The following is a 144,179-nucleotide window of genomic DNA, read 5'->3' as shown; positions in this document are numbered from 1 at the left end:
GGGGTACTGTAACGATCCCGGCAGTCTGAGTCGGGTCCTGTCTGGTGACTAGTGTTTCTGTTCGTAATCTCCAGTTTCCCGAGGGTTCGGGAACGCTCCGGGGAGCGCTCTTGTTTTCCGCACCTGCATCCCATCAGCAATCTGCACACCTGGTCCTGATCATCACCCTTCTTAGGCTCTGGCCTAACATCCAGTTCCTGCCGGATCGTTAGCCATGAACAGTATGTTTGTCAGCGTATCAGCCTCTGAGCTACTAGTGTTAGTTTTGTTGTTTTGCACCTTGTTGGCTTGCCGTGTACTTACCTCCGTTTGTTTCCATCTGCAGTCTCTCACCCGGAACCTTCTCCCAACCTCTGCCTGATGGTCGGCGGCTGCCGAGCCATTACCGGACCAACCACTGCACCCTCAACAACCCCTCCACGCCATCCGCTCTGTTCCCTGGATTATTCAGCCTCACTCGGAATCTATTAAATAAACACTCACCTTTGTCTCAACGTACCTTGTCCTGGTCTGCTTCTGGGTTCTGGCTTAGTAAACCGTGACAGTGTGCCCTCAGGCCTGGAGGGAAGCAAAAGTCATTCCGCTACCCAAGAATAGCAAAGCACTTTTTACTAGCTCAAACAGTTGACCAATAAGCCTGCTACCAACCCTTAGTAAACTTTTGAAAAAAATGGGGTTTGACCAGATACAATGCTATTTCACAGTAAACAAATTAACAACTGACTTTCAGCATGCTTATAGGGAAGGGCTCTCAAAATGTACAGCACTTACACAAATGACTGATGATTGGCTGAAAGAAATTGAAAATAAGAAGCTTGTGGGTTACTTTTCTGTTAGAGTTCAGTGCATCTTTTGACATTATCGATCATAATCTGCTGCTGGAAAAACATGTGTTATGGCTTTACATCCCCTGCTATATCATAGATCGAGAGTTACCTGTCTAACATAGAGGGTGCTCTTTAATGGAAGCCTCTCCAACTCTCCAACATAATCCAGGTAGAGTCTGGCATTCCCCAGGGCAGTTGTGTAGGCCCCTTACTTTTTTCAATCTTTACTAATGACCTGCCACTGGCACTGAGTAAAGCCAGGTGTATCTATGTATGCTGATAACTTAACATTATACACGTCAGCTACCACAGCAAGGGAAATCACTGCAACACTTAAAGATGCACTATGCAGAAATCGCTCCGCCATTTCCTGGTTGCTTGTATTCTAATAGTTCTCCTAATTTCAGTTTATATGACAAAACAAGCAACTATAGTGTAGAGAATCATTGTACCATCTAAACGAGCGACAGCTGCCTCTGATTGGGAACCACACCGGCCAACATAGAACTATACATACTAGATCCCACACATAGAAAAAGCACAACAAGGAATATACACACCCTGACTCAACATATGTGTCCCCTGAGTCAGGGCGTGACACACACAACTCAGACACCCATGCATACCCCACAAGACATAGCACAAGGGGTCCCTTCACAGTCCCCAAGTCCGAAACAGACTCCGGGAAACACACAGTACTACACTGAGCCATGAATGACTACATGGAACACTATTCCACATCAGGTAACTCATGTAAACTGATAAAACTACACCTTATGGAACAACGCAGACTGTGAAGAGACATACACACCAGGGGTTGGAACCAAAATTATTTAGCAATCGTTTTGTTCTGAACAGAACTACTATTTATTTTGTTCCGTTCCACTGTTCCAACCAGCAAAATATCGTTTTGAACTGGTTCAAACCCCCAAAAAGTACTGGTTTATATCATTCCTTTCTGGTCCTTTTTTAACCTGTGAAATCAACAGTTATTTTTTACATTTAGCTCATTAAATTATTAAACCAATCAGTGCGGATAGAGCAGGCAAGCTAGTTGTTTACGTACGTGATGGATAGACAATTGTAGCCTATGGCGCAAGATGCGACTGACATTTTGTGGGTGGGGAGAGAGCAAGAGATGGGAATTGGCTAGAAGGGAACCAGTTTTTGTCAAATTAAGGTCAGATTTGACTTTTTGTAGCAGGTTAGGAGAATTAAGTTATGTTTAGGAAAAGGGTTAGGGTTAGGGTTAGTTTAAATGCCCCAAAAATCTACTTTTGACGTTAATGTTACAAAAGCTGGATCCCGAGAGAGGATTGAGGAGGAGGCTTGAATCGCTGGGCATCTTGATCTTGTCATGACAAATATTATCTGAATTAGGTTCACAGAATTAGGAGCAGCTTCTATGGAGGAACTTTGAATGTCCTTTGAGCTAGCTAGCTAACAAGCTTGAGCTAGCTAGCTAACAAGCTTGTGTGTGCAGAGTGGTACCAGAATTAAAAACACATCTTAACTTTTTGTAGTTAATAAATCCAACATGAAACGTGTTAACTAGGCCTATAGTATCCTTAACTAGCATTGAAAAAGTTAATCCATTCTTCTCTAGCTAATTAATAAACACTCTCCCTATCTTCTGAATTACGCTTGTAATGTCAGTACAGTAGCCTATGCTTCAGAGGGGGGAGGGGCAGTAAACTAAACACGCACGCACACACACTGGCAAAGATTTTCAGCTTGCAAGCAGACAGCGGAATATGTTGCATAGGCGCTTTGTTGCGTTTTTTTTTGTGTGACTAGAAAAAATGTGACTAGAAAAAAATTCCTGGAACATAAAATAACATTATTAACTGGTTCCCATGCTTTTAAAATAACGGTTCTGTTCCGGAAGAGTATGGATCACTTTCGTTCTCTGTTTCGTTTCTGTTCCTTGAAGAATTTCATTATTTTATGGTTTTTGGTTCTGTTCCCTGAACCGGTTCCAACCCCTGACACACACACAGGCACACACACACGCATACGCACACACACGCTTGCACACACACTCTACACCCCCTGAATGAAATGCACAGAGAACATACCCACTGGGCACAAACTGGTTGAATCAGCGTTGTTGCAACATAATTTGCCAACATATTGTGACGTGGAAAATCTATTTAATTTTTAAATAGTCATCAATGTAATCTGTTGTTTTGAGGGTGAAATTTCAATCACATGATCATGCATGGTAACCAAATTTCAACATAGACAAACCTTGTATAAAATATGTTGAATTTGTACCTTTAAAACAGTCATATCTTCAACGTTATATCCACTATCAGAAGAAAAAAAACTATAGGCCAGGCAGCACCTCCTACTGGAGAACTTATCTATCTGCAGCTACCCTTTGGTCTCCCATCCAGGGTTTTAACCAAGCCCAGCTTTGATACTTGTCACTGACTATTACCAATTTATATCGTGAGAATGATTGTTGAGAGATTTCCACTTAAAATGTAAATAGATTTCCTGTTGCTATGTGCAAAACATTAAGAACACCTGCTCTTTCCATGACATAGACTGACCAAGTGAATCCAGGTGAAAGCTATGATCCCTTATTGATGTCACTTGTTAAATCCACTTCAATCAGAGTAGATGAAGGGGAGGAGACAGGTTAAAGAAAGACCTTTAAGCCTTGAGACATGGATTGTGTATGTGTGCCATTCAGAGGGTGAATCGGCAAGAAAAATATTTAAGTGCCTTTGAACGGGGTATGGTAGTAGGTGCCAGGTGCACCGGTTTGTGTCAAGAATGGCAACGCTGCTGGGTGTTTCACGCTCAACAGTTTGCTGTGTGTATCCTGTGTGTATCAAGAATGGTCCACCACCCAAAGGACATCCAGCCAACCTGACACAACTGTGGGAAGCATTGGAGTCCCTGTGGAACACTTTCAACCCATTGTAGAATCCATGCCCTGACGAATTGAGGCTGTTCTGAGGGGTGCAACTCAATATTAGGAAGGCCTTCTTATTATTTTGTAAACTCAGTGTATATTGTTTAAATTTAACCCAGGATTCAACTAAAGATATACAATAGATATAGGCCTAGGGTTTCAAGCTCTGGTTGATTTAAAATGTAATGATATTTTGTGATATTAAATTGTGTTTGGTTGTCAACGCAACCAAATATCAACATTTGAAGGAGATGGATCTTCTGTTTGGATAGTTTCATCTGTGCCACTGACTTAGTCTGGCTTTATTCCAGTTAGTCTACAAATTAATAATTGATATGTTGGATTCACATCTCCATCTCAACAAAAAATCTAAGTTAAAGAATAGGACTAAATCAAATTGAACTTTATTTAAAGTGCATTTCAAGTTTGATTTGATTTAGTCATATTCTTTCACTTTAATTTTGGTTGAGATGGAGATGTGAATTCAACATATCAATTATTAATTTGTAGACAAACTGGAAATAAAGCCAGACTAAGGCCTAGATTCAATCAGATCAAGCGTTAACTGGCGATAGCCAACACCTGCATAGCTGATGTTTTGGCAGTGATGGAGCTGTCAAATCGGTGAGCAGCTGCTATGATAATTGTCCAAAGCCACACCCGTCCCACTCGCTTTAGAAGTTCAGAATGAGAAAGTGTAGGCTATATAGAAATAATGACACTCAAATTGAAAATCATTAAATGAATAATGAGGATTTTCATCAGCCTAATCCAGGTGTAGATTACATCTCACATTCCAGTGTTCGAACTTGTAAACACCTACTACCATACCCCGTTCAAAGGCACTTAAATATTTTTCTTGCCCATTCACCCTCTGAATGGCACACATACACAATCCATGTCTCAATTGTGTCAATGCTTAAAAATCCTTCTTTAACCTGTCATCTTCCTTCATCTACGCTGATTGAAGTGGATTTAACAAATGTATTACATTAGTATTCAGACCCTTCACTCAGTACTTTGTTGAAGCACCTTTGGCAGCGATTGCAGCCTCGAGTCTTCTTGGGTATGACGCTACAAGCTTGGCACACCTGTATTTGGGGAGTATCTCCCATTCTCTGCAGATCCTATTTTCAGGTCTCTCCAGATATGTTAGATCGGGTTCAAGTCCGGACTCTGGCTGGGCCACTCAATGACATTCAGAGACTACTCCTGCGTTGTCTTGGCTGTGTGTGTAGGGTTGTTGTCCTGTTGGAAGGTGAACCTTCGCACCAGTCTGAGGTCCTGAGTGCTCTGGAGTAGGTTTTCATCAAGGATCTCTCTGTACTTTGCTCCGTTAATCTTTCCCTCGATCCTGACTAGTCTCCCAGTCCCTGCAGCTGAAAAACATCCCCACAGCTTGATGCTGCCACCACCATGCTTCACCGTAGGGATGGTGCCAGGTTTCCTCCATACGTATTGCTTGGCATTAAGGCCAAAGAGTTCAATCTTGGTTTCATCAGACCAGAGAATCTTGTTTCTCATGGCCTGAGAGTCCTTTAGGTGCCTTTTGGCAAACACCAAGCGGGCTGTCATGTGCCTTTTACTGAGGAATGGCTTCCGTGTGGCCACTCTATCATAAAAGCCTGATTGATGGAGTGCTGCAGAGATGGTTGTCCTTCTGGAAGGTTCTCCCATCTCCACAGAGGAACTCTGGAGCTCTGTCAGAGTGACCAATGGGTTCTTAGTCACCTCCCTGACCAAGGCCCTTCTCCCCCGATTGCCCAGTTTGGCTGGGCGGCCAGCTCTAGGAAGAGTCCTGGTGGTTCCAAACGTCTTCCATTTAAGAATGATGGATGCCACTGTGTTCCTGGGGACCTTCAATGCTGCAGAAATGTTTTGGTACCCTTCCCCAGATCTGTGCCTCGAAACAATCCTATCTTGGAGCTCTACGGACAATTCCTTCCACCTCATGGCTTGGTTTTTGCTCTGACAAGTTGTAGAAACATCTCAAGGATGATCAATGTCAATGCATGGGATTTCTCTTAATGCGACTCCATAAAGCCAATGGCAAGCCGCTTGTGGATTTGACAGTTCTTACACAGTTCCACCTCCGACACCGCCAAAACAACTGCTATGCAGATTTAGGCTAAAGTGGACCTGATTGAATAGAGCCCCAATCAGTGGCACAGATATATCTATCCAAGTAGAAGATAAATCTCCTTCAAATGTTGATATTTGGTTGCGTTGACAACCAAACACAATTCAAAATCCCTTTTGAAATACAATCAATTTAGCCTATTCACTTGTCGATAAGTTAACAAATTATATGTTGGATTCACGTCTCCAACTCAACCAAAAATAAAAGTTAAAGAATGGGATTAAGCCAGTGGCTCGGATGGAACTATCCAAGTAGTAGATCCTTTAAATGTTGATATTTGGTTGTGTTGTCAACCTAACACAATTCAATATTACTTTTGTAATACAGTAAATAGCCTAAAGTTAATGCTAAACTAATGTAACATTCAACCTTAAAATGAGTATCACACCCATGGCCACTTTTAAATTAATCTAAACTGCAATCCAGGCCATTTGGTTCTGCTATTGGAAGAAGCACAGTGATAATACATTAATCTGTTGTATAAATAAACAAAATGTCTGTGCTTTTAAATGGTTGAAAGTGGTAGACATTTGGTGACAACACATTTTGTGTTTTTCCATTGGAATTTGGTTGTGCTTTTAGATGGTTGAAAGCATTGTGATAACACATTGGAAATTCAACACATTTTTGGCTGTCTTTTTGAGTGATTGAATATACAGCAGGTTGTAATCTCATTGATCAACATCTCAACCAAATATTACCCAATTATCCACGTTGAAATTACGTGGTGTGCCCAGTGGGCATTCACATATATTTGTAACCTTCACAGACCTCATCGCCCCCATGTGTGAGTAACCTGCTGTGACGCATTTATGGTTTTAATGATTTCTCTGCCTCAACAGTGTTACACATCTTCATTATTCACCAAGGACAGGAGGAGGAAGATACATTTATATATATTGGTTAAAAAAATACTTTGTACAGATGGAGGTGGTCTAGCCGTATGTGTGTACAGCTGTGATTCATAGTCTTCTTTGTTTGTGGAGCCCTGTGTATCGTCATACTTTGGTTTTGGCCATGAACAGAAAGTCACTAGAGCTTGTGAGAGAGAGACATTTGAGAGATGAGAAGAGAAATAAATCAGTGAGAGAGAGAGAGAGAGAGAGAGAGTGATGAGGACAGAGAGAGAGAAGATGAGAGAGAGTCTCCTGCCAAATTAATGTTTTCTGCTACCTGTGTTCACTGACCTTTGATCTCCTCTCCAGGCAGACAGAGAGGAGAGGCATGTATGGACGTGCTATGGCCCTCTTGGCCCCGTGACGTGTGACACACTCCTAATGAATGATACAGTACCATAGTATTAGAGATGTTCTCCTCTCACAAATGTAATGAAAGAGTGCTGAAAGAATGCTGATGGAACATACACCGAGTATACCAAACATTAGCAACACCTTCCTATTGAGTTGCACCTCAGAACAGCCTCAATTAGTTGAGAATGGACTCTACAAGGTGTAGAAAGCGTTCCACAGGGATGCTGGCCCATGTTGACTCCAATGCTTCCTTCAGTTGTGTCAAGTTTGCTGGATGTCCTTTGGGTGGTGGGCCATTCTTGATACACATGGGAAACTGTTGAGCGTGAAAAACCCAGCAGCGCTGCAGTTCTTTACACAAACCGGTGTGCCTGGCACCTACTACCATACTCCGTTCAAAGGCACTTCAATCTTTTGTCTTGTCCATTCACCCTCTGAATGGCACACATAGACAATCCATGTCTCAATTGTGGTTTTTGCTCTGACATGCACTGTCAACTGTGGGACCTTATATAGACATGTGTGTGCCTTTCCAAATCATGTCCATTCAATTGAATTTACCACAGGTGGACTACAATCAAGTTGTAAAAACATCTCAAAGATGACATTCCCACGGGGGGCCAGTATGAAAAATGTATGCACTCACTAATTGGAAGTTGCTCTGGATAAGAGTGTCTGCTAAATGACTAAACTGTGATGATCAATGGAAACAGGATGCACCTGAGCTCAATTTAGAGTCTCATAGCAAAGGGTCTGAATACTTATGTAAGTAAGGTATTTTATTTATTTTATTTTGCAAAATAGTTAAAAAACCTGTTTTCACTTTGTCATTATGGGGTATTGTGTGTAGATTGATGAGTAAAAAAAGTATTTAATCAACTTTAGAATAAGGCTGTAACATAACAAAATGTGGAAAAAGTCAAGGGGTCTGAATACTTTCCGAATTAACTGTATGTGTGTGTATTGTGAAAGCACTCAAGGGAGTACTGTGCCTATCATAAGTATTCACCCATTTGGATTTCATCACATTTTTATGTGTTACAAAGTCGGATTAAAATGTATTCAATCGTCATTATTTGTCAACAATCTACACAAAATACTCTGTAATGTCAAAGTGGAATTTTTTACGATTAATGAAAAATAAAACACTAATATACCTTGATTAGATACAGTGGGGGAAAATAAGTATTTAGTCAGCCACCAATTGTGCAAGTTCTCCCACTTAAAAAGATGAGAGAGGCCTGTAATTTTCATAATAGGTACACGTCAACTATGACAGACAAAATGAGAGAGAAAAAATCCAGAAAATCACATTGTAGGATTTTTAATGAATTTATTTGCAAATTATGGTGGAAAATAAGTATTTGGTCAATAACAAAAGTTTCTCAATACTTTGTTATATACCCTTTGTTGGCAATGACACAGGTCAAACGTTTTCTGTAAGTCTTCACAAGGTTTTCACACACTGTTGCTGGTATTTTGGCCCATTCCTCCATGCAGATCTCCTCTAGAGCAGTGATGTTTTGGGGCTGTCGCTGGGCAACACAGACTTTCAACTCCCTCCAAAGATTTTCTATGGGGTTGAGATCTGGAGACTGGCTAGGCCACTCCAGGACCTTGAAATGCTTCTTACGAAGCCACTCCTTCGTTGACCGGGCGGTGTGTTTGGGATCATTGTCATGCTGAAAGACCCAGCCACGTTTCATCTTCAATGCCCTTGCTGATGGAAGGAGGTTTTCACTCAAAATCTCACGATACATGGCCCCATTCATTCTTTCCTTTACACGGATCAGTCGTCCTGGTCCCTTTGCAGAAAAACAGCCCCAAAGCATGATGTTTCCACCCCCATGCTTCACAGTAGGTATGGTGTTCTTTGGATGCAACTCAGCATTCTTTGTCCTCCAAACACAACGAGTTGAGTTTTTACCAAAAAAGTTATATTTTGGTTTCATCTGACCATATGACATTCTCCCAATCCTCTTCTGGATCATCCAAATGCACTCTAGCAAACTTCAGACGGGCCTGGACATGTACTGGCTTAAGCAGAGGAACACGTCTGGCACTGCAGGATTTGAGTCCCTGGCGGCGTAGTGTGTTACTGATGGTAGGCTTTGTTACTTTGGTCCCAGCTCTCTGCAGGTCATTCACTAGGTCCCCCGTGTGGTTCTGGGATTTTTGCTCACCGTTCTTGTGATCATTTTGACCCCACGGGGTGAGATCTTGCGTGGAGCCCCAGATCGAGGGAGATTATCAGTGGTCTTGTATGTCTTCCATTTCCTAATAATTGCTCCCACAGTTGATTTCTTCAAACCAAGCTGCTTACCTATTGCAGATTCAGTCTTCCCAACCTGGTGCAGGTCTACAATTTTGTTTCTGGTGTCCTTTGACAGCTCTTTGGTCTTGGCCATAGTGGAGTTTGGAGTGTGACTGTTTGAGGTTGTGGACAGGTGTCTTTTATACTGATAACAAGTTCAAACAGGTGCCATTAATACAGGTAACGAGTGGAGGACAGAGGAGCCTCTTAAAGGAGAAGTTACAGGTCTGTGAGAGCCAGAAATCTTGCTTGTTTGTAGGTGACCAAATACTTATTTTCCACCATAATTTGCAAATAAATTCATAAAAAATCCTACAATGTGATTTTCTGGATTTTTTTTTCCTCATTTTGTCTGTCATAGTTGACGTGTACCTATGATGAAAATTACAGGCCTCTCTCATCTTTTTAAGTGGGAGAACTTGCACAATTGGTGGCTGACTAAATACTTTTTTCCCCCACTGTAAGTATTCACCCCCTGAGTCAATTTATGTTAGAAACACCTTTGGCAGCGATTACAGCTGTGAGTTTTATTGGGTAAGTCTCATAAGAGCTTTGCACACCTCTATTGTGTAATATTTGCCCATTATTCTTTTCAAAATTTTTCGAGCTCTGTCAAGGTGTTGGGGATCATGGCTAGACAGCAATTTTCAAGTAATGCCATAGATTTTCAAGCAGATTTAAATCAAAACTGTAACTTGGCCACACACAAATATTCACTGTCTTCTTGGTAAGCAACTCCAATGTAGATTTGGCCTTGTGTTGTAGGTTATTGTCCTGCTGAAAGGTGAATTCCTCTCCCAGAGTCTGGTGGAAAGCAGACTGAAGTAAATTTTCTTCTAGGATTTTGCCAGTGCTTAGCTCCATCCCATTTATTTTTATCCTGAAAAACACCCGTCTTTGCCGATGTCAAGCGTACCCATACCATGATGCAACCACCACCATGCTTGAAAATAAGGAGGCATTTACTCAGTGAGGTGTTGTGTTGGATTTGCCTCAGACACAATGCTTTGCATTAAGACCAAAACATTTTTTCCTTGGCTGTGTTCTTTTGCAGTATTACTTTAGTGCCTTGTTGCATAGAGGATGCATGTTTTGGAATATTTTGATTCTGTATATTTTAATTATTAGTTTCATTTAGGTCATTATAGTGAAGTCTCTACAATGTTGTTGATCCATCCTCAGTTTTTTCCCATCAAAGCCATTTAACTCTGTAGCTGTTTTAAAATCACCAATGGCCTCATGGTGACATCCCTAAGCAGTTTCCTTCCTGTCCTGCAGCTCAGTCCAGAAGGACGATTGTATCTTTGATGTGTCTGGGTGGTTTAATACGTCATGCAAAGCATAATTATTAACTTGACCAAGCTTAAAGAGATATTCTATATCTGATTTGTTATTGTTGCTCATCTACCAATCACTGCCATTCTTTATGAAGGTTTCGAAAAGCTCCCTGGTCTTTGTAGTTGAATTTGTGCTTGAAATTCAATACTTGACTGATTGACCTTACAGATGTTCAGTGCATTCGGAAAGTATTCAGACATCTTGACTTTTTCCACATTTTGTTACATTACAGCCTTATTCTAAAATTGATTAAATAAAATACAAATCTCATAAATCTACATACAATACCCCATAATACAAAGCAAAAACAGGTTTTTATAAATTTTTACATATTTATAAAAGATAAAAAAACAGAAATACCTTATTTATATAAGTATTCAGACCCTTTGCTATGAGACTCTAAATTGAGCTCAGGTGCATCCTGTTTCCCTTGATCATCCTTGAGATATTTCTACAACTTGATTGGAGTCCACCTGTAGTAAATTCAATTGATTGGACATCATTTGGAAAGGCACACACCTGTCTATACAGTGAGGGAAAAAAGTATTTGATCCCCTGCTGATTTTGTACATTTGCCCACTGACAAAGAAATTATCAGTCTATAATTTGAATTGTGAGAACCTCCTTCCCTCAGCCAGGGCATTGAAAATGGGTCGTGGATGGGTATTCCACATGACAATGACCCAAAACACACGGCTGTGACACTCTGGCTCTATGGACGTTTATATTGAGCCAGGGTTGTTCATTTTCATGTGTTTGGGTGTATTTCATTTGGTGGTGTTGGGGATGGGTGAGTTTCATTTTGTTTGTGTCAGGTGGTGATTGGTCGATGACTCCCAATCGGAGGTAACGAGTGTCAGCTGTCGGCTCGTTATCTCTGATTGGGAGCCATATATATTCTGTGTGTTTTCTCCTTTGTGTTGTGGGTTATTGTTTCTTTGTTGCTGTTAGTAGTATTCAGTATAGAACTTCACGGATCGTCATTTGTTGTTTTCTTCGTGGTTGCTTTAAGTTAATAAAGTCATCATGTTCACTCGCAACGCTGCGCATTGGTCTCCTCCTTCAGACGATCGTGACAGAATAACCCACCCCAAGAGGACCAAGCGGCGTAACAAGCGGCAACAAGACCTACCTACGCAGGATTTATGGACGCCTCCTAAGGATTTTTGGACATGGGAGGAGATTCGGGCTGGAAAGGGTCCTTGGGCACAACCGGAGGAACATCACCGCCCTCGTGAAGAGCTGGAGGCAGCTGCAGCCGAGAGGAGGTGGTATGAGGAGGAATATCACCGCCCTCGTGAAGAGCTGGAGGCAGCTGCAGCCGAGAGGAGGTGGTATGAAGAGGAAGCGCGAGTCGAGGCTGGAAGCCCGTGGTTACTCCCCAAAATTTTTTTTTGGGGGGGGCACATGGCTTGGCGCCTGGGCAGCAGGAGGCTGCCACAGGGAGAAAAGGAGAGAAGGCTATCGGATTACGGGAGCCATTGGCGAGTAGAGGAGGGAAGTTGTTGTGGCACGGCATGAGAGACTGAAGTGTGTTCCCAGTCTGGTCCGGTCCGTTCTTGATCCCCAGTTAAGGCCAGTGGTGGGTGTTCCCGGTACGGTCCGGCCTGTTCCTACTCCACGCACCAGGTCCACGATGTGCGTCGCCAGCCGGCCTGAACTGCCCGTCTGCCCAACGCCGTCTGAACTGCCCGTCTGCCCAACGCCGTCTGAACTGCCCGTCTGCCCAACGGGCGCCTGAACTGCCCGTCTGCCCAACGCCGTCTGAACTGCCCGTCTGCCCAACGCCGTCTGAACTGTCCGTCTGCCCAACGCCGTCTGAACTGCCCGTCTGTACTGAGCCTACAAAGCCGCCCCGTCTGCCATGAGCCTTCAGAGCCGTCCGCCAGACCGGAGCCGCTAGAGCTCTCCGCCAGACAGGATCAGCCAGAGCCTTCCGCCAGACAGGATCAGCCAGAGCCTTCCGCCAGACAGGATCAGCCAGAGCCTTCCGCCAGACAGGAGCAGCCAGAGCCTTCCGTCAGATCGGATCAGCCAGAGCCTTCCGCCAGACAGGAGCAGCCAGAGCCTTCCGCCAGACGGGATCAGCCAGAGCCTTCCGCCAGCCATGAGTGGCCAGATCCGTCCAGCCAGCCATGAGCAGCCAGATCCGTCAGCCAGCCATGAGCAGCCAGATCCGTCAGTCAGCCATGAGCAGCCAGATCCGTCAGCCAGCCATGAGCAGCCAGATCCGTCCAGCCAGCCACGAGCAGCCAGACCCGTCAGCCAGCCATGAGCAGCCAGACCCGTCAGCCAGCCATGAGCAGCCAGATCCGTCAGCCAGCCACGAGCAGCCAGATCCGTCAGCCAGCCATGAGCAGCCAGACCCGTCCAGCCAGCCATGAGCAGCCAGACCCGTCAGCCAGCCATGAGCAGCCAGACCCGTCAGCCAGCCATGAGCAGCCAGACCCGTCAGCCAGCCATGAGCAGCCAGATCCGTCAGCCAGCCATGAGCAGCCAGATCCGTCAGCCAGCCATGAGCAGCCAGATCCGTCAGCCAGCCGCGAGCAGCCAGATCCGTCAGCCAGCCATGAGCAGCCAGATCCGTCAGCCAGCCACGAGCAGCCAGATCCGTCAGCCAGCCATGAGCAGCCAGATCCGTCAGCCAGCCGCGAGCAGCCAGACCCGTCAGCCAGCCATGAGCAGCCAGACCCGTCAGCCAGCCATGAGCAGCCAGATCCGTCAGCCAGCCATGAGCAGCCAGATCCGTCAGCCAGCCATGAGCAGCCAGATCCGTCAGCCAGCCATGAGCAGCCAGATCCGTCAGCCAGCCATGAGCAGCCAGATCCGTCAGCCCGCCAGGATCCGCCAGATCCGTCAGCCAGCCAGGATCCGCCAGAGCCGTCCTGCCAGGATCCGCCAGAGCCGTCCAGCCAGGATCCGCCAGAGCCGTCCAGCAAGGATCCGCCAGAGCCGTCCAGCCAGGATCCGCCAGAGCCGTCCAGCCAGGATCCGCCAGAGCCGTCCAGCCAGGATCCGCCAGAGCCGTCCAGCCAGGATCCGCCAGAGCCGTCCAGCCAGGATCCGCCAGAGCCGTCCCGCCAGGATCCGCCAGAGCCGTCCCGCCAGGATCAGCCAGAGCCGTCCCGCCAGGATCCGCCAGAGCCAGCCAGCCAGGATCCGCCATCTAGTCAGGTACTGCCCCTTAGCCCGGTGCTGCCCCTTAGTCCGGTGCTGCCCTTTAGCCCGGTGCTGCCCCTGAGTCCGGTGCTGCCCCTGAGTCCGGTGCTGCCCCTTAGCCCGGTACTGCCCCTTAGCCCGGTACTGCCCCTTAGCCCGGTGCTGCCCCTTAGTCCTGTACTGCCCTTTAGTCCGGTACTGCCCCGTAGTCCGGTGCTGCCCCGTAGTCCGGTGCTGTCCCTTAGCCCGGTGCTGCCCCTTATCCCGGTGCTGCCCCTTAGGCCGATGCTGCCCCTTAGTCCGGGGTTGCCCCTTAGTCCAGGTGGGGTTAGGTGGAGGGTGGTCATTGGGAGGCTACCGAAGCAGGTTGTGACTGTGGTGGGGTGGGGATCACGACCGGGGCCAGAGCCGCCACCATGGACAGACGCCCACCCAGACCCTCCCCTAGTCCTGATGTTGGTGCGCCCGGAGTTCGCACCTTTAGGGGGGGGTACTGTGACACTCTGGCTCTATGGACGTTTATATTGAGCCAGGGTTGTTCATTTTCATGTGTTTGGGTGTATTTCATTTGGTGGTGTTGGGGATGGGTGAGTTTCATTTTGTTTGTGTCAGGTGGTGATTGGTCGATGACTCCCAATCGGAGGTAACGAGTGTCAGCTGTCGGCTCGTTATCTCTGATTGGGAGCCATATATATTCTGTGTGTTTTTCTCCTTTGTGTTGTGGGTTATTGTTTCTTTGTTGCTGTTAGTAGTATTCAGTATAGAACTTCACGGATCGTCATTTGTTGTTTTCTTCGTGGTTGCTTTAAGTTAATAAAGTCATCATGTTCACTCGCAACGCTGCGCATTGGTCTCCTCCTTCAGACGATCGTGACAACGGCCAAGTCAACAAAGGAGTGGATCAAGAAGAAGCACATTAAGGACCTGGAGTGGCCTAGCCAGTCTCCAGACCTTAATCCCATAGAAAATCTGTGGAGGGAGCTGAAGGTTCGAGTTGCCAAACGTCAGCCTCGAAACCTTAATGACTTGGAGAAGATCTGCAAAGAGGAGTGGAACAAAATCCCTCCTGAGATGTGTGCAAACCTGGTGGCCAACTACAAGAAACGTCTGACCTCTGTGATTGCCAACGAGGGTTTTGCCACCAAGTACTAAGACATGTTTTGCAGAGGGGTCAAATACTTATTTCCCTCATTATTTTATTTTATTTTATTTATTTCACCTTTATTTAACCAGGTAAACCAGTTGAGAACAAGTTCTCATTTACAACTGCGACCTGGCCAAGATAAAGCAAAGCAGTGCGATAAAAACAACAACACAGAGTTACATATGGGGTAAACAAAACAAAGTCAAAAATACAACAGAAATAAATATATATACAGTGTGTGCAAATGTAGCAAGTTATGGAGGTAAGGCAATAAATAGGCTATAGTGCAAAATAATTACAATTAGTATTAACACTGGAATGATAGATGTGCAAGAGATGATGTGCAAATAGAGATACTGGGGTACAAATGAGCAAAATAAATAACAATATAGGGATGAGGTAGTTGGGCGGGCTAATTTCAGATGGGCTGTGTACAGGTGCAGTGATCAGTAAGGTGCTCTGACAACTGATGCTTAAAGTTAGTGAGGGAGATAAGTGTCTCCAGCTTCAGAGATTTTTGCAATTTGTTCCAGTCATTGGCAGCAGAGAACTGGAAGGAATGGCGGCCAAAGGAGGTGTTGGCTTTGGGGATGACCAGTGAGATATACCTGCTGGAGCGCATACTACGGGTGGGTGTTGCTATGGTGACCAATGAGCTAAGATAAGGCGGGGATTTGCCTAGCAGTGATTTATAGATGGCCTGGAGCCAGTGGGTTTGGCGACGAATATGTAGTGAGGACCAGCCAACAAGAGTGTACAGGTCACAGTGGTGGGTAGTATATGGGGCTTTGGAGACAAAACGGATGGCACTGTGATAGACTACATCCAATTTGCTGAGTAGAGTGTTGGAGGCTATTTTGTAAATGACATCGCCGAAGTCAAGGATCGGTAGGATAGTCAGTTTTGCGAGGGCATGTTTGGCAGCATGAGTGAAGGAGGCTTTGTTGCGAAATAGGAAACCGATTCTAGATTTAACTTTGGATTGGAGATTCTTAATGTGAGTCTGGAAGGAGAGTTTACAGTCTAACCAGACACCTAGATATTTGTAGTTGTCCACATACTCTAGGTCAGACCCGTCGAGAGTAGTGATTCTAGTCGGGTGGGCGGGTGCAAGCAGCGTTCGGTTGAAGAGCATGCATTTAGTTTTACTAGTGTTTAATGAGCAGTTGGAGGCTACTGAAGGAGTGTTGTATGGCATTGAAGCTCGTTTGGAGGTTTGTTAACACAGTGTCCAATGAAGGGCCAGATGTATACAAAATGGTGTCGTCTGCGTAGAGGTGGATCTGAGAGTCACCAGCAGCAAGAGCGACGTCATTGATATACACAGAGAAAAGAGTCGGCCCAAGAATTGAACCCTGTGGCACCCCCATAGAGACTGCCATAGGTCCAGACAACAGGCCCTCCGATTTGACACATTGAACTCTATCTGAGAAGTAGTTGGTGAACCAGGCGAGGCAGTCATTTGAGAAACCAAGGCTATTTAGTCTGCCAATAAGAATGCGGTGGTTGACAGAGTCGAAAGCCTTGGCCAGGTCAATGAAAACGGCTGCACAGTACTGTCTATTATCGATCGCGGTTATAATATCGTTTAGGACCTTGAGCGTGGCTGAAGTGCACCCATGACCAGCTCGGAAACCGGATTGCATAGCGGAGAAGGTACGGTGGGATTCGAAATGGTCGGTGATCTGTTTGTTAACTTGGCTTTCAAAAAACTTTTGAAAGGCAGGGCAGGATGGATATGGGTCTGTAACAGTTTGGATCTAGAGTGTCACCCCCTTTGAAGAGGGGGATGACCGCGGCAGCTTTCCAATCTCTGGGGATCTCAGACGTTACGAAAGAGAGGTTGAACAGGCTAGTAATAGGGGTTGCGACAATTTCGGCTGCTAGTTTTAGAAAGAAAGGGTCCAGATTGTCTAGCTCAGCTGATTTGTAGGGGTCCAGATTTTGCAGCTCTTTCAGAACATCAGCTGTCTGGATTTGTGTGAAGGAGAAGCGGGGGGGGCATGGGCAAGTTGCAGCGGAGGGTGCAGAGCTGGTGGCCAGGGTAGTGGTAGCCAGGTGGAAAGCATGGCCAGCCGTAGCAAAATGCTTGTTGAAATTCTCGATTATTGTAGATTTATCGGTGGTGATAGTGTTTCCTAGCCTCAGTGCAGTGGGCAGCTGGGAGGAAGTGCTCTTATTTTCCATGGACTTTACAGTGTCCCAAAACTTTTTGGAGTTAGTGCTACAGGATGCAAATGTCTGTTTGAAAAAGTTAGCCTTTGCTTTCCTAACTGCTTGTGTATATTGGTTCCTAACTTCCCTGAAAAGTTGCATATCGCGGGGGCTATTTGATGCTAATGCAGTACGCCACAGGATGTTTTGTGCTGGTCAAGGGCAGTCAAGTCTGAGGAGAACCAGGGGCTATATCTGTTCTTAGTTCTGTATTTTTTGAATGGGGCATGTTTATTTAAGATTGAGAGGAAATTACTTTTAAAGAACAACCAGGCATCCTCTACTGACGGAATGAGATCTATATCCATCCAGGATACCTGGGCCAGGTCAATTAGGGAAGGCCTGCTCGCTGAAGTGTTTTTGGGAGCGTTTGACAGTGATGAGGGGTGGTCGTTTGACCGCGGACCCGTTACGGACGCAGGCAATAAGGCAGTGATCGCTGAGATCCTGGTTGAAGACAGCGGAGGTGTATTTAGAGGGTAAGTTAGTCAGGATGATATCTATGAGGGTACCCATGTTTACGGATTTAGGGTTGTACCTGGTAGGTTCGTTGATAATTTGTGTGAGATTGAGGGCATCTAGTTTAGATTGTAGGATGGCCGGGGTGTTAAGCATATCCCAATTTAGGTCACCAAGCAGTACGAACTCTGAGGATAGATGGGGGGCAATCAATTCACATATGGTGTCCAGGGCACAGCTGGGTGCTGAGGGGGGTCTGTAGCAAGCGGCAACAGTGAGAGATTTATTTCTGGAAAGGTGGATTTTTAGAAGTAGAAGCTCAAACTGTTTGGGCACAGACCTGGATAGTATGATAGAGCTCTGCAGGCTATCTCTACAGTAGATTGCAACTCCACCCCCTTTGGCAGTTCTATCTAGACGGAAAATGTTATAGTTGGGGGTGGAAATTTCAGAATTTTTGGTGGCCTTCCTAAGCCAGGATTCAGACACTGCTAGAACATCAGGGTTGGCGGAGTGTGCTAACGCAGTGAATAACTCAAACTTAGGAAGGAGGCTTCTGATATTTACGTGCAGAAAACCAAGACTTTTACGGTTACAGAAGTCAATAAATGATAGCTCCTGGGGAGTAGGAGTGATATTGGGGGCTGCAGGGCCTGGGTTAGCCTCTACATCACCAGAGGAACAGAGGAGGACTAGAATAAGGATACGACTAAAGGCTTTAAGAACTGGTCTTCTAGTGCGTTGGGTACATAGAATAAAGGGGGCAGTTCTCCGGGCGTTGTAGAAAAGATTCAGGGCATTATGTACAGAAAAGGATATGGAAGGATATGAGTACAGTTCAGGTAACCCTAAGCGTTGGGTAACAATGAAAGAGATAGCATCACTGGAGGCACCGATTGAGCCGGTCTCGGCGTGTATGGGGGGTGGAACAAAGGAACTATTTGAGGCAGTTTGAGAGGGACTAGGGGTTCTACAGTGAAATTGTATAATAAGAACTAACCCAAACAGCAATAGGCAAGGCATAATTGACATGGGAGAGAGGCATAAAGCGAATCACAGGTGTTATTAGAGAGAGCTAAGACAACAACTGGTAATAGCGATAAAGTTTGGGCTGAGGCTAAACAGAATAAACAGGACAGGGTACCGTGTAAAGGAACAGTCCAGCAGGCATCAGCTGTGCAGCTGAGTGATCATAAGGTCCAGTGAACAGCAATATGTGAGTCCGAGAGCAGTTCAAATTGGTGCTTCAGCACAGCTAGCAGGGAGCACAGTTGTAGTTTGCGTGTGCTAGCGGGCCGGGGCTGGCAGATGGATCTTCGTGGTCGTCGCAACGGGAAGCCTGTTGAAACCACATCAGACGATTAAAATGCAAATCAATTGATAACATTTTTGACATGCGTTTTTCAGGATTTTTTTGTTGCTATTCTGTCTCTCACTGTTCAAGTAAACCTACCATTAAAATTATAGACTGAGCAATCAGGGGAGAAGGGCCTTGGTCAGGGAGGTAACCAAGAACCCGATGGTCACTCTGACAGAGCTCCAGAGTTCCTCAGTGGAGATGGGAGAACCTTCCAGAAGGACAACCATTGTTGTGGAAATTCGTCACTATACTTTATTAACAATCAAAGTTCTTACAGAGTTTTTGTTGAATCAATTTACTTTATTGAATTTCAATAAAAGGAAGCTGGTCTGCAGATTAGCCTTTCCTCTCCCTCTCTCTCTCCATCTTATATAGTGCCCTCCACACACCCTAGCTTTAAAATCCCTCCCTCTTCAGTTTCCCGCTCTTTTATCGCTCCGCCCACTCCCTTTGTCTATGGTGGCGGCTAAATTCGACTTTCATTCAGTTCAGAATCAATAGTAATACCCTCAATCAATCCCTTATCTTGCAAAAACACTCATGTTTAGTTTAAACTCTGTTCAACCCTGGCGCCGCTCTTTATCACTTTGTTTGAGGAGAGAGACAAAAGGCCACAGGATTAAGTTATTGCCTAGCCACAGAGAATGTTAACTATATGTTCATGATTAACTCAGTTTTATCTCATAGTCCACTAAAAAATCTCCAACACCATCTCTGCAGCGCTCCACCAATCAGGCCTTTATGGTAGAGTGGGCAGAGGTAAACCACTCCTCAGTAAAAGGCACATGACAGCCCGCTTGGAGTTTGCCAAAAGGCACCTAAAGGACTCTCAGACCACGAGAAACAAGATTCTCTGGTCTGATGAAACCAAGATTGAACTCTTTGGCCTGAATGCCAAGCGTCACGTCTGGAGGAAATCTGGCACCATCCCTACGGTGAAGCATGGTGGTGGCAGCATCATGCTGTGTGGATGTTTTTCAGCAGCAGGGACTGGGAGACCAGTCAGGATTGAGGGAAAGATTAACAGAGCAAGGTACTGAGCAAAGGGTGCTTTAACAATGTACTGAGTAAAGGGTCTGAATACCTATGTAAATGTTATATTTCAGTGTTTTTGTATTTAATACATTTGCAAACATTTCTAAAAACCTGTTTTTGCTTTGTCATTATGGAGTATTGTGTGTAGATTGATGAGGGAAAAAAACACTTTAATCCATTTTAGAATAAGGCTGTAACGCAACAAAATGTGGAAAATGTCAAGGGGTCTGAATATTTTCCGAATGCGGGACAGATTAAGGGGTAGTCATTCAAAAATCATGTCAACCCCTATTATTTCACACAAAGTGAGTCCATGTTACTTATTATGTGATTTGTTGAGACAAATGTTACTCCTGAACTAATTTAGGCTTGCCTAAACTAAGTGGGTGAATACTTTTACAACCACTATATAAAAAGTGTATTAATTTGTAAAAATGTGTAGAATTTTCTTTTCACTTTGACATTATGGAGTGTTTTGGGTAGATCAATTAAAAAAAGAAATCACAATTAAATATATTTCAATCCCACTTTGTAACACAACAAAATGTGAAAAAAATCCAAGGGGGGTGAATACTTATGATACCCACTCTTTGTAGCAGCTTAGAATAAAAGACACCAACTAGGGAAAAGGAGTCTGTCTTTTCATCTCTGTGTATATGTGTGTGTCTGTATATGAGAGAGAGATAGAGTGAGCATGCATATTTATGTGGCACATTGAAACATGAAAACAAAGCCTACATATCGCGGTTTGTGTTGGTAATTGGCGTTCATGGCAACCTACAGTTGTGAATTAAGCCGAGTAATAGCTGTGAGTCCTTTGTAAAGTGTGCCATGCTGAGACCAGGGAGGCGAGATCAGGGGATCAGTGTGACAGTAGTAGAATCGCATTAGTGGAAACCAAGACTGTTCTCAGGGCAGGCCTGGTTGTAGCTAGATATGTTTGAGTCATGTCGGGACAATTTTAGCATTTTATCTAACCATAACCCCCATTTCCTATCCTTAACCTAATTATTCTAACCTGCCACGTTAATTCTCCTATCCGGCCACATTAATTCTCCTAACCTGCTGTGTAAGTTCCCCTAAACCTGCTACGAAAAGTCAAAACCAGCAGACCTGCCCTGAGAGCAGTGTGAGTATACACTAATGCGATACTCCGTGACAGTACCCTACCCACCCAGAGATCAGACAATTATCACAGGGCCGGGGATAATTTTAAGGGCTCGTTTGGCAAGGCCTCGTTAAGCGAGACCTCGTTATGCTCCCAGGATGAGCCTCTCAGATGATGGAGCAATTAGAGACGGGTCATAGCCAGAGAATGGCTAACTGTTTGTTTAAATGTACAGCCATGAGCACCATGCAGTCAGACCAGGGATCGACTAATCATGTTTTTTAAACAGACCACACAGTTCTAATTCCCTCTCACCCTGCTGCTAATAAGAGAAAAAACTTATAAAATGCCCTATTAGAGTTGGGATAATAGCTGCAGAGTTCACAGGGGTTGAACCAGGGATGGGCAAAAATTACAGAACACCATAAAGATCAATGTATCAAAATACCTGTATTTTGAAATGTATTTAATTAGAATACATATATTTTGTATTTTAAAATACAGAAATACATTTGCAAGTAGCCGGCCCGAACAGCAACAACTGTAATGGTTACAGAAACATTTGACTTGCTATGACTGTGATATGTGTTGTTTATCTACCTTAGTTGAATGCACTGACTGTAAGTCACTCTGGATAAGAGTGTCTGCTAAACGACCAAAATGTAAATGTATATGTGAAAATGTTCCGTACCAAAACGAACTGCAAAGCACACCGGGTATTATTATAGGCCTTGTTTTGGGGTCATGTCTAGATGGTATACAGCTTAACCTAATTTTTGTAACCTGCTATGTTAATGCTCCTAACCTGCTGCGTAAATTCTCCTAAACCTACTATGAAAAGTCAATTTTGACAAAAGCTGTATCCCTTCTAGACAAAACCTTGTTTTGGGGGGCGGAGCTCATTAGAATAATACTCAGAAATGGTTGATTTTTACATAAACATGTATATTAAGTTCGTTTAGCAAAAGCTCTTATCACACCATAGTGCCATCAGACTTCTGATACCAATGCAGGATGAAAGGGGTCCACAAAATGGCGAACCGCTATAAAACAAATGATATAAAAAAAATACATCTCTGGGTTGAACACATATTAGCGTAGTGGTCGTGTGGAATGTTTCTCTTCCTTCATAAGCTCCACAGACCATAGAGTTTACCATCACAGAGCCTAGTAGGGCTGCCAGTTGTTTACATTTGTATTCATCATGTGTACATGATGGTTTGATGTCATGGACATCTATTGCTTTTGGTCTGTTAGATCCTACTTCAGCACAGTGATAGATCAGCATCAGTGATTTGCTGGGTAGAGAGTCAGCCCTTGATTGAGTGCCTGATTGAGACACGTGCTCATAAATACGTAAAGTATGTTTCAATATGGTTCTGAGGCCAGGCTGATTAAAATGAATTGGCAGCATAATAAGAGCCCTTTGAAAGTAGGAGATGTGTTGAGTAGATGCTGTTGGGAGGTATGTCAGGTTTTGGCTGTTGTAGAAATTGATCATACTGTACACAGCAGGTTACTATGATGGTGATTTGCATTGATCTTACATAAACAAAAAAGGATTGTGAAGTTTTCTACATGAAAATGGTATGAATACTATAGATGTCAGAGGAAGCTACACTATAGTATAAATAGTATAGGTGTCAGAGGAAGGCCCTAAAAATTGTCAAAGACTCCAGTCACCCAAGTCATAGACTGTTCTCTCTGCTACCGCACGGCAAGTGGTACCAATGCACAAAGTCTGGAACCAACAGGACCCTGAACAGCTTCTAGCCTAAGCCATAACACTGACAAATAGTTAGTTCAATATTTCACCAAATAGCTACCCGGACTTTCTGCATTGACCCTTTTTGCACTAACTTTTTTGACACATCACATCACATACGCTGCTGCTACTGTTTATTATCTGTCACTTTAATCCTAGTTATATGTACAATTACCTCGTACCCTGCACATTGACTCGGTATTGGTACCCCGTGTACATAGCCAAGTTATAATTACTCATTGTGTACAGTGAGGGAAAAAAGTATTTGATCCCCTGCTGATTTTGTACGTTTGCCCACTGACAAAGAAATGATCAGTCTATAATTTTAATGGTAGGTTTATTTGAACAGTGAGAGACAGAATAACAACATAAAAATCCAGAAAAACGCATGTCAAAAATGTTATAAATTGATTTGCATTTTAATGAGGGAAATAAGTATTTGACCCCCTCTCAATCAGAAAGATTTCTGGCTCCCAGGTGTCTTTTATACAGGTAACGAGCTGAGATTAGGAGCACACTCTTAAAGGGAGTGCTCCTAATCTCAGTTTGTTACCTGTATAAAAGACATCTGTCCACAGACGCAATCAATCAGATTCCAAACTCTCCACCATGGCCAAGACCAAAGAGCTCTCCAAGGATGTCAGGGACAAGATTGTAGACATACACAAGGCTGGAATGGGCTACAAGACCATCGCCAAGCAGCTTGGTGAGAAGGTGACACCAGTTGGTGCGATTATTAGCAAATGGAAGAAACACAAAATAACTGTCAATCTCCCTCGGCCTGGGGCTCCATGCAAGATCTCACCTCGTGGAGTTGCAATGATCATGAGAACAGTGAGGAATCAGCCCAGAACTACACGGGAGGATCTTGTCAATGATCTCAAGGCAGCTGGGACCATAGTCACCAAGAAAACAATTGGTAACACACTACGCCGTGAAGGACTGAAATCCTGCAGCGCCCGCAAGGTCCCCTGCTCAAGAAAGCACATATACAGGCCCGTCTGAAGTTTGCCAATGAACATCTGAATGATTCAGAGGAGAACTGGGTGAAAGTGTTGTGGTCAGATGAGACCAAAATGGAGCTCTTTGGCATCAACTCAACTCGCCGTGTTTGGAGGAGGAGGAATGCTGCCTATGACCCCAAGAACACCATCCCCACCGTCAAACATGGAGGTGGAAACATTATGCTTTGGGGGTGTTTTTCTGCTAAGGGGACAGGACAACTTCACCGCATCAAAGGGACGATGGATGGGCCATGTACCGTCAAATCTTGGGTGAGAACCTCCTTCCCTCAGCCAGGGCATTGAAAATGGGTCATGGATGGGTATTCCAGCATGACAATGACCCAAAACACACGGCCAAGTCAACAAAGGAGTGGCTCAAGAAGAAGCACATTAAGGTCCTGGAGTGGCCTAGCCAGTCTCCAGACCTTAATCCCATAGAAAATCTGTGGAGGGATCTGAAGGTTTGAGTTGCCAAACGTCAGGCTCGAAACCTTAATGACTTGGAGAAGATCTGCAAAGAGGAGTGGGACAAAATCCCTCCTGAGATGTGTGCAAACCTGGTGGCCAACTACAAGAAACGTCTGACCTCTGTGATTGCCAACAAGGGTTTTGCCACCAAGTCATGTTTTGCAGAGGGGTCAAATACTTATTTCCCTCATTAAAATGCAAATCAATTTATGACATTTTTGACATGCGTTTTTCTGGATTTTTTGTTTGTTATTCTGTCTCTCACTGTTCAAATAAACCTACCATTAAAATTATAGACTGATCATGTCTTTGTCAGTGGGCAAACGTACAAAATCAGCAGGGGATCAAATACTTTTTTCCCTCACTGTATATGGGGAGGGGAATAGGTAGGGTACAGTGGGGAAAAAAGTATTTAGTCAGCCACCAATTGTGCAAGTTCTCCCACTTAAAAAGATGAAAGAGGCCTGTAATTTTCATCATAGGTACACGTCAACTATGACAGACAAAATGAGGAAAAAAAATCCAGAAAATCACATTGTAGGATTTTTAATAAATTTATTTGCAAATTATGGTGGAAAATAAGTATTTGGTCAACAACAAACGTTTCTCAAAACTTTGTTATATACCCTTTGTTGGCAATGTGTAAGGGATCGGGGGTTGGCTGGGTCTAGACAGAGTCTGACACTTCCCCGATCTACAGAGAGGGGGAGTCATCAGACTCGATCTGGTTCACCTGAGTTCTGAGCACACCTGTCCGTAATTAGGGTAGTATATAAGGTGTGCTCAGAAGTTCAGTCGGTGCGAGGTATTGTTCCTTTGTGACTTGCTAAGCGTTTTGTTCCGAGAGAGAGAGAGAGAGAGAGTTTGTTGTTTTGATTACCCGTGTATCCGACCTGTGCCTTGTTATTTGACTCCCCGAATTGCTTAATCCTCTACTTGTCTACCCCAGTGATTACCGTTCTCTGATCCTGTGCCTGTGACCTCGACTACGACTAAGCCCGCTCCTTTGGTACCTCTGCCTGTCTATGCCTGGCCCGGTTTTGACCACAGCCCGCCCGACCACGATTAAGCTATTCCCTTGTCTGTACTCTAATAAAGCATCGCTATTCTGCGATTGGATCTTACCACTCTGTCCGAGTATTCATTACACAATGACACAGGTCAAACGTTTTCTGTAAGTCTTCACAAGGTTTTCACACACTGTTGCTGGTATTTTGGCCCATTCCTCCATGCAGATCTCCTCTAGAGCAGTGATGTTTTGGGGCTGTCGCTGGGCAACATGGACTTTCAACTCCCTCCAAAGATTTTCTATGGGGTTGAGATCTGGAGACTGGCTAGGCCACTCCAGGACCTTGAAATGCTTCTTACGAAGCCACTCCTTCGTTGCCCGGGCGGTGTGTTTGGGATCATTGTCATGCTGAAAGACCCAGCCACGTTTCATCTTCAATGCCCTTGCTGATGGAAGGAGGTTTTCACTCAAAATCTCACGATACATGGCCCCATTCATTCTTTCCTTTCCACGGATCAGTCGTCCTGGTCCCTTTGCAGAAAAAACAGCCCCAAAGCATGATGTTTCCACCCCCATGCTTCACAGTAGGTATGGTGTTCTTTGGATGCAACTCAGCATTCTTTGTCCTCCAAACACAACGAGTTGAGTTTTTACCAAAAAGTTATATTTTGGTTTCATCTGACCATATGACATTCTCCCAATCCTCTTCTGGATCATCCAAATGCACTCTAGCAAACTTCAGACGGGCCTGGACATGTACTGTCTTAAGCAGGGGGACACGTCTGGCACTGCAGGATTTGAGTCCCTGGCGGCATAGTGTGTTACTGATGGTAGGCTTTGTTACTTTGGTCCCAGCTCTCTGCAGGTCATTCACTAGGTCCCCCCGTGTGGTTCTGGGATTTTTGCTCACCGTTCTTGTGATCATTTTGACCCCACGGGGTGAGATCTTGCGTGGCGCCTTAGATCGAGGGAGATTATCAGTGGTCTTGTATGTCTTCCATTTCCTAATAATTGCTCCCACAGTTGATTTCTTCAAACCAAGCTGCTTACCTATTGCAGATTCAGTCTTCCCAGCTTGGTGCAGGTCTACAATTTTGTTTCTGGTGTCCTTTGACAGCTCTTTGGTCTTGGCCATAGTGGAGTTTGGAGTGTGACTGTTTGAGGTTGTGGACAGGTGTCTTTGTGTTTTTATCGTATGTCTGTAAATAGCCTGTAAATACCCTATTTTTCTGTATTTTTCGTATATATTTCCATATCAGACTTTTCATCCTTCTACAAAATATACTTTCCTGCAACCCGCCTCACTCAATGTGGAACGGATTCTATTATTGACTTACCTTTATCTAGAATCTAGAATCTCCAGTTGAAACTAGCTAGCCAGCTAGCCAGCTAACTAGCTACTTGCTATTAGCCTCAGCTAGCGGTATTTCACCCAGAACATTGGATTTTTTCTGCGGGATTAATTTTAATCACTGGACATTAATCACCGGATATTCGGCCAGTCTGCACAGCGCGTTATCGACCCAGAACATATCAGTTTTTCCGCCGGAATCACTGAATCACTGGACCTTTAACTCCGGATTCATCGCTATCAGCTAGCTACAACAAAACGGACGCTGTGGTCTGGCTAATCATCCTGAGCTAGGCCCATCTCCCGGCTATCTACCTCTCTGTCAACCTAGTGTTGACACGGAGCCCCGCCGATCCTACACGACTGGTCTGCCGACGAAATCGTCTGATGTGGTTACGACGTTAACCACGAAGATTCCATCCATCTGCTAGCCCCGGCCCGCTAGCACACGCTAGCCGTGGCCTCTTACTCACTAGTTTACCACCGGACCTTATGATAACTCAGCTATACAGCTGATGTCTGCTGGACTGTTCCTTTTTACGGTACTACATCCTGTTTATGTTTAGCCTCAGCCCAAACATGGTTCGTTTATTGTTGTTTCGGTTATTTCTAATTTTACTATATCACTGTAGACCCCCCAGCCTAGCTAAACCTGCCTTAGATAGCTCCTTTGCCCCTCCCCCTATACACGCGGAGACCGACTCAATTGATGCCTCCAGCGATGCTATCTCTTTCATTGTTACCCAACGCTTAGGTTTACCTCCACTTTACTCATATCCTTCCATATCCTTGTCTGTACATAATGCCCTGAATCTTTTCTATAACACCCGGAAATCTGCCCCCTTTATTCTATGTACCCAACGCACTAGAAGACCAGTTCTTAAAGCCTTTAGCCGTTTCCTTATTCTAGTCCTCCTCTGTTCCTCTGGTGATGTAGAGGCTAACCCAGGCCCTGCAGCCCCCAGTATCACTCCTACTCCCCAGGCGCTATCATTTGATGACTTCTGTAATCGCAAAAGTCTTGGTTTCTTGCACATAAATATCAGAAGTCTACTTCCTAAGTTTGAGTTATTCACTGCGTTAGCACACTCTGCCAACCCTGATGTTCTAGCAGTGTCTGAATCCTGGCTCAGGAAGGCCACCAAAAATTCTGAAATTTCCATCCCCAACTATAACATTTTCCGTCTAGATAGAACTGCCAAAGGGGGTGGAGTTGCAATCTACTGTAGAGATAGCCGGCAGAGCTCTATCATACTATCCAGGTCTGTGCCCAAACAGTTTGAGCTTCTACTTCTAAAAATCCACCTTTCCAGAAATAAGTCTCTCACTGTTGCCGCTTGCTACAGACCCCCCTCAGCCCCCAGCTGTGCCCTGGACACCATATGTGAATTGATTGCCCCCCATTTATCCTCAGAGTTTGTACTGCTTGGTGACCTAAATTGGGATATGCTTAATACCCCAGCCATCCTACAATCCAAGCTAGATGCCCTCAACCTCACGCAAATTATCAACGAACCTACCAGGTACAACCCTAAATCCGTAAACATGGGTACCCTCATAGATATCATCCTGACTAACATACCCTCTAAATACACCTCAGCTGTCTTCAACCAGGATCTCAGCGATCACTGCCTTATTGCCTGCGTCCGTAACGGGTCCGCGGTCAAACGACCACCCCTCATCACTGTCAAACGCTCCCTAAAACACTTTAGCGAGCATGCCTTCCTAATTGACCTGGCCCAGGTATCCTGGATGGATATAGATCTCATTCCGTCAGTAGAGGATGCCTGGTTGTTCCTTAAAAAGTAATTTCCTCTCAATCTTAAATAAACATGCCCCATTCAAAAATACAGAACTAAGAACCGATATAGCCCCTGGTTCTCCTCAGACTTGACTGCCCTTGACCAGCACAAAAACATCCTGTGGCGTACAGCATTAGCATCAAATAGCCCCCGCGATATGCAACTTTTCAGGGAAGTTAGGAACCAATATACACAAGCAGTCAGGAAAGCAAAGGCTAACTTTTTCAAACAGAAATTTGCATCCTGTAGCACTAACTCCAAAAAGTTTTGGGACACTGTAAAGTCCATGGAGAATAAGAGCACTTCCTCCCAGCTGCCCACTGCACTGAGGCTAGGAAACACTATCACCACCGATAAATCTACAATAATCGAGAATTTCAACAAGCATTTTGCTACAGCTGGCCATGCTTTCCATCTGGCTACCACTAACCCGGCCACCAACTCTGCACCCTCTGCTGCAACTTGCCCATGCCCCCCGCTTCTCCTTCACACAAATTCAGACAGCTGATGTTTTGAAAGCGCTGCAAAATCTGGACCCCTACAAATCAGCTGGGCTAGACAATCTGGACCCTTTCTTTCTAAAACTAGCCGCCGAAATTGTCGCAACCCCTATTACTAGTCTGTTCAACCTCTCTTTCATAACGTCTGAGATCCCCAGAGATTGGAAAGCTGCCGCGGTCATCCCCCTCTTCAAAGGGGGTGACACTCTAGATCCAAACTGCTACAGACCTATATCCATCCTGCCCTGCCTTTCGAAAGTATTTGAAAGCCAAGTTAACAAACAGATCACCGACCATTTCGAATACCACCGTACCTTCTCCGCTATGCAATCCGGTTTCCGAGCTGGTCACGGGTGCACTTCAGCCACGCTCAAGGTCATAAACGATATTATAACCGCGATTGATAATAGACAGTACTGTGCAGCCGTCTTCATCGACCTGGCCAAGGCTTTCGACTCTGTCAACCACCGCATTCTTATTGGCAGACTAAATAGCCTTGGTTTCTCAAATGACTGCCTCGCCTGGTTCACCAACTACTTCTCAGATAGAGTTCAGTGTGTCAAATCGGAGGGCCTGTTGTCTGGACCTATGGCAGTCTCTATGGGGGGTGCCACAGGGTTCAATTCTTGGGCGACACTTTTCTCCATGTATATCGATGATGTCGCTCTTGCTGCTGGTGACTCTCAGATCCACCTCTACGCAGACGACACCATTTTGTATACATCTGGCCCTTCATTGGACACTGTGTTAACAAACCTCCAAACGAGCTTCAATGCCATACAACAATCCTTCAGTAGCCTCCAACTGCTCTTAAACACTAGTAAAACTAAATGCATGCTTTTCAATCGAACGCTGCTGGCACCCGCCCACCCGACTAGAATCACCACTCTCGACGGGTCTGACCTAGAGTATGTGGACAACTACAAATACCTAGGTGTCTGGTTAGACTGTAAACTCAACTTCCAGACTCACATAAAGAATCTCCAATCCAAAGTTAAATCTAGAATCGGCTTCCTATTTCGCAACAAAGCCTCCCTTCACTCATGCTGCCAAACATGCCCTCGTAAAACTGACTATCCTACCGATCCTTGACTTCGGCGATGTCATTTACAAAATAGCCTCCAACACTCTACTCAGCAAATTGGATGTAGTCTATCACAGTGCCATCCGTTTTGTCTCCAAAGCCCCATACACTACCCACCACTGTGACCTGTACGCTCTTGTTGGCTGGTCCTCACTACATGTTCGTCGTCAAACCCACTGGCTCCAGGCCATCTATAAATCACTGCTAGGCAAATCCCCGCCTTATCTTAGCTCATTGGTCACCATAGCAGCACCCACCCGTAGTCTGCGCTCCAGCAGGTATATCTCACTGGTCATTCCCAAAGCCAACACCTCCTTTGGCCGCCATTCCTTCCAGTTCTCTGCTGCCAATGACTGGAACGAATTGCAAAAATCTCTGAAGCTGGAGACTCTTATCTCCCTCAATAACTTTAAGCATCAGTTGTCAGAGCACCTTACCGATCACTGCACCTGTACACAGCCCATCTGAAATTAGCCCACCCAACTACCTCATCCCTATATTGTTATTTATTTTTGCTCTTTTGCACCCCAGTATCTCTATTTGCACATAATCTCTTGCACATCTAGCATTCCAGTGTTAATACTATTGTAATTATTCTGCACTATAGCCTATTTATTGCCTTACCTCCATAACTTGCTACATTTGCACACACTGTATATATATTTTCTGTTGTATTTTTGACTTTGTTTTTTTACCCCATATGTAACTCTGTGTTGTTTTTATTGCACTGCTTTGCTTTATCTTGGCCAGGTCGCAGTTGTAAATGAGAACCTGTTCTCAACTGGTTTACCTGGTTAAATAAAGGTGAAATAAAAAATAAAATAAAAAAATAACAAGTTCAAACAGGTGCCATTAATACAAGTAACGAGTGGAGGACAGAGGAGCCTCTTAAAGAAGAAGTTACAGGTATGTGAGAGCCAGAAATCTTGCTTGTTTGTAGGTGACCAAATACTTATTTTCCACCATAATTTGCAAATAAATTCATTAAAAATCCTACAATGTGATTTTCAGGATTTTTTTTCCTCAATTTGTCTGTCATAGTTGACGTGTACCTATGGTGAAAATTACAGGCCTCTCTCATCTTTTTAAGTGGGAGAACTTGCACAATTGGTGGCTGATTAAATACTTTTTCCCCCCGCTGTATATGCAAATTAAATACTGTGGTATTTACTATTGTTAAACAAGTGTAATATTTACTACAGTGTTTTTTTTTTGGGGGGGGGGGGATAATACTGTAGTATTTACTATAGTATTCTACAGTATACTACACAATTCTACAGTAAGTACTGCACGTGATCGAGGGATACTACAGTGTGTAGTATAGTATTCTACAGTATACTACAGTTTACTACATTATTCTATAGTAAGTTCTGTAGTATTCCATAGTGAACTGTAGATCATATAATGTGTTCACTACAGGTTATAGAAAAGAAAAGAAGCTCTGAACTATCCATTCTGACCCCAGTCCTACCTAGCTACAGGTTATGGAAAATGTTCTCTTTTAGTATTTCTCCAGTAAGGTTCCTCAAGGAGAATGCTTCCACTTCTATGTCAAAGATAATAAAACTAAAACAAATTAAAATAATCTCGCTCTTTTGTCTCTGGTGCGAAAATGTTCATATTTTATTTATGCATATTTCTGAATATTCGCATCAAGATGTGTCGCCAATTGGATGGAAACCTAGCTAACGAGATACATGTAATTCATTTATAGAGAAGATAAAAAAGTAATAAGCACATCCCAGAAGGTGGGATACATTTGTGGACCAAGCTACCTAGTTGTTCTGAGTCACTGTCGTATTGGCAGCTGAATGCACTCTCCCAGCAGTTTAACCCAGCAGTGCTACAGTTAAATAAGCACTGCCAATTTCATGGAGTGACAAGTGGTGCTGTGGCTGAAATCCAGGGGCAGTTTGTGAGGGACCTGAAAGTCCAATTACCAGTTGCTGTCTAACTCAATACTGAAACACTGCGGTAAAAAATTATCGTTTGGTCGTTTGGTTGACCATATGGTGGTATAGTTGCCATGGAGCCCACTGTTCTGATACAGAGGCATGGTATGCAGCTATAGTTGGTGCATGTGGAGGGCCCACACAGGTGTGGCCGTGGTGGTATTTTTAAACTGTGGGTGGGTGGAAAAGGGGACAGTTTAACCCTTCAACAAGCAGCTTTCAAGCAGCCAAGTTAATAATGTCCTGTTTCACATATGTGTGGTACACGCATGTGTAAAATGGAAACATGTTTTTTTTCATATCCCAACTCCCCCTGAGACACCCTAGGAGAGTGGGGTCACACCTGTTGATCAGTGGAGGCTGCTGAGGGGAGGACAGCTCATAATAATGTCTGGAACGGAGCAAATGGAAACCATTGTGGAGCGGCGCCTAAGACAGTGCTTTCCACCACCATCAACAAAACACCAAATTATGGAATTTCTCATGGAAGAATGGTGTCGCGTCGCACCAATAGAGATCCAGACACTTGTTGAATCTATGCCAAGGTGCATTCAAGCTGTTCTGGTTCGTGGTGGCCCAACGCCCTATTAAGACACTTTATGTTGGTGTTTCCTTTATTTTGGCATTTACCTGTATGTCTAATTTGGGCCATTCTATGAGCTTGTATGGTAAACTCAAGTTCAAAATTTGCTTAGATGATTCAAATCAGTTAAACACTACCTTTCACGTTTTAGTTCACCTTATAAGCGCATATAGAATGGGTAGGAATCCAATACTCCAGGCTCCTTCCTAGTCTGGATAATAGTAGGTGAAAAGACCCACTCGCTACACCACGTCATTTCAACGTGGATAATTGGGTAATATCTTGATGAGACGTTGATCAATTACATTATTCACCCACTCAAAAAGACAGCCAAAAGTTAGTTGAATTTCCAATGTGTTGTCACTACGCTTTTAACCATCTAAAAGAACAAGCAAATTCCAATGGAAAAACTATGTAGGATTTTTGGTTTAGTTATTAACCAAATTTCTATTACTGCGCTTTCAACCATTTAAAATCACAGCAAAGTTCAAATGAGAATACATTGTCAGATATTTTGTTTATTTATACAACAGATTAATGTGTTATCACTAATAGCAGAACCAAATGACCTGGATTGTAGTTGAGATTACATTAAAAGTACACGGTGCAAGTGATCAATGCTGTTTGAGATTCTGTGCAGATTATTACAGCAATTGTAAAGATCTCCACAGACCTGTGACGACCTATGCATACTATCTTGATCATGCACGCTTTATATGATTACATAAGAAGAAATGTATAGTTACAGTAACCTCAAAATGTGGCCATGGATGTGTTACTCATAAGGTTGAATGTTACATTAGTTTGTAAAATAGCCTTAACTGTGACGATCCCGGCTGTCTGAGTCGGGTCCTGTCTGGTGACTAGTGTTCCTGCTCGTATTCTCCAGTTTCCCGAGGGTTCGGGAACGCTCCGGGGAGCGCTCTGGTTTTCCGCACCTGCATCCCATCAGCAATCTGCACACCTGGTCCTGATCATCACCCTTCTTAGGCTCTGGCCCAACATCCAGTTCCTGCCGGATCGTTAGCCATGAACAGTATGTTGTCAGCGTATCAGTCTCTGAGCCAGTAGTGTTAGTTTTGTTGTTTTGCACCTTTTTGACTTGCTGTGTACTGACCTCCGTTTTGTTCTGTCTGCAGTCTCTCACCCGGAACCTTCACCCAACCTCTGCCTGATGGTCGGCGGCTGCCGAGCCAGTACCGGACCAACCACCGCACCCTCAACAACCCATCCACGCCACCCGCTCTGTTCCCTGGATTATTCAGCTTCACTCGGACTCTAACAATAAACACTCACCTTTGTCTCACGTACCGGGTCCTGGTCTGCTTCTGGGTTCTGGCTTAGTTAACCGTGACAGAACGATCCGGCCAGTAATGAACCCAGCGGACCTGGACTCTGTTCGCCATGCTATTACCCAGCAGGAGAAGATGTTGGGCCATCATAGCACGGTACTACAGGAGATCGCGTGGTCAGTTCGGAACCTTTCTACCGGTCTGACGGAGGTCCAGAACCAACGCAAGTGTCCGGTGGAGGATCCACTACCGGTTTCACCCATCTCGCCTGCCGCTTCTGAAGCTGTGTCCATCCGTGAGCCCAAGGTTCCGACGCCGGATAAGTATGAGGGAGAGCTGGGAAGATGCCGTTCCTTCCTTATGCAGTGTGGACTAGTGTTCGATCTACAGCCCTACTCTTATGCCACAGACAAGGCTAGGATAGCCTTTGTGATTGAGTTGCTGCGTGGTCGAGCGCTGGAGTGGGCTTCAGCCGTTTGGGAACGACAGGATCCCTGCATGGCTTCATACCAGGGGTTCACGGCCGAGATGAGGAAGCTCTTCGACCATTCCGTCCGAGGGAGGGACGCAGCTAGGCGCCTGTTTTCGCTTCGCCAAGGAACTCGCAGCGTGGCCGACTTCGTGATCGAGTTCAAGACGTTGGCTGTGGAGAGTGGGTGGAACGAGAGTCTCTGCAAGCGGCCTTTTACCAGGGTCTGTCGGAGCAGCTCAAGGATGAGTTGATCTCCTATCCGGAGCCTAGTGACCTGGACAGCTTGGTAGCTTTGTCTATTCGGGTGGATAATCGAGTCCGAGAGCGAAGGAGGGAGAAGCAATGGGTTCCGTCCAACCGATCAGCTTCTCAGGATCCAGTCGGGTCGTCAAACTGCGCGGCTCGCTAAAGTTGGGAGGACTTTTAGCGAGCCAGTTTCGACCTCTCAATACCTCTGTCAGACCCCGTTTCCCGGCTACCCTTATGAACAGGAATCAGAGCTTAGCGATTAACGCTTTTATCGATTCAGGTGCCGATGGAAGCTTTCTAGATGCCGAGTTGGTGGAACAGCTGGGGCTTTCCAAGGAGCAATTGCCGGAAGCCATTGAAGCTACCACTCTGAACGGCAGTAGTCTGGCACGTATCACGATGAGGACTGAACCGGTTAAGATGCGGTTGTCGGGGAATCATTCTGAGATGATTTCATTCTTCATTCTGCCGTCTTCCCATGTTCCTCTGGTCCTTGGATACCCCTGGCTGAAGGAACACAATCCCACGTTCGATTGGGTGACGGGCAAGGTAACGAGTTGGAGCCTTGATTGTCATGCTAACTGTCTCAAGACTGCCTGCCCCCATTCGGGTTCCCAGTCAGGTGATTGAGGCTAAACCCCCAGATTTGTCCCTGGTTCCCGAGACATATCACGATTTGGGGGAGGTTTTCAGTAAGCAGAAGGCTCTGTCACTCCCCTCCCCACCGACCATATGATTGTGCCATCAACCTGGTCCCTGGAGCTGTCTACCCCAAGGGAAGGTTATACAGTATCTCCCGATCTGAACGTGAGGCGTTGGAGACCTACATCAAGGAGTCCCTAGCTGCTGGTCTCGTTCGTCCCTCGTCATCACCCCTGGGGGCAGGATTCTTCTTTGTGGGTAAGAAGGATGGCTCTCTTCGACCGTGTATTGATTATCGGGGGTTGAATGACATCACGGTCAAGAACAAGTATCCCCTGCCCTTGATGAGTTCTGCCTTCGACTCCTTACAGGGTGCTACGGTGTTCACCAAGCTAGACCTACGCAATGCGTATCACCTGGTCCGGATCAGAGAGGGGACGAGTGGTTGACGGGTTTCAATACACCGATGGGTCACTTCAGTATCAGGTGATGCCGTTTGGACTGACCAATGCTCCAGCGGTATTCCAGAGTATGGTGAACGACGTCCTGAGAGATATGATCGGTCTCTTTGTGTTTGTTTACCTGGATGACATTCTGATCTTCTCGAAGGAACCTTCCGACCACGTCCAGCATGTCCGGCAGGTTCTGCAGCGATTGTTGGAGAATCGCCTGTTTGTGAAGGCCGAGAAGTGCGAGTTTCACGCCCACACGACATCCTTTCTCGGGTACATCATCTCCAGGGGAGAGATTAGGATGGACCAGGAGAAGGTTAGAGCGGTTCTGGAATGGGCCCAGCCCGGTACGAGATTGCAGCTCCAGAGATTTTTGGGGGTTTGCGAATTTCTACCGCAGATTCATCCGGGATTACAGCCGTGTGGCCGCTCCGTTAACTGCCTTGACTTCCAGCATCAGGACCTTCAAGTGGAATCCGGAGGCGGATCGAGCGTTTCTGGATTTGAAGAGGCGATTCACCAACGCACCGATTCTCTCTCAACCGGACACGGCCCGTCAGTTCGTCGTTGAAGTGGACGCGTCTGATGTGGGAGTTGGCGCCATCCTGTCGCAGCGATGCTCCACGGACAGTAAACTCCATCCCTGCGCCTACTACTCTCGTCGCCTTTCGCCTGCGGAGAGGAATTACGATGTGGGTAACCGGGAGCTTCTCGCGGTGAAACTTGCCTTGGAGGAGTGGCGCCACTGGTTGGAGGGGCGGAGCAACCGTTTATTGTCTGGACGGACCACAAGAATCTTGCTTACGTGCAATCGGCTAAACGCCTCAACTCCCGTCAGGCCAGGTGGGCGTTGTTTTTCGGACGATTCAAGTTTGCCCTGACGTTCCGACCTGGATCTAAGAACGGCAAGGCGGACGCCTTGTCCCGGATGTTCTCCAAGACGGAGGAGAGTGGGTCCAAGACCGAGACAATCCTCCCCCGGAACTGCGTCGTGGGAGCAGTTATGTGGAAGATTGAGGAGGAGGTGCTGGCGGCCCTTCGGACTCAGCCCGGTCCCGGTAACGGTCCACCCGGTCGGTTGTTTGTGCCTGAGTCGGTTCGTCCTGCTGTCCTCAAATGGTCCCACGCCAGCAAGATGGCTTGTCACCCTGGCGTGGCTCGGACTATGGCGTTTCTTCGCAGACGTTTTTGGTGGCCTGCCATGGCCGAGGATACTCGGGGTTTTGTTGCTGCCTGTCCAGTGTGTGCGCAGAATAAGAGTACCAATCGGCCCAGCTCTGGACTACTTCACCCCCTTCCTATTCCCCGGCGACCATGGTCGCATCTGGCCCTGGACTTCATCACGGGGTTGCCCGCTTCTGAGGGGAACACGGTCGTTCTGACTATCGTGGACAGATTCAGCAAGTTCGCCCACTTTGTGCCAATTGCCAAGCTTCCCTCTGCCTCGGAGACGTCCGAGATCCTGGTTAGGGAGGTTTTCAGGGTCCACGGTTTGCCCAGTGATATCGTTTCCGACCGTGGCCCTCAGTTTACCTCTGCTGTCTGGAAGTCCTTCTGTTTGGCCATTGGAGCTACGGTCAGTCTCACATCTGGTTTTCACCCCCAATCCAATGGTCAGGCGGAGAGAGCCAACCAGAAGATGGAATCAACGCTACGCTGTCTGGTCTCTTCCAACCCCACCTCCTGGGTCTCTCAGTTGCCTTGGGTTGAGTATGCCCACAATACTCTTCCTACATCTGCCACTGGGATGTCTCCCTTCCAGTGCCTGTATGGCTACCAACCTCCCCTGTTTCCTTCTCAGGAGAAGGAGCTCTCAGTGCCTTCTGTTCAGGCCCATATTCGGCGTTGCCACCGGACCTGGCATCGGGCCAGAAAGGCACTCCTTAGAGTTTCGGACCGGTATCAGCTCCAGGCGAATCGTCGCCGGATTCCCGCTCCCACCTATACCATCGGAGATAGGGTTTGGTTGGCCACACGGGATCTTCCGTTACGGACTGAGTCTAGGAAGTTGTTACCGAAGTTCATTGGTCCGTTTGTGGTGGAGAAGGTGATCAATCCAGTGGCAGTTCGACTCAAACTACCGAGGACGCTCAGAGTCCATCCCACCTTTCATGTCTCCTGCCTCAAGCCTGTCTTCCTCAGTCCTCTGTTGCCTCCTCCGCCTCCTCCTCCTCCTCCTCGGATGATCGGAGGTGGTCCTGCCTACACGGTGCGTCGCATCATGGATTCCAGACGGCGGGGCCGCGGTTTCCAGTATCTCGTGGACTGGGAGGGGTATGGTCCTGAAGAGAGGAGTTGGATTCCGCGGCGACAGGTCCTAGACGCAGACCTCATCAGTGACTTCTACCGCCTCCATCCTGGCGCTCCGGGAAGTCCGCCCGGTGGCGTTCGTCGGAGGGGGGTACTGTGACGATCCCGGCTGTCTGAGTCGGGTCCTGTCTGGTGACTAGTGTTCCTGCTCGTATTCTCCAGTTTCCCGAGGGTTCGGGAACGCTCCGGGGAGCGCTCTGGTTTTCCGCACCTGCATCCCATCAGCAATCTGCACACCTGGTCCTGATCATCACCCTTCTTAGGCTCTGGCCCAACATCCAGTTCCTGCCGGATCGTTAGCCATGAACAGTATGTTGTCAGCGTATCAGTCTCTGAGCCAGTAGTGTTAGTTTTGTTGTTTTGCACCTTTTTGACTTGCTGTGTACTGACCTCCGTTTTGTTCTGTCTGCAGTCTCTCACCCGGAACCTTCACCCAACCTCTGCCTGATGGTCGGCGGCTGCCGAGCCAGTACCGGACCAACCACCGCACCCTCAACAACCCATCCACGCCACCCGCTCTGTTCCCTGGATTATTCAGCTTCACTCGGACTCTAACAATAAACACTCACCTTTGTCTCACGTACCGGGTCCTGGTCTGCTTCTGGGTTCTGGCTTAGTTAACCGTGACATTAACTTTAGGCTATTTACTGTATTACAAAAGTAATATAGAATTGTGTTTGATTGAAAACTCAACCAAATATCAACATTTAAAGGAGATGTATCTACTGCTTGGATAGTTCTATCTGAGCCACTAGTTTAATCACATTTTTTTACATTTATTTTTGGTTGAGTTGGAGACATGAATCCAATTGATAATTTGTTAACTTGTCGACAGGGTAATAGGCTATTTATTGTATCCATGCAGAAAATTGATATTGAATTGTGTTTGGTTGTCAACTCAACCAAATATCAACATTTGAAGGAGATGTATTTTCTGCATGGATAGTTCCATTTGTGCCACTAACAGTCTGGCTTTAATTCCAATTTGTCTCCATCTCAACCAAAAATCAAAGTTGAAGAATAGGACTAAATCAAATCAAACTTTATTTAAAGTGCATTTAAAGTTTGATTAAAGTTTGATTTGATTTAGTCCCATTCTTTAACTTAGATTTTTGGTGTGAATCCAACACATCAATTTGTTAATTTGTAGACAAACTGGAATTAAAGCCAGTAGCACAGATGGAACTATCCAAGCAGAAGATATAAGATCTCCTTCAAATGTTGATATTTGGTTGCGTTGACAACCAAACACAATTCAATATCACTAAAAATCATTACATTTGAAATCAACCAGAACTTGAAACCTTAGACCTATTGTATTGTCTATTTTTAGTTGAATTCTGGGTTGAGTTGAAACAATAGCTGTTGATGACTTTGCAAATGCTGTATAAGCCTAAATAGCATCACTGATGATATATAAGTGATAAAGTATGGCCACGTTTCATTTGCTCTGTTAAACCTACCCTTTGGAATGACTTCGATAGCAACAGTAAATCTATTTAGTTTTTAAGTGGAGCTCTCTCAACAGTCATTATCACGATAGTGCATTGGCAGTACTCAGTGACACATAGCTAAGCAGTGCTGGACATGCTTAGAACCCTGGATGGGAGACCAAAGGGTAGCTGTAGATAGATAAGTTCTCCAGTAGGAGGTGCTGCCCTGCCTATTGTTTTTTATTGGGATAGTGGATATAACGTTGAAGATCTGACGTTGTTTTAAAGGTACAAATTTGACATGTCTTTGTTGAAATTTGGTTAGCATGATATAATCCTGTGATTGAAATTTCACCCTCAAAACAACAGTGGATGTTGATTACTTTTTATTTTTCCATTTTAGTCATTTAGCAGACGCTCTTATCCAGAGCGATTTACAGTAGTGAGTGCATACATTTTCATACTGGTCCCCTGTGGGAATCGAACCCACAACCCTGACGTTGCAAGCGACATGCTCTACCAACTGAGCCACATGTAATGTATTTACCACGTAGATTCCATGTCACAATACGTTGACAAATTACTTCGAAACAACGTTGATTCAACCAGTTTGTGCCTAGTGGGGAAGCACTACACGCAGGAGTCAGAAATTTAGAGAGGCTGAAATTGTGTTGCACTCGATATTCCAAAAATAGGTTGCTATTCTATGCCAGCTAGAAGGGGGGCCATGTCAGAGGAAATATTTTACTTGTTCTTCTGGTTTTGGCTGCATGAGTCTGTGACAGCAAATATGAATAGATCAGTGATATTTAATTTCCCTGCTTAAACGCCCATATACCCACACCTCTGCCCCATTATGTGATGCTGACCGATATGGAGGTGAAATTGATGCATTGGAGTGATGCAAAAAAAGTGTGTGGCTATTAACTTGCAAGACTGAGCATCAGCAGTTGTATGAAATTGCTGAGGGTCACCCGTTTTTATCTCCTCTGCAGTGATCATACTCTCAGGATGTACTGTATGCTCAGCACTCCATTGTGGTCAGTGGAGCGATCCATTCACAGGGAGTGTTCCTCGGAGTCGGAAATCCCTTATTCACTGAGGTCTGCCAAGTCCTTATGTATGCCTACCCACTCCCAATACAGTCACACAACCTCCAATTGACTTTTTCAAAGGTGAAACACTCATAATACTCATATTTTATTATTTGTTCCTTATTTCCTCTTGATGAAGCTAAAGCCTTTTCATTTGGTGCCCAAGGGGTAAGGACATCTAGCCAAGAATCAATCCACTCTTTCTGTAAAAAGCACTTTGGAACATTGCTGACATTCATATTGAATATATTTCTCATTACAAGGGCATATCAGAGATTCTCTCCCTGCCCTTCATTCCATTCCACAGACTTTTAGTGAGGATATATTAATCAAGCCACAATCATGGGTAATATCTCGCCCGCATTTTACACAGAACATTAGGAAAGACATTGCAGCAGCAGCCTGTCTGTTGAATGTCTAATTAAGGTTGTAGAGGGGAAAAGGAAGAATGAAGAGAGCCACACAGCAGATAAAACCAATTTTTATTAACTGCTACGTGAGGGCCATCGAGGGAATGCAGGAGCGAGATACAGACGTCCACCCCTCTCCTCTGCCTAAACTCCTCTAACCATTCCTTTCTAATTTCTAACCAACTGACGTTCCCCAGAGATGTAATTAAAATGCCTGATAATGCCAGGATTATGATGTTGCTCATAATTACATGATGATACCCATGTGCTGTTTATCTCTCTCATTTATTCAGTCACAGAATAGCCTTAATCTACAAGAATATGGTAATAATGCAGGTATATCTCTCCATCTCTCTCCATTGTTTCACAATATTCTGTTTCTTTTCTTAATGCACTGTAAAGTTTGAGGTGGAAAATTATCTAACCTGCTTTTTGGTCAGACAACAGCCTCCCGTCACAATGTACCTGAAATGTCACAATCTAGTCTAAAAGGTCTGATCTATCAACAAGGCCCCTCTGTGGATAACTGTCTTTTTTCATACCACAGGATGAGATTTCTCCTCAGGTCACCCATCCAATCTGGTTATGCCTCACTGCCTCTGTAGGCAGCTGCCATTGGCTGGGAACCTTGTTTGTCACACTTGACATCCTCTGTCTTCAGCAGCCATTGGCCAAACTGCTGAGTGTGTGGGCGTGTGTGCGTGCATGCATATGTGCGTGTGCGTGTGTGTGTGTGTGTGTGTATATGCGCTCATTACGTGTGGATGCATTTGTGTAAGTGTGTATTCTGTTTCATTTGTGAGCTTGTGTCTATTCTCTTTCAGATTGTTGCCTAGTGAACATTCAGTTCCTGGGCTCTTGTCTTCTGTCTACAGAAGGGTGAGTATGTCAGAGGACTCCAGCTTCTATGTGGTTCACCCCCACCAGCGTCAAGGTTTTTCCCTGTCTTACAGTAGTTTCACTGCTTAAAATAAGAAAAACTCACACAGGCCAGAGCTACTCTCTATGCCAGGAGACATTCACTGTCTTTTCTGTTGTTTTGTGGCTTGTTTACTGGCAATTGTATACAGCTCTCCGAGTACATAGTTAGACAAGACATAAGTAGACTTTTACAAGGACTCATATTCAGTTGATGGCATTTGATATAACAATATGACATTTGAGGTCAAAGCCTTTAAACAAATGTTATTTAATAATGAACTTGTATTAGACTTTTGGAAAAACAACTTATTGATTTGTATTGCAGTATGTGATACTGAACTCCCTTTTAATATTTGGTTGTTGTTTTCCCTCTAGTTTTGGTTTTTAATGAAAGGCTAACCAGACAAGCACGTTATCATGTCTAATTGTGATATGACTGTCAGTTTAATTGCACAGACAGCCAGGCTTGCTGATTAAGTACATCAGTATATCAGTCTTCATCTACAGTAATGTCTTCTGAGGGGTGTCCTCTGATGTCCTTAAGGCAGATGTCAACCAACATTTTATAGGCTTCTCCTTTTCTGGCCATCATGTGTCTCATATTGCCACTACTGTATGTCAAGTGATCTGGGGTTATTGGACAAACAGTGGTTGGCAATTGAGTTGAGTACTCTATACAGTATATAGCAGATTTATTGATCCAGAGATCCTCTGTTGCGTGTATGTTCACAATGTGATGTTTATCGACCATATTGTAATGTTTCTAGCTGAAATGCTCTTGGCAGGGACAAATAGACTAAATAGAGGGATGAAATGGGATGAAAATTATGGGTGTTTTAGAAACAAGGTTGCATATTTTCACTAGAATTCATGATAAGCCACACTAGCCCTGGCTGCTACACATGTTTAATGAAAATAATATGGAAGAGGCAGTTGCATGAAAATGAACCAGCAAGGAGGTGAGGAGGTATTGTAGTTTCCCAACTGGTTCTGTGTCTGTATGGTAGGTATTCATTTGTGTTTTCCCACAGTCAGGATTGGGTGGGAGGATTGATTTCTATGTCTCTGTCGGGTTTGGGAGTTTGATGCAGGGGGCACTCATTTTTAAGACTTTGTCTATACTCTTACAGAACAGTGGGAGGGTAGGAGACCTGTTTCTTTCGGCAGCTGTGACCCAGTACATAAAATATGTCAAAGTGGACCCCTTTTGCTTTTATCCTCCCACGAGAGAGTCTCAGTCTAAGTGACCGTTTTCTCCTCATCTCAACTCGGATGCTGGGCACAATTGTGCCGACAGAGAACAGACAGAGAACATTGATCTATAATGGCTGAGTGTTTTGACAGCCCTGGGATTTTGCGGCAGGCTTCGGCAGAGCTGAAAGTAAAGTAACCTTTGATGCATTGTAGTCTTTGTCTCTTGTCTTTTCAGTCCAGGGCAGCTCGATACACAAATCAATAAATCAACAATATACCTTTTTCTATTTCTCAAAGTGCTGGGATGATGTTTTAGTTTTTTGGAGACTCAGTTGATGGCAGAGATGACAGAGGGCATGGTAAGGCAGAGTGACACAGTACATAATCTAAAGAAGGCATCCTACAGAAGATGGCCCTCTAAATGCTGTGAAGAGTATAAGTGGAAACAGAACAGTGCACTTATACTGAGTGTACGAAACATTAAGGACACCTTCCTAATATTGAGTTGCACCTCCCCTTTTGCCCTCAGAACAGCCTCAATTTGTCAGGGCATGGACTTTACAAGGTGTCAAAAGCGTTCCACAGGGATGCTGGCCCATATTGTCTCCAATGCTTCCCACAGTTGTGTCAAGTTGGCTGGATATACTTTGGGTAGTGGACCATTCTTGATACACAGGAAACTGTTGAGCATGAAAACCCCAGCAGCGTTGCAGTTATTGACACAAACCGGTGCGCCTACTACCATACCCCGTTCAAAAGCACTTAAATATTTTGTCTTGCCCGTTCACCCTCTGAATGGCACACATACACAATCCATGTCTCAATTGTCTCAAGGCTTAAAAAATCCTTGTTTAACCTGTATCCTCCCTTTCATCTAAACTGAATGAAGTGGATTTAACAGGTGACATCAATAAGGGATCATAGCTTTCACCTGGATTCACCTGGTCAGTCTATGTCATGGAAAGAGCAGGTGTCCTTAAAGTTTTGTACACTCAGTGAAGAGCTGTAGTGTCTCCTGTTGTTGATGATTGTGCTGGTCTGGATGAAGCTGCAGGCAGGGTAACATAACAACGCCAAGTCATCTTTACTGTCCAGCAGATCTCTCAAATATGTCTTATACATAATATTTAAACCCTAATCCATCCCGTTTAGACATTAATACAGAGGAGAGGCAAGCCCCCTGGAGCTACAGTCGTCCCTAATGGATTCTGGGTCGATGTATGATGTGGAGGGCATGAAGAACAACTGTGTCTCAAGTATGTTTGCTGTTGCAGGAAAGAGGGCTCTGGGGTCAAAGGTCGATTGAAACAGCCTGGTGACATGTTGCTTTGTTATGAGCTTGTTTTAGGACAGAGAGACGGTGTCACGACTTCCTCCGAAGCTGCCTCCCCTCCTTGTTCAGGCAGGCTTCGGCGTTCGTCGTCACTGGCCTACTAGCCACTGCCGCTCCATATCTCATCATTCCATTTGTCTTGTCTTGTCAATTACACACACCTGGTTCATATTCCCCTCATTAGTACGTGTTTAAGTGTTCCCTCTGCCCCCTTGTCCTTGTGGTTGATTGTTCATTGTGAGGATTAGTAGCTCGGTTGAGCTCAGTATTTTGTATTGCCGGGGTATTTTCCCTGTGTGCATGTTTGTTCCAGTGCGCCTGTTTTGCGCACTGGACTGGTTACGCTGGATTATGGAATAAACTCTGTGTACTGTGATTTACCCTCCTGCGCCTGACTTCTTCAAATCACGCATCACAGAATCACCCACCCGAAATGGAGTCAGCAGGAGAGGAGCTGGGTGGAGCCGCGATCCGAGAGAGCGGAGGACGACAGCACCAGTGTCACTCTGGTGGCACGAAGGGACATTACACCGCACGATGTCGTCAGCATTCTTTTGGGTCTGGAGGCGGCAGGCAGGGCACTCTCGCATCACCCAAGGTATCGAACAGCCACACGCGTTCAGAGCCCTCTGCTGCGCACTGTACCCTACCCATCCACTTTCCTGATCACATTGTAGCTCCACAGTGTAAGGCACTAGTCGATTCAGGCGCAGCTGGGAACTTTATGGACAGGGCATTCTCACACTGTCTAGGCATTTCATTGGTTCCCCTATCCATTCCACTCCCCATCAGAGCACTTGACAGTCGACCATTAGGGTCCGGGTTTGTTAGGGAAGTTACCGCACCAATCACCATGGTTACCCACGAGACTCATTGCGAGCAAGTCACATTTTTTATTATTGAGTCTCCTGCTTTCCAAGTGGTACTAGGTATCCCTTGGTTAGCACTCTACAACCCCACATTCTCATGGCCGCAGAGGGTTCTCACGGGGTGGTCGTGAGAGTGTCAGGGTAGGTGTCTCGGTGTTTCCGTTGGTGCAACCACGGTGGAAAGTCCAGACAGTACCTCCACCGTGAGCATTCCCCCCGAATACCTCGATTTGGCACACACGTTTTCCAAAACGGAGGCAACCAAGTTACCACCTCATCGGGCGGGGGATTGCGCGATAAACCTCCGGGTAGACGCTGTGCCTCCCAGGAGTCATGTGTATCCCCTGTCACAGGCTGAAACAGAGGCTATGGAAACATACGTCACCAAGTCCCTGCGCCAGGGGTTTATACGTCCCTCCACTTCATCCGCCTCCTTGAGTTTCTTTTTTGTGAAGAAGAAAGACGGCGGTCTGCACCCTTGTATTGATTATCGATCACTGAACAAGGAGACGATACGATTTAGTTATCCTTTCCCCCTCATTCCTTCAGTGATCGAGTCAATGCATGGGGCGCGCTTCTTCACCAAATTAGATCTCCGGAGTGCGTACAACCTGGTGCGTATCCGAGAGGGAGATGAGTGGAAGACAGCATTCAGCACAACCACGGGGCATTATGAATACCTGGTGATGCCCTACGGTTTGATGAATGCTCCATCCGTCTTCCAGTCATTTGTGAACGAGGTGTTTCGGGACATGCTTGGTCGCGGTGTAGTGGTCTACATCGATGACATTCTGGTGTATTCCACTACGCGCCCCGAACATGTGTCCCTGGTTCGCAAAGTGCTGGCCAGACTGTTGGCAAATTACCTTTATGCCAAGGCAGAAAAGTGTATGTTTTTCCAGCAGTCCGTCTCCTCCCTCAGATACCGCATTACCACCTCAGGTGTGGAGATGGAGGGAGATCACATTTCAGCCGTGCGTAATTGGCCAACTCCAACCCCAGTAAAGGAGGTGCAGCGCTTTATTGGCTTCGCCAACTACAATCGGAGGTTTATCCGGGGCTTTGGCAAGGTCGCAGCTCCCATTACATCTTTGTTGAAGGGTGGGCCTTCCCGGCTCCACTGGTCTGCTGAGGCTGATAGGGCCTTCAGTAACCTGAGGTGTCTGTTCACCTCCTGCCCGGTACTGGCCCACCCCGATCCATCACTACCGTTCATAGTGGAGGTGGATGCATCCAAAGTAGGGATAGGCGCTGTCCTATCTCAATGCTCGGGCACGCCACCCAAGCTCCGCCCCTTCTTCTCTAAGAAGCTCAGCCCGGCGGAGCAGAACTACGACGTTGGTGATCGGGAGCTGTTGGCTGTTTTCCGAGCCCTGACCATGTGGAGGCATTGGCTCGAAGGGGCGATACACCCTTTCCTTGTCTGGTTGACCACCGTAACCTGGAGTACATCCGAGCAGCGAGGAGGCTGAATCCTCGCCAGGCCAGGTGGGCCCTATTCTTCACCCGGTTTGATTTCACACTGTCATACATCCCGGGTACGAAGAACGTGAAGGCAGACGTATTGTCACTGTTGTATGACACAGAGGAGAGGCCCAGAGACAACACCCCCATACTCCCGGCCTCTACTCGGCACACACGTCACCCTCCTCTGGTCACCCAGGTATTGGTCGTACAGTGCGCTGCCTGACCAGAAAGTACTGGTGGCCTACCTTGGCTAAGGACGTGAGGGTGTATGTCTCCTCCTGCTCATTGTGCGCCCAGAGTAAGGCACCTAGGCACCTCCCAGCGGGTAAGTTACAACCTTTACCTGTTCCACAACGACCATGGTCTCACCTGAGTGTTGATTTCCTTACTGATCTTCCCCTCTCCCAAGGTAACACCACCATCCTGGTCGTTGTGGACCGCTTTTCCAAGGCCTGCCGCCTTCTTCCTCTGCCCGGTCTCCCCACGGCCCTGCAAACTGCGGAGGCCCTGTTTACACACGTCTGGAAGGCATTCATGGAACGTCTGGGGGTCTCGGTCAGCCTGACCTCTGGTTTCCACCGCGAGTCTAAGGAGCAGGTTGAATGGGTAAATCAGGATGTGGGTAGGTTCCTGCGATCCTACTGCCAGGACTGGCCGGGGGAGTGGTCGGTGTTCTTGCCATGGGCCGAATATGCCCAGAACTCTCTCCGTCACTCCTCCACTAACCTAACGCCATTCCAATGTGTTTTAGGTTACCAACCAGTTCTGGCACCGTGGCACCAGAGACAGGCCGAGGCTCCTGCAGTGGATGACTGGTTTCGGCACACGGAGGAGACGTGGGAAGCTGCCCACGTCCACCTCCAACGCGCTGTGCGTCGTCAGAAGGCCAACGCTGACCGGCACCGTTGTGAGGCCCTGGTACAGTTCTACCAATCAGAGGCAACCAGTACAACAGGGCCGGTCAGGATGGGAGTTGATTATCCCCTGCCATGTCAACTCTTATCTGACAGACAGACAGACACTCCAGTCAGGCTCATCCGTCTCCCAGACTGCCTGTAATACCTGAAGGGTATCATAACCTCACTCTCTCTCTATCTCTTCTTTGCTCTGTGCTGCCAGGCCTTTCACAACGTCTCTTTCGTTCACTCCTCATTTGAATCTGCTTGGAGCATGACGACTCCATATAAAAGAGGCAAGAATGTGAACCGCCGCACTTACGTGAAGTGGGCAGTTATCATATTTATCCATGCTTCATCGCGTTCAGCGCTGCATTATATGCCATGAAAAGAGAAAGTTGTACCTGACCCAGATAATCCACGCAGAGTTTTTTAGGGAGTAATTTAATTACAGGGCAATTAAATATCAATCTGTAAGCCAGCGAGAGTTTGGCCCTCTGCAGCGCAGGTGACCTTCCCCTGCCATCTGGCTGCTGCCTGGCATGTGCCTGCTTGGCGGTATGCCAACCTTATCATTACACCGGGTTGTGTTGTTTTTAGAAAGTGAAAACTACAGTAGTCTACCGCGTTACCCTTTGAGTTCAAACGCTTATTATTGTCCCAAATGTGTGTGTTTACCTTAGTCTTAAATCATGTCTCTGTGTATCTTAATAACCTATTTTTTTATGACAAACCACTGGCTGGGTGAGCTATGCAGATGTGTTGTGTGGTGCTGGGCCTGACCGTCATGCGCAGTACCTTTCTGGGGCGGGCCGCCTTGTTGTGTTTCCAGGGGACAGATTGATAGATGGCTCTGTGTCTCCAGTGTGGCCAAAGAGGTAGAGTCTCAGGCCTCCCTCCACCCTAGGCTGTGCTGCGGTTATTTATCTCCCCACAGCGGGCGTGAAGCTGTCTTTGTGTAGATACGGCACCTATGTATAGTTCATTGTAAAGTCTCTATCAAAACCAAGTGTTTATTTCAATTGTACAATATTTCAATTCTGGTAGCCAGTTCACTTAGTCATTCCAGGTTATTCAGTTCAGTTCCAATCTCATATGGCAATCAATTTCGTCTCAATACATCCTCTCTATACAATCAAAACATGACGTTGTGTTCAAGTTTTGGTGGCACTTGTGTTTGCCCAGGATTATAACATCTGCTAAACTGTGAACGTGAACCAATACACTTTGATTTCATTTGATTTGAAAGAGGTATGGTATGTTGATTCAAGATGTGATAAAGAGGTGGATGTATGTATGATGATTAACAAAAAAGTTTAAACAAATCAAAATATATTTTGTATTTGAGATTCTTCAAATAGCCACCCTTTGCCTTGATGACAGCTTTGCACACTCTTGGCATTATCTCAACAAGCTTCACCTGGAATGCTTTTACAACAGTCTTGAAGGAGATCCCACATATGCTGTGCACTTGTTGGCTGCTTTTCCTTCACTCTGCATTCCGACTCATCCCAAACCATCTCAATTTGGTTGAGGTCGGGGGATTGTGGAGGCCAGGTCATCTGATGCAGCACTCCATCACTATCCTTCTTGGTAAAATAGCCCTTAGACAGCCTGGAGGTGTGTTGGGTCATTGTCCTGTTGAAAAACAAATGATAGTCCCACTAAGCCCAAACCAGATGGGATGGCGTATCGCTGTAGAATGCTGTGGTAGCCATGCTGGTTAAGTGTGCCTTGAATTCTAAATAAATCACAGACAGTGTCACCAGAAAGCACCCCCACACCATAACACCTCCTCCTCCATGCTTTACGGTGGGAAATACACATGCGGAGATCATCCGTTCACCCACACCGCGTCTCACAAAGACACGGCGGTTGGAACCAAAAATCTCCAATTTGGACTCCAGACCAAAGGACACATTTCCATCGGTCTAATGTCCATTGCTTGTGTTTCTTGGCCCAAGCAAGTCTCTTCTTATTATTGGTGTCCTTTAGTAGTGGTTTCTTTGCAGCAATTCGACCATGAAGGCCTGATTCACACAGTCTCCTCTGAACAGTTGATGTTGAGATGTGTCTGTTACTTGAACTCTGTGAAGCATTTATTTAGGCTGCAATTTCTGAGGCTGGTAACTCTAATGACTGTATCCTCTGCAGCAGAGGTAACTCTGGGTCTTCCATTCCTGTGGTGGTCCTCATGAGAGCCAGTTTCATCATAGCGCTTGATTGTTTTTGCGACTGCACTTGAAGTAACGTTCAAAGTGCTTGAAATGTTCCGCATTGACTGACCTTCATGTCGTTTCTCTTTGCATATTTCAGCTGTTCTTGCCATAATATGGACTTGGTCTTTTAACAAATAGGGCTATCTTCTGTATACCCCCCTACCTTGTCACAACACAACTGATTGGCTCAAACACATTAAGAAGGAAAGAAATTCCACAAATTAACTTTAAGAAGGCACACCTGTTAATCGAAATGCATTCCAGGTGTCTACCTCATGAAGCTGGTTGAGAGAATGCCAAAGAGTGTGCAAAGCTGTCATCAAGGCAAAGGGTGGCTATTTGAAGAATTGCAAATATAAAATATATTTTGATTTGTTAAACACTTTTTTGTTACTACATGATTCCATATGTGTTATTTCATAGTTTTGATTTCTTCACTATTATTCTACAATGTAGAAAATAGTAAAAATAAAGAAAACCCCTTGTCATAGGGTGCTGAAGGTGGGTGTGGTGTATGAATCAGGCGCAGGACGCAGAGGCTCAGTCCAAAGGCTTTAGTGCAAAATTCACACAAAACAAAAGCACAATAAGCCTGAAGGCGAATACAAGGCGCACACAGGCGACAAAATAAACGGCGCACAAAACATGTGCAAAGTAACCACTCCAAAACACTGGAGGGAAAATGTAGCTCCAACACGTAACAGAAGCGCAATCACACACAAACACAGACACACACAACGAGAACTAAATAGAACACTAACGAGGACTAACTAGACACAGGTGTACAACATTAAGACCAAACCAAACGAACATGAAACATAGATCGGTGGCAGCTAGTACTCCGGGGACGACGACCGCCGAAGCCTGCCCGAACCAGGAGGAGGAGCAGCCTCGGCCGAAACCGTGACAGTACCCCCCCCTTGACGCGCGGCTCCAGTCGTGCGCCGACCCCGGCCTCGGGGACGACCAGGAGGACGCGGAGCAGGGCGCGCGGGATGGTCCCGGTGGAACTCCGACAGGAGAGATGGGTCTAGGATGTCCCTCCGCGGCACCCAGCACCGCTCCTCCGGGCCGTACCCCTCCCACTCCACGAGATACTGGAGACCCCCATCCGGCGTCTGGAGTCCAAGATGGACCGAACGGTGTACGCCGGCGCCCCTCGATGTCCAATGGGGGCGGAGGAGTCTCTCCTATCTCATTGTCCTGGAGTGGACCAGCTACCACCGGCCTGAGAAGAGACACATGGAACGAGGGGTTAATATTCTTATATTCAACAGGTAGATGTAACTTATAACACACCTCGTTCAATCTTCTCAGGACTTTAAAGGGCCCCACAAACCGCCGACCCAGCTTCCGGCAGGGCAGGCGGAGGGGTAGGTTTCTGGTAGAGAGCCAGACTCGATCTCCGGGTGCGTACACCGGCCCCTCACTGCGGTGGAGATCGGCGCTCGCCTTGTGACGACGGACGGCCCGCTGCAGGTGGACGTGGGCAGCGTTCCACGTCTCTTCCGAGCGCCTCATCCAATCATCCACCACAGGGGCCTCGATCTGGCTCTGCTGCCACGGTGCCAGAACCGGCTGGTAACCTAATACACATTGGAAAGGGGTTAGGTTGGTAGAGGAGTGGCGGAGAGAATTCTGGGCCATCTCGGCCCAGGGAATGTAACGCGCCCACTCCTCAGGCCGGTCCTGGCAATACGACCTCAGAAACCTACCCACATCCTGGTTGACACGTTCTACCTGCCCGTTACTCTCCAGGTGGTACCCCGAGGTAAGGCTAACCGAGACCCCCAAACGCTCCATAAACGCTCTCCACACCCGGGAGGTAAACTGGGGGCCTCGATCAGACACTATATCCTCGGGGACCCCGTAATGTGGGTAAATAGGGCCTCAGCAGTCTGTAGGGCAGTAGGAAGACCCGACATAGGGAGAAGACGACAGGCCTTAGGGAACCGGTCCACAACGACCAGGATGGTGGTATTCCCCTGAGAGAGGGGAAGGTCTGTTACAAAATCCACCGAGAGGTGGGACCATGGTCGTTGTGGAACGGGTAGGGGCTGTAACTTACCCCTGGGCAGATGTCAGGGCGCCTTACACTGGGCGCACACCGAGCAGGAGGAGACATAAACCCTCACATCCCTAGCCAAAGTGGGCCACCAGTATTTAGTGCTAAGGCAATGCACTGTCCGGCCGATACCCGGATGTCCAGAGGAGGGTGACGTGTGAGCCCAGTAAATGAGTCGATCCCAAATCTCGAGCGGAACGTACTTCCGACCCTCAGGACACTGTGGAGGGCTGGGGTCGGTACGCAACGCTCACTCGATTTCGGCATCGACCTCCCACACCACCGGTGCCACAAGGAAAGACTCCGGTAGTATGGGAGTGGGCTCAACGGACCTCTCCTCCGTGTCATACCGCCGGGACAGCGCATCTGCCTTACCATTCTGGGACCCAGGGATGTACGTGATTTTAAATACGAACCTGGTGAGAAACATACTCCATCGAGCCTGTCGAGGGTTCAGTCTCCTCGCTGCCCGGATGTACTCCAGGTTCCGATGGTCAGTCAAAATGAGGAAAGGGTGTTGAGCCCCCTCAAGCCAATGCCTCCACACCTTAAGGGCTTGAACTACAGCTAACAGCTCCCTGTCCCCAACGTCATAGTTACGCTCCGCCGGGCTGAGCTTCTTAGAGTAAAAAGCACAGGGGCGGAGTTTAGGTGGCGTGCCGGACCGTTGAGAGAGAACGGCCCCTATACCAGCCTCAGACGCGTCTACCTCAACCTGAAAGGGTAATGCGGGATCCGGATGCGCCAGCACCGGAGCCGACGTAAACAGGTCCTTCAGTCTCCTAAAGGCCCTGTCCGCATCGGCTGACCACTGCAGTCGCACCGACCCCCCTTCAGAAGGGACGTGATGGGAGCTGCCACCTGTCCAAAACCCCGGATAAACCTCCGGTAGTAATTCGCAAAGCCCAAAAACTGCTGCACCTCTTTTACAGTAGTTGGGGTTTGCCAATTACGCACAGCGGACACACGATCCACCTCCATTCTCACCCCTGACGCGGACAACCGATAACCCAAAAAGGGAGACCGACTCCTGGAAAAACAGACATTTCTCTGCCTTGACATATAGGTCGTGTTCCAACAGCCTCCTCAATACACGACGCACCAGGGTTATATGCTCGGCTCGGGTAGACGAGTACACCAGAATGTCATCAATGTACACGACCACCCCTTGTCCCTGCATATCCCGGAAAATTTCATCTACGAAGGATTGGAAGACTGATGGAGCATTCATCAACCCATATGGCATGACGAGATATTCGAAATGACCTGACGTGGTACTAAACGCTGTCTTCCATTCGTCACCCTCCCTAATGCGCACCAAGTTATACGCGCTCCTGAGATCCACTTTTGTGAAAAACCGCGCTCCATGCAATGACTCCGTCATGGTCGCAATCAGAGGGAGTGGATAACTGTATTTCACAGTAATCTGATTGAGACCACGGTAATTTTTTTTTATTTTTTTTTATTTTTTTTTTCACCTTTATTTAACCAGGTAAGCCAGTTGAGAACAGGTTCTCATTTACAACTGCGACCTGGCCAAGATAAAGCAAAGTAGTGCAATAAAAACAACACAGAGTTACATATGGGGTAAAAAACATAAAGTCAGAAATACAACAGAAAATATATATATACAGTGTGTGCAAATGTAGCAAGTTATGGAGGTAAGGCAATAAATAGGCTATAGTGCAGAATAATTACAATAGTATTAACACTGGAATGCTAGATGTGCAAGAGATTATGTGAAAATAGAGATACTGGGGTGCAAAAGAGCAAAATAAATAACAATATAGGGATGAGGTAGTTGGGTGGGCTAATTTCAGATGGGCTGTGTACAGGTGCAGTGATCGGTAAGGTGCTCTGACAACTGATGCTTAAAGTTATTGAGGGAGATAAGAGTCTCCAGCTTCAGAGATTTTTGCAATTCGTTCCAGTCATTGGCAGCAGAGAACTGGAAGGAATGGCGGCCAAAGGAGGTGTTGGCTTTGGGAATGACCAGTGAGATATACCTGCTGGAGCGCAGACTACGGGTGGGTGCTGCTATGGTGACCAATGAGCTAAGATAAGGCGGGGATTTGCCTAGCAGTGATTTATAGATGGCCTGGAGCCAGTGGGTTTGACGGACGAACATGTAGTGAGGACCAGCCAACAAGAGCGTACAGGTCACAGTGGTGGGTAGTGTATGGGGCTTTGGAGACAAAACGGATGGCACTGTGATAGACTACATCCAATTTGCTGAGTAGAGTGTTGGAGGCTATTTTGTAAATTACATCGCCGAAGTCAAGGATCGGTAGGATAGTCAGTTTTACGAGGGCATGTTTGGCAGCATGAGTGAAGGAGGCTTTATTGTGAAATAGGAAGCCGATTCTAGATTTAACTTTGGATTGGAGATTCTTTATGTGAGTCTGGAAGTTGAGTTTACAGTCTAACCAGACACCTAGGTATTTGTAGTTGTCCACATACTCTAGGTCAGACCCGTCGAGAGTGGTGATTCTGGTCGGGTGGGCGGGTGCCAGCAGCGTTCGATTGAAAAGCATGCATTTAGTTTTACTAGTGTTTAAGAGCAGTTGGAGGCTACTGAAGGATTGTTGTATGGCATTGAAGCTCGTTTGGAGGTTTGTTAACACAGTGTCCAATGAAGGGCCAGATGTATACAAAATGGTGTCGTCTGCGTAGAGGTGGATCTGAGAGTCACCAGCAGCAAGAGCGACATCATTGATATACACGGAGAAAAGTGTCGGCCCAAGAATTGAACCCTGTGGCACCCCCATAGAGACTGCCATAGGTCCAGACAACAGGCCCTCCGATTTGACACACTGAACTCTATCTGAGAAGTAGTTGGTGAACCAGGCGAGGCAGTCATTTGAGAAACCAAGGCTATTTAGTCTGCCAATAAGAATGCGGTGGTTGACAGAGTCGAAAGCCTTGGCCAGGTCGATGAAGACGGCTGCACAGTAGTGTCTATTATCAATCGCGGTTATAATATCGTTTAGGACCTTGAGCGTGGCTGAAGTGCACCCGTGACCAGCTCGAAACCGGATTGCATAGCGGAGAAGGTACGGTGGTATTCGAAATGGTCGATGATCTGTTTGTTAACTTGGCTTTCGAATACTTTCGAAAGGCAGGGCAGGATGGATATAGGTCTGTAGCAGTTTGGATCTAGAGTGTCACCCCCTTTGAAGAGGGGGATGACCGCGGCAGCTTTCCAATCTCTGGGGATCTCAGACGTTATGAAAGAGAGGTTGAACAGACTAGTAATAGGGGTAGCGACAATTTCGCGGCTAGTTTTAGAAAGAAAGGGTCCAGATTGTCTAGCCCAGCTGATTTGTAGGGGTCCAGATTTTGCAGCGCTTTCAAAACATCAGCTGTCTGAATTTGTGTGAAGGAGAAGCGGGGGGCATGGGCAAGTTGCAGCAGAGGGTGCAGAGTTGGTGGCCGGGTTAGTGGTAGCCAGATGGAAAGCATGGCCAGCTGTAGCAAAATGCTTGTTGAAATTCTCGATTATTGTAGATTTATCGGTGGTGATAGTGTTTCCTAGCCTCAGTGCAGTGGGCAGCTGGGAGGAAGTGCTCTTATTCTCCATGGACTTTACAGTGTCCCAAAACTTTTTGGAGTTAGTGCTACAGGATGCAAATTTCTGTTTGAAAAAAGTTAGCCTTTGCTTTCCTGACTGCTTGTGTATATTGGTTCCTAACTTCCCTGAAAAGTTGCATATCGCGGGGGCTATTTGATGCTAATGCTGTACGCCACAGGATGTTTTTGTGCTGGTCAAGGGCAGTCAAGTCTGAGGAGAACCAGGGGCTATATCGGTTCTTAGTTCTGTATTTTTGAATGGGGCATGTTTATTTAAGATTGAGAGGAAATTACTTTTAAGGAACAGCCAGGCATCCTCTACTGACGGAATGAGATCTATATCCATCCAGGATACCTGGGCCAGGTCAATTAGGAAGGCCTCCTCGCTAAAGTGTTTTAGGGAGCGTTTGACAGTGATGAGGGGTGGTCGTTTGACCGCGGACCCGTTACGGACGCAGGCAATAAGGCAGTGATCGCTGAGATCCTGGTTGAAGACAGCTGAGGTGTATTTAGAGGGTATGTTAGTCAGGATGATATCTATGAGGGTACCCATGTTTACGGATTTAGGGTTGTACCTGGTAGGTTCGTTGATAATTTGCGTGAGGTTGAGGGCATCTAGCGGTAATCAATGCACGGGCGCAACCCTCCATCTTTCTTTTTCACAAAAAAGAAGCTCGAGGAGGCGGGAGAAGTGGAGGGCCGAATGTATCCCTGTCTCAAAGATTCGGCTATGTAAGTCTCCATAGCTTTTCTCTCCTCTTGAGACAACGGATACACATGGCTCCGTGGGAGCGCTGCTCCTGCCTGGAGATCAATCGCACAATCCCCCTGTCTATGAGGAGGCAACTGCGTCGCCCTAGTTTTGCTAAACACGAGAGCTAAATCCCCATATTCAGGCGGAATGTGCAGTGCGGGCACTTGGTTTGGACTCTCCACCGAAGTCACCCCCACGGAAACACCCAGACATCGCCCCTCGCACTGAGCAGACCACCCATCGAGAGCCCTCTGTTGCCACGAAATAGCAGGGTTGTGGGTGCTTAACCAGGGAATCCCCAGCACCACTGGGTACGCAGGAGAGTCGATCAGATACAGCTGTATAGTCTCCTCATGACCCCCCTGCGCACACATCCGAAGTGGCGCTGTGATCTCCCTGATCAACCCCCGACCCCAACGGGCGGCTATCTAAGGCATGAACGGGAAAAGGTTTGTCAACAGGTAGGAGAGGGATCCCTAACTCAAAACAAAACTTCCGATCAACAAAATTCCCAGCTGCGCCTGAATCTACGAGCGCCTTATGCTGGGAATGAGGTGCAACCTGTGGAAAACAAACAGGTATACAAAAGTGCGCAACAGAAAGCTCTGGGTAAGTGGGACGTCTACTCACCTGGGAGGCCCCCCAGTGCGTGACCTGTTGTCTTCTCCCCGGGAGAACCCTCCCCAGCACCTGGCCGCAGTGTGCCCTCCACGACCGCACTTGGTGCAGGAGACAGGCCCCCTCGGGCTCCTCCTACTCCGTTCTCTAGCGCCCGGCACCCCCGAGCTCCATAGGGCTCGGCTCGGAGGCGCCGGAGGGCGGAATGGACGGACTCCCCTCGGGGACGTCCACGGGTGGCCAGCAGGGTGTCCAGATGGATGGACATATCGACCAACTGGTCGAAGGTAAGATGGGTATCCCTGCAGGCCAACTCACGTTGAACGTCCTCTCGTAGGCTACATCGAAAATGGTCGATGAGAGCCCGTTCATTCCACCCTGCATCCGCCGCTAGAGTCCGGTACTCTAGAGCGAACGCCTGCGCGCTCCTCCTCCCCTGTCTCAAATGGACTAGACGCTCCCCCGCCGCTTTGCCCTCAGGTGGATGGTCGAACACGGCCTTGAAGCGGCGGGAGAACTCTGCGTAGGTAATGGTGTTGGCGTCCATTCTCCTCCACTCGGCGTTAGCCCACTCCAACGCCTTGCCCGTGAGACAGGAGATGAGGGCGGAAACGATCTCGTGTCCCGAGGGCACCGGGTGTACAGTGGCCAGGTAGAGCTCCACCTGCAGGAGGAACCCCTGACACCCGGCAGCTGTTCCGTCATACGCCCTCGGGAGCGAGAGCCGAATCCCCCTGGGTTCCGAACCTAGGACTGGTGGACCGACCGATGGGGTGGGCAGGGTAGGTGGAGGTGTGGGTACCCGGCTGGCCTCCCATCGGTGCAAGGTGTAGATTACCTCCTGTAGAGCGGTCTCCAGTTGTCTAATCTGGCCATCTTGCCCACGGATATGCTCCTCGAGCGACACAGGCGTCTCTGCCGATCCTGCTGATTCCATTAAGGTGTGTGATTCTGTCATAGGGTGCTGAAGGTGGGTGTGGTGTATGAATCAGGCGCAGGACGCAGAGGCTCAGTCCAAAGGCTTTAGTGCAAAATTCACACAAAACAAAAGCACAATAAGCCTGAAGGCGAATACAAGGCGCACACAGGCGACAAAATAAACGGCGCACAAAACATGTGCAAAGTAACCACTCCAAAACACTGGAGGGAAAATGTAGCTCCAACACGTAACAGAAGCGCAATCACACACAAACACAGACACACACAACGAGAACTAAATAGAACACTAACGAGGACTAACTAGACACAGGTGTACAACATTAAGACCAAACCAAACGAACATGAAACATAGATCGGTGGCAGCTAGTACTCCGGGGACGACGACCGCCGAAGCCTGCCCGAACCAGGAGGAGGAGCAGCCTCGGCCGAAACCGTGACACCCCTTGAATGAGTAGGTGTTCTAAAACTTTTGACCGGTAGTGTACGTTTTTGGTTTCCCATTGGTTCTGGGAACGAAGCCATACTTTTCCTGACTGGTAAAAAGGAACGTTTTTAAAACTTTCTGAGAATAGAAGGGAACATTTCGCCTGTTCTGGGAACTAACAATTTTAGGTTGCTGGGAGGTTTTACTATGGTTTTCAGAAAGTTTTCCTGGGAGGTTTTATTAACGTTCTGAGAACGGAAATTCTAGGTTATTTTGAAGGTAATTAAATAACGTTCTGAGAACATGTTTCAAAATGACTTTCAGTTCTACTGCTAACTTAAGTAATCTGTTTTGAACTCCAAACACAGATAGAAATTCATTTGCTTAAGCATTAATGATGCAAACACCTTAAGTTTTTATTGTGGCACAGAGTCAGTGAGATTCAAACCAATGATCTTTTGTTTTCTATCCATGGAATTAGTCCACAGCACCCCCAGGATGGAGCTTTTTTTCACTCATACAAAGCTGTTTATTTTAGTCTATTCAAACAGACCCCATTTCAAAGGAAACAAGCACACATTAAGATTATGTGTGGCCAATTAGTGGGCGTGGCCAACACACCAGGACACACTCAACAAGAGTTTTGTTGACGCTGAGAATGGAATGTATATGTTTTTAAATAACATTCTTAGAACTTTCTTTGAAGATTACTAATGTTTTCTTGTGGTTTTTATAGAACTTTGTTTCTTAACGTTCTCGAACAATTCGAGAACATTACTTTAAATAGAACCATGGGGAAACCTGTAGGAAACGTTACGCTGAAGTACTGAAATTCCCACCTAAGAAACGTTCTCACAACGTTATGTGCTAGCTGGGTATCCTGCACCATTCCCAGAACTTGGGAAGGTTGTATGCTAAATAACCATAGGACAACAACGCTCTCACCAAGCTCTAAGAAACATATGGTTCTCAGAACACTATGTGCTAGCTGGGACTGCTGTGAGTTGTAGTCTGCTAATTAGACTGTAGACAGCTGGACTTTTTGGTGAAGAGAGGAAGAAGGACGTGGGAGGACGTAAAGGAAAGCCTGCAAAAGGAGGTTTCAAAAACCCAGATATTAAACATACTGTGTGGTTTATGAAACCACCTCTCCCTCATTATCTCCACCATAACCAGAGTAATTTGTCCATCATTGAGTTGCATGCTGCCCATTTTAGATAATTTATTGTCCACTGGCCATTACAACCAGCCAGGTAGGTGGCTGATGTGGAGGTGGCTGTGGTTTCCATGACACAGGCGGCGATGTCAGTCACTGTCCTTGAATACACCTCCTCTGCTTTGACAGCTGCAATCTCTGTCTCTACACTCTTAGAAAAAAAAGTGCTATCTAGAACCTAAAAGGGTCCTTCGGCTGTCCCCATAGGAGAACCCTTTGAATAACCCTTTTTGGTTCCACGTAGAACCCTTTTGGTTCCAGGTAGAACTATTTTGGGTTCCATGTAGAACCCTTTCCACAGAGGGTTCTATGTGGAACCAAAAAGGGTTCTACCTGGAACCAAAAAAGGTTATCCTATGGGGACAGCTGAAGAACCCATTTGGAACCCTTTTTTCTAACAGTGTATCCACTGTTTTAATGCTGTGATTGAGGTGGCTAGCAGCCAGCAGCGACTAAACTGCTGAAAACAATCTATTGAATTAATCATGAAAAGGAAACAGTAGGCTAGCTCTTCTAGTCCCACTGCTCTGAGAGAGGAATTAGCATTATTCCAGAGCAACGTCTGGATTAGGAGCACTATAGGTGATTACTCAAAGGGTTTTGGAATATCTCTCTGTAAATATAATGTCAACTGATGGTAGTTTCACAGTGTGCTGAATTTCTAACATTGGTGATTCTATTTCAACACTTCTGACACATTCCTCTTTATAAATGCATAGTGGCCTGGTTTTAGAGAAACAGACATCCTCTCTCACCTAGTCAACATTAACTTCTCTGAAATATTGATGCAAGAGGAAAAGAGGAGACTGGTGTTTCCTTTTCTGAACACTAACATCAGCGTAGGAGTGTATCATCCTCCTTTAGAAGATAGCCACAGCTGTGCATTACTAACCTAAAGCTATGTGGACCAAAGTTAAACACTTTTTTTCCAGTGAGCATTTCTGTTTGATTGATGGTAAAAAACACTCATCAACAATGTCAAGGTTTAAAGATTTCTTCCCAATACTAAATTATTGCTAAAACCTGTGGATTCTAAAGAGGTACGTTTGATTGAATTAGGTTGTCTAACATACTCTAGCCTACACTGTCTTTTCAAATAGAAAGCCTTTTCTCTGTAATGTTATTTTCAGTGTGGCTCAATGGATATGATTGAGTAGGAGCTTTCCCACTGGGCAAAAACTGGTTGAATCAACAATGTTTCCAGGTCATTTCAACAACATAAAATCTATGTGATGTCGTTGAATCAATGTGGAAATCTGTTTTGATTAGAAAAAAGTCATCAACATAAGGGAATTTAGTCTTTTTTTCACCCAACGTTGAACCTAAATCCAATGACATGTTTAAATGTTTTGTTGAATTCACATTACTTGAAAACTCAACCAAATGTAAATCAAAATTAGACGTTGAACTGACGTCTGTGCCCAGTGGGGCGTTTGTGTGTGAGCATGTATACATGCGTACGTACATTTGTGCGTTTCTGCATGCGTGTGTGTATTTGTGCGTACGTGCATATGCGTGAGCAGTAACGGTTTGGAACCATGCCGTAGTGGTTTTGGAGTGACAAACAGATAATTATGAGACAATCTAATGCACAAACCACTACATGCTGAAGTGCTTGTGTATTCGTACCCATGTGAAGTGCTTTTCTCTTTATTCAGACACATAACAGCATCAACAGAGCCCCCTGGCCCTCCAGAGTCCCTGATGTTATGAACTAGGTCTTTAGCAGTTCCCTTCATCCAATTGTTTCGCCCACAGTTTATTAACAATCACCATGGACCTCATCAGGGCCATCATCTTCTCATGGCCAACAATGGGAAATGAGAAACAAACAGTCACTTTAACGCAATCTCCATGGTAATGAACAATAGCATATAAATTATGCACTCGGAAAGTATTCAGACCCCTTCCCTTTTTCCACATTTTGTTATGTTACAGCCTTATTCTAAAATGGATTACAAAAAAAAAATCCTCATCAATCTACACAGTTTACCCCCATAATGACAAAGTCAAAACAGATTTTTCATAAATGTTTGCAAATCTATTAAAAAAAAAATACTTATTTACATAAGTATTCAGACCCCTTGCTATGAGACTCGAAATTGAGCTCAGGTGCATCCTGTTTCCATTGATCATCCTTGAGATGTTTCTACAACTTCATTGGAGTCCACCTCTGGAACATTCAATTGATTGGACATGATTTGGAAAGGCACACATCTGTCTATATAAGGTCCCACAGTTGACAATGCATGTCAGAGCAAAAACCAAGCCATGAGGTCGAAGGAATTGTCCGTAGAGCTCAGAGACAGGATTGTATCGAGGCACAGATCTGGGGAAGTGTACCAAAAAATTTCTGCAGCATTGAAGGTCCGCAAGAACACAGTGGCCTCCATCATTCTTAAATGGAAGAAGTTTGGAACACCAAGACTCTTGCTAGAGCTGGCCGCCCTGCCAAACTGAGCAATCAGGGGAGAAGGGCCTTGGTCAGGGAGGTGACCAAGAACCCGATGGTCACTCTGACAAAGCTCTAGAGTTCCTCTGTGGAGATGGGAGAACCTTCCAGAAGGACAACAATCTCTGCAGCACTCCACCAATCAGACCTTTATGGTAGAGTAGCAAGACGGAAGCCACATCCTCAGTAAAAGGCACATGACAGCCCGCTTGGAGTTTACCAAAAGGCACCTAAAGGACTCACAGACCATGAGAAACAAGATTCTCTGGCCTGAATGCCAAGCATCACGTCTGGCGGAAACCTGGCACCATCCCTTCGGTGAAGCATGGTGGTGGCAGCATCATGCTGTGGGGATGTTTTTCAGCGGGAGGGACTGGGAGACTAGTCTGGATCGAGGGAAATATGAACGGAGCAAAGTACAAAGAGATCCTTGATGAAAACCTGCTCCAGAGCGCTCAGGACCTCAGACTGGGGCAAAGGTTCACTTTCCAACAGGACAACAACCCTAAGCACACAGCCAAGACAACGGAGGAGTGGCTTCGGGACAAGTCTCTAAATGTCCTTGAGTGGCCCAGCCAGAGCCCGGACTTGAACCCGATCGAACGTCTCTGGAGAGACCTGAAAATAGCTGTGCAGCGACGGATCTGCAGAGAAACTCCCCAACTACAGGTGTAACAAGCTTGTAGCGTCATACCCAAAAAGACTCGAGGCTGTAATCGTTGCCAAAGGTGCTTCAATAAAGTACTGAGTAAAGGGTCTGAATACTTATGTAAATGTAATCTTTCCGTTTTTTATTTTTTATACATTTGCAATAATTTCAGAAAACAGGTTTTTGCTTTGTCATTATGGGGTATTGTGTGTAGATTGATGAGGGAAAAAACGTTATAATCAATTTTAGAATAAGGCTGTAACGTAAGAGTACTTTCCGAATGCACTTTACGAATGGAGATCAAATGAAAGGACAAGGAGCTCTGTGGCAGGCTAATACTGAAAGCAATATCCCTGTGTTCTGTCCTCATTTAAGTGAGCTGTAGTTAGAGAACTGAACCTCAGGGCCAGGTTCAGGTTGAAGTTAGTGAGTTACAAGTTACAAGGCGTATTCTGCTGTCAGCCTCAGATATTGTGATCAAACATTGTTGTATCTGTAAGTTAGTGTCATAGAGGCAGTTAGGGAAAGATCAGCGTAATGGCCCTCCCAGATCTAGTGCACTGATTAGAATTAGCTGCCATCGACACTTCTCTAATCAAATCACTTTAATTCTGTCTCAGCCGCATCAATCAATCAATCAATTTTATTTTATATAGCCCTTCTTACATCAGCTAATATCTCGAAGTGCTGTACAGAAACCCAGCCTAAAACCCCAAACAGCTAGTAATGCAGGTGTAGAAGCACCTTGTTTACGTGTGTGTGCATGGCTTCAACCTCTCTCCGAACACTCACATTTTCACGCACACTGAATATTGGATGCACATCTCCCCCTATCATGAATAGTTGCACAATATCTACTTACCCACATCACCCATGTGCCCATCCTGGTAGAATAGTAATATCTGTGTATGGTAGATCAATTTCACTGTGCGCCTTCTCACTGACATTCCAGGCAGGAGTGTAGGATGTCAGAGAGTCTATGACAGTATTGGCAGCCACAGCACGTACACACACACACATACACATGCACACACACGTAAACAAGGTCCTGAAGGCTACTGTTCTGATTAGAGTAATATCAGGATTAAGTGCCCTGTGGAGAGTATAAATGCCAAACCAAGCTGCGAAATGTACATAATAATAAATAATAATATATGCCATTTAGCAGAAGCTTTTATCCAAAGCAACTTCCATTTTACATATGGGTTATCCTGGGAATCAAACCCACTATCCTGGCATTGCAAGTGCCATGCTCTACCAACTGAGCTACAGAGGACCATCATCTCTGTATCTTTACACACCAGGGCAATGCCTTACAGATCTACATGGGAAGTGAGTAAATATTGAGCAAGAAATGTGATTATTCTCAAACTCAGCATGTCTGTTTCCAGAGTGATGATTTATGGCTGTCTGTGTCTTGATTAGTTGGCAGCGAGCGCTCAGGAATTGTGAATTTAGTTATCTGTTTGACAATTACAAATGATGTGGTGCCATGGGTCATGTCTATGTTGTAGTGATCATATAGACAGGAGAGGCAAGTCATCATTTTAGTTGTCAGTCAAGTGATAATTATAATGTTATAATTTTGCAAGATGAGTGTCTAGGGTACATTTATGTTTTAGCTTAACCTGAACATTGGTCTACTTACAGTACATGCAATCAGCAGGGATGCCATCTATATAATGTATCATATTAATGACTTTAAAATCTATCTATAGTTCTGCCCAAGGATTTACTCCTCCAAAGCCTGTGAGAAATGTTTGATATCGCAGGGAACGAACGAATGAAGGACACTTTTCAAAGCGCTTTCTCTGCCTGATGCTCAGATTGAATCGTTCTCATCTGTGCAGTGGTTGGCCCTGTGGTAATCTTCACAGCCACATCTCCGTTCCCACTCCAAGGGCTGCTTTGTCAGGAGATCTGTGTAATCTCCGGAAGCTAAGACTTTTGCAGGGGCATGAGCGTGACCTCATAGTGACACCACTATCACATTTTGGGGGAGAAAAGAGCAAAAAAAATGATTGTCTCTTTTGTCGGGCTTTAGAGTGCAACTGTGAAAAGTAAAATGTTCTCATTGAGATGTGAGGTCAGTCTCACCATAATACCTTTCCCTTTCTGCCTCTTTTCTCTGGACCTGTGAATGCAGCGAATTAGTGCTGAGCGATTCACCGAAGTGTCGGTTATTTCTCGTTTTTTAAACAACTAATTCACCGACGTCGGTTCAATTCCATTTCATTTGTTTTTTTTTGTGAGCTCAATGTGTAGTTTCTGTAGAGATAAATCAGATGAAGCATGAACTGTGCAATGTAGTATGGAGTTGTAGTTTCGAACAGGCAAATATTCGACATAGTTTAGCACAGAAAACATGGTAATTAATTACAATGACCATAATCAATTGTGCGCCCGCTTAAACTTATCCGGTATGTGCGGAGCTGACACAGAGAGAAGAGAGAATGCATGATCGAGAGGGATAGAAAGCAGTTGCTTTGCGAGCCTGAAAATACATGATCTAAGTGATTGATAGCTAGTATTCAGTAGTCATAAAAGTATGCCTTATTTCCTTTGAAGAACTACTAAAATAGTGATTTTGTCAGACAGTGTAGGCATCAGCTCTATAGAGATGAGATTATGACTTGGAATGAAATAATAAAGTCATCAAATAAAACAAATATTTATTCTTAAAGAAATTATGGTTAATACGTGATAAGCAGTCATGGGCAGTCACTACCATCATGGGACTTTTATTAATTGTTTTATTCAGTGTTGTTACAGCATTCAACCCACATAATGCATAGTGCATTTAATGTCTAAAAAAAAGATCGAAATCTAAAACCGAACCGACCTCAAAAAGCACTAATCGCTCAGCACTACAGTGAATATTACATCAATTTTACATAAAAGTGAACCAAGGATGTGACAGGAGAAGTGCTCTTCAAGAGCTTTGACTGGCATGTTTAGGACTAATGTAGAGGCTAGGTACAGGTAGTCTCGCGTGACTATCCTTCCAAATCCTGGCTTGTTGACTTTACGTGTGAAGTCTGAAGTCTGAGGCTAGGCTACAGGACATGTACAATAAAACAATGTCCTGTAATTTGGGAAATTGTGAATGGTGAACACAGGTTCTACATTTGTTGGGCAGGATGTTGATAGTGTACAAGTCCTGTCTCACAGGACAAGCCAAAATGGTCTAATGAATGATAAAACAATGAGTAAGACTCTTTCTTGGGAGCAACCATTGGTTGTGTCTTATTACAGCTCTGAGACAGTAGCTACATCCCCCACTGGAATCTAAAGATAACACAGCACAGTTGGATGTCTTTGTTGAATTATTCAAGATTGACTAGCTCAATATAGCGCACCTGTCAAACGACAAAATGACCCTTGTGATATTAAGATATAACCCCAAACTCATCTCACTTGGAAAGCTGCAGATGTCATTTTGCCATATGTTATAGAACCACTCAGGTTTTCTATTCTAGTCTTTCAACTGGTTGGATTTCTTGTGCCTATCTACATACAGAACAGTATGTGATGTTTGTTTTAAAATTCACAATGGTGTTGGGGAGAAAATATTTTCTCTAAAACAAAACTATGCGTTTCCCTGTACTGTAGGTCTTTGTTGATGTCGGTGTGATGCATCATCTTGATGGCTGTGATGCTGTGACAATTGTGGCCTCTCGCCTGGAGTGGGAGTGGGAATACTTGAGGTGAGGAGAGTGTGAAATGAAGCTCAGGGAATGCCAGGTGAGGCCAGGTGAGGCAGGTGCACCTCTCAGGGCCAGGTATGGCTTCTCTCTCTCTCTGAAGGCCTGGTGCCCACATGACCAGCTAGCTGTTCCTAGGGCTCCAGCAGGCATGGAGGGCTCTCTCTGCTCTCTGCTGCTCAGGGGAGTGAGTGACAGCCGGGATTTGCGACTGAGCTGTCCCAGCAGAGCATACCTAATCGAACTGACTCGATGAGAGCAGCAGCCTGGATCAGGTAATTACATGGAGCTCAAAACAAGCAGGCAGCCTTGGCTGGGCTCTGGGCTGCACACAATATCCAATCCAATGAACAGAAGGGTCATTCCAACAATTCGGTGCCTTTTGAGAAGTGTAACTTGGAAAAAAAATGTTTGATTTCACTTAGTTTTAACATTCTGACATAAAGAGCACTATGATTTGACTGTAAGATGTTCAATGTTTCTTTAAAAAATATATATTTAAAAAGGAATAGTTTCCATATTAAAACAAGAGTTCAGTTTATGTAACAGCCCACTGGGCACACACTGTTGAATCAACATTTTTTCCACATAATTTCAATGAAATTACGTTGAACCAACGTGGAATAGATGTTGAATTGACGTCTGTGCCCGGTGGGAGGGTTGATGTTAAAATGAGGGACAGACAGATGAATCACTAATCACAAGAAATAAATAATAATCTTCAGAAATGACTTTGTCAAAGCAACAAAATAACTAGCGCTTTACAATGATGGTGAAATCTTGGAGAAATGTTGGGGTTAAGTGGGTTAAAATCTTCCTAGAATTTTGGCACTTTAGCAAGTCTTTATTCGTATAAAAAATCAGATTGATTGAATTCTCCATGTGGTCTATATTAAAGGGCACTTTATTTAATATAATAGGGTTTTAGAATTCAATATTGGTGCACAATTTCTACTTAAAATATCAGGCACTCATTTCGTGGAAGTACCCAGAAGTGAGGCAGATTGAAGTGGAGTGTTTCTCCCTTACGCCTGACTTCCCCTTTATCAGTTTTTCCCTCCCACACTTCCTCCCTGCCTCCCTCCCTCCCTCCCTCCCTCCCTCCTTCTTGCCTCTGTTTGGTATTTCCTAATATCGTTTGACAGTCATCAAACACCAAACAAAGCAGCATAAAGGACTAGATAGATAGAGGCTGAGGACTGGAGGAGGGCTGACAGACAACAACACAGTCTCCATGGCAGGTGCTGAGGTTGTGATGAACCTGTTGTCACTACATCTGGCCTGAATGGGGCTCTGTACCCGCGTGCTGTCAGGTGCCTCACAACACACACCCCCAGACACTTAACACCATTCAGGTCTGTGGACAGAAACAATGACCCCTCCTGATCTGGACTGGTTTGGATCCTGTGAACAGTTGCTTGCCCCCTCTGTGACACTAAAGTAATAGATTAATAAAATGACTAAATTTGAGGAAAGGGGGACAAAAAGTACATAATTAATTGAGATGATTTTATAAATGAATTATTAAAAGGCGACCCATTTTAAACCAGGATCAAGGACTGTGTGTGAATACAGTCGTATCCCCCGCCCCCCTTCTTCAATCACAAACTTTTTGATTGGAGTGGTTAGGAACAGTTACAATTTAGATTTTGTAGTTTAATTGACAGTGCATATTTACATATGAAAAAAAGTAATCCATTGGAGTGGGCTTGACAGTATCTCTCATACTTAGATTCTATACCTCACATTTTTTTTCTTTCATTGTTCTACCCCGATAGAAAAGTTTAGGATATTCATTCCAACAGTAGAGACAAAGATATGAACAAAGAGAAGTCTGGAATAGGTGTAGATTGCGATAAGAGAATAGACGGATCTGATGATGAAGTGTTGTTGCCGCATACTCAGAGGAACTCCATACTATTTAAACATCTGTTGTAGGTCAAAGGTCTACAGTACACTCTGATATTTGCATGTTGTCATTTACAAAGGCCTTTCAGAATCCTCTGGGTGATGGCACTTTATTTTTTGACAAAGAGTACTGATAAACAACAGTCATGGCACTGCTACCTGCACCTGATCAGAGACCCATTCCCCACAGCATCTTATCAGGTTGCCCTCCAGCCCTCTATTCTGAGCACAGAAACAGTATGTAACCTTAGCAACCATCTACCTACCTGAGTTAGATACCAGAAAATAAAATATACTTTTGAGCCATATAGGCATCCTTGAAATGATTCTAAAGAGTGTGTCAAAAGCTGATGTGTATGCGGTGGTGAAGTCAGGCGCAGGACACAGAGGATAAGTAAAGACGACTTTACTAACAAACTAAATACGCACAAATAAACGTCTCCAACACTGGAGGGAAAAACACCATATGCGTAATAGACACGATGAGCAAAATACCGAGACATACATCCAAGACACGCAGACAATAACATACAAAGGCAAAACATAAAACAGGTGAACTTATACGTGACATAATCAATACAGAATACGAAACAGGTGTACCAACTAGACATGACAAAACAAACATCGAAAACATCAAGCGGTAGTAGCTAGTACTCCGGGGACGACGAACGCCGAAGCCTGCCCGAGCAAGGAGGAGGAGCAGCCTCGGCGGCATCCGTGACAGTACCCCCCCCTTGACGCGCGGCTCAAGCAGGGCGCGTGGGATGACTCCGGTGGAACTCCGTCAGGAGGGAGGGATCTAAAATGTCCCTCCTAGGCACCCAGCACCGTTCCTCCGGACCGTACCCCTCCCACTCCACGAGATACTGCAGACCCCCCATCCGACGTCTCGAATCCACGATGGACCGGACTGAGTACGCCGGAGTCCCCTCGATGTCCAGTGGGGGCGGAGGAGTCTCCCGTATCTCACTGTCCTGGAGTGGACCAGCTACCACCGGCCTGAGGAGAGACACATGGAACGAGGGGTTAATGTGATAATCATTAGGCAGTTGTAACCTGTAACATACCTCGTTCAATCTCCTCGGGACTTTAAATGGTCCCACAAACCGCCGACCCAGCTTCCGGCAGGGCAGGCGAAGGGGCAGGTTTCGAGTCGAGAGCCAGACTCGATCTCCAGGTGCGTACACTGGACCCTCACTGCGGTGGAGATCGGCGCTCGCCTTCTGCCTACGGATAGCCCGCTGCAGATGTACATGCGCACCGTTCCATGTCTCCTCCGAGCGCCGAGATCTGGCTCTGATGCCATGGTGCCAGAACCGGCTGATACCCCAACACACACTGAAAAGGGGTCAGATTAGTAGAGGAATGGCGAAGAGAGTTCTGGGCAATCTCTGCCCAGGGGATATACCCCGACCCCTCCTCCTGCCGGTCCTGGCAATAAGATCTCAGAAACCTACCCACATCCTGGTTCACTCTCTCCACCTGCCCATTACTCACAGGGTGGAAACCCGAGGTAAGGCTAACCGAGACCCCCAAGCGTTCCATGAACGCCCTCCAGACTCTAGAGGTGAATTGGAGACCCCGATCAGACACTATATCCTCGGGTACCCCGTAGTGCCGGAAGACGTGGGTAAACAAAGCCTCAGCAGTCTGTAGGGCAGTAGGGAGACCCGGCATTGGGATGAGATGACAGGCCTTAGAGAACTGATCCACAACGACCAGAATAGTGGTATTCCCCTGGGAAGGGGGAAGGTCCGTGACAAAGTCTACCGAGAGGTGAGACCACGGCCGTTGTGGAACGGGTAGGGGTTGTAACTTCCCCCTGGGCAGGTGTCTAGGCACCTTACACTGAGCGCACACCGAGCAGGAGGAGACATAAACCCTCACGTCCTTAGCCAATGTTGGCCACCAGTACTTTTCACTAAGGCAGTGCACTGTCCGGCCAATACCAGGATGTCCAGAGGAGGGTGACGTATGAGCCCAAAATATGAGACGATCATGAATCTCGAGCGGAACGTACGTCCGCCCCACTGGACACTCTGGAGTAGGGTCGGTGCGTAATGCCCGCTCGATTTCCGCATCGACCTCCCACACCACCGGTGCCACCAGACAAGACTCCGGCAATATGGGAGTGGGCTCAATGGACCTCTACTCTGTGTCATATTGCCGGGACAGGGCGTCTGCCTTACCGTTCTGGGACCCTGGGATGTAAGTGAGCTTAAAAACAAACCGGGCCAGAAACATGGCCCACCTAGCCTGACGAGGGTTCAGTCTCCTAGCTGCCCGGATGTACTCCAGGTTACGATGGTCAGTCAGAATGAGAAAAGGGTGTTGAGCCCCCTCAAGCCAATGCCTCCACACCTTTAGGGCTTGAACCACGGCTAGCAGCTCCCTGTCCCCCACGTCATAATTACGTTCCGCCGGGCTGAGCTTCTTAGAGTAAAAAGCGGACCCCAACGACCAGAATAGTGGTATTCCCCGCCACAAAATGGTGGGGTCATGGGCGATTAACCAAGGAAGCCCCAGCACCACGGAATACGCAGGAGAGTCGATCAGATACAACTTAATGATCTCCTCATGACCCCCCTGCGTCTTAATCTTTAGTGGCGCTGTGACCTCCCTAATCAACCCAGATCCCAACGGACGGCTATCTAGGGCATGGATAGGAAAGGGCACATCTACTGGTAGGAGGGGAATCCCTAACTTAACACAAAAATTACGATCAATAAAATTCCCAGCTGCGCCTGAATCGACTAGCGCCTTATGCTGGGAATGAGATGCAACCTGGGGAAATACTACTGGTATACACAGGTGCTCTGGGTGAGTAGGGAGCCTACTCACCTGGAATGACTCCCCAGTGCGTGACCTGTTGCCTCGATCCCCTGGAGGCCCTCCCCAGCACCTAACCGCAGTGTGTCCTCTACGGCCACAGTTGGTGCAGAGGACGGCCTCCCTCCGGATCTCTCTCCTCCTCTCTCTAGCGCCAGCACCCCCGAGCTCCATAGGGCTCGGCTCGGAGGTGCTGGGGGATGGAATGGACGGCCCCAACTCCGGACGTCCGCGGGTAGCCAGCAGGGTATCCAGACGGATTGACATGTCCACCAACTGATCGAAGTTTAGATTGGTGTCCCTGCAGGCCAACTCTCGTCGAACGTCCTCTCGCAGGGTGCACCGATAATGGTCGATGAGGGCCCTCTCATTCCACCCCGCATCCACTGCTAGAGTCCGGAAGTCCAGGGCGAACTCCTGTGCGCTCCTCTTCCCCTGTCGGAGGTGGAACAGACGCTCCCCCGCCGCTTTACCCTCTGGGGGATGATCGAAAACAGCCCTGAAGCGGCGGGAGAACTCCGCGTAGCTGATGGTGGCGGCGTCTATTCCCCTCCATTCGGCATTGGCCCACTCCAAAGCCTTGCCGGATAGACAGGAGATGAGGGCGGACACGCTCTCGTATCCCGAGGGCGCCGGGTGTATGGTTGCCAGGTAGAGTTCCACTTGAAGTAGGAACCCCTGACACCCGGCTGCGGTGCCATCATATGCCCTCGGGAGCGAGAGCCGAATCCCACTGGACTCCGGAGATGGTATGATGGGGCTGGCCGATGGTGGTGGTAATGTAGGAGGAGGTGTGGGCAAGCCTCCTCTTTCCCATCGGCGCAGGGTGTCCATCACGTCTTGCAAGGCGGAGCCGAGTCGATGGATCATGGCGTCCTGGCTGCTGACCCGATCCTCCAGTGACTCGGTCACCGCCGCTGCTCCTGCTGACTCCATGGGAGGTATGTTATTCTGTCAAAAGCTGATGTGTATGCGGTGGTGAAGTCAGGCGCAGGACACAGAGGATAAGTAAAGACGACTTTACTAACAAACTAAATACGCACAAATAAACGTCTCCAACACTGGAGGGAAAAACACCATATGTGTAATAGACACGATGAGCAAAATACCGACACATACATCCAAGACACGCGGACAATAACATACAAAGGCAAAACATAAAACAGTTGAACTTATACGTGACATAATCAATACAGAATACGAAACAGGTGTACCAACTAGACATGACAAAACAAACATCGAAAACATCAAGCGGTAGTAGCTAGTACTCCGGGGACGACGAACGCCGAAGCCTGCCCGAGCAAGGAGGAGGAGCAGCCTCGGCGGCATCCGTGACAGAGTGGGTGTAATTTGAACATTAAATGAGATACTTGCAACACATCTGGAGTATCTTGAATTTTACAAATAGAATGCTGCAACTCAACCAAATACTCTGCAGCAAATTAACTTCTTAAAAGAACCTTAAAGCCATATTTTAATATAACTTTTTTTTAAATATACAGTGGGGAAGAAAAGTATTTAGTCAGCCACCAATTGTGCAAGTTCTCCCACTTAAAAAGATGAGAGAGGCCTGTAATTTTCATCATAGGTACACGTCAACTATGACAGACAAAATGAGGAAAAAAAATCCAGAAAATCACATTGTAGGATTTTTTATGAATTTATTTGCAAATTATGATGGAAAATAAGTATTTGGTCAATAACAAAAGTTTCTCAATACTTTGTTATATTTACATTTAAATTTTAGTCATTTAGCAGACGCTCTTATCCAAAGCGACTTACATACATTTTTATTTTTTATACTGGAATCGAACCCACAACCCTGGCGTTGCAAACACCATGCTCTACCAACTGAGCTACATCCCTGCCGGCCATTCCCTCCCCTACTCTGGACGACGCTGGGCCAATTGTGCGCCGCCCCATGGGTCTCCCGGTCGCGGACGGCTACGACAGAGCCTGGATACCCTTTGTTGGCAATGACACAGGTCAAACGTTTTCTATAAGTCTTCACAAGGTTTTCACACACTATTGCTGGTATTTTGGCCCATTCCTCCATGCAGATCTCCTCTAGAGCAGTGATGTTTTGGGGCTGTCGCTGGGCAACATAGACTCTCAACTCCCTCCAAAGATTTTCTATGGGGTTGAGATCTGGAGACTGGCTAGGCCACTCCAGGACCTTGAAATGCTTCTTACGAAGCCACTCCTTCGTTGCCCGGGCGGTGTGTTTGGGATCATTGTCATGCTGAAAGACCCAGCCACGTTTCATCTTCAATGCCCTTGCTGATGGAAGGAGGTTTTCACTCAAAATCTCACGATACATGGCCCCATTCATTCTTTCCTTTACACGGATCAGTCGTCCTGGTCCCTTTGCTGAAAAACAGCCCTAAAGCATGACGTTTCCACCCCCATGCTTCACAGTAGGTATGGTGTTCTTTGGATGCAACTCAGCATTCTTTGTCCTCCAAACACGACGAGTTGAGTTTTTACCAAAAAGTTCTATTTTGGTTTCATCTGACCATATGACATTCTCCCAATCCTCTTCTGGATCATCCAAATGCACTCTAGCAAACTTCAGACGGGCCTGGACATGTACTGGCTTAAGCAGGGGGACACGTCTGGCACTGCAGGATTTGAGTCCCTGGCGGCGTAGTGTGTTACTGATGGTAGGCTTTGTTACTTTGGTCCCAGCTCTCTGCAGGTCATTCACTAGGTCCCCCCGTGTGGTTCTGGGATTTTTGCTCACCGTTCTTGTGATCATTTTGACCCCACGGGGTGAGATCTTGCGTGGATCCCCAGATCGAGGGAGATTATCAGTGGTCTTGTATGTCTTCGATTTCCTAATAATTGCTCCCACAGTTGATTTCTTCAAACCAAGCTGCTTACCTATTGCAGATTCAGTCTTCCCAGCCTGGTGCAGGTCTACAATTTTGTTTCTGGTGTCCTTTGACAGCTCTTTGGTCTTGGCCATAGTGGAGTTTGGAGTGTGACTGTTTGAGGTTGTGGACAGGTGTCTTTTATACTGATAACAAGTTCAAACAGGTGCCATTAATACAGGTAATGAGTGGAGGACAGAGGAGCCTCTTAAAGAAGAAGTTACAGGTCTGTGAGAGCCTGAAATCTTGCTTGTTTGTAGGTGACCAAATACTTATTTTCCACCATAATTTGCAAATAAATTTATTAGAAATCCTACAATGTGATTTTCTGGAATTTTTTTCTCAATTTGTCTGTCATAGTTGACGTGTACCTATGATGAAAATTACAGGCCTCTCTCATCTTTTTAAGTGGGAGAACTTGCACAATTGGTGGCTGACTAAATACTTTTTTCCCCCACTGTATACAGTATATAACATGTAAAAAAAACACAGAATCAATAAGTTAACTTAATCGTCTGCATGCGAAAATAAATGATTTCCTGACACATTGCTCTAAAGTACATTTTAGAACCATTGCAGTGCAAAAACATCTATTCCATTAGAAACATCTCGATTGTGCTTTCCATACTGATTTTCTTGCAAGATGCTCATGAAGAAACAAAGGCAAAGAATAACGAAATAGCTGACAAACATGTTTTGGATGAATTTATTATGTTTTGGAAAAATTGTAAACACAACACTGTACTTACTGCGTGTGCATATACTGTACACCATACACCAGTACATAGCTTATTTATCACTACAATCACCGGTTTAGCATATCAAATACAATTCTAAGATTGAGATTACAACGCACTGATGACACAATATCAAAGTGGCAAGCTTTCTAGCTCCCAATAATGACAACAAAATCAAATCAGCCAAAAAAATATACACGCTTTCTAGGGTCCAAATAACACTACAAAATCAGCAAATCCATACACTGAGTAAACAGCTAGATAAAGAGAGTTTTATTATGCCACATTTGTTGCTTTGGCAGTTATGTTCGAGAATGTTGTAATTATCCTTAACAAACAGAATGATGTTCTGCTTTTCAAATACAAAGCAACACATTAATTATGTTTCAACAGTTTTTTGGCAAAATGACAAGTATTCTCAACCCATCTCGATGATGTAGGAAGAAATGTTAAGTGCTTTTCTTTGAGGCTAAGGTTTTAGATGGCATGGATAAAAGACAAGGTACACTGGGAAGACAGAGAGGGAGAACCAAGACCTTGAAAAAAGCATTGAAAAGATACCAAGTGACAGGGGGACATCAACGACTGAACAAAGCATACTTTTGGAAAGACATTCAGGAATGAAATTGTTGGATAGTGTTCAAAGGCATTTCTAGTCATATCAAAGGATCCACCAGCGTCTCAATATGATGCACTTATTTGTCAACAACAAAACTTGAGTTAAAAGCACATTATTAGAGATTTGAAATGTGTTCATATTTGTGTAATAAAACGTAATAGTCTGCCGACCACTGGGATTGGAGATCACATACTGTAGAATAGCCGTGGTACCTATATCTGTATGACATGAACTGGATGATGACTAAATCTGTGGCACTGAAACTATCTGTATTAAAATGCTGCAGAGCTTACTCATCTTTAGATGTCTTGATGGCTACTCACTAGAAATGACTGAAACTAGAGTGGTATTTTCATTACAGGATAAATAATTTGCACACATTCCACTTTAATTCAGGTTGTGTGATTTGAAAGAGACTCAGCCTAGGTTGGGCTGGGACCATGACTCATAATGAGGTGTGGATGTGTAGATGGCAGATGAGCCACTCTTTCAATAATGCAACAACTTGAACTCATTTTCGCAGAGCTGGGTCGGCTGAACCACTTTGAATCAAAGGCCAGTATCCTAATATCCCCTCTTCCCCAAACATTGTTAAGGGATAATTTACGACTGCTGTTTATCCGGATATCTGCTAGCCCCGGCCCGCTAGCACACGCAATCAACAGCCGTGCCTGTTGCGTAGCAGCCCCTGAACTGCTCCAGGACTTACTTATTGCTGTTCACTGGACCTTATGATCACTCAGCTACACAGCTGATGCCTGCTGGACTGTTCCTTTATACGGTACCCCATCCTGTTGATCTGTTTAGCCTCAGCTCAAACTTTCGTCGCCATTACCAGCTGTTGTCTTAGCTCTCTCGAATAACACCTGTGACTGCTTTATGCCTATCTCCCATGTCAATATGCCTTGCCTATTGCTGTTTCGGTTAGTTCTAACTGTACATTTTCAATGTAGAGCCCCCAGTCCTGCTCAACCTGTCTCAGATAGATACTTTGTCCCACCCCCCACACACGCGGAGACCGGCTCAATCGGTGCCTCCAGTGATGCTATCTCTTTCATCTTTACCCAACGCTTAGGTTTACCTCCACTGTACACATATCCTTCCATATCCTTGTCTGTACATAATGCCCTGAATCTATTCTACAACGCCCGGAAATCTGCCCCTTTTTTTCTCTGTACCCAACGCACTAGAAGACTAGTTCTTATAGCCTTTAGCCATATCCTTATTCTACTCCTCCTCTGTTCCTCTGGTGATGTAGAGGTTAACCCAGGCCCTGTAGCCCCCAGTATCACTCCTGCTCCCCAGGCGCTATCATTTGTTGACTTCTGTAATCGCAAAAGCCTTGGTTTCTTGCATGTTAACATCAGAAGCCTCCTCCCTAAGTTTGAGTTATTCACTGCGTTAGCACACTCAGCCAAACCTGATGTTCTAGCAGTGTCTGAATCCTGGCTTAGGAAGGCCACCAAAGATTCTGAAATGTCCATTCCCAACTACAACATTTTCCATCTAGATAGAACTGCCAAAGGGGGCGGAGTTGCAATCTACTGTAGAGATAGCCTGCAGAGCTCTATCATACTATCCAGGTCTGTGCCCAAACAGTTTGAGCTTCTATTTCTAAAAATCCACCTTTCCAGAAATAAGTCTCTCACTGTTGTCTCTTGCTACAGACCCCCCTCACCAGCTCTGCACCCTCCGCTGCAACTTGCCCATGCCCCCCCCTGCTTCTCCTTCACCCAAATTCAGATAGCTGATGTTCTGAAAGAGCTGCAAAATCTGGACCCATACAAATCAGCTGGCCTAGACAATCTGGACCCTTTCTTTCTAAAATTAGCCGCCGAAATTGTCGCAACCCCTATCACCAGCCTGTTCAACCTCTCTTTTGTATCGTCAGAGATCCCCAGAGATTGGAAAGCTGCTGCGGTCATCCCCCTCTTCAAAGGGGGTGACACTAGATCCAAACTGTTACAGACCTATATCCATCCTGCCCTGCCTTTCAAAAGTATTTGAAAGCCAAGTTAACATACAGATCACAGACCATTTAGAATCCCACCGTACCTTCTCCACTATGCAATCTGGTTTCCGAGCTGGTCATGGGTGTACCTCAGCCACGCTCATGGTCCTAAACGATATAATAACCGCAATCGATAAAAGACAGTACTGTGCAGCCGTCTTCATTGACCTGGCCAAGGCTTTTGACTCTGTCAATCACCGCATTCTTATTGGCAGACTAAATAGCCTTGGTTTCTCAAATGACTGCCTCGCCTGATTCACCAACTACTTCTCATATAGAGTTCAATGTGTCAAATCGGAGGGCCTGTTGTCTGGACCTCTGGTAGTCTCTATGGGGGTGCCACAGGGTTCAATTCTCGGGCAGACTCTATTCTCTGTGTATATCAATGATGTCGCTCTTGCTGCTGGTGACTCTCAGATCCACCTCTACGCAGACGACACCATTTTGTATACATCTGGCCCTTCATTGGACACTGTGTTAACAAACCTCCAAACGAGCTTCAATGCCATACAACACTCCTTCCGTGGCCTCCAACTGCTCTTAAACGCTAGTAAAACTAAATGCATGCTCTTCAATCAAACGCTGCTTGAACCTGCCTGCCTGACTAGAATCACTACTCTTGGTGGCTCTGACTTAGAATATGTGGACAACTACAAATACCTAGGTGTCTGGTTAGACTGTAAACTCTCCTTCCAGACTCACATCTCCAATCCAAAGTTAAATCTAGAATCGGCTTCCTATTTCGCAACAAAGCCTCCTTCACTCATGCTGCTAAACATGCCCTCGTAAAACTGACTATCCTACCGATCCTTGACTTCAGCGATGTAATTTACAAAATAGCTTCCAACACTCTACTCAGCAAATTGGATGTAGTCTATCACAGTGCCATCCGTTTTGTCACCAAAGCCCCATATACTACCCACCATTGTGACCTGTACGCTCTCGTTGGCTGGCCCTCACTACATATTAGTCGCCAAACCCACTGGCTCCAGGTCATCTATAAATCCCTTCTAGGCAAATCCCTGCCTTATCTTAGCTCATTGGTCACCATAGCAACACCCACCCGTAGTATGCGTTCCAGCAGGTATATCTCACTGGTCACCCCCAAAGCCAACACCTCCTTTGGTCGCAATTCCTTCCAGTTCTCTGCTGCAAATGACTGGAACAAACTGCAAAAATCTCTGAAGCTGGAGGCACTTATCTCCCTCACTAACTTTAAGCATTAGTTGTCAGAGCAGCTTACCGATCACTGCACCTGTACACAGCCGATCTGTAATTAGCCCACCCAACTACCTCATCCCCATATTGTTATATATTTTGCTCATTTGCACCCCAGTATCTCTATTTGCACATCATCTTCTGCACATCTATCACTCCAGTGTTAATACTAAATTGTAATTATTTTGCACTATGGCCTATTTATTGCCTTACCTCCATAACTTACTACATTTGTACACACTGTATATAGATTTTTGTATTGTGTTATTGACTGTACGTTTTGTTTATTCCATATGTCACTCTGTGTTGTTGTTGTTTTTTCCGCACTGCTTTGCTTTATCTTGGCCAGGTCGCAGTTGTAAATGAGAACTTGGTCTCAACTGGCTTACCTGGTTAAATAAAGGTGAAATAAATAAAATAAATAAAAATTAACCCAAACATTAAACATCTATGGGCATTTAACCTGTGTACTCTGTTTGCATTAGTTGAATACCATTCAGCCACAAATGAATGGGTCTGTAACCCACGGTTACCCCACTCCTTCCAACTTTCTTACATGTGGCCCAGAACATAGAAGTGTATCTCTTGGCAAAGTGGAGATAAAACTACAGTAACATGTCCTGTGCTCTGAGCCGGGGCTTTTATGTAGAACAAATGGCAGTGCTTTACAGTGTTGTCCCTGGACTGCAGGGAGGACAGATCATTCCTATTTCACATCAGATTTTTAGGGCTTTGAAACTGAGTGTTGAGAAGAGCTCTGTAAGCAGCATCATACCTAAAAGCACTTCTAAAAATGTCTTTGTGGCATCCCTTAAAGGCAGTCAGTGCTCTCTCTCTCTCGTGCTGAACAGCCTGTTATTCCTCTTTCCCTCTGAGATTAACAACCTAATTTTTTCATTTAGCAGACGCTCTTATCCAGAGCGACTTACAGTTAGTTAGTGCATACATTTTTTTTTCTTCATACTGGCCCCCCATGGGAATCGAACCCACAACCCTGGCGTTGCAAGCACCATGCTCTACCAACTGAGCTACACGTGTACCTAATGAAATGCACTAACAAGAGCAGAGGAGACCTGCAGTGATCCCTGGAAGCGGTCCATAACACTCTGTCACATGTTGATGATGCTTTTTTTGACCATGCAACAGCCAAAAACCCGGAATCCTAAATGATATAGTGTTATTGGCGAGAATCTTTTCATTCTGCAATAGGTGATAGTGCTTATTCAAGGGTAATGAGATGGATGACTTTTCCATTCTTGATATGTTACCAAAATTAGTTTGGATCGGTGAATGACTAATACTCACTTCCTCATGTTAAAACAGGCTTGTTTTATCTACAGCACTGTGTGATTCATTCCTGCCTCAGTCGGCCCAGGTGTGGACTTGATCTCATTTTGCCCAGGTGTGGACTTGATCTCGTTCTGCCCAGGTGTGGACTTGATCTCGTTCTGCCCAGGTGTGGACTTTATCTCATTTTGCCCAGGTGTGGACTTGATCTCATTTTGCCCAGGTGTGGATTTGATCTCGTTCGGCCCAGCTGTGGATTTGATCTCATTTTGCCTAGGTGTGGACATGATCTCAGTTTGCCCAGATGTGGAGTTGATCTCAGTTTGCTGAGGTGTTGATTTGATCTCACCACAGCTTGTGTCTTTCCTCTCTTCCTTCAGGTGATCCTTCCTCTCTTTGGCTGGGGAGGTGTCTTTGCTCTGCCACTCCGTCACTGTGTCAGTGCAGGTCACTCTCCTGGCCCCCTGTTTGGTCTCGTTGCTGGTCTGCTGTGGGGTGCGTGGGTCCCTGGCCATGCTGTAGCCGCTCTGGATCATGGATAGGGTGCGGTGGTGAGCCTCCTGCCTCTGGCACCTGTAGAGCCCCCGGAACGCTGAACGGAACTTCTGAGACATCAGGTTGTACACTACAGGGTTGATGGCACTGTTGGCATACATACAGATCCGACAGAACAGTACAAACCAGGCGTCCAGGTAGGGTGTGGCAATGAAGGAGTTAATAAGGACCAAGGTCCGGTAGGGCATCCACAGTAAAGCAAACAGGATCACCACCACTGAGAGCATCTTAGTGACCTGTGAGAGAGACAGGAGAGATGAGATCTGGGGAGATGTAATGCATACTGTATGTTCACTCATTTCACAATAAACTTGGGCTAATCCAATAAAAAGTGAATGAACATGCAAACATACATGTCAAACTGTCATATTCAGTGGTATCTGAAGCACAGTTAAATCCTGTGTGACGTATTACAGTATCATTAATCTGATTCCCTTATCGCACTCAACATTACATTAGAGATTAACTTTAGCACACCACAATTCAGTATTTATCTGTGTGAGAGCCTTGTATTAAGCAAACAGACACACCATGGCCACAGTGGATTGGGTCAACGAGGCCACAGGGGCCGCCAGTGTCTTTGAGAGAACAGACCCCCATCTCAGAGGTGGGTATATCGAGAGAGAGAGAGAGAGAGAGAGAGAGAGAGAGAGAGAGAGAGAGAGAGAGAGAGAGAGAGAGAGAGAGAGAGAGAGAGAGAGAGAGAGAGAGAGAGAGAGAGAGAGAGAGAGAGAGAGAGAGAGAGAGAGAGAGAGAGAGAGAGAGAGAGAGAGAGAGAGAGAGAGAGAGAGAGAGCCCCTGGCTTTGTGACCATGGCGACAACACACAGACATTCTAGAACCCCGGTGAGACAGATGAAGAACCACTGTAAGACTCCACTGATTAGCCTTATCACTCCCAAACAATGGCACAGGCTGTCTTTTATCCCCTGCTCTGCTCACCTTTTTGTCAGTACGAATTTTAAACACTTCACTCTCACCAATTCAAAACCTTTTTCTAGTCTTCCTACGTTTGATCATGGCAACACAAAAGAGAGGCAGTTGATACTCGTATCATACACGGCCTCTTTAAGCTAAATGCTATTTGAGATAAGGATCCCTTGATAAACGACAGTCGGTGACAGCAACCTTGAGTGAAATAAAAAAATTGAAGCGTTTAATTGAAGCGGAGAGAGCCAGGGAGTTGGAGGCTTTAATTATACAACAGCGAGATAATGACACTAAGGATCACTGTGACATTTTGAATATGCATCTTATTATTTTCATAACGCATTACCAGCCCAGGGAGTATTAAAGCAGACTGCTGTAGATCACAAACAAAGCAGACTGCTGCAGATCATGGCAGGTTTCAATTAGGTCGAATACAGAACAGAAGTAAATCTAATGAACCAAAACTACAGTTTTTTTAAGTCATTCTTTAGTATACAGACGTAGGATCTTAATTTGATCACCCTGTTGCAGGAGAACTTTCCTGCAATGCAGGACATGTAAAACGTGTAGTGTATTTGAGGTGTTAAAAGGCTTCTGAGGTTTGTAATTCCCACTTTGAAATTTCAGACTTGATTTTCTCTTACGAAAAATGTATTAACCCCTACAAAAATGTCCATGAATTATAATCCACATAATAATTCACATTTCCTGTTGCTGCAGGATCATTTTCCTGCTGTGCAAACTGGCTCAAATTATGATCCTACATCTGTAGGCTACAGGAGTTTCATCAGAACTTCATCTGATTTTTATCAGCAAATCAAATAAAGGTCCAATAAATAAAAGAGCAAAGAGTAACTGTTGAAGAACTGAGACTATAATCATCTGCAGCATTAAGCATACTTCAATGAAAATTCCAAATCATATTATGCAAATATTTTGCTCAAATGGCGCTCCTTGAGCACTTGAGATTAGGAACTACCCACTATCAAAAACCGATGCACACACGCACACACACACACACACACACACACACACACACACACACACACACACACGCAAGGTCATTTACAGCATCCTGACATGACATATGTTATTTTCTTCACTTTTCTGCCACAGAACTGACAGCTGTTGCTGTACCCAGTCTTTTGGTTTTAGTTTAAGTTTTCATTTCAGCCTTGAAACATAATTATAGCTGGGGACCTGTGGATAATAAGGATACTGTGGATACTGTGGATAATAAGGATACTGTGGATAATAAGGATATGGTGGATACTGTGGATAATAAGGATACTGTGGATACTGTGGATACTGTGGATATTAAGGATACTGTGGATACTGTGGATACTGTGGATACTGTGGATAATAAGGATACAGTGGATACTGTGGATAATAAGGATACTGTGGATACTGTGGATAATAAGGATACTGTGGATACTGTGGATTATAATAAGGATAATGTGGCTACTGTGGATAATAAGGATACTGTGGATAATAAGGATAATGTGGATACTGTGGATAATAAGGATACTGTGGATACTGTGGATGATAATAAGGATAATGTGGATACTGTGGATACTATGGATAATAAGGATACTGTGGATACTGTGGATAATAAGGATACTGTGGATAGTGTGGATACTGTGGATACTGTGGATACTGTGGATACTGTATCCCGCAGCAGGTGCACTGCACTGGAGAGCCTGGGGAAGTCATTATTTCAGAGGCGAGACTTTTGTGTGTGTGTCTATGTGTCTGATTTTACAATCCTGTGTTTTATTTCCCCATTGCAATACATGTAGCCTATAATGCTGCCATACCGATCAAGCACTAACTGGCTGTGTGATATTCCTCAGCCAAATGTGTCTCATACAAAGGATTTTGCCAATGTTGACTGATAAATGGGAGTCATTTCTTGTATGGTTGACCTCCCATCTCTACAATACATCGTAAACAAGAGTTTCAAATGTGTTGTTGTGTTGAGCATCCATCAACAGAGATAGTCAGATTAATCAATAACATAATATGGCTGCTGATGAGATGCTGATGGGCCTTAATGTGTTTCCTCTTATCAGCAGCAGCACCCTTAATGACCTGGGTACACAACCAGATTTGCTCCATCTGTCCACATTCACTGTAAGTGAATGTCTGGATCCAAAAATGAAAACTCGGAATAACTTGGATATTCAGAAAATGAGTTATATTCCCCATTCTACAGTATGGTTGAATTTCTAGAGCCTGAAGGTCTAAGCCACTGTTTACTTACCATTTCGTAACATTGTGAATAGATAGGCATTCATATGTTGAATGCTTCTGTTATGTAGGCAATGTGAAAATAAATAATTACATGAATCCGCTAAAGAGGGGGGTGAAATCAAAACATACTTACATAGCCTACATACAAATACTGCCTTGCTTACTCTCATATTAAATGGATAAGGGGAATCTGGGTTTTCAGGCATAACACCTGAGTACACAATGTACAATGCTGTACAATTTAGAGCGAACACATATAAAGCTAAGGCTAAGGCACTTGGCATTGTGCAACACCACAGACTCAGATCCCCTGAGAAAACCTTTTACCCCAACAGCTCCAGAAACCATTACAGCTATTTCACCCTTAGGTCAGTCATAACCAAGGTGGGCAGTGCAGTGGACTCTGCAAACAGCAGGCCACTTATCCCAACTGATAGGAAGAACATGATGCTTTGATGGTATCATGGGCTAATCCGTGGAGATCAGAGAGCAGGGTAAAGAGTAGGCTGGGGTCAACTGTGACCAAAGCCATTGGATGTCAATTACAGGGGGACATAAAGGGGGCTCCTTGTTCTGTGACGCACGCACCTGTTTCCTGGAGGAGAGCGTGCTCTTCGGGCGGCCCTGACGACCCCCTTTCCCTCCATTCGCTGGTTCCTTGCAGCTCCTGCGGAGCGTGGTAGCACCAGCGGAGACCGTGCCCACGTCGGGCCGGTTGGGGAGTGGGTTGAGGTACAGGATGCGGGCGATGAGGCCGTACAGGACGATGGCCAGGAGCAGAGGGATCACGTAGAAGATGGCAAAGTCAATGAGGTAGATGGGGAGGTAGAGGTCACGGGACACCTTGTAGCCACACTGGATGCTGCCGCTCTTCATTACCTGGATGTCCACCAGGAAGAACCACAGCATGCAGTAGACACAGGTGAACAACCACACCCCTGCTATGATCCGCTTGGCCCGGGACACCGTGCACACTGTCTGAGCCCTCATTGGGTGGCAGATAGCAATGTACCTGGAAATGGAGATGCACAAACAACAGACACTTTGGCTTGTTGTTCTCCAAAGACATTTATACAGTAAATTATTCTGAATTGTTCTTGTATATGGCTTTGGTTGAGGAGGTATAAAGGGGTTAAGGTAGTTGAGGCATCACTCACCTCTCCACAGTAAAGGCTGTGATAGAGCAGGAGGACACATTGATGCCAAGGTACTGGAGGTAGGTGATGCCAAGGCAGCCAGCGTGCCCAAACACCCAGGTGCCCGTCAGGCTGTCTGACACATTGGGTAGACCAGCGGCCACCAGCACGGTGAGGTCCGCTATGGCCAGGCTGACCAGGTAGCAGTTAGTGGGCGTACGCATGTGTCGCGTGGTGAGGACAACCAGAACCACCATGATATTACCCACAATGCCAAGTCCACAAACTAGCAGAACCAGGAAAACTGCCACAGTCTTGTACTCCAGTGACTGGGATATGGGGTCCCCTGGGCCCACCAAGGAAATGTTGGTTGGGGTGTCCATCCTTGAGGTTACATTTTCTGTCATGTTTGCAGGTGATGAGTTTGTTTCTATGTGAGTAAGACTGAGAGAGTGAAGGACATAGGAACTGGCATGTGTGAGTGTGTGATATGTTAGCGTGGGAATGTAGGAATAAGTGTCCCTGTATGTGTTCTGTATTTGTTGCTAATGAAACCCTTTTAATGGTGTACTATGTTCCATCTGTCTTTCAGCCTATTGAATTATTTTGCAGGGTTATCGTTTGATTGAATTAATCAAATCAACATGTTGAAGCTAATTTTCCTCTGCCTTTAGCCCTTTTAAACAAATGAGAATTCCATTGATCCGCCTGAAAATAGAACAATTATTGTAGTTAATTTAAAAGATTACTACTACCAAAGTATCTACCTTTGGAAAGACATGCATTGCCAATTGCTAAATACACACTTAGCTGGACATGATAGATAAATGCTGTTTGTTTGAATGTCGACATTAGGAGTAAAACAATTGGCTCAACACACGGTGGTAAAACAACACATTATAAACCATCTTTACAGAACACCTGCTAGGTGTTCATTCTCTGCAATAAAAATTAACAACAGGGAGCAGTGTTTCCCCTATATTCTTTCCCCTATATTCTAAAAGCGTGTCTCGGCAGAAATATATATACTGTATAAAAGAATAACATCATATTTTTGCAGCGGTGGCACCGCTGCTAAATGAATATAGGGGAAACACTGGGGAGACATGATAAGCTCCCTTTGAGAATGATTAAAATGAGGCATTTTAGTTCTGCACAGTATTAGTTAAGCATAACTAAATCCCATGCCAGCGCTTTCCAGACACTTGACATTTCCAAAATTATTCATTTAGATTGGTAAAGATACAAATTAAATTCCAATGTGTGCTTTCATGCATGTGCAACTAACAGTATGTTTACTTGAAGCCCACATAATGCAGATCAATATTCAGTAGAATATGAATTACCTTTTGCAAAAACTGGTTGAAAAGTAAAATGACTGGGTGAAGTACTATAGAAGCTCATATTCTCATATATTCAACACAATATCAATACAATTCAACACAAACATCAATACACTCTATACAAATATCACCCCAAGAACCTCATCTCTTATTTCAAAGACTGAGTGTTTTAAACTTAGTCAGAGTGCAGCACATTTAGTGAGTGAAAGCCATCTAGACATCTGTTGCTCTTTTCAGTCTCCTTGCCTTGTAAATGAGATTGGGCCTCCTCTCCAGAGGATACCTCTAATAAATTAAGGTGGACATGAAATGAAAAGTAATTTAACTGAAGCCCAACATCAATCAGACACCACCATCCCCTCACATCTCACAGTAAACTTAGTTTCACCCATTTCTACATTTTCATTATGTTGGGCTGTTGGGCTGAAGCAATTTCAACATCGCTATGCAGAGATGATTGGAAGAAGAAGAATTCTATTTTATGGTCAGTAGGACATCATCTACCAGCTACAGGCTGTACCTTTAACAAACTGTTAAATACACTATAGATGTCTTTGTTTACTAAGTTTGTCTTTAAAATGGAAGCAAGCCTATTTGCTAGCCATAGATACTTTGCTGTGACTATTACATTTAAAGTCTTTCATTTCATTGTTTAATTTCTGCCTATTCATCTAACGACATACATCTTTACAGTGTTCTCTGTAGTTTGAACTCTCTGCTGTCATGGGTTGCTCTGCTCATCACTGCAGTACACACAATCCAGAATGTCATTATTGCTCTGGGCTCTGGGTTTCTATCGCCTTGTGTCGTGATGGATGGCAACTTTGATTCTGATTCTGGTGGAAATTATATGGTGGTAACTGAAGTAATGTGATGTTAATTAAGCTGTTGCAGATTGTGCATGTCTCCCTATAGCAGCATGGTCATAAATGGAAGAAACGTTTTGGAGCTTGTTTGTCAATCTGTCAATCTGTCAGTGTTTTTGTGCCTGCATGTGATAGCAGCATGTGAAGCCATGAAGTCCAGTAAGAGTTGTTCAAAATAGCTGGCTCATAGAGGCTCATCACAATCTTTTGGCATCATGGACTATTGCCACTTAAAATGTACAAGTAAATGAACTAAAAGTATCTTGTCATATGGATCAGCATAATTATTGAAAACAATGTCATGAACTAATCATCAAACTCATTAATCAATATTCAAATTAATTAATCACTGAGGACCTGATAACCCTATATGAGACACATATCATCAAAATAATCGACAGCTACAATTTCCTACTACAGGTCATTTTCAAATGCATAGCCTACCTATCATGTTGTCTCCAAAAACCCACAATAATACTTCACAGAACCCTGCTGTAGAGGCAACTTCCAGAAATGATTAAGAATGTATGGTGAATTTTGCAGGAAAATGTCAGTGAAGTATTAGGCAAACAATTTCACAATTAATTATGCCTTTAATAACTTTGATCCCTTGCACCTCTCCTAGTCCATCACAAAATTTGCGCACCTACCTTATATCCATTCTTGCTAATTGATGCGCATGGACACACTTCCCCAATTTCTCGTTTCTTCAAATTATTTTCAGCTCTGTAATTCACCTTGAACACTGTGTAGTTAAGACTCGTTTCTGTTGTCTAAAATAATTTACAGTCTCGCAGACCAGCAATGCACTGACATAGACTATGATGCACCTTCACAGCCTCTCCAACGCAGTCCATGCGCTTTCGTCATGGCTCATGTCTCCCACCTTGCGTTGAACCGCTGCCACAGCGCTGTTTTGTTAATCATTAACCCATGGAATCCTAAACTATGCCGTTCTGCATGCAGGACTAGAGAATTATATAGATAATTCAGCCAGCCATCAAGGCTACATTTATTTCTGGCTGGAGCCTTTCTTACGTGGAAGGTTTTGTTTTTCTGATGGTAATCACTAGCCTACAATGTACATTATGCCCTAAATTACCACAGTAGGTCTAGGCCTATATCAAAATGACCATAAAAACATTTTACTAGTCCAGGACAAAGTAGGCAATTGAATGGTAAAAATGTATGCACACATGACTGTAAGTCGCTTTGGATAAAAGCGTCTGCTAAATGGCATATTATATTATTATAATTGTGTTACCCCCCATCCTCAGAAATCCCCACCTCCACTTCACCTTCACAAGTCCATCACCACCACATGCCTCCCGCCAGCACCATCCCACTCCTGACACCAATGTAGGCTAACCCTAATTAGGCCAATTTCAAAATAGGATATAGAAAAATTACCGAGATGAACAAATAGGTAAGTGACAGTGACCGAGTTGTCTTTTGTTGAAATATTGCAGTCATGCTTCATATTGAGAGCACGGTGGCGCCAAAGCCAAATCGCTAAACTGACAGTGTCGTATTTTGATGACGTCATGGTAATGGCCGCTCTCAATGTATCGTGTAGGTTTTTTTGTTTTCTCCAGCATAGCAGATAAATAACCATACAATTATTTAGTGTAGAGCGTCAGACATAAAGAAAGAGACTGGGTTGTTCTTAACGCCGCAAACCTGTCTTCAAAGAGGTTCAGGTTGGAAAGGTGACTGAAAATATTTTAAGTGTAGCTCCTGGTGTTTTTAGAGGGAGGGCTGCATTGTTAATTGAACCGACAAGACACGCATGCTTCGATAGCAGACCAGAAAGCGGTATTTCGCTTATGTAAAGTTGCTTTTCAGTTGTATTGGTTGATTGAACCTTTGTCTAAGCGCATTGGGACGTCTTTTAAAGACAAATCAGACGTTAGTCTCTTGTCTGCTAGAGCCCTGGCAGTTTTTGGGCCTGCTTCACCCGGTAGTTAGCTAGCATTGTAGTTAAGCGCTAACTAGCAAGCTAACGATACGTCTCGTCCTACAGCGCCGAAGTTGCCTCTTGATTTGCTTATCTACTAGACAGCTAGCTACCTATGACATTGTTCTACTGTAAACACCGAGTCCCCGAGTTTTAATCTGAAAATATGATGTTAAAGGCAGCGATGTTCACCTACTGGTTGAAACAGCTAGCTAGCTAACATTCGCTAGCCAGCTAGCTAATGTGTAATAATCTCTGACCGACTGTTATTGACCTGCGTGAAGTTTACTATTTTTGAGATGAGGCGGATGCCTTCTTGCTACATGCATGTCTCTGACTACGAAATGTATGTAGTAGCTATGTAGCTATAATGTTGATCAGATGGCTAGCACTCTTTGACATATTGTATCGAGAAATAGATAGCTGGCAGTAGTCAATTGACTCCCATAATTATATTTAGTTACTAGCTGGCTAGTAAATCCTCCTACAAAATTATTGTAACTAGTTCATCTAAAAAGTAGATGGTGGATTTATGGTATGTACCAAAACGTGTATATTGCCCAGAGACATTGTTTTTGTGTATTAAACAAATGTAATCTAATTCTTACTAATAGACACTTATATAATCAAGATGTTACTCTTTTTTAGTGGATCATTCTCCAATGGACACCCCTGAGAGCCCCACCCAGTCCCCTGAAAGCCCCAACCAGTCGCCCCAGTCCCCAGAGGAAGAGGAGAAGGGCCTTTCTGACAGCGAGTTCCTGGCATCCCCCGAGGAGGAGGACAGGCTGCTCTCCGACAGCGAGCTGCTGAATGATGAAGACAATGACGAGTTAGATGAAGTGGGTGGTGGAGGTGGGGACTCTGAGCTGGATGATGACGAAGATGAGGGGCTAGTTCAGGAGTGTATCTCTGACCCAGAGGATGATGAAGTGGATGGGGACGGTAGAAGGGATAGCCATACTGGTTTAGAGCAGGATGAGTCAGTGGGGATGGTGATGATGGGGCAGAGGAGACAGGTGAGCCAATCAGCTGATGAGGATGAAGAGGAGGACCGGGTCAGCCAAACTCCTAAGTCCCCTGATTCTGAGCCAGAGCAGGAGAGGTCATCCCCCTTGGCTGAGGAGGAGGAGGAGGAGGAGATGTCCAGATATGAGAAGGAAGAAGAGCGGGGTGAAGGAGGGGAACCATCAGCCAAGCTGGCTGTGGAGACAGCAGAGGTAGATGATGAAGAGGAGGAGGAAGAGAGGCGGAGGAGGAGGAGAGTGGTGGTGGTGAATGAGATGAAGGAGTCGTCTGTGTCCAGAGAGCTTGATGAACATGAGCTGGACTATGACGAGGAGGTTCCTGAGGAGCCCAATGTTCTAGCGCCTGATGAGGAGGTGGAGAAAGGACCTGGAAATGGGGAGAAAGAGGGCAAGGGCATCAAAAAGAAAGAGAAAATACCAATCCTTCCTCCATCCCCGAAAGACAGTCCACCTAAGAAGTCTGAAGAATCCAGGGCTCAGGAGAGAGGAAGGAGAGATTCCTTTCGTGACAAAAAGAAGGATGAGGATGATGGAGAGATTGATGAGGGAGAGATAGATGTAAGTAATGTAAATGGGATTTACAGTGCCTTCAGAAAGTATTCTTTTTTATTTTATTTTATTTAACCAGGCAAGCCAGTTGAGAACAAGTTCTCATTTACAACTGCGACCTGGCCAAGATAAAGCAAAGCAGTGCGATTAAAAACAACAACACAGTTACATATGGGGTAAACAAAACATAAAGTCAATAATACAACAGAAAATATATATACAGTGTGTGCGAATGTAGTAAATTATGGAGGTAAGGCAATAAATAGGCCATAGTGCAAAATAGTTACAATTTCGTATTAACACTGGAATGATAGATGTGCAAAAAGAGATACTGGGGTGAAAATTAGCAAAATAAATAACAATATGGGGATGAGGTAGTTGAATGGGCTAATTACAGATGGGCTGTGTACAGGTGCAGTGATCGGTAAGCTGCTCTGACAACTGACGCCTAAAGTTAGTGTGAGAGATAAGTCTCCAGCTTCAGAGATTTTTGCAGTTCGTTCCAGTCATTGGCAGCAGAGAACTGGAAGGAATGGCGGCCAAAGGAGGTGTTGGCTTTGGGGATAACCAGTGAGATATACCTGCTGGAGCGCAGACTACGGGTTGGTGTTGCAATGGTGATCAGTGAGCTAAGATAAGACAGGGATTTGCCTAGCAGTGATTTATAGATGACCTGGAGCCAGTGGGTTTGGCGACGAATATGTAGTTAGGGCCAGCCAACAAGAGCGTACAGGTCACAATGGTGGGTAGTATATGGGGCTTTGGTGACAAAACGGATGGCACTGTGATAGACTACATCCAATTTGCTGAGTAGAGTGTTGGAGGCTATTTTGTAAATGACATCGCCAAAGTCAAGGATCGGTAGGATAGTCAGTTTTACGAGGGCATGTTTGGCAGCATGAGTGAAGGAGGCTTTGTTGCGAAATAGGAAGCCGATTCTAGATCTACCTTTTGATTGGAGATGCTTAATGTGAGTCTGGAAGGAGAGTTTACAGTCTAACCAGGCACCTAGGTATTTGTAGTTGTCCACATACTCTAGGTCAGACCCGCCGAGAGTAGTGATTCAAGTCGGGTGGGCGGGTGCAAGCAGCATTCGATTGAAGAGCATGCATTTAGTTTTACTAGTGTTTAAGAGCAGTTGGAGGCTACGGAAGGAGTGTTGTATGGCGCTGAAGCTCGTTTGGAGGTTTGTTAACACATTGTCCAATGAAGGGCCAGATGTATACAAAATGGTGTCGTCCGCATAGAGGTGGATCCGAGTGTCACCAGCAGCAAGAGCAACATCATTGATATACACAGAGAATAGAGTCGGCCCGAGAATTGAATCCTGTAGCACCCCCAGAGACTGCCAGAGGTCTAGACAACAGGCCCTCCGATTTGACACATTAAACTCTATCTGAGAAGTAGTTGGTGAACCAGGCGAGGCAGTCATTTGAGAAACCAAGGCTATTTAGTCTGCCAATAAGAATCCGGTGGTTGACAGAGTCGAAAGCCTTGGCCAGGTCGATGAAGACGGCTGCACAGTACTGTCTTTTATCGATCGCAGTTATAATATCGTTTAGGACCTAGAGCGTGGCTGAGGTGCACCCACCTTGAGCGTGGCTGGGCGGCAGGTAGCTTAGTGGGTAAGAGCGTTGTGCCAGTAGCCGAAAGGTCGCTGGTTCTAATCCCCGAGCTGACTAGGTGAAAAATCTGTCGATGTGCCCTTAAGCAAGGCACTTAACCCTAATTGCTCCTGTAAGTCGCTCTGGATAAGAGCGTCTGCTAAATGACTAAAATGTAAATGACCAGCTCGGAAACCGGATTGCACAGCGAAGAAGGTACGGTGGGATTCGAAATGGTCGGTGATCTGTTTGTTAACTTGGCTTTTAAAAACTTTCGAAAGGCAGGGCAGGATGGATATAGGTCTGTAACAGTTTGGATCTAGAGTGTCACCCCCTTTGAAGAGGGGGATGACCGCGGCAGCTTTCCAATCTCTGGGGATCTCAGACGTTACGAAAGAGAGGTTGAACAGGCTAGTAATAGGGGTTGCGATAATTTCGGCGGCTAATTTTAGAAAGAAAGGGTCCTTGACTTATTCCACATTTTTTGTTGTAGCTTGAGTTAAAAATGGATTCAATTCATACTTTTTCTCACCCATCTACACACAATACCCCATTATGACAAAATGAAAACATGTTTTTAGACATTTTAGCAAATGTACAGTGGGGGAAAAAAAGTATTTAGTCAGCCACTATTTGTGCAAGTTCTCCCACTTAAAAAGATGAGAGAGGCCTGTAATTTTCATCATAGGTACACGTCAACTATGAAAGACAAATTGAGAAAAAAATTTCCAGGAAATCACATTGTAGGATTTTTAATGAATTTATTTGCAAATTATGGTGGAAAATAAGTATTTGGTCACCTACAAACAAGCAAGATTTCTGGCTCTCACAGACCTGTAACTTCTTCTTTAAGAGGCTCCTCTGTCCTCCACTCGTTACCTGTATTAATGGCATCTGTTTGAACTTGTTATCAGTATAAAAGACACCTGTCCACAACCTCAAACAGTCACACTCCAAACTCCACTATGGCCAAGACCAAAGAGCTGTCAAAGGACACCAGAAACAAAATTGTAGACCTGCACCAAGCTGGGAAGACTGAATCTGCAATAGGTAAGCAGCTTGGTTTGAAGAAATCAACTGTGGGAGCAATTATTAGGAAATGGAAGACATACAAGACCACTGATAATCTCCCTCGAACTGGGGCTCCACGCAAGATCTCACCCCGTAGGGTCAAAATGATCACAAGAACGGTGAGCAAAAATCCCAGAACCACACGGGGGGACCTAGTGAATGACCTGCAGAGAGCTGGGACCAAAGTAACAAAGCCTACCATCAGTAACACACTACGCCGCCAGGGACTCAAATCCTGCAGTGCAAGACGTGTCCGCCTGCTTAAGCCAGTACATGTCCAGGCCTGTCTGAAGTTTGCTAGAGTGCATTTGGATGATCCAGAAGAGGATTGGGAGAATGTCATATGGTCAGATGAAACCAAAATAGACCTTTTTGGTAAAAACTCAACTTGTCGTGTTTGGAGGACAAAGAATGCTGAGTTGCATCCAAAGAACACCATACCTACTGTGAAGTATGGGGGTGGAAACATCATGCTTTGGGGCTGTTTTTCTGCAAAGGGACCAGGACGACTGATCCGTGTAAAGGAACGAATGAATGGGGCCATGTATCGTGAGATTTTGAGTGAAAACCTCCTTCCATCAGCAAGGGCATTGAAGATGAAACGTGGCTGGGTCTTTCAGCATGACAATGATCCCAAACACACCGCCCGGGCAATGAAGGAGTGGCTTCGTAAGAAGCATTTCAAGGTCCTGGAGTGGCCTAGCCAGTCTCCTGATCTCAACCCCATAGAAAATCTTTGGAGGGGAGTTGAAAGTCTGTGTTGCCCAGCGACAGCCCCAAAACATCACTGCTCTAGAGGAGATCTGCATGGAGGAATGGGCCAAAATACCAGCAACAGTGTGTGAAAACCTTGTGAAGACTTACAGAAAACGTTTGACCTGTGTCATTGCCAACAAAGGGTATATAACAAAGTATTGAGAAACTTTTGTTATTGACCAAATACTTATTTTCCACCATAATTTGCAAATAAATTCATTAAAAATCCTACAATGTGATTTTCTGGATTTTTTTTTCTCATTTTGTCTGTCATATTTGACGTGTACCTATGATGAAAATTACAGGCCTCTCTCATCTTTTTAAGTGGGAGAACTTGCACAATTGGTGGCTGACTAAATACTTTTTTCCCCCACTGTATTCCAAATGAAATACAGACATATCTAATTTACATAATCATTCACACCTCTGAGTCAATACTTTGTAGAAGCACCTTTGGCAGTGATTACAGCTGTGAATTTTTCTGGATAAGTCTCTTAAGAGCTTTGCACACCTGGATTGTACAATATTTGCACATTATTATTTTACAAAATTCTTCAAGCTTTGTCAAGTTGGTTGGTGATCATTGCTAGACAACCATTTCCAAGTCTTACCATAGATTTTCAAGCAGATTTAAGTCAAAACTGTAATTAGGCCACTCAGGAACATTCAATGTCGTCTTGGTAAAGCAACTCCAGTGTATATTTGGCCTTGTGTTTTAGGGTATTGTCTAGCTGAAAGGCGAATTCATCTCCCAGTGTCTGGTGGAAAGCAGACTGAACCAGGTTTTCCTCTAAGATTTTGCCTGTGCTTAGCTCTATACTGTTTCTTTTTATCCTAAAACACTCCCTAGTCCTTGCCGATGACAAGCATACCCATACCATGATGCAGCCACCACCATGCTTGAAAATATGAAGAGTGGTACTTAGTGATGTGTTGGGTTGGATTTGCCCCAAACATAATGCTTTGTCTTCAGGACATAAAATACATTTCTTTGCCACATATTTTGCCGTTTTACTGAGTGCCTTTTTGCAAACAGGATGCATGTTTTGGAATATTTATATTGTGCACAGGCTTACTTCTTTTCACTCTGTCCTTTTAGGTTAGTATTGTGGAGTAACTAGAATGTTGATCCATCCTAATTTTTCTCCTTTCACAGCCATTAAACTCTGTGACTTTTTAAATAATAATAATAATAATTAGTCATTTAGCAGACGCTCTTATCCAGAGCGACTTACAGGAGCAATTAGGGTTAAGTGCCTTGCTCAAGGGCACATCGGCAGATTTTTTCACCTAGTCGGCTCGGGGATTAGAACCAGCGACCTTTTGGTTACTGGCACAACGCTCTTAACCACTAAGCTACCTGCCGCCCATTTTAAAGTTATCATTGGCCTCGTGGTGAAATCCCTGAGCGGTTTCCTTCCTCTCCGGCAACGGAGTTAGGAAGGACGCCTGTATCTCTGTAGTGACTGGTTGTATTGATACACCATCCAAAGTATAATTAATAACTTCACCATGCTCAAAGGGATATTCAATGTCTGCTTTTTTATTTATACCAATAGGTGCCCTTCTTTGCGAGGTATTGGAAAACCTCCCTGGTCTTTGTGGTTGAATCTGTGTTTGAAATTCCCTGCTCAACTGAGGGACCTTACAGATATTTGTATGTGTGAGGTACAGAGATGAGGTAGTCATTAAGAAATCATGTTAAACAATATTATTGCACACAGAGTAAGTCCATGCAACTTATTATGTGACATGTTAAGCACATTTGTACTGAACTTATTTAGGCTTACCATAACAAGGGATGAAATACTTAGTGACTCAAGACATTTCAGCTTTTCATTTGTAATTAATTTGTAAACATTTCTAAAAACACAATTCCACTTTGACATTATGGGGTATTTTGTGTAGGCCAGTGTGACAACCTGCCCTCCAATACAATTTATACCCTGTTCCAGTTTCATAATAAGGTTACAGCAGTTAAGTGGATTGATATTTAGCCTGTGTTCTGTTCCCTTTGTGCAGGATGATGACCTGGAGGAGGGAGAGGTGAAGGACCCCATGGACAGGAAGATCAGACCCAGGCCCATCTGCCGGTTCTTTTTGAAAGGTACCTCAACATACTCTCCTGTGCACCACACGCGTGTAAAACACCTGTCTTAGTTATTACGAAACTACACTGTGAAAACATTGCGTGTGTAACTAGAGCATTCGATTCTACTCCAAAGACGTATCATGATGAAGGTAGAAGTGTAAGCCACTTTATCAGCAACACAAGCCTTGCATTTTGTTTCTTCACTGATATGCTGCTTCTCTAGCATGTGGAGCATGTCTCTTGTTGTTGAAATGTGTTCAGTGGTCCTTTTGAGGCAATGATATTGAAAACACTGGTTTCAGACAGCAGGGGGAAGCATTGTACTTCATATCTTACATGAAGATAATGTGGTAATGGAATAGTATTAGGAGCTAAAGCACATACAGCGATGATGGATGTCAATTTACATCCAACCACAATTTACTTCAAAGTATTTGTATTCAATAAACATAGGCTTTTTCCAATTCCTATGTATCCGTTATCACAAAAGGATACCAACTGTTCTGTTTTTCTTTCCCAGGTAACTGCACCTGGGGTATGAATTGTAGGTTCATCCATCCAGGGGTCAACGACAAGGGCAACTACTCTCTCATCTCCAAGCCAGATCCCTTCTCTCCCAACGGGGCACCACCTGGAGCACCCCACCCTCTCATGCCGGGCAATAACCCCTGGGTATGCACCACCCCTGACCTCTCACTGCCGCTGCATGGCTGTATTTGGACCTGAAGATAGTGTGCGTGTGTGTAGGCTACATGTGTGTAAATGCATGGTATTTATGTCTGTTACTGTCTTTTACCTCTGTCTCAGGGTGGACCTGCTGTTGAGGAGCTCCCTCCACCCCCTCCTCCAGTGGAGCCTCCTGTGGAGAGTGCCTGGGAGAGGGGTCTGAGACACGCCAAAGAGGTACAACACCCTCTCAGCTCTCACAAGCAACATGTACTCCTCTTCTGTACAGTTTGTTTCAGCACCAGCTGATTTCGTGTTTGATACTTTTTTTTATTAATATGTTTTCTGAGAGGTTCCCCTGCTACATTTGGCTCGTGAAGCCTCTTTATACTAATCAACGTGTGTGTGTAGCCACTTTATGGTGGTTTCAGTCAGTAGACTATAATTAATTCCTGGACTTTCCATGTACATGTTGCCCTATTCCTCTAGGTGTTGAAGAAAGCCACCATACGCAAAGAGCAGGAGCCGGACTTTGAGGAGAAACGATTTAACGTGACCATTGGAGAAGATGAGAGAGACTTTGACAAAGAGAACGACTTCTTCAGGGAACGCAGCTACCGCATCACCAGAGAAATCAGAGACCCAGGGTAAGCTCAATAGCTCTGGTCAAAAGAGAGACCTAAAGTCAGGGCAAAATATCTCACTTGTGGATGTTTTTAGACTACACCTCATGTTTAATACATTTATGGCCTTTCCCCTTAGTGATGTGGAGTTCAGAGACCCAGTCTATCCGTAAGTACAATGGAGGGGAAGTAGCAGCATCCTCTTTTCATGCAGCTCTTATCTTTACTTTCTCTTCACCAAACAACTCCTGTCATCAGCCACACATGGCCCTGCCATCAGCCACACATGGCCCTGCCATCAGCCACACATGGCCCTCTCATCCAATACCTTTCCTTCTGCTTGATTATCAGTGCCTTCTCTGCTGTGAGAAAACAGCTAGACTGTTATAATGATCAGCCCACTCCACTAGGCCTGATGGTGCATTTGTCACTGCATGTTTACTTATCGGATTAATTGTCTTTGATACAAGTATATGATACAGAGACTCATACATTCTATAGAGCATGCAGCTGCACAACAATATGAAACAAAGCTCTTATTTCCTATTTATCTATATACTTTGATTTCCCCTCACATGTTTGGGATCTCTTTTCAGTAACGACCCTTATGCTGATCCCTACTATGACTATGAGATGGAGGCCTTTTGGAGAGGGGGACAGTATGAGAACTTCAGAGTGCAGTACACAGAGACCCCTCTGCCCTACCACTACAGTGTGAGTACGCTCAAAGAGATGTCCACCCCTTAAGGACTACACGCCTTACAAATACATAGAGATATGAACTTTATTAATACAAAGAGATATTAACTTTATTAATACAAAGATATATTAACTTTATTACATGTAGGCCTATTGATTATCTTGAAGGACCCATTAAAGCAGCGTTGCTGTAGGACCATGACAGAGTGTTCACAAATCCATCTGTGTGAATGTTAGGAGCGTGAACGAGAGCGGGATCCGCGTGAGCGCCATCGCGACCGAGAGCGAGAGCGGGACCACCGCGAGCGAGAACGCCGGGTGAGAGAACGCGAGAGGGAAAGAGAGAGGGAGCGAGAGAAGGAGAGGATGCGCCGAAAGGAGGAGTGGGAGAGGGATCGCATGAAGCGTGATGAGAAGGAAAGGCCCATCAGGGAGCGGCCACCACGGGAACCTCAGGAGAAGAAGGAGGGGGAGGACAAGCACCCAAAAGGTTCCCCCAGGTCCCCCACCGACACCAACATGCCCCCCAAGTGAGTAGCATGTCCTCTACAATCATGTCCTCTAGACACAGCAGTTAACACACCTCAGTGAGAGACCCTGACTTGACTAAGATTAGACCCCCTCTCTCTCTAGGGTTAGATATAGTACACAACTCTTATGGAAGTTTGGGGTTTTCTCTCAGACTGTGTCATGGCTGTAAACATGACACCTGCTGTGGCTGGCCATGAACACCTGTCCCGCCACAACAAAGCTCAGTGAACATTTATAGTTCAGTTTTCCAGGGTCTGGTCATAGAGTTGTTATCTTTTGACATCCAATGTAAAATATATTTTGTATTTGACCGGGATATTAACATTATAACACTGATTCCTGGTCAGTTTGAAGGCACATTGAAACTCAATCACCCACTAAGACCCCATTTATATTCCTTTTCAAACCATAGGGTCCTCTTAGTGGCTTATCTAAAATTCACTGTGGTGTTTGAACATAGCTCTTCCTAGGACAGAGAAAAAAGAGGCCTCCTGTTACAGACACAAGCAGCAGCTTAGGGGAAGAGTGTAAGATGTGCAACATTTATTCAGGAATATACATGCCTCAGACACGAGCCTGCGGTGTGTGAATTACATACAAGTGAATTAAAATCATAACTGTGACCCACTCCAGGAAACTGCTAGGGTTATACCGCCTTTAAAAAAAAAAGAAAATACATTAAAAGGACCCTCTCTGGCCTTACAGTCTAGTCTAGACTGAAGTGTCTTAACCCTTGCAGAGAAATGTTTGACTATGTGTACTGAAGTCTAACACTTGATGTAAACGTTAGGCTACATTTATTTATGCAGCATTTTATGCAGTTGGCCTATATGTGGGTGAGTGTGTATGCATGTTCATATGTAAACTAGGATCTGATTGCATCTTGATTTTGGAGTTGGTCTCTGGAAGAAACATGATAGTGAAACGATTAGTTACCGGAGTGTAACTCCAGTTCTATGAGTGGAGCGGAGCCCCATAGGGGAGCTCAGCTCCTAGTGGTTTACCCTCTGCCCTAAGGCAGCAGCAGCCTGAGACAAAATTATGCACACACCTACAGCCAATAGGAGTACAGGTGTCCCTATAAGAGGGGATGCCTCCCCTCAATCAGCCTCCCGAGATATTTTTCTTCAGCGAGACTAGAGAGGGTCGGCAGGGCCTTAAGTCCTATGGGGCTCCGCTCCACTCATAGAACTGGAGTTACACTCCGGTAACTAATCGTTCTATATCGTGGAGCTCCGCCCCATAGGGGAGCTCTGCTCCTAGTGGTTTAAGGCGGAGCGTAGCGCTCCAAAATGTACTCCCTGCCGAGCCTAACACTTCCCATCGAAACGAGAAAGTCAGGCCTAGCAATGGCTGCAACCGAGTCCCGCAGTACTGCAACTAAAAACCCCTACGGGCGTCACAATATACCGCGTCATCGGTTAAAAGACCCGCCCCACCTAGTCCAATGGCAATGCCAATGACTAGTGGGCAGATCACCAGAATAGAAGCCATACTAATCTGTACTAGCAGATAGATGTGCCTCAATATCCTGTGAAAACACTACCGCCCACTAATGGAATGACACCAAGTGTCACTCTACATTGTAAACGCGGTAGACCGCCTCACTCACTCAATGGAATCCCAGAGATTAGTGGACAGGAACAAAAACATGAGTCATACTAACTGAACAAGCAGATAGATGACCTCACATTCTGTTAATCAACGCATGCCTCTACTGTACTGACCCTGTCAGTCAGGGTTCATGCCACAAAATGTTTTCTTATCCAAAGCGGACCTGATGGAAACCCTGTCCATAGTCCTGCTTTTCCCTCTCTTCCTAGCTCAAGATCTCCCTTCAGCTATGCTGAGTACAGACCGAGCCAAAGAGTTAGAAAACACATCTGTCAAAAACACGTCTTCCTAACCAAAGCGGACCTGATGGAAACCTGTGTCCACAGTCCTGCTTCTCCTCTCTTTCTTGCTCAAGATCTCCCTTCAGCCACGCTGAGTACAGATCGAGCCAGAGAATTAGAAGACATATCTAAGAGATAGAAACGGATAAATGGAGACGGCGTCGACCAGGATGCTGCTCTACAGATATCCTCTACCCCTGTTCCTCTGAAAAGGGCAGTAGAAGCCGCTACTCCACGAGTGGAGTGAGCTCTGATACCCTGAGGCAATTGCCGCCCTGCTGCCTCATAAGCTGTCTCAATGCCTTCACAAAGCCAGTGAGACAACCTCTGTTTTGAAAGTGGTCTACCTAGTGCAGCCGCACCGTGACACACAAACAACTGAGGCGATGACCTAATCGCTGCTGTGCGCTCGACGTAACACGCCAAAGCGCGTACCGGGCACAGGCGATGGAGCTTTTCCTCACTCCTCTCTCTATGAGGAGGAGGAGAAAAAGCCCACAGCTCCACGGTCTGTGACCTATATGAACTCTTAATAACCTTCGGCACAAATGCCGGGTTAGGGACGTAACACTGCTTTGCTCAGGTCACCATTGATGGCCAAGCAGTCAGGTCTCGTCGAAAGAGCACACAAATCACTGACCCGCTTAGCTGTAGTCAAAGCGAGCAACAGTGCTGTCTTTATAGACAGCATCTTGAGGGGTATTTGATTCAATGGCTCGAACGGCGACTTACATAGCGCTTCGAGTACCAAAGCCAAATCCCACTGAGGAAGCGTGACTCTAGGTGTTGGCCTAAGTCGCCGCGTTCCTAATAGGAAGCGTTTCACTAGAGGGTGGCTAAAGACATTGTCTCTGCCAAAACCCTCATGACAAGCTGAAATCGCTGCTGCAAACACTCTAATCGTGGCAGGCGATTTTTGCTTATCAAACATGAGCTGTAGAAAAGAGAGAATACTCTCCACCTGACAGCTCATGGGGTCTACACCATCGTGAAAACACGTTCCATCTACTGGCATACATCTTAGAAGTGGAACTGGCACGTGAACCCTGTATGGTCCTGATCACTGCATCAGATAACCCACGGCGCTCTGGCCTGTCCCTCTCAGCAGCCAGGCCTTCAGTGGTTGGCCGATTATGGGCAATTTCCCTATCGTGCCAGCCGCCTGAGACAACGCATCCCGTCGATGTGGAATTGGCCAAGGTGGCGCAATCAACATCTGACTCATCTCCGCAAACCAAGAAGCCCCCGGGCGATCGGGCGCTATCAGTATCACTGACAGCCCCCCTGACCTCACCCTGGCTAGCAGTGGGAGAATGCACGACAGCGGAGGGAATGCATACAGGAGAACTCTCGGCCACGGTTGGTGCGCAAAGGCGTCCCTTCCCAGTGGCGGTTCGTCCTGTTCCCTCAGAGAGAACCACAGAGGACATTGCGCGTTCACGCGTGACGCGAATAGGTCCATCTCGGCTCTCCCGAATTGTTCCCAAATCTGGAGAACAATGTCTGGATGCAGACACCACTCGTCGTCTCGAGGACCCCCTCTTGACATGAGGTCTGCTCCTACGTTCAAGTAGCCCGGAATGTGTGCTGCTCTCAATGAGCGAAGGTGCTCATGAGCCCACAGCCACAATTCCTCTGCCGCCCGATGGAGAGCAGGAGACCTGACTCCTCCTTGGCGATTTATGTGGGCTACTGTGGTCCGGTTGTCTGACCAGACCAGCACATCGCGACCCCGAAGGGTAGACGCGAAGTGGGTCAGAACCAGTTGAACCGTTTCCAACTCCAGGAGGTTGATGTGACGACCTGATTGAGGCCACACACCTCATATCGCTTGTGTCTGACATGTCCCTCCCCATCCCGTTAGGGACGCATCCGTGAATACTGGGATGTGAGAGGACACCTTTCCTATCGGGACTCTGTGCGTGAGAACGCGCGAGTTTCTCCAATAGTTTAGGTCTGCACTGAGTGAGAGGGGAACCACCACCAACCGATGACGTTGACGCAATGGGTCTAGTCTTAGTTGGGCGAACCATCGCTGCATCCTGCGCATATGCAGGAGTCCCAGCGGAACCACAGAGTGGGCTGACGACATGAGACCCAAAAGTGACATGATCGACAGCGCCGTCACCGTGTGATTCGGACGACACTTCCTTAGGGCTAGCAACAAGGCTACCCCTTCGGGGGTCCGAAATCGAGCCCTCATCCTCACAGTGTCTAGCTGTATCCCCAGGTAGACAATCTGATGAGTGGGCCAGGGCGCGCTCTTTTTCCAATTCACAGCAAACCCCAGACATGTGAGATGCATCACTGTCTGTGTTGTGTGAGTGATCGCCAGCTCTGCTGACGGGGCGAGAACCAGTAGGTCGTCCAGGTAGGCTAGTAGCCGTATTCCCTGACGACGCAACGGTTCCAATGCCGCCTCCACACACTTGGAAAATGTGCGAGGTGCCAGGGCGTACCCAAATGGCATCCTCATGTATTCGTACGCCACCCCTTGAAAGGCGAACCGCAGAAAGTTCCTGTGACGCGGCTGAACCGGCACATGAAAGTACGCGTCCTTTAGGTCTATGCTCGTACAAAAGTCCCCTCTCTGGACACATTCCAGCAGACGTTTTGTCGTTAGCATTCGGAAGGGCCGTTTGGTTATGCTCTCGTTGAGAATGCGTAAATCCAAAATCGGCCTCACTCCCCGTCTTTTTGGGCACTAGGAAATAAGGCGAATATAGCCCTTTGTTCCTTTGCTCCCGGGGAACTACTGTCACCGCCTCCTTCGCCAAAAAGTTCCGTAATCTCTGTCATCAGAGCGGCCACTTTGTCTGGCGTTTTCATCACCGTCTCCACCACTCCCTGAACGGGGGTGGGGTCCGTGGAATTGGAGAGCATAACCCTTCTGCAACGTCTGTTCTAGCCAGCGTGAGAGGGTGCAGCTTCTTCGCCACTGCCAGCAATGCAGAGAAAGTGGCTGGGCGCGAAGCTGTGGTGCATCCAGTAGGAAGGACCTGTATTCCTCTATGGCCCTTACCGCCACTGTTCCCCAACATTGAAGTGGTGGAACAGCCCAAGGTGGGCCTCCTGTGAAAGGGAGAGGAACTATCAATGCGTTCTGAGAAAGAAAGAGGAGTAGGGACGTCGGTTAAACCCGTAACCGTCGTATTCCTGCCCTCCTTGAACGCATCGCGGGTCTGAATTGCGCTGACCGAGGCCACAGCCTGCGGCAGGGCACCATCCCCAGCAAGCGATTGCGTCTTCTTAGGTGACTGCAATTCGCTATCAGAGCCCTTCACTACAGTACTCCTAGAAGTCTGTAGTATGAGGTCTCTATGAGGTAAAAACAAGGCGGCGCCTTGATACCTTCTTAACTTTCACCTTCTGTGTGTGTTCAACTCTGCACCCCTGGTGGGTTGATTCACGCTCAGTGTGGTGAGTACTGGCTCGTTCTGTCAGGGGAGCTGATACTTTGGTTATACCCATAACGCTAGTAATCCTGCCCTCCGTGAACGTAGCATGGGTCTGAATCGCATTAACCGAGACCTTGGTCTGCGATAATGCGCCGTCCCCAGATAGCTGCTGTGTTACAATGCCTGGGGGCGCCGATACTCTGGGCACCTTGGTGACCGCGGTAATCGGGCCCTCCGTGAACGCAGCATGGGTCTGGCTCAGTACTAGTGGAGACCTTAGTCTGTGCTAGTGCGCCATCCCAAATAGCGGCTGCGTCCTCATGTCAGAATCTGACCGGGACTGCTGCCTTCTATGTAAAGCACTTCTTATACGTGAAATGTGATGTGACGACCTGATTGAGGTCTTCTGGATACCTACTCTTAGTGCCTGTTCAGCAACGCACCCTCGGTGGGCTGAACGGCTCTTAGAGTGGTAAGGAAGAGAGGGTGAGATTTGAACGCTCTCAGACGTATTATGCAAAAGAGGCTATTTTTTGACAAAGTCAGGTGGAGCCAACTCTTTATTAAACACATCAACAAAGGCATTTACATCAACACCCATCCCTTCAACCGAAGGGTGGGGGGGAACAGTGGGCACGTTCGACACCATCGATGCGTCCTCCATCCTCTCCCCCGCGTCCCGTCACGTACGCCTCCTCTTGCCTCCCTTGGAGGGCCAGGTCGGGCGTCCTCGTCACCTCCCTCGCCGGCTGTAGTGGGGCTACCGTAGCTGCTGGGAGGGCCGGGCCCGTTCCCTTGCTGCTCGTGGCCGCCAGATGACGCGATTACGCCGCCTCGTCGTAGACCCCGGTCTACTTAGAGGGGCGGAGGTAGATGGCCTTTGGGGAGGAGGGGGCCGAGTCGTCCTGCCAACGGCAGGTGCTTGGCCAACTGCTTCTTCTCCTCCTCTAACTTAGAAAAACGCTCCGTCGCCTCTTTGACTGCGACCCCAAAGAGGCCGTCGTCAGAGAGGGGGGCGTTCAAGAGAGACGTCCTGTCTGCCTCTTTCATGGATGTCAATGACAACCAGAGGTGTCGTTCCCCGACCACCGAAGTGGCCATGGACCTCCCCGCGCAGACTGCGGACGCCTGTGTCAGGTGGAGTATGGCGCCAGAAATTCTGGACGCCTCCTCCACCTCCTCCGGTGCCAGCTCTGTCTTACCCGTGGTTAAACGGGACAGAGAGGCCGCCAAGAGGGCAATGTTGTTAGCTGCTGCTACAGCTTGGGCTCCCAACCCAAAGGACTTCTCTAACAGCGACGCTGTGAGTCGGTCCTTCTGGGATGGCAACGTGGCCTTCTTGGAAGAGGGCCAAGGGCTCGAACCCGGTACGAGATACGCCGCCATGGCGCTCTCTAACCTGGGGATTCCCTGACCCTGAAACCTTCCTTCCACTCTCGTGAATGGGAGATACGCTTTACAGGCGAACGCGCCGCTAAAGGTGCCTCCCACGAGCCCTCAACGTGCCTAGCCAAAGAAGGCATGGCAGGAGCCACTGGCTCTGCCGCCTTCCTTGGCCTGGAATAAGGACCGCCCTCCATCATATCAACCTCCGGTGCGGAGGGAAGAGGGGGGCAGCCTTATTACCAGCCGTTGAGCAGCTCTCTCAATGAGACCCGGAAAATCCGATCTCAGAGAGGCTGCAGCGAAAGAGAGAGCTTCTGATCTCTCAGAGCTCGTATCCCCTTCTCTATAGGGACTATAAGCCCTCTCGCTCTCCAAAGGAAAGGGGGCTTGAAAGTATGAGGGACGGGGTCCGACTGTTCCATTGGAATGCCAGACCCCTCAAAGTCCCTATCTTCCCCGAGTCTGTGCCGTCGGACGACGCCTCTGAAGCAGAGGCTAGTATCGACAACACATCCTCAAGGGGGATGTCCTCCCTGAAAAACGCCCAACGCTGCTTCCTCTCCTTTAAAGAAAGGAGGGCGCAGGAGGCGCAATTCGGGGGACTCCGGCCGCCATGGAAGTGCATCTGCACTGAGCTCTGAAAAGAGCTTTTGGGGGTGGAAAATCTCCCGGTGTGCTCATTTAGACGACGTTGATGACTGGAATATCAACGGCGTTTTTTCGTCCTGAGTCTTCGTGCTTCGTCTCTTCTTGGCTCTTCAGTCTAGTCATCCAGTCGCTGAAGAAAAAGGGAGGCTGATTGAGGGGAGGCATCCCCTCTTATAGGGACACCTGTACTCCTATTGGCTGTAGGTGTGTGCATAATTTTGTCTCAGGCTGCTGCTGCCTTAGGGCAGAGGGTAAACCACTAGGAGCAGAGCTCCCCTATGGGGCGGAGCTCCACGATATAGAACCACAGGTTTTTGGTGGTGGATGGAATTTATTGCACATGAACGTTTGGCCGTTTATTGATTGGGCTTTTTGGGGGGTGGGACAGAAAGCTGTTGCAAAAATATTTTGACATGATTTAGACATTGGCTGATGTAGACTTTGTACTTTTGACTCCCCCTTCAATAGAACTGGGGGATATGGACAAAAATTCATTTTGCGATAAATTGCCTGAATTGATGCAATAACGATAAATAGAATATTAAGTTTATAACAATGTGCATCAGTCTTTTTTTAATGATCCTTTGAACTACTACTACTAGTTTGATGATTGTAGCCATCAATTGTCTCATTAAGTCACCCATAGTAGCAAACTTATTTCATTTTAAACTTCACATTTTTCTAGTATAGGACGATATCATCAAAATGCCTGAGATAAGTGATCAGCATGGTTGGTGTCGATAGTTTTCGGTTTATCGTCCCAGCTCTACCCTCTGCTCCCTAAATTGTGTATAGTAGTGACGCTGTCACATGATCAGTTTTCACTGAGCAATGACGATTAATAGATTGCACATGCACTAGTATATTCATTTAGCAGCAGCTGCCACCACGCTCCAAAACTCCCCAAAATTATGATACAAAAATTAAATAACTAAAAATAATTTTTGGTATGGTAAAACATTTTCAGTGTAAACTTAAACGACTAAAACCTGATTTAAAGTATGTAGAAAATATAATGGAGCAATATATCTTTTTAATAAGATCACCTCTGAGAACTAACAATCACCAAAATAAAAATTAGACAGTCAGGGTAGATCTAAAATTCCCAGCATGCCATTGATTTAGTTATGTTTGAGTCACTCAGATAGCATAAAATCAATCATAAGCCATGGCGAAATGTGTAGAATGGCAGGAAATTAGCTTTAGAATAGCAAAAAAAAAATCTCTGCGGCCAAGAGGAGGTCCTCTAAAATGTTTGGTCAGAGGCGGCGCCGTCCCACAGTTGACAGTGCATGTCAGAGCAAAACCAAGCCATGAGGTCGACGGAATTGTCCATAGAGCTCCGAGACAGGATTGTGTCGGCACAGATCTGGGGAAGGGTACTAAAAATGTCTGCAGCATTGAAGGTCCCCAAGAACACAGTGGCCTTCATCATTCTTAAATGGAAGAAGTTTGGAACCACCAAGACTCTTCCTAGAGCTTGCCGCCCGGCCAAACTGGGCAATCGGGTGAGAAGGGCCTTGATCAGGTAGGTGACCAAGAACCCGATGGTCACTCTGACAGAGCTCCAGAGTTCCTCTGTCGAGATGGGAGAACCTTCCAGAAGGACAACCATCGGTGCAGCACTCCACCAATCAGGCCTTTATGGTAGAGTGGCCAGAGGGAAGCCACTCCTCAGTAAAAGGCACATGACAGCCCACTTGGAGTTTGACAAAATGCGTCAGAGTCTCTCAAACCATGAGAAACAAGATTCTCTGGTCTGATGAAACCAAGCCTGAATGCCAAGCGTCACGTCTGGAGGAAACCTGGCACCATCCCTACGGTGAAGCATGGTGGTGGCAGCATAATGCTGTGGGGATGTTTTTCAGAGGCAGGGACTGGGAGACTAGTCACGATCGAGGCAAAGATGAACGGAGCAAAGTACAGAGGTCCTTGATGAAAACCTGCTCCAGAGCGCTCAGGACCTCAGACTGGGGCGAAGGTTCACCTTCCAACAGGATAACGCAGGAGTGGCTTCGGGACAAGTCTCTGAATGTTCTTGAGTGGCCCAGCCAGAGCCCGGACTTGAACCCGATCGAACATCTCTGGAGAGACCTGACATAGCTGTGCAGCAACGCTCCCCATCCAACCTGACAGAGCTTGAGAGGATCTGCAGAGAAGAATGGGAGAAACTCCCCAAAAACAGGTGTGTCAAGCTTCTAGCGTCATGCCCAAGAAGACTCAAGGCTGTAATCGCTGCCAAAGGTGCTTCAACAAAGTAATGAGTAAAGGATCTGAATACTTATGTAAATGTGATATTTCTGTTGATTTTATATTTTTTTATACATTTGCAAACATTTTGAAAAACCTGTTTTTGCTTTGTCATTATGGGGTATTGTGTGTAGATTGATGAGGGGGGGGGGAAACAATTTAATCCATTTTAGAATAAGGCTGTAACATAACAAAATGTGGAAGAAGTGAAGGTCTGAATACTTTCTTAATGTACTGTAAGTTAACAGAGCTGTCGGCACCTAACGATAACAGGTTAACAGGGAGCTGGAGGGCAGCTATTGGTCATACTCCACACTACTTCCATATCATTAGAGGCACATGCGTAGAGAATTGATTCATGTATGACGGTGGAAAGTATTTGGTTTCTGTTTCTATGGAATGGGAATACTCCAACACACAGTGTCACAGGCAAAATGGTTCCCTGATCTTCTTCTTAGGGCTAGCAACAAGGCTACCCTTCGGGGGTCCGAAATTGAGCCCTCATCCTCACAGTGTCTAGCTGTATCCCCAGGTAGACAATCTGATGAGTGGGCCAGGGCGCGCTCTTTTTCCAATTCACAGCAAACCCCAGACATGTGAGATGCATCACTGTCTGTGTTGTGTGAGTGATCGCCAGCTCTGCTGACGGGGCGAGAACCAGTAGGTCGTCCAGGTAGGCTAGTAGCCGTATTCCCTGACGACGCAACGGTTCCAATGCCGCCTCCACACACTTGGAAAATGTGCGAGGTGCCAGGCGTACCCAAATGGCATCCTCATGTATTCGTACGCCACCCCTTGAAAGGCGAACCGCAGAAAGTTCCTGTGACGCGGCTGAACCGGCACATGAAAGTACGCGTCCTTTAGGTCTATGCTCGTACAAAAGTCCCCTCTCTGGACACATTCCAGCAGACGCTTTGTCGTTAGCATTCGGAAGGGCCGTTTGGTTATGCTCTCGTTGAGAATGCGTAAATCCAAAATCGGCCTCACTCCCCCCGTCTTTTTGGGCACTAGGAAATAAGGCGAATATAGCCCTTTGTTCCTTTGCTCCCCGGGGAACTACTGTCACCGCCTCCTTCGCCAAAAGTTCCGTAATCTCTGTCATCAGAGCGGCCACTTTGTCTGGCGTTTTCATCACCGTCTCCACCACTCCCCTGAACGGGGTGGGGTCCGTGGAATTGGAGAGCATAACCCTTCTGCAACGTCTGTTCTAGCCAGCGTGAGAGGGTGCAGCTTCTTCGCCACTGCCAGCAATGCAGAGAAAGTGGCTGGGCGCGAAGCTGTGGTGCATCCAGTAGGAAGGACCTGTATTCCTCTATGGCCCCTACCGCCACTGTTCCCCAACATTGAAGTGGTGGAACAGCCCAAGGTGGGCCTCCTGTGAAAGGGAGAGGAACTATCAATGCGTTCTGAGAAAGAAAGAGGAGTAGGGACGTCGGTTAAACCCGTAACCGTCGTATTCCTGCCCTCCTTGAACGCATCGCGGGTCTGAATTGCGCTGACCGAGGCCACAGCCTGCGGCAGGGCACCATCCCCAGCAAGCGATTGCGTCTTCTTAGGTGACTGCAATTCGCTATCAGAGCCCTTCACTACAGTACTCCTAGAAGTCTGTAGTATGAGGTCTCTATGAGGTAAAACAAGGCGGCGCCTTGATACCTTCTTAACTTTCACCTTCTGTGTGTGTTCAACTCTGCACCCCTGGTGGGTGATTCACGCTCAGTGTGGTGAGTACTGGCTCGTTCTGTCAGGGGAGCTGATACTTTGGTTATACCCATAACGCTAGTAATCCTGCCCTCCGTGAACGTAGCATGGGTCTGAATCGCATTAACCGAGACCTTGGTCTGCGATAATGCGCCGTCCCCAGATAGCTGCTGTGTTACAATGCCTGGGGGCGCCGATACTCTGGGCACCTTGGTGACCGCGGTAATCGGGCCCTCCGTGAACGCAGCATGGGTCTGGCTCGTACTAGTGGAGACCTTAGTCTGTGCTAGTGCGCCATCCCCAAATAGCGGCTGCGTCCTCATGTCAGAATCTGACCGGGACTGCTGCCTTCTATGTAAAGCACTTCTTATACGTGAAATGTGATGTGACGACCTGATTGAGGTCTTCTGGATACCTACTCTTAGTGCCTGTTCAGCAACGCACCCTCGGTGGGCTGAACGGCTCTTAGAGTGGTAAGGAAGAGAGGGTGAGATTTGAACGCTCTCAGACGTATTATGCAAAAGAGGCTATTTTTTGACAAAGTCAGGTGGAGCCAACTCTTTATTAAACACATCAACAAAGGCATTTACATCAACACCCATCCCTTCAACCGAAGGGTGGGGGGGAACAGTGGGCACGTTCGACACCATCGATGCGTCCTCCATCCTCTCCCCGCGTCCCGTCACGTACGCCTCCTCTTGCCTCCCTTGGAGGGCCAGGTCGGCGTCCTCGTCACCTCCCTCGCCGGCTGTAGTGGGGCTACCGTAGCTGCTGGGAGGGCCGGGCCCGTTCCCTTGCTGCTCGTGGCCGCCAGATGACGCCGATTACGCCGCCTCGTCGTAGACCCCGGTCTACTTAGAGGGGCGGAGGTAGATGGCCTTTGGGGAGGAGGGGGGCCGAGTCGTCCTGCCAACGGCAGGTGCTTGGCCAACTGCTTCTTCTCCTCCTCTAACTTAGAAAAACGCTCCGTCGCCTCTTTGACTGCGACCCCAAAGAGGCCGTCGTCAGAGAGGGGGGCGTTCAAGAGAGACGTCCTGTCTGCCTCTTTCATGGATGTCAATGACAACCAGAGGTGTCGTTCCCCGACCACCGAAGTGGCCATGGACCTCCCCGCGCAGACTGCGGACGCCTGTGTCAGGTGGAGTATGGCGCCAGAAATTCTGGACGCCTCCTCCACCTCCTCCGGTGCCAGCTCTGTCTTACCCGTGGTTAAACGGGACAGAGAGGCCGCCAAGAGGGCAATGTTGTTAGCTGCTGCTACAGCTTGGGCTCCCAACCCAAAGGACTTCTCTAACAGCGACGCTGTGAGTCGGTCCTTCTGGGATGGCAACGTGGCCTTCTTGGAAGAGGGCCAAGGGGCTCGAACCCGGTACGAGATACGCCGCCATGGCGCTCTCTAACCTGGGGATTCCCTGACCCTGAAACCTTCCTTCCACTCTCGTGAATGGGAGATACGCTTTTACAGGCGAACGCGCCGCTAAAGGTGCCTCCCACGAGCCCTCAACGTACCTAGCCAAAGAAGGCATGGCAGGAGCCACTGGCTCTGCCGCCTTCCTTGGCCTGGAATAAGGACCGCCCTCCATCATATCAACCTCCGGTGCGGAGGGAAGAGGGGGCAGCCTTATTACCAGCCGTTGAGCAGCTCTCTCAATGAGACCCGGAAAATCCGATCTCAGAGAGGCTGCAGCGAAAGAGAGAGCTTCTGATCTCTCAGAGCTCGTATCCCCTTCTCTATAGGGACTATAAGCCCTCTCGCTCTCCAAAGGAAAGGGGGGCTTGAAAGTATGAGGGACGGGGTCCGACTGTTCCATTGGAATGCCAGACCCCTCAAAGTCCCTATCTTCCCCCGAGTCTGTGCCGTCGGACGACGCCTCTGAAGCAGAGGCTAGTATCGACAACACATCCTCAAGGGGGATGTCCTCCCTGAAAAACGCCCAACGCTGCTTCCTCTCCTTTAAAGAAAGGAGGGCGCAGGAGGCGCAATTCGGGGGACTCCGGCCGCCATGGAAGTGCATCTGCACTGAGCTCTGAAAAGAGCTTTTGGGGGTGGAAAATCTCCCGGTGTGCTCATTTAGACGACGTTGATGACTGGAATATCAACGGCGTTTTTTCGTCCTGAGTCTTCGTGCTTCGTCTCTTCTTGGCTCTTCAGTCTAGTCATCCAGTCGCTGAAGAAAAAGGGAGGCTGATTGAGGGGAGGCATCCCCTCTTATAGGGACACCTGTACTCCTATTGGCTGTAGGTGTGTGCATAATTTTGTCTCAGGCTGCTGCTGCCTTAGGGCAGAGGGTAAACCACTAGGAGCAGAGCTCCCCTATGGGGCGGAGCTCCACGATATAGAACCACAGGTTTTTGGTGGTGGATGGAATTTATTGCACATGAACGTTTGGCCGTTTATTGATTGGGCTTTTTGGGGGGGTGGGACAGAAAGCTGTTGCAAAAATATTTTGACATGATTTAGACATTGGCTGATGTAGACTTTGTACTTTTGACTCCCCCCTTCAATAGAACTGGGGGATATGGACAAAAATTCATTTTGCGATAAATTGCCTGAATTGATGCAATAACGATAAATAGAATATTAAGTTTATAACAATGTGCATCAGTCTTTTTTTAATGATCCTTTGAACTACTACTACTAGTTTGATGATTGTAGCCATCAATTGTCTCATTAAGTCACCCATAGTAGCAAACTTATTTCATTTTAAACTTCACATTTTTCTAGTATAGGACGATATCATCAAAATGCCTGAGATAAGTGATCAGCATGGTTGGTGTCGATAGTTTTCGGTTTATCGTCCCAGCTCTACCCTCTGCTCCCTAAATTGTGTATAGTAGTGACGCTGTCACATGATCAGTTTTCACTGAGCAATGACGATTAATAGATTGCACATGCACTAGTATATTCATTTAGCAGCAGCTGCCACCACGCTCCAAAACTCCCCAAAATTATGATACAAAAATTAAATAACTAAAAATAATTTTTGGTATGGTAAAACATTTTCAGTGTAAACTTAAACGACTAAAACCTGATTTAAAGTATGTAGAAAATATAATGGAGCAATATATCTTTTTAATAAGATCACCTCTGAGAACTAACAATCACCAAAATAAAAATTAGACAGTCAGGGTAGATCTAAAATTCCCAGCATGCCATTGATTTAGTTATGTTTGAGTCACTCAGATAGCATAAAATCAATCATAAGCCATGGCGAAATGTGTAGAATGGCAGGAAATTAGCTTTAGAATAGCAAAAAAAAATCTCTGCGGCCAAGAGGAGGTCCTCTAAAATGTTTGGTCAGAGGCGGCGCCGTCCCACAGTTGACAGTGCATGTCAGAGCAAAAACCAAGCCATGAGGTCGACGGAATTGTCCATAGAGCTCCGAGACAGGATTGTGTCGGCACAGATCTGGGGAAGGGTACTAAAAAATGTCTGCAGCATTGAAGGTCCCCAAGAACACAGTGGCCTTCATCATTCTTAAATGGAAGAAGTTTGGAACCACCAAGACTCTTCCTAGAGCTTGCCGCCCGGCCAAACTGGGCAATCGGGTGAGAAGGGCCTTGATCAGGTAGGTGACCAAGAACCCGATGGTCACTCTGACAGAGCTCCAGAGTTCCTCTGTCGAGATGGGAGAACCTTCCAGAAGGACAACCATCGGTGCAGCACTCCACCAATCAGGCCTTTATGGTAGAGTGGCCAGAGGGAAGCCACTCCTCAGTAAAAGGCACATGACAGCCCACTTGGAGTTTGACAAAATGCGTCAGAGTCTCTCAAACCATGAGAAACAAGATTCTCTGGTCTGATGAAACCAAGCCTGAATGCCAAGCGTCACGTCTGGAGGAAACCTGGCACCATCCCTACGGTGAAGCATGGTGGTGGCAGCATAATGCTGTGGGGATGTTTTTCAGAGGCAGGGACTGGGAGACTAGTCACGATCGAGGCAAAGATGAACGGAGCAAAGTACAGAGGTCCTTGATGAAAACCTGCTCCAGAGCGCTCAGGACCTCAGACTGGGGCGAAGGTTCACCTTCCAACAGGATAACGCAGGAGTGGCTTCGGGACAAGTCTCTGAATGTTCTTGAGTGGCCCAGCCAGAGCCCGGACTTGAACCCGATCGAACATCTCTGGAGAGACCTGACATAGCTGTGCAGCAACGCTCCCCATCCAACCTGACAGAGCTTGAGAGGATCTGCAGAGAAGAATGGGAGAAACTCCCCAAAAACAGGTGTGTCAAGCTTCTAGCGTCATGCCCAAGAAGACTCAAGGCTGTAATCGCTGCCAAAGGTGCTTCAACAAAGTAATGAGTAAAGGATCTGAATACTTATGTAAATGTGATATTTCTGTTGATTTTATATTTTTTTATACATTTGCAAACATTTTGAAAAACCTGTTTTTGCTTTGTCATTATGGGGTATTGTGTGTAGATTGATGAGGGGGGGGGGAAACAATTTAATCCATTTTAGAATAAGGCTGTAACATAACAAAATGTGGAAGAAGTGAAGGTCTGAATACTTTCTTAATGTACTGTAAGTTAACAGAGCTGTCGGCACCTAACGATAACAGGTTAACAGGGAGCTGGAGGGCAGCTATTGGTCATACTCCACACTACTTCCATATCATTAGAGGCACATGCGTAGAGAATTGATTCATGTATGACGGTGGAAAGTATTTGGTTTCTGTTTCTATGGAATGGGAATACTCCAACACACAGTGTCACAGGCAAAATGGTTCCCTGATCTTCATTCCAAACTGCATTGTTTGAATCTTTCCAGGTTTTTGTGTTCACATCTTATCATAACTTACCACCCACTATCTAGAATTTGTGAAACTTAGACAAACTCTTCCTTTATTCTATTGTTTATCATTTGCTCATGTTTGTTACCACTTATTGAGATCATAATTGGCTCAACTCACGTTTGTGTTTTGCTGTCATATTTCATCACAAGTTATGCAAATTCTGAACCTGTTGGTTAAGAAGGGGTTTGGCATTTGTTTTCCTGTTTACAAGTTTGTGATGTTGACCTGAAATCATAATCCCCTATGACTGAGCTTAACCCTGGCTGAGTTTCATTGTTGACTTAGCATTGATTCACACAGGAAGTCATTCATTTTTCACTGTTCTATTTCTCAATGTTGAGTGCCTAGTTTCTGGGTTTGTTTGGAAAGGGTGGGGAGGGAGGAGTTTTGAAGACGAAACGTGATGCGACTTGCCAATCCTGTCCGTCATGTCAGACATGCAGTATCTGTTATTATCATTGAGTGGCTGTGTTCCTTGCAGTGTCTCATTGAGTGGCCATGTTCTGTGCAGTGTGCAGCGGCTAGCTCCACTCAGAAAACCCACCAAGGTAGCTCTCTATGCTAGCGTCTATTTCAGTGAGTCAGTTGAGGAAGCATAAAAGAAAAATAGCCCTCCTGGGACCCTGCTTACATGTCTAATGTTGGTGCCTTGACGAAGGTGAAACCCCAATGGAGGGCACCAGTTATGTTTCAGTAAGGGTAGGCCTAGATGTCATGGCTTTCCCTGGTTTTGTCTGGTCAACTGTTGGGATTCCGGCCAAAGAAATGGAGGGACAAAAAGGGGCAAAACAGGGAATTTCCAAACAATGGGGGGTTTGTATAGATCAGTATCAAGTGTCCACATTGATATGCCTTAAATAATGGTCAATAATCCTGTGCCATTCCCACACCTATTTTTAAACATTCTGGTAAACAAACATATTTTACTAGCTTTGTCTGAACGTGCGAATGCTCAGGGTTGGGTAACTCATATTCTGACATTTTCCATTCACAAGAAGCAACAAAAAACTGTTGGCTTTCTATTCAAAGGAAGTATATATTGAGATATCAGCTTTGCCAAACAACAGTCTAGTGGTATGATGGTAAATCTTAAGGACATTTAATTTTTTCCACAAACCAGGAAATTGCGTATTGAAAGGAATTTTGAGAACTATAAATAGCCTATCATGCTTCTATTTTTAGCCCCTGTAATATATATAGGCTACTGGCTATGTTTCGTGCTTGCTTTTGGGCTCCCGAGTGGCGCAGCGGTCTAAGGCACTACATCTCGGTGCTTGAGGCGTCACTACAGACCCCCTGGTTCGATTCCAGGCTGTATCACAACTGGCCGTGATTGGGAGTCCCATAGGGCGGCGCACAATTGGCCCAGCGTAGTCTGGGTTTGGCCGGTGTAGGCCGTCATTGTAAATAAGAATTTGTTCTTAACTGACTTGCCTAGTTAAAGACCTGCTTAATGTTTCTCCCCAGGAGTGCGTATCAGTGTGTGTATTTTAGTGATGTTATCATCTTCAGTCCCAGTCGTTCAATAGTGGACTGACCCTGTTGCTTTTCACAGTCCTTCACTATTCCTATCAATGAAGGCATTGAATAAACTTCACATACCACGCTTACGTGCATGAATAGAAATGTGGTACGTGTCGTGCACATTCCTACGCCTTAGCAGGTTGTATCAAGCACTGATGCAATTAAACCATTTTAAAATGGTTGAACTTCTATAGACCAGCAATAATTTACCTTACAGTATACAGTAGCCTATACAGTGTCAGTAAGGCACCAGTCCCTTCACTGATTGATCTGAGGTTAAAGGCTGCGATGTCTCAACATCCTCTCCGTAGAGGGATTGGTTTGGGTGTTTTGTCTCCGATCTTAACTTGTCTGTGACAGCTAAATCAGGGCCAGATCGTGTAGTGTATGCCCGGCTTAAGTTTTGTACACTGAGCAGTGACTAATATCAGGTTGCATGCACTAAGACGCCCACAGATTATAGTTAGTGTTTTGTGTCATAGTCTCAAGTGCAATACTTCATCCTCAAGTACTTCCTTCCATCAGTTGGCTCAGCTTGGAAGTTTAGCTGAGCTGTGCACCCCCCCACCTTCACCTATGGCCACTGATGTTTGGGAAAGTTTCCCATGATGTAACCTTTGTTGTCCTGTCTCCATTGGGGAGCCAAGTTAACAGAGCTGTCAGCACCTAAAGATAACAGGTTAACAGGAAGCTGGAGGGCAGCTATTGGTCATACTCCACACTACTTCCATATCATTAGTGAGGCACATGCTTAGAAAATGTATTCATGTATGACTGCAAGACGCTGGAAAGTATTTGGTTTCTGTTTCTAAAGAATGGGAATCCTCCAATGTCACAGATAGGGCTGACCCCATTTAGTGAAGTGGTTGATTGTTTGGTCGATAGGCTGTTGGTCGACTAAGATATATTTTTTTTGTCGAGCAGTGGCAAATATATATATATATATATATATATATATAAAATGTTATGGCACACAAGACACCTGTCTGATTCAGGCCTGTCTGAGTGGACTAATCCATTGCGGAGGCCGTGGGGGTGGCACACCAGTATCACCAGTAGTACATTTACTGTTAATTACCATACATTTCGAATCTACAATGTTTGGTTACGAGTTGTCAATTTATTAATTGTCTTTTGTTTGGAGTGCACTTGTCAAGCTGAATAAGGACACGCACCTGATTACGCATAGAACTAGGCCTAGGCTACCTGCCCTGCGTGCAAATGTAGGCTTATTAATGTGCACATTTGGGTATCTGATACGATTTCTGATTGTCTTAACTCACCATTGTCTTAACTCATTCTCAAATAATTTTTTTCTTCGCCTCAAAAAGCAAGTAAACGAAGTCTGTTTTTATATCCATTGAGAATGACAATAGTTCCTCAACTTAGCCTATTTGAAAAATCTTTCCAGCTCTCTCCCTTTCGATAACCACTCAGCATGAAAGGGGAAGAAATGTCATAAAAAAGGCCAACCTGACTACTACTTATCCCTTGCGCAAATAACCTACAGTTGTGTCTGTCTGTCCGGAGCTCACTAGAGATGCATAGCCAATTTGATTTTATAGGATATTTATTTTTATCAGGATATTTTCTACCTGCATGCTGCAATGTTTTTATTTGTTGGCTTTATGTAGGCTATTTTTACATATTGGCAATGGCAATAGAAGTTACTTTTAGATTTGTATCATTTTCATTTAGATAGAATTTTGATTAACCACATGACATTGATTTTGAGATATGAAGACTTTATTATAAATGAAATGAAACTGTTCCACAAAAATGTGCATATGAAAATCATAACTGGCACGCATAGAAATGGTACGATAACTTGGCATTCCAAATGGAAAAGGTTGCCGTCCGCTGGTGTAGCCTATTACCGGCAACTTCAGGAGCATAATGGCAGAATTGGCAAAGGGCAGTGGCAGCGGGAGGAGGAGGGTCTGGTTAGGAACAGGTTTTTTTTCTTCTGGTTAGGCTATATTGATCTCTGGCTCCCTCTTTAGTAATTTGTGTCTTGATTTTGAATTGCAGTGCTTAAAGCATCAGACAAGCTCAGTAACCTACATATAGTTGATTTTATTCAAACAGGGTGTGTCTATATATGGAAAAATACACTTTTAAAATCTTGACCAATCAATTGGTCGAAAGAACAGACTGTCGACCAAGATTTTTTTGGGTCGGGGACAGCCCTAGTTGCAGGCAAGATGGTTCCCTGATCTTCATTCCGAACTGCATTGTTTGAATCTTTCCACCCACTATCTAGAACTTGTACAACTTAGACTAACTTTCCCTTTAATTTAATCTATTGTTTATCATTTGTGCACATTTGTGACCACCTATTGAGAGCATAGTTGTCTTAGGCTGGTTCAACTCACGTTTGTGTTTTGCTGTCATATTCGTGACGCAGATTCTTAGGCAGTGTAACCTGTTGGTTAAAAATGGGTTTGGCATTCGTTTTCCTGTTTACAAGTTTGAGATGTTGGCCTAAGGATAAATCGTAAGTCCATGTTACTAAGAGCTTAACCCTGGTTGAGTTTCATTGTGGTCTCCTTTGCCAGTTTGTAGCATAGCCTGTGGACAGAGCATTGATTGACTCATTCACTCAGGAAGTCATGTATTTTTTCACTGTTTTATTTCTCAATGACAGGAGTGCCTAGTTTCTGGGTTTGTTTGGAAAGGGGGGTGAGGGAGGAGTTTTGCAGACGAAACGTGATGCAACTTTCCCATCCTGTCCATGTCAGACATGCAGTATCTGTAATTATTATTTATTATTATGAGTGTCTCATTGAGAGTGGCCATGTTCTGTGCAGTGTCTCATTGAGAGTGGCCATGTTCTCTGCAGTGTCTCATTGAGAGTGGCCATGTTCTGTGCAGTGTCTCATTGAGTGGCCATGTTCTCTGCAGTGTCTCATTGAGTGGCCATGTTCTCTGCAGTGTCTCATTGAGTGGCCATGTTCTCTGCAGTGTCTCATTGAGTGGCCATGTTCTCTGCAGTGTCTCATTGAGAGTGGCCATGTTCTGTGCAGTGTCTCATTGAGAGTGGCCATGTTCTGTGCAGTGTCTCATTGAGAGTGGCCATGTTCTGTGCAGTGTCTCATTGAGAGTGGCCATGTTCTGTGCAGTGTCTCATTGAGTGGCCATGTTCTGTGCAGTGTCTCGTTGAGAGTGGCCATGTTCTGTGCAGTGTCTCGTTGAGAGTGGCCATGTTCCGTGCAGTGTCTCATTGAGAGTGGCCATGTTCTGTGCAGTGTCTTTGTTGAGAGTGGCCATGTTCTGTGCAGTGTCTCATTGAGAGTGGCCTTGTTCTGTGCAGTGTCTCATTGAGAGTGGCCATGTTCTGTGCAGTGTCTCATTGAGAGTGGCCATGTTCTGTGCAGTGTCTCATTGAGAGTGGCCATGTTCTGTGCAGTGTCTCATTGAGAGTGGCCATGTTCTGTGCAGTGTCTCATTGAGAGTGGCCATGTTCTGTGCAGTGTCTCATTGAGAGTGGCCATGTTCCGTGCAGCGGCTAGCTCCACTCAGAAAACCCACTGAGGTGTCTCTCTATGTAAATAAGGCATCAGTCCCTTCACTGGTTTGAGGATTTTGTCTCCGATCTTAACTTGTCTGGGACAGCTAAATCAGGGCCAAATCGTGTAGTGTACGCCCGGCTTAATATTTATAGTAGTGTCGCTGTCACATACTCAGTTTTCACTGAGCAGTGACTAATATCAGGTTGCATGCACTGAGACGCCCACAGAGTATAGACGTATTTGTTTTCCCTCAGTGTTGTGTCATAGTCTCAAGTGCAATACTTCCTCCTTAAGTACTTCCTTCCATCAGTTGGCTCAGCTTGGAAGTTTAGCTGAGCTGTGCACCCCCCCAATGGCCACTGATGTTTGGGAAAGATTACCATGATGTAACCTTGCTGTGCTGTCTCAGTTGGGGCGCTAAGTTAACAGAGCTGGTTTAATACATAATCCACAGCATAATGATTAACTTAATCATGCTTAAAGATGTATTCAATTTCTAATTTGTTATTGTTACCAATCACTGTCCTTCTTTATGAGGCTTTTGAAAAGCTCCCGGGTCTTTGTAGTTGAATCTGTGCTTGAAATTAAAGACTTGACTGAGGGACCTTACAGATGTTGTACAGTAGGGAAAAAAAGTATTTAGTCAGCCACCAATTGTGCAAGTTCTCCCACTTAAAAAGATGAGAGAGGCCTGTAATTGTCATCATAGGTACACGTCAACTATGACAGACAAAATGAGAAAAAAAAATGTTGAGATCGGGAGAACCTTCCAGAAGGACAACCATCGGTGCAGCACTCCACCAATCAGGCCTTTATGGTAGAGTGGCCAGATGGAAGCCATTCCTCAGTAAAAGGCACATGACAGCCCGCTTGGAGTTTGACAAAATGCACCTGAGAGTCTGAGAGTCTCTCAGACCATGAGAAACAAGATTCTCTGGTCTGATGAAACCAAGATTGAACTCTTTAGCCTGAATGCCAAGCGTCACGTCTGGAGGAAACCTGGCACCATCCCTACGGTGAAGCGTGGTGGTGGCAGCATAATGCTGTGGGGATGTTTTTCAGGGACTGGGAGACTAGTCACGATCGAGGCAAAGATGAACGGAGCAAAGTACAGAGAGGTCCTTGATGAAAACCTGCTCCAGAGCGCTCAGGACCTCAGACTGGGGCGAAGGTTCACCTTCCTACAGGACAACGACCCTAAGCACACAGCCAAGACAACGCAGGAGTGGCTTCGGGACAAGTCTCTGAATGTTCTTGAGTGGCCCAGCCAGAGCCCAGACTTGAGCCTGATCGAACATCTCTGGAGAGATTTGACATAGCTGTGCAGCACCGCTCCCCATCCAACCTGACAGAGCTTGAGAGGATCTGCAGAGAAGAATGGGAGAAACTCTCCAAATACATGTGCACCAAGCTTGTAGCGTCATACACTAGAAGACTCGAGGCTGTAATCGCTGCCAAAGGTGCTTCGACAAAGTGCTGAGGAAAGGGTCTGAATACTTAAGTAAATGTGATATTTCCGTATTTTTTTAAAATATATATGTATAAAAAAAAAAAACTGTTTTTGCTTTGTCATTGTGGGGTATTGTGTGTAGATTGATGAGGGTAAAAAAAAACAATTTAATCAATTTTAGAATAAGTCTAACGTAACAAAATGTGGAAAAAGTCAAGGGGTCTTATTCATACTGGTAAATCAATTAAGAACAAATTCTTATTTACAATGACGACCTGTCAGGGAGCGGGCTCAGCATGTATAACCCGCAAATAGGTGTGGCAAGGAACAGTCTTTTGTGCAGAACTTTTTGAATTTGTGGTGAATGTTTTTTTAGATCATGACCAGCTCATGTCCTCCATGAATGTTGTGACACATCATGTTGTAAATCAGTGTCTCGGTTTCTCTTACCTGGGAATAACTGGAGGGCTGTCGTGCAAGTATGTCATACTCTGTCAGGAACATGAACTGGTTCCAGGTACACACAATGTTGTCCTGCTCATACCACAGCTCTTCAAACAAAAACACCTGTCACTGAATAGCGTGTAAAGGAAGGAATGAAAACAGTGAATGGAATCAAAATGTCCTCATTCATCATTTGCCTTTTGTCCATGATTTCAGTCTTTCATTTGTGATGCTTTATTGCAAAACGTGTGATTAATTTGATTGCCCCTATTTCCTCTCTCTCCCCCTCTTCCCAGTCTGCCGATGATGGAACCGCCTTCCAAAAAGGAGCTGATGCCCATGTCCAAGCGGCCAGATGAGTGGAAGGACCCCTGGCGCCGGTCCAAATCCCCCAGGAGACTTCCGGGCATGTCTGGGTCACCACCGCGGGGCCGCCGGCGACACCGGCCTTCTGGATCCTCTGTCTCACTGTCCAACTCATCTAGGTAGCTTTCAATTCAGCCTTACATCTACTTTGGTACTCTGCCTTACATCAACACCTATTTTCTGCAGTATTTCAATCTACTTGAGTGCTAGGTGTTTGTGTGTGTGTGTGTGTGAAAGAGTGAGGTTAAGTGTGGGTTCTGTTCTACAGGTCTTCGTCCCGCTCTTCCTCCTACACAGGCTCCGGTTCATCCCGCTCTCGGTCTCGCTCAGGCTCCTCGTCCTTCAGCTCGTACTCCAGCCACTCATCCCAGCGCAGCTCCTTCAGCGGCAGCCGCTCCAGGTCCGTCACACACTCTGCCTTCCTGTCTGTCTGTCCACGCACACCACCACCTAACACTGTCTGTTGAATAGGACACTCATTCACTGAGTATATGGTAACCTTTAATAACCTATGGTCTCCCATAAGATAGCTGACAGAGATGACTTAGGGTTGTATTAATCTTGGGCTTCTGTTTATCTCACTGCAGGTCCAGATCGTTCTCATCGTCTCCATCGCCGACCCCTTCAGCACAGAGGAACGCCAAGGATAAAGTCGAGGACCCACCAGCCCTAGGGCCGAAAGGGTACAGCCATACCCATTCATCCATAGACATGCTGTATATTCATCATACACAACTCACACAGATAATTTGTACTTTTCCTTTCATGGCTCATGAGTCAATAGGTACTGAGTCAATATTAATACTTCAAAGTCTTACATAATAATAGGGTAGTTTGCATTTAATTTACATGCTATATTGTTCACCTTAGACGTGTAGCTAGCATGCTTCTGGTATTAGTCTATAGTCAATCAGTCTCTTGAACAAAGCATGGGTTTTGCCCTCATTAGTATGACGTGTGAATGCTGCACACCAAACAACAAAGCAATGCACTCTTATCCTCAAGCGTCCCATTGAAGCCTGGTACACCTCCCCCTCCTCGTAGGGAGAAGGCTCCCCCCAGGAAGGCTCCCAGCCCACCACTGCCAGGCCAGCCTGGGAAACCCCCCAAACCCACCCCGGAGGGGGGCAAGCCCGCCAACCCCCACGAGGGAGGCCGACCCATGCCGCCTCGGGAGGGAGGCCGACCCATGCCGCCTCGGGAGGGGGGCCGACCCATGCCGCCTCGGGAGGGGGGCCGACCCATGCCGCCTCGGGAGGGGGGCCGACCCATGCCGCCTCGGGAGGGGGCCGACCCATGCCGCCTCGGGAGGGGGCCGACCCATGCCGCCTCGGGAGGGGGGCCGACCCATGCCGCCTCGGGAGGGGGGCCGACCCATGCCTCCTCGGGAAGGGGGCCGACCCATGCCGCCTCGGGAGGGGGCCGACCCATGCCGCCTCGGGAGGGGGGCCGACCCATGCCGCCTCGGGAGGGGGCCGACCCATGCCGCCTCGGGAGGGGGGCCGACCCATGCCGCCTCGGGAGGGGGGCCGACCCATGCCGCCTCGGGAGGGGGGCCGACCCATGCCGCCTCGGGAGGGGGGCCGACCCATGCCGCCTCGGGAGGGAGGCCGACCCATGCCGCCTCGGGAGGGAAGCAAACCCCTCAACCTGCGGGAGGGCCGACGGAAGGAGAGGCAGCAGCACAACCCACCCAGGAGGTAGGACAGAAGTACACACTTCTACTGGTCAGAGATGGCCATCCGTCTATCACAAGTTCCTCTGTCACATATTAACAGAGCCAACCTGAGAGATCAAGGTTATCCAATGATATACCAAGTAGGGATGGGCATTTGAAATGATTTTACTATTCAAATGATATCATGACATTTGTTTGTATATTTGGATAGTCGAAATGCTGCACACAAATAAAATGCTCTTGACCAATCAAAATGACGCAAAAACACATGGCAGAGGTAAACAGCGGACAGACTGCATTTCCCCGCTAGTTTTGGCTAACAGCAAAAGTGAAAGAGAAGTCTGATTTTCACCGATATTCTGTTACAAAAAGGTTTTCTGGTGAGTGTTTTGCATTGATCTGTTTCAGGTCTTGTTGCGCGCCTATAATTGCTATTAATATTTTGAAGTGTACCGATGTCAGGGCAGACTGGAGGGCTAAATGCGCAGCAGTAGCTCAACGCACTGTTATAAAAGCTAAATTGTGTTTTATTAAATTAAGAATTTCAAGTGTCATGGTACATCCTTGCAGCTAACAATGTCACAAGGATAATTTAAATTTAATTTAGACAAAGCTTTTTCATTGTTAAAATAGGCCTACAATTATTTAATTTTTTTAAATGAACACTCACTCAAGTAATCGAACACTTGTTCAATTAACCGTGCCCATCCCTAATACCAAGGTTCAATGATTGTTCAAAATATGGCCACAAATCAAGGAGTTTGTATTTTTTATTACTAGCTTATTGCAGTGAACTCTACACTAACTAGAGACTTCACCGGATCGCATTTGAATATTTTGTAAATTAAGGTGTTATCCTTATTTTCAGGCAGTATGTCACAGGTAGGCCTAATACCGGGCGTATTTGTGAGTGTGTGGGTTTTTTATTGAACTTGCACGACAAGTATCCCTCAGCTCACAATGCCACTTTGTATGGCAGGTAGATTTGCATCAGCAGGACTGTGTGTTGGTGAAATAACTATCCTCTGTCTCTGGGTCAGCTGATGGCCATGTCTGGGCCTGCATGGGGAAGAACCCAGGTCTGGTGCTGTGGTCAGGGGAAGGGGAAGGACAGTAAAAGGGTAGGAAAGGACAGCGAGGGGGCGAGCCACTGGCTGTGGTTTCTCTGCCTGCATGGGTAGAATGCACTAGGCTCACGCTGTGTGGGTGGCGTGGTTCTCCCTGTGGAAAATCTAATGTAAAACCTGTTAACCGGGGGTCCTGCAGCTCTAAAGACTCATTGTGCTCCCCTGTAAAATGTTAATTTATTGACTTGACTGCATGTTTATGTAAGTCATTTTGTTCAGAAATGATTCATAGTTAATGGAGCTAAGATTTGACACTTTTCCTTGACACCTTTTATTTAGTGGAACATTAACCATTACGTAATTTCATACCATGGATACATTTTGAATAATGTATGAATGCTTTTCTTTCAATCTCTTTTTAGAGTGTTGATGTGATTGAAACATGGAGGGCTGGCGTGAAAAGTAGTAAAGTAAAGATATTTGCGCATTCTATTAACTTCTGATGTTTATGCCCATCGTTCTAAGAAATGGTGATAAGTAAGACGGGTACAAGATGGATGTGTGTGCATCTTAACGGCTGTCAAGAAATTACGTTATTTCAATGGGTGTTTAGATCACATTAAAACCATGTAATTTATCACACAGCTCAGCCACAACCTGGCACTACTCATTAATTTTAACAAAATATTCTGTCACTCAGAGATTAATGTGCCGCTGGGAGGTTCCCTTTGCAAGAGGAGTAGGTTGAAGACTGTTGTAGGCTATTTCCTAGGTTTTCTTCTCAGGTGAACTTGTGTAGTCAGTCACGACGTGACTTGATGTTAGTGGCGTCATATGAACACAGTTATTGTTCCTGCTCTGAGGGAAATCTCCCTTAATCTGTGATGCACCACTCTACTCCACTGCAGGGACAACAGTTTGTTTTCAGTTAATGAATGTGACCTATAACGCCTTGCCAAGTATGCAATTGGACTGATTAGTTGTTACTGTGATGTACAATCTACTATTAAAATTATGATGATCTCTTCGTTCACTGAAATATGTGCATCTTTCTCTCTCCCCTCTCTCTCTCTATTCCCCTGTTGCAGGCGGACAGTCAGTGGCAGTGTGAGTGGCAGTAGTTACTCTGGTTCCAGCTCTCGGTCCAGATCCCGCTCCTCCTCTGTCTCCATCTCACGCTCTGGATCCAAGAAGTCCAGGTAGGAAGAACCGATCCCACTTCCACTAACTTTCACTACACTGCTTTAAAAGCTGACAATTTAGAGTATTTTGCCTCAGAAATGATTTATTGACTCGGTGCCGGTACCCCCTGTATATAGCCTCGTTATTGTTATTTTATTGTGTTACTTTATTTTTTATTTTACGTTAGTTTAGTTAGTAAATATTTTTTTAGCTCCATTTCTTGAACTGCATTGTTGGTTAAGGGCTTGTAAGTAAGCATTTCACGGTAAGGTCTACACCTGTTGTATTCGGCGCATGTGACAAATAACATTTGATTTGATGCAGGTACCACTTTGAAACTGACATTTTATTGAATCCCTTCTCTCTTCTTGTTTTTCTTTGCTATTTATCCACTGGTCAACTACCTAGAAAATCCAGGTACTATGTCAATTTTTATCTGCCATCTATATTACCCTGGCCTGTACATCTGCCCCTCTCTTCTTTCATCTTAACTGTGATTCATCTTAACCCCCATTTTGCCCCACCACCCACTCATTCACTACCTTCTGTTCTTGTGTGTTTTAATCATAATTTGTCATCCTTAAATAAACATTTTCCCCCACTACAAATATCAATATTCGGACAATATTTCCTTTAGTATGAGTTAGTGTGTGTACAGGTTTTTGTGACACAGCACTGAGTCTCTCCCTGTGTCCTGTGTGGTCCCTGTGTAGGTCTCTGAGTGTGAGCAGTGTGTCCTCGGCCTCCTCCAGCAGCAGCTCTGTGAGGAGCGCTGACTCAGATGACATGTACGCTGACCTGGCCAGCCCTGTGTCATCAGCCAGTTCCTGCTCCCCCACCCCCGGACAGCCCCACGCCCGCAAGGAGAGGGGCCCGCCACGGGACAGGGGTCCCAACAAGGACAAAGGTAGCAGCTAGGCTTTTGTCATAGACTCTGCGATTCACTCTGGATTGTATTGTGGTTGACGTGTCATCACAGAATGACAGCATTTAGTGGTTCTATGGGTTGTATGTTAGTGATGTATACTGTCTGCTCTCCACAGGGAAGCCCACTAAGAAAGATGAGCCCCATCCCCCCAGAGAGGACCGGAGGAAGATGGATCCCTCAGGCCTCCCTCACAGAAACACCCACGGCTCCATGCCCAGGTCTGGGCCTGGCAGCAGGGGACACGGGCCTGGCGGCCACCCCATGCACCCACCCCACGGTCCCCCCATGGGACCCCCTGGAGGCTACGGCCAGCACAAAGACATCAAACTCACGCTTCTCAACAAGGTGACTACTGCTGGATTTACTGTTGAAAGTAAACTGCTCTCACCTCAACCCAGATAGACTGGGTTGTGAGTGATGAGTCTCTGAATTACTCGTAAGAATATGTAGATTAGTGTTGTCACGATACTAGTATCGAGGGAAATGGTCCTAATGTTGGAAAAAAACTGCCTTATGTTGCCACCCAGAGTCACATTTATTTATTTTGCAAGCTATAGCACACAATATTTTACAAAAGTAGGTTTTAAATGACCACAGAGTTCACTCTGCTTCATGTTTTCTTTTTTTGCCAAGGACAATCTGGCATTGTAGTATCACGATACTGGTATCGTGACAACACTAATTTAGATATGAGTGACACTAATGTCATTACAGGGTTTAGAGGTCTGAGTATCTTTGGGGAAGGACAGTTTGAACAGTCAATGTAATAAGTGTCTGACTTCCTCATGCTCTTATCAGTCAGACTGAATAACTAGATGTAGTAATATCAAGCCTCTGTATACCATACTTTTGGTATCGCTGATATTTTCTCTGGGTAGACTGTGTATATACACACATTATTTGAATGCCACCATTGAACATTGAGCAAATGTGATTTTATCTCATTTTAATGTACTGCATTTTGCATTTTTGCTTGTGAACTGTCTGACTAACAATGTCTCTCTCTCTCACTCTGTAGCAGCAGGCAGAGCGGGGTAACAGGAAGCGATACATGCCTTCAGACAAGGACAGGCCTACCTCTCCACTCAGCAAGAGGATAGCATTGTCTCCTGAGAGAGGTGAGGGCCTCAAACTGTCCAGAAAACGCCTTAGTCTGACATGAATAATGTGTTCTTCCCAAGGAACTCACACACACACACACAAAGATGTGGTTTGGTATACCAAATGTGGAAATCCAACTACCAGAGAAACCTTGCAGTAGGCTGCATTATCTGTTCTTCTTATATGCTACACAGCCACACTAGATTAGACTGACCGAGACAAGCTGTCTGTGTTGAACCTAGTCATTCATCTGAGGCCACACTTCCCTGCTGTATGTAATCAACTTCCCGTCAATGTCCTGCAGGTCGTGGTGACAGGAGGATGCCTGGACGGCCCCCACTCTCTCCTAGAATGGACCGGCCCAGAGGCCAGGGCCCTCGCCCCATGCCACCACCGGGAGAAAGGTAGGTGCCCTCTGTGCTGCTTCTCATCCAAGACTACACACACAACCACAACCTACCACCTCTTTGTTGGTGCTGCCCTTCACCACTGCAGTAGTGATGTCATTTTAGGATGTTAGAGTAACCACAAGCCTTTGTTTTGAATGTGGAACAAGTCACAAAAATGGAAGCCCCAGAAGTATATGATATACACCAATAATACACAGGGCATGTGACCATGATGTCACTATTTATACATCTACACGTATCCTCTCTATCCAGGTACATTTATCCACATGATAACCGTTGTAAATTGTCATAGGCATGTGGCATTAAACCCAAACATGTAATTTATCTCTTTAGAAAACGTCCGCTGTCCCCACCACCCAAGTCGTCTGGGAAAGGTCCAGGGGGGTTGTCCTCGGGCTCAGGCAAGCAGCCCCCAGGCGGCCCAGGCTCAGGCTCTGGCAAGCCCAGCAGCACACTGTCCCGCCGTGAGGAGCTGCTGAAACAGCTCAAAGCTGTGGAGGATGCCATCGCCCGCAAGAGGGCCAAGATCCCAGGGAAATAACCCTCACCCTGCCCGCCCGCCTGTCTACCCAAGTCGCCCAGGCAACATCAAGCATCAAGGGACATAAGTCACCAATACCTGTCAAGAAGCCTAGCGTTCTCTGGAAATGTAAAAAAAAAGGTGTCTTTCCCAAAATGTAAAGGCCATTGTGTAATTGTTCCTGAACAAAATGGCCACCAAAACATTTCTGCTTGTTTGCCCTCAGAGAGAGGTTGTCTAAAATATATTTTACAGTGCTGAACAAAAGTAGTAGCAGGGTGTCACTGTTGCTCGCTCTTGTCTATTTAGTGAGAAGGAACAATCTTCCCATTGTGTCTCATTGATAAGGTGAATTTATATACTTTTGATCCACACTCTGTTTCTCTCTGTCTGCCCCTTTTACTGTCTCTTATCTCTCTCATGTCTTAGATTTTTTTTTTGTGGGGTCGAGTGCTGGTCTTGCCCCATTTGTTCAGTTCTGAAGATCCTGGAAACTGCCTCTAGTCTCCCAACTGGTTCTCTGTACAAACATTCATCTGTATTCATTCAGAATGAGAAACATGCTCACAGGACCTCTTTTTCATGGTGGTCGTGTCTTAACCAATGACTTCTCCTGTTCTAGGTCTGTGCGTTGTGTTCTCTTAGTGTTCATTTTACATACCGTGTACAATAATAGTGAGCATTTGACAAGCACCCATTTTTTTCAAGTGTATGATTGTAGAGAACAAATTGATAGTGATGTGAAGTATTGCTTTTTTTAATCTACCAAAAGAATCTCTAGCTCTTCTCAAGTAATTTACTGTGTTTTATTTGTCCCACATTTTTAGTTGACAGAGTATGAGAGATGGATTGGGGACACCGGAGAATAAGGAGTGTGTCTTGCTTTTGTGACAAAAGGCTTCTAAATAAACTATTTTGATAAAGAGAAACCATCTGTTGTGTCTCTTCCTTCTCCACAATCCTACATGAATTTGATAAATGGATCCATCAATCACTTGTTTTCTATTGTTCCTCACAAGAGATGAAGTGCAATGTATTGCATGTTTATGTACATTTTCACTACTAAATATAATTTGAAAAACTAGGGTTTCTCATGATTACTGCGGATCTTATGAATGCTAATGGTCAGGACACATTATGCTTGCTTGGGTGGGGCAAGGACATCACAGATGCATTCTGATTAACCAATGACATTTGGTGCTTTTCCATTGGCAGTCAATGGCTGGGCTGAGGATTCAGGCAATTACTCTGGAAATGAGACTGTAGGCAAATGTGATTCCATGTAGAAGACTGTTCAATGGTACAAGTCCTATTGAGTTAACATGTTTGTTCTTCGGGGCAGGGATTTGATCATTGGAAAGTTCATGGTACTTGCCCTTATTGGACTCCTCATCTCAGTTTTCACTGAGCCTCTTCAGAGTGGCAGATGTGAATTTGTATCTCTCAGACATGTTAATCAGTAAGCAGACTGATAGTCTAGGGTCCGTTTCATCATGACCAGAATGTATTAGAACACATGCTCTAGTAGTCTATCTGCATACAGTGTGATTATTCTGCATACTAAAAGTCCCATACACTGCCTGCTCATTAGCTTACAGATAGAGGGAACTTCTACTATATCACAAAGAACAATACCTATTTATAATGAAGCATGTTTACTGAAACCATGTGGAGTCCTTTCCAGATTTATCTTTGCCTGTTTATTGGCTTGATGGTGAGGATACCTGTCATTTTGACAATCTCGCCTGATAATGTTTGTCATTATAATGTATACTTACTGGTATGCCCAGTTCTCACTGCTGTACAAACGCCTTATCTGCTTTCTTTGTAACTGACTTGTATTTCTAGAACCAACTCTGTTGGAAAGGTTTCAATCAGGAAAAACACATGAAAAATACTTACGGGAATCGTGGCATCTCCTTGTTCAGTAAGGGTAGGGCTCAGACAGTTTAGATGGGCAGGGAGAGATGAGGCTATTGTGATAAAACCATTGATTGCATTAGAGTGGGAAGATCCAGGCTGCAGGAGAAAGTGTTCACCTTGTAGGAAGGCTGATGAGGTTGTCTAGTGAAGCAGCTACGTAAATATACTGTAATGAGAATTCATCAATCATCATGCTCCGTTTATCATGCTGAATTTAACATGAGCAAATATATTTACAGTTTTTTCCCCCTTTAATTTTTTTGCATACAGTATGTGGTTACATTTATTATTGGTAGAAACCCATGAGAAGGTGTAGTAGGATAGGCCAAAATTATGCTACATTTATTGTTGGATGCAGATTTGATCCGTTTTATCAGTGTGTGTATAAATGAACAGTTTTGTTACATATCTTCATAATTCCTAGCTTCTGTCTTGACTATGAAAACATCAGTAAGATTACTGTCTGTCAAGGGATGCAGGCTGTCTGATAGTAGGCCTATGGTCAGTATATTGATTATAGCAGATAATCAAATCAATATGGATGAGTATGTATGTGTGTACACAAGCTCATATGGATTAATGTAATAACAGGTGATGTAATGCTGATGTAAACACAAGCCAAGTCCTGACAGTGGGGACACTCACTGTAGGAAAGAGGAAGCAGGGAACTGAATATAGTGATTTCCATTTCCTCCTACATACGGATTTCCCCAAGCAGGTAGTAAGTAGACTTGCCTATAAATTGAAGGATCACTGGCATTATGGCACAAACAGAGCATAAGCACCTGGGCTCCTCTACTAACAAATATATATTTGATATTTGAAAATGCCAGGTCTATTCAAGATTATGCAGGTACGTGAGAGATTGACTGCCCTGATTGGATGAAATGTAGCTACACCTGAATTAATGTTGGGTTACATTTTTATCCATCATTTTGGATTGGCCTTATTCAAATGGTAATTTCTAAATGTAGTTATGTTCGTTTTTATTAATTTATTTCAATCCTTTGCAGACTCTACTTTTACTTGGTATTTTTATTGCTAAATTGACTTGGGCATCAGAGGCACACAAGCATAAGGGATGCTTCAGTGCAGAAGAACTGGAGGATGGAGCTCTTAAGATCTTGCGCCGAAACCGGTACCTGACAGACGGTCATATTGATGAAACACAGTATCACAAGCTGGGTACGAAGAAGACCTGCCCTGCTGTGCTTCATTCACAGTCAGTAGACTACAACAACCGTTCAGTCTCCCCCTGGCGGTACAGGTAAGGCATCTCTTTCTACTCCAAGTAAATACTTTCTGGATAGGTCTAACAGTTTTATAGCCTCGTACGAACCATCCTGATCTCGCGAGCTCACATTCTGTTTCGCGACACAGAATGTGAGCAAAGAACGTGAGCTCCGAGATCAGGATGGTTCGTACGCGAGGCTACAATTATACCCATGTAGCCGTAATATTCTCAGTCGGACAATAACATAATTTGTGTCAATGTGCATGCCATATGGCTAGGAAATACATTTTTGTATAGCATTATTAATAGATTAATTGGCTATTTGGATAATTGGAATGTCACTTTTCTCACAGTATCAATATCACGGAGGGACGATTCCCTGAGAAGATTGTTGTTGCTGAATGTCTATGCAAGGGATGTATCATCGTCAAAGGGCCCGGACATCACAGCGCCGAATACGAAGATTATGGATATAACTCTGTGCCGATAGTGCAATCCCAGATGGTTTTGATAAAGACCGTATGCCCGAACAACCCAGAAAAATACTCATTCACATCAGACTTTGTCAAAGTGCCCATTGCCTGCACTTGCGTTAAGGCCAGGACATATTAAGTGCCTCTCATAGAGGAATTTCTTTAGACAAACTGTAGTGACATGTTTCACATTTTGTTGTGTTTGTTTTAAAATGCACTTAAGTTATTGAAAGTATAACACTATGCTTATGGATTGTAAGCTATCGAGAATACATGGATTTTTACATGACACTCTTAGATAAATTAATGTAGTATTTGTGTTGCAAGGTTGTATTTATTTGATGATCTATTAACTATTTATTAGTCTCGTCTAAACAGACGGGTTTCCTCCCACAATGTACCAATGTTCCGGCTGTTGCTCATAGGTCTGGGTTTCAGAGACTAACTATTTATTAAACTATGTTCTCAAACTATTTATTTATCTATGAATTTTGGTGACTTTTGTTCTTCTGTTCCTGTTGTGCCATCACCATAATCAAACATTTTAGATAGCTGCCTCTGTTAAAATTGGAAATGGTAAATATTCGAATTTTCAGACATCTGCTATAATAATCGTTTGATTAGGCTATTCATCAGTTTTGATTTTGACAATTGTACGTGGGTGATTTATAGAAATGTAGCATAATTTATGGAATTGTATTGTTGTTTTCTTAATAAAGATTGCTAATGAAATATCTGCCCATCTTGCTTTATTTAGGCCAGCCTACAAATTCAAGAATGACAGATCTTCCTTATGCTTGACCAATAAGCCACTTGATCAGTAGACAAAGTGGTTTAATTTAGGATTAAAAGTGGATAAATCTATATACTAAATAATATATACTAAGGTTATTAAATAGGCTAAACAAAGCAACACACAGCCTTGCATTATTACATTAGCCAACAATGTATTATTGAGATTCTTATAATAAAGATTTGAGAATGAGCGCAGTTGAAGTCACTGATCAATATACGTTATGGCTGGAATTGCTTGTAGGCGTCCGCCAATTCTTTATCCCTTTCTTATGTTTTCAGATCTATTAAATTATAACCAATCGGATCCACTCCTGAGCTACCCACATGAAAACGTATAATTTCGGCGACTTGTTTTTAGCAGCATGGCTACAAAAGAGTATCGGGTCTTGAAATAAAAACTGTACAGGACCTCTGCTTTAGCAAGATAAAACATAAATATGACTTCAGCCATACTGCCTGCACTTAGTGTCCTCACTAAACCTCTCGGAGGTAAGTTAATATTCAGTGTGATTTAACGTTAGCTAAAGACGTTCATCATTATCATGTCTGTGTACAGTGTTAGCTAGCTAAGCCACATGAATAAGGGAAAGCTGTCTAGCCCAACGCTACATTTCATTTGATCCATGTCAGAAGAAAAAGAGCTGTAACTAGTTAGCTTGGTAAAAAAAAAACCTGCAGAGCCTCAAATTGAATCCTGTCCTCCTTAACAAAAACAATTTGTCTGGGTGTAACGTTGTGTGTCTGCTCACTGACCCCCTGTGTCCCCTCCAGAGGCCATGGTGTGTGGTACCCTGACGTACTGAGCGTGGCCCAACAGAAGACACTTGGTGCAGCTCTTCAGTTTGTTGTTTCTCTGGGCCTCTGCCCTTACCTGGCCCCGGGGGTGGGGGTGCCCCTGGGGCGCAGGTCAGCGTTTGGGGCGATGGTGGAGGTGTTGCTGCGTCATGATGTGGCCATTGTCCCTGAGCGCCGTCTCCTGACCACCACCACTGTTCTGCTGGAGCTGTCTGTGCTGTCATCCCTGGCCACCATGGTCTTCACACGCAACCTGGGAGACGTCATGGCAGCACTATGCCAGCTGGGATATCGCCCACACCACCCTGAGAAATGCACCAGTAAGGATGAGAAGGTAATTCACTGTTCAGACCTTTTCATGTTGAATATGGATGTTATTATACCTAGTCCTAGATATCATGAAGATTGAATAGACTCCGTTGTTTTAGCAAAATTAGAAACAAACAAATGCCCACATTTTGCCTATTTGCCATATGAAGTCAAGTGTTTATTGGGATCTCTTCTTTAAGATTTATGTATTGATCACGTACAGCCACTTTACCAGGTGTTTAAAGACAATGTTACATATATGGGCTTTAAAGGGTTAAGCAGACAGAAGAACAAGGAGGCTGATGATGACCTATCTTCTTGTCATCACTGACTGAATTCATATGATCTCTTGTAAAAACGTAGGAGCTCAGCGATGTGGAACGCAAGAACTGCGGGCAGGCTCTCCGAAGCCTTCTGGGAAAAGTTTATCAGCCAATCATCATCAGAGTTTCTTATGCTCCAAGGAGGTCCTAAACACGTAGAGCACAATGCAGTGAAGTGTCTGTACACCATTACGTATCATCGTGTTTTGTTTCCATATGTGTATTTGTATATGGTGCTGTGTCTGTCTGTTCTGTTCTGGTCATGTACATCATGTCTCTCTCTTCCTGCAGGCCCCTCCAGGCCCTGGTGCTAGTGATGCCAGTAGAAACCCTCTGAGCCAGGCTCCCCCATGGCTGAGGCGTCTGTGTGGGCAGCTGCTGTCTGAGAGGCTGATGCAGTCCAGTCTGTGGTGAGCACCATTCTGGAGGGGGCGCAGGTGAGCTGGAGACATTTAGAAGATCTGAAATATCAAGTGCTTAAGATAGAGCAGGGAGAGAAACATCTCTACCAATCTTAGGCATTATCATTTGTGTTGAATTATCAATAAGTGTCATTCTTACCTGTTTTATGATAATGCAGGTTCACTGTTTGTTCCATCCCTCTCTAACAGGAGGAGAGTCTGACTGGAGGAAATGTGATGGTGTAGCCAGGATCCTAGCAGCCTGCCCTCAGCAGTGTCTATCTCCACACAGTTACTACAGCCAGGTTTGCCCCCAGGTAAACCTGTCATGTTTTAAAAGATTTCTGGAAATTGAACTTGCTATAGATACTGGCATAAAAGTCATAGTAGTGTCTAGGTTCAGTCTGGTAATAATATTCTCACCTAATAGTCAGATTATGGAGCTCCTGCACTTCAGAGACAAGCTGACAGCTCAGAAGTTCCAGCGTGTGGCCACCAGGGCGGCTCTCACAATGGTGCAGGACCGTCTAGAGTTTACCCAGCAATATCTGCTCATCCCCTCTTCAGCTCCCTCCACTGCTGTGGCCGGATGACAGGTTAGTCAAATTGCAGAGGGAGGTGTTCAGTCCCAGGGTCCTTAGCTTAGTGATGACTTGGAGGGCACTATGGTGTTGAACGCTGAGCTTTAGTCAATGAACAACATTCTCAGTTAGGTGTTCCATTTGTCCAAGTGGGAAAGGGCAGTGTGGAGTGCATTAGAGATTGCGTCATCTGTGGATCTATTATCTTGGTGTTCTTGGGCACAGGGACTATGGTGGTCTGCTTGAAACATGTAGGTACTATATATATACAAAAGTATGTGGACACCCCTTCAAATTAGTGGATTCGGCTATTTCAGCCACACCCGTTGCTGACAGGTGTATAAAATCGAGCACACAGCCATGCAATCTCCATAGACAAATATTGGCAGTAGAATGGCCTTACTGAAGAGCTCAGTGACTTTCAACGTGGCACTGTCATAGGATGCCACCTTTCCAAACAAGTCAGTTCATCAAATTTCTGCCCTGCTAGAGCTGCCCCGGTCAGCTGTAAGTGTTGTTATTGTGAAGTGGAAATGTCTAGGAGAAACAACGGCTCAGCTGCAAAGTGGTAGGCCACACAAGCTCACAGAATGAGACCGGCGAGTGCTGAAGCGCGTGGCGCATAAAAATGGTCAGTCCTCGGTTGCAACACTCACTACCGAGGTCCAAACTGCCTCTGGAAGCAACCTTGGCACAAGAACTGTTTGTCTGGAGCATCATGAAATAGGTTTCCATGGCCGAGCAGCCGCACACTAGCCTAAGATCAACATTCGCAATGCCAAGCGTCGGCTGGAGTGGTGTAAAGCTCACCACCATTGGACTCTGGAGCAGTGGAAACACGTTCTCTGGAGTGATGAATCACGCTTCACCATCTGGCAGTCCGACGGACGAATCTGGGTTTGGCAAATGCCAGGAGAACGCTACCTGCCCCAATGTATAGTGCCAACTGTAAATATAGTGGTCTGGGGCTGTTTTTAATGGTTCGGGCTAGGCCCCTGAGTTCCAGTGGAGGGAGATCTTAATCCTACAGCATACAATTACATTCTAGACTATTCTGTGCTTCCAACTTTGTGGCAACAGTTTGGGGAAGGCCCTTTCTTGTTTCAGCATGACAATGCCCCTGTGCATAAAGCGAAGTCCATACAGAAATTGTTTGTCGAGATCGGTGTGGAAGAACTTGTCTGGCCTGCACAGAGCCTGGACCTCAACCCCATCGAACACCTTTGGGATGAATTGGAACGGCTGCGAGCCAGGCCTAATTGCCCAATATCAGTGCCCGACCTCACTAATGCTCTTGTGGCTGAATGGAAGCAAGTCCACGCAGCAATGTTCGAACATCTAGTGGAAAGCCTTCCCAGAAGAGTGGAGGCTGTTATAGCTGCAAAGGGGGGGACCAACTCCATATTAATGCCCATGATTTTGGAATGAGATGTTCGCCGAGCAGGTGTCCACATACCTTTGGTCATGTAGTATTACAAACAGTGTCAGGAAGAGGTTGAAAATGTCAGTGAAGACACTTGCCAGCTGGTCAGCGCATGTTCTGAGTACGTGTCCTGGGCAGCTCGCTGCTGGGTTTCCCTTTGTAATCCGTGATAGTTTGCAAGCCCTGCCACATCCGACGAGCGTCATAGCCAGTGTAGTAGGATTCGATCTTAGACCTGTATTGACGCTTTGCCTGTTTGATGGTCCGTCGGAGGGCGCAGTGTGATTTCTTACAAGCGTCCGGGTTAGTGTCCCGCTCCTTGAAAGCGGCAGCTCTAGCCTTTAGCTTAGTGCGGATGTTGCCTGAAATCCATTGCTTCTGGTTGGGATATGTACGTATTGCAAGCTGTGCTGGAGTTTCTCTGAGAGAACAAAATACTACACTGAACAAAAATATAAACACAACATGTAAATTGTTGGTCCCATGTTTCATGACCTGAAATAAAAGATCCCAGAAATGTTCCAGACGCACAAAAAGCATATTTATTTCAAAATGTGTTCACAAATATGTTTACATCCCTGTTAGTGAGCATTTCTCCTTTGCCAAGATAATCCAGCCACTTCACAAGTGTGGCATTTCACGAAGCTGATTAAAAAGCATGATCATCATTACACAGGTGCACCTTATGCTGGGGACAATAAAAATCACTCTAAAATCTGCAGTTTTGTCACACAACACAATGCCACAGATGTCTCAAGTTTTGTGGGAGCCTGCAATTGGCTTGCTGACTGCGCAAATGTCCACCAGAACTGTTGCCAGATAATTTTATGTTAATTTCTCTACCATAAGTCGCTTTCAATGTCGTTTTAGAGAATTTGTCAGTACATCCGAACGGCCTCACCACCGCAGACCACGTGCAACCACACCAGCCCAGGACCTCCACCTCTGGCTTCTTCACCTGCGGGATCGTCTGAGACCGGCCATCTGGACAGCTGATGAAACTGTGGGTTTTCATAATCAAATAATTTCTGCGCAAACTGTCAACATTTTGGCGACTTCAGAGGGCAAATGCTCACCTTTGATGGCCACTGGCACGCTGGATAAGTGTGCTCTTCACAGATGAATCCCGGTTTCAACTGTACCGGGCAGATAGCGTCGTGTGGGCGAGTGATTTGCTGATGACAACGTTGTGAACAGAGTGCCCCATGGTGGCGGTGGGGGTATGGTATGGGCAGGCATAAGCTATGGACAACGAACACAATTGCATTTTATCGATGGCAATTTGAATGCACAGAGATACCGTGATGAGGTCCCTGAGGCACATTATCGTGCCATTCATCCGCTGCCATCACCTCATGTTTCAGCATGATAATGCACAGCCCCATGTCGCAAGGATCTGTACACAATTCCTGGAAGCTGAAAATGTCCCAGTTCTTCTGGCCTGCATACTCACAAGACATATGTCACCCATTGAGCATGTTTGGGATGCTCTCGATCGACGTGTACCACAGCGTGTTCCAGTTCCCGCCAATATCCAGCAACTTCGCACAGCAATTGAAGGAGTGGGACAACGTTCCACAGGCCACAATCAACAGCCTGATCAACTCTATGCGAAGGAGATGTGTCGTGCTGCATGAGGCAAATGGTCACACCACATACTGACTGTTTTTCTAATCCACGCCCCTACCTTCTTTTTTTTAATGTTTCTGTGACCAACAGATGCATATCTGTATTCCCAGTCATGTGAAATCCATAGATTAGGGCATAATGAATTTATTTCAATTTACTGATTTTCTTATGAACTGTAACTTAGTAAAATCGTTGAAGTTGTTGCATGTTGCGTTTTATATTTTTGTTCAGTGTAATCAGTTACCTATGTTAGTTTGTTAAAAATTAAAAAATGTGTAGGCTATATAACTGAAAAATAACCACCACTGTTGATAGCGTGAAGGGGTGATTTCAGCTGCTTACCATTTCCTTTTTCTATAAAAATAATTTGCTCTGTGCATTAGGGGAATTGACACTGCTGCAGATAAAGACTCCACTGTGATGGGTTCTGATTTATAAACTTTAAAAATGAAAATATCCTTATTCATGTTACTGAGGGAGAGAGGGGAATGCAGAAAGTTTACATTCTGTCAGAACATGTTATTGTTAGAATTAGGTGTCCTATGGAGAGGAGAAGGGCCACAGTCTGGTTTCAGTTGTTGTGTTGTAATTTGAAATACTTGCTACACCAGAAGTTAATGGTTATATGTAGGAGGAATGTATATGGTGGGGTCAATGGAGGTTGGATATGAGCCAGGGGCTTGGAATGTTACTAAGTAAGGGAAAAGGCAATCGCATGGTTGCGGTCACTGATAAAGGTGGATAGCTGTGGATTAGTGAGGAATGTGGGCCGAGGTCAGGTCACATGAAGGGAGAAGGAACAGTTTATTACCCGTATCACTTAACTTTCTGTCTAGCAACATAGATGTATTGGCTGTCCAGATGTGTAAGGAGGAGACTCAGCATAGGAGGAAGATTTAACATTTACATTTTAGTCATTTAGCAGACGCTCTTATCCAGAGCGACTTACAGTTAGTGAATACATATTTTTTTTATACTGGCCCCCTGTGGGAATCGAACCCACAACCCTGGCGTTGCAAACGCCATGCTCTATCAACTGAGCTACATCCCTGCCGGCCATTCCCTCCCCTACCCTGGACGACTTGTGCGCCGCCCATGAGTCTCCCGGTCGCGGCCGGCGGCGACAGAGCCTGGATTCGAACCAGGATCTCTAGTGGCACAGTTAGCACTGCGATGCAGTGCCTTAGACCACTGTGCCACTCAGGAGTACAGTGCTTTAAATACCAGTGCTTGTGTAAATATGTCTTTGTCTTTTCAGCTGTTTGACCCAGTGGGTGAATGAACTTGGTTTGAGCTTTTCCTAGTTGTCCGTTTAGTTTTTACTCTGTTTATTTAGAACCTAACAACTGGCTTTTAATTAGTCTGCCGATCAATGCCCTGAAAATGATGCTTGGTGTGTGTGCTCGTGCGTACGTGTCTGTGAATGTGTGTGCCCGTGTGTGTGTGTGCGTTTGTGTGTGTACGTGTGTGTGGGTGCCCATACCTGTGTTTGTAAATTGTGGTGTTGCTTGAGCAGCACTCAATAAAGTGGGGCTAATTGAATATGGATCTCGCCCTGCTGTTTACAGACCTGTGGGCGGGCTGCTGCTTTGACAGATAGATCGGAAACAGACACAGCAGAGCTGCATCATCAAAAGGCTCCTCACTGAGCTGCTTAACACATGACACTTCTACCCTATGAGATAGTCTCTTTCTGTTTTGAATATTCAATAAGTATCTACATTTGATTTAATTCCTGCCCCAGTTACTATCAATATTTTTTATTTTTACTAGTGAAATTCTTGTTCACTATTTCTAATGTCTGCTCCCGTTAGGCTCCAGGTACTGAGTATGTCTGTATTTGTTAGGAGACGGTCAAACCCAGGACACAGTAGAGGAATGGGAGCTGACGCGCTGTGTGGAGGATGTGTTTAAGGTGAGTGGAACACGGACGATTAACTCAACCATGAGATACGGTGAGATCTACTGTATCACTCTCTCCCTCCATCTCTCTCTCTCAGATCTGTGTGGTGTGGAACAGCCCATCTGCCCATTTGCTGAAGGCTCTGGGAGAGGTGATTCCTGTTCTCTTTGATCTGTACTGCTTCACCAAAAATAACGCTTCCCACCTACCGTCAGTTCTCTGTTGTAATGCTTCTACTGCTGAGTATTTCTGTATCTGGCTATTACTATATAGCTTTCTATTTCTCAACAAGCCCTATTTGTGATGGTCACTTCAGCAATGTAACAATGGTTTCACCTGTATCTTGTCATGGATTGGTCTCTGCTTTTTGAATAGTTTCTAACTTTTCCCTGTATGATGTGTGCTCCACAGCGCCCCCTGTCAGGAGATCCTGCTCTGGTACTTGGGCCACTGAGCCTCCTATGTCCCTGTCAACCCTAAAGCAGCTGTGTGCCCTGGACAGAGTGATGGGCAGGTTGGCCTCTGGGTTCCACTTCACACCTGGCAGTGAGAGATGGGCACAGCTTACCCCCTCAGAGACAGTCAGGTGACTGGTATTCAACATCACACAATAACTGGTCCCCAATGCTTCCCTTCCTTTAGGGGTAATCACTGATCTGATATGAATGGGATTGATTAAACTAATGTAGTGGAAACCACACATTCACCTATCCAATCATGTCATATCATGGATTACTCCAAGGAGGGGTGGAAAGACAAAACTATAAACTGTTCAAACACGTTCGAAGTGTCTCCGTTCACATATCTCTCCCCTCCTCTCCTCTACCTTGCATGTCTCAGTAATGAGGATGATGCTCTGTATGAGAAGGTGTCTGGGGAGCAGTGTCTGGCCCAGCTGCTGGCTGAGATGAAGGACAGTGACCTGCCTGGAGACTTCTTCCTGGAGCTGCTGCAGGTAGCTACTGTACCACACACAGACACAGAGAGGCAGCCTATGGCTTTGGCCATTAGTCTTTATTGTCCTGCTGCGTTGCCCAGGTGGTGTTGGTCTGTAACTATGGATGCTCATTTCCCTGCCATGCCCTGACTTGCTGGGCTGAAGAGGAACAGGAAGTGGACACGTCAGCCATGACAATACTGCAGCTGGAGCAGCATCTGTTAGGGAAAGTCACAGGGCGGGGTCAGAAGTTGGCTCTACTGCAGGTGCTGGCTGTCATGTGTGAAGGTCTCCCTCATACTCTACTGCTGCGCAAGCCAACCCAGATAACGACTGTTATACACCCCACAGCTAACCTTAAGGACCTTACTCTTGTTCAAGATTGGACCATGTCGGATGCCAATAGTTGACCAATATAGTATTTTCTTTTCACTGCATAACTATTCATCTCCACCCACTACAGGTTTCATGAAGCTTCAGTCTCCCATCACTTCTGTTCTTAAGTCAGTTCACCACCTCATTACTTGTAGTTTTCTGATTAGCGTTTATAAAACTTTTACTTTAAAGCTACAATATGTAACTTTTTGGGCAACCTGACCAAAATCACAGTTATAGATCTTTCATTCTCATTGAAAGCAAGTCTAAGAAGCGGTATATCTGTTCTATGTGTGATATTTCGATACTTCCCGTTCTTAAGTTTTTGCGTCTTTTACTTTCAGTTTTGTACACCAGCTTCAAACAGCTGAAAATACAATATTTTTAGTTATGGGAAATATATTTCACAGTGGTTTAGATGGTACAATGATTATCTACACAATCCTTGCTTGCTTTGTTACATAAACTGAAATTAGGCTAACTATTAGAATTTTAGCAACCAGGGATGGCAGAGTGATTTCTGCGTAGTTCACCTTTAAGCGTCTCTGTCCTCTCCCTCAGCATCAGGGCTTTACAGAACACTGGTCATCTGGGCCTCTTTATTAAGGAATGAGGGCATGTTGACTAATACTTTAAGAGCTCTAAGAATAGCAGTGTCTATCTCTGATGAGGTAAAAGACCCAGGGCTAACACTGTGCCATTTTTCCTGAGGTAAACCATTCACGCTCATGTTAGGAAACGTCTCTGATAAACTGGTCTCAGTTTGTTTGATAAGCAGTATTTTTAGCTGTCTTATCTCTACCGCCCTCAGCCAGGTTTTTTTGCTGAGAACTTAAAAAAAAAGTTTTATGTTTTAAGTCTGAGGGAGGATGTAATGGCACTATTTAGTAGACACCTAGTGGTAGGAAATGTGTGGTTTGTACAAGCAGGTGTCTGTCTGTCTGTCTTGTATCTCAGGTGTGTTGTCTGTCCTCTCCCAGGTGGTGGAGTTCACCGTGGCTATGCTGCAGAGGGCCTGTGTGGGTCTGGACCAGGTCAGGGGTGTTGAGGGGCCAGTGGAGACCCAGACCCTCAGCATGGGAATGGGCCTGGTGGGCACCCTGCTCTCAGGACCGTCATCGGTACACGCATGTACGTACGCACGTACGTACATACGTACGTTCAGGCAGCAGGCTTTATCATTGATACTACTGATACTGCTACTAGTATGCTACTATGTGGATGTGGTCATACTGTATATTATGTGGTATTTTGTTTTGATGTCTCTCTTTCTCGCTCTCTTTGTCTCTTTGTCTCTCCTCTCTCTCTCTCCTTGTCGCAGCTGAGTGCTGAGGACTACTCAGGAATGTCGAGGCTCCTCCCACCCCTGGAGGAGATTTCCCAGAGGCACCCTGAGGTGGTGATCCGTCACACACAAAAACCACACATCATGGGAGAGGCTCCAGCAATAGACTCATTATCTTTTAGCGTGTAGATTTGACCACACAAAGAAGGACGCGTCTGCAGCTTTCCTCAATGACGCAGTCACCCAAGGATCTGACAGATTCATCATGAGCTGTTTTGTGAGGGACATGTGTATGAATGAATGTGAATGTGCTTACTCATGTTTGTGTGTTATAACAGTGGATCAGGCCTAATTGTAGTCAGAAAGACATAAAACAGTCGTAAATCAGACAGTACATGCATGTTCCACACTCAGAGGTTTGTTTGGAGGGGACTGTATGGTTTGGGGTTTTCCCCTCTGCCAGATCTCGATAGTACCATTTCCCGGGACAAGTGAGGGTTTATTCGGCATACCCCCCTCCCACTGCCTTGTCTTGGATGTGAAAGGCACCCAGACAGACCAGCGACAGTCTCTCCTTGGCCCTGCTCCACCAGTCTAACAGAACATCATCTCAGCTTGCCCCATTAGATACCCACAGGGATATTTTGTCACTCATGCGTCTGGGAAACTACCTCTGCCCGCAAACCCACATATTCGGAACAATTATGATCAAACCATAGTGCCCCACGTTCTGTATCTGTCCAAATCCTCAGTGCACAATGGTAGTAAATGGACAGGAGAAACTGGACGATTTACATGCCTTCTAACCCAGATACACACACACACACCTGTTTTCTCTTTCATTAAGGCAACTATAATCGTGACCCTCCTTTGAAACGTGTCTCTGACTGAGGAGTGGCCAGCTGAACTGGTGTGTGGGGGGTATCTGGAGGGTACAGGGTTGAGGCCTGGGCAGGCTGAAT

General features: G+C 45.7%; 4 protein-coding genes across 5 annotated transcripts; 3 read left to right on the top strand and 1 right to left on the bottom strand.

The window, feature by feature from the left end:
• Window positions 1-79,745: 79,745 nt before the first annotated feature.
• trhr2 (thyrotropin releasing hormone receptor 2) lies at window positions 79,746-85,493 on the bottom strand. Its single transcript, XM_041891048.2, has 3 exons — window positions 84,813-85,493; window positions 84,244-84,667; window positions 79,746-80,709 (listed from the first exon to the last, which is right to left on the bottom strand). Exons 1-3 carry the CDS (start codon window positions 85,196-85,198, stop codon window positions 79,966-79,968), a joined length of 1,554 nt encoding a protein of 517 aa, XP_041746982.2. The 5' UTR covers window positions 85,199-85,493; the 3' UTR covers window positions 79,746-79,965.
• Window positions 85,494-88,559: 3,066 nt separating this feature from the next.
• zc3h18 (zinc finger CCCH-type containing 18) lies at window positions 88,560-129,763 on the top strand. The gene is made up of 21 exons (XM_041890043.2): window positions 88,560-88,709; window positions 89,606-90,543; window positions 95,988-96,072; window positions 96,578-96,729; window positions 96,865-96,960; window positions 97,213-97,370; window positions 97,486-97,515; window positions 97,943-98,060; window positions 98,283-98,575; window positions 121,876-122,064; window positions 122,214-122,345; window positions 122,533-122,628; window positions 122,951-123,099; window positions 123,555-123,645; window positions 125,779-125,889; window positions 126,281-126,289; window positions 126,586-126,779; window positions 126,916-127,145; window positions 127,819-127,918; window positions 128,206-128,305; window positions 128,645-129,763. The coding sequence occupies exons 2-21, from the start codon at window positions 89,620-89,622 to the stop codon at window positions 128,850-128,852; spliced, it is 3,465 nt and encodes a 1,154-aa protein (XP_041745977.1). The 5' UTR covers window positions 88,560-88,709; window positions 89,606-89,619; the 3' UTR covers window positions 128,853-129,763.
• Window positions 129,764-131,580: 1,817 nt separating this feature from the next.
• il17c (interleukin 17c) lies at window positions 131,581-133,149 on the top strand. Its single transcript, XM_041891046.1, has 3 exons — window positions 131,581-131,607; window positions 131,768-132,021; window positions 132,342-133,149. Exons 1-3 carry the CDS (start codon window positions 131,581-131,583, stop codon window positions 132,598-132,600), a joined length of 540 nt encoding a protein of 179 aa, XP_041746980.1. The 3' UTR covers window positions 132,601-133,149.
• Window positions 133,150-134,736: 1,587 nt separating this feature from the next.
• On the top strand, window positions 134,737-143,604 carry LOC121576685 (transport and Golgi organization protein 6 homolog). 2 transcript variants are annotated; one of them, XM_041890041.2, is made up of 10 exons: window positions 134,737-134,860; window positions 134,975-135,120; window positions 135,295-135,401; window positions 135,515-135,680; window positions 140,565-140,632; window positions 140,718-140,771; window positions 141,032-141,206; window positions 141,461-141,575; window positions 142,913-143,075; window positions 143,254-143,604. In XM_041890041.2, the coding sequence occupies exons 7-10, from the start codon at window positions 141,082-141,084 to the stop codon at window positions 143,262-143,264; spliced, it is 414 nt and encodes a 137-aa protein (XP_041745975.1). In that variant the 5' UTR covers window positions 134,737-134,860; window positions 134,975-135,120; window positions 135,295-135,401; window positions 135,515-135,680; window positions 140,565-140,632; window positions 140,718-140,771; window positions 141,032-141,081; the 3' UTR covers window positions 143,265-143,604. The 2 variants fall into 2 exon arrangements, with proteins under 2 accessions (XP_041745975.1, XP_041745976.1); XM_041890042.2 differs by having other exon boundaries at window positions 134,737-135,120; window positions 142,913-143,063.
• Window positions 143,605-144,179: the final 575 nt, after the last annotated feature.

The sequence above is a fragment of the Coregonus clupeaformis genome, chromosome 29, assembly GCF_020615455.1.
Source record: "Coregonus clupeaformis isolate EN_2021a chromosome 29, ASM2061545v1, whole genome shotgun sequence".
NCBI lineage: Eukaryota > Metazoa > Chordata > Actinopteri > Salmoniformes > Salmonidae > Coregonus > Coregonus clupeaformis.
This window is presented reverse-complemented; position numbering and strand designations above follow the sequence as displayed.

What these genes read in the sequence shown, in the direction of transcription:
- trhr2 (XM_041891048.2), bottom strand. Translation starts at nt 85,198, where the DNA reads ATGACAGAAAATGTAACCTCAAGGATGGACACCCCAACCAACATTTCC. An exon ending in ACAGCCTTTACTGTGGAGAG is followed by an intron (nt 84,668 to 84,812) that starts GTGAGTGATGCC and finishes CTCCATTTCCAG; the next exon opens with GTACATTGCTATCTGCCACC. An exon ending in CGCTCTCCTCCAGGAAACAG is followed by an intron (nt 80,710 to 84,243) that starts GTGCGTGCGTCA and finishes TCTCTCTCACAG; the next exon opens with GTCACTAAGATGCTCTCAGT.
- il17c (XM_041891046.1), top strand. Translation starts at nt 131,581, where the DNA reads ATGCCAGGTCTATTCAAGATTATGCAG. An exon ending in GTCTATTCAAGATTATGCAG is followed by an intron (nt 131,608 to 131,767) that starts GTACGTGAGAGA and finishes AATCCTTTGCAG; the next exon opens with ACTCTACTTTTACTTGGTAT. An exon ending in GTCTCCCCCTGGCGGTACAG is followed by an intron (nt 132,022 to 132,341) that starts GTAAGGCATCTC and finishes CTTTTCTCACAG; the next exon opens with TATCAATATCACGGAGGGAC.
- zc3h18 (XM_041890043.2), top strand. Translation starts at nt 89,620, where the DNA reads ATGGACACCCCTGAGAGCCCCACCCAGTCCCCTGAAAGCCCCAACCAG. An exon ending in TTGATGAGGGAGAGATAGAT is followed by an intron (nt 90,544 to 95,987) that starts GTAAGTAATGTA and finishes CCCTTTGTGCAG; the next exon opens with GATGATGACCTGGAGGAGGG. An exon ending in AGAGAAATCAGAGACCCAGG is followed by an intron (nt 97,371 to 97,485) that starts GTAAGCTCAATA and finishes CTTTCCCCTTAG; the next exon opens with TGATGTGGAGTTCAGAGACC.
- LOC121576685 (XM_041890041.2), top strand. Translation starts at nt 141,082, where the DNA reads ATGTCCCTGTCAACCCTAAAGCAGCTGTGTGCCCTGGACAGAGTGATG. An exon ending in ACCCCCTCAGAGACAGTCAG is followed by an intron (nt 141,207 to 141,460) that starts GTGACTGGTATT and finishes TGCATGTCTCAG; the next exon opens with TAATGAGGATGATGCTCTGT. An exon ending in TCTTCCTGGAGCTGCTGCAG is followed by an intron (nt 141,576 to 142,912) that starts GTAGCTACTGTA and finishes GTCCTCTCCCAG; the next exon opens with GTGGTGGAGTTCACCGTGGC.